At 42.3% G+C, this 102588-nt stretch overlaps 1 protein-coding gene across 1 annotated transcript; it reads right to left on the bottom strand.

The window, feature by feature from the left end:
* Positions 1 to 23233: 23233 nt before the first annotated feature.
* cacna1ea (calcium channel, voltage-dependent, R type, alpha 1E subunit a) lies at positions 23234 to 90311 on the bottom strand (the record flags this gene model as incomplete). The annotated part of the gene is made up of 47 exons (XM_079267134.1): positions 23234 to 23788; positions 23965 to 24146; positions 24649 to 24796; positions 25031 to 25159; positions 25469 to 25637; positions 25811 to 25917; positions 26214 to 26314; positions 26455 to 26562; positions 26662 to 26767; positions 27907 to 28003; positions 29585 to 29712; positions 29909 to 30074; positions 30900 to 30991; positions 31196 to 31381; positions 31570 to 31650; positions 31743 to 31853; positions 32575 to 32739; positions 33057 to 33258; positions 33863 to 34000; positions 34157 to 34317; positions 34493 to 34589; positions 35006 to 35124; positions 35754 to 35813; positions 36344 to 36473; positions 36996 to 37101; positions 37772 to 38013; positions 38223 to 39140; positions 41832 to 41923; positions 42141 to 42208; positions 42437 to 42554; positions 42745 to 42814; positions 43399 to 43530; positions 43743 to 43855; positions 44042 to 44154; positions 44302 to 44511; positions 44717 to 44812; positions 46084 to 46125; positions 47222 to 47275; positions 47534 to 47649; positions 48286 to 48389; positions 49775 to 49965; positions 51613 to 51771; positions 52350 to 52453; positions 64366 to 64505; positions 64709 to 64814; positions 72293 to 72580; positions 89782 to 90311. The coding sequence occupies 47 exons, from the start codon at positions 90309 to 90311 to the stop codon at positions 23234 to 23236; spliced, it is 7650 nt and encodes a 2549-aa protein (XP_079123260.1).
* Positions 90312 to 102588: the final 12277 nt, after the last annotated feature.

Raw genomic sequence — 102588 nt, 5'->3', positions numbered from 1 at the left:
GAAGGCTTCAGTTCTCTGTAAGAAAGGGCCGTCTGACAGCAAGGTAAAGTGGTGAAAATATTCTAAATACAGCGTACACTGAAACCATTATTCATTTTTTTTACATGGTCCATGGCTAAAACACCGTTTGCCGCTGCCCCCATCCACAGCAGTACATGGCATTGACTCCGTATGGTAACTCCTGTCTACTTCTCCATCTATGGCTGTGGATGCAAACCTCATTCAACCCCACTTCAAAACCATCCCTTGAATCGTCCCACTGATGAGTCATTTCTGAGAAATATAGACCTTTATTCAAAAAAAGAGAACACCACATTTAAACTTACAGGATGTATATTGCACCTAATTTTGGGATACTAATCAATAGCCTTTTTTTTCAGTTTGTGCTGTATATCTCCATAATTGTTAGCTGGTCTTACCAGAGCTCCAGGAGGTCCATCCTGTCCCCTGTTACCTAAATGACCTGGAAATCCCTAAAATGAGACACAGATAATGTGAGATATTTTTGTCGTTTTTTTGGATGAAATATATGACTAATTCAATTCCAAAATTGCCTTTATCCGTACTGGAGTGAAACGTTACACGACATTCATTAACCAATACTTAAAATGACTCAAATAATATCATCCTCCAAGTATTAAAATGTTAAATCAGACTCATCATTTTAATAGCCAACAATATTTGACATTATTTATGTCATTCTGATCACCTTCAGGCCTTTAGGTCCAGTAACTCCAAGCACTCCAACCAATCCCTACACAAAAGGTTCACATATATAAAACACATGGCCTCGTTAACATCTATATCAGCAACAATTTGAGCGGTACCATCCTAAATGACGTAAACATTATTTTTGGACAGACTAAAATTATAGACTTATAAATAGACGTTTAAATGGGAAATGGCTGTTGTTTAGAGCATCATGAATGATTTGATCATGAAAGATTTTTTTTAGTCTACAATCTACAGATATAATTGTAAAGATACAATAAACAGCTTCAAAACTATGTTATGTGGTGATGCTGAGTTATGTGGCGATGCTGAGGTGATGCTGCCCCCTCCTGGATACAAATTGCACTTCATCCTCTGAAAGAAGAAACCTCCAGTGATTGTATTTGTAAATGGAACTCCAAAACCATATCCAAGAGGACAGACAATCCTATTTTGAACCATTTTATTAAAATATGGTATGAAGTTCACAAAACTCTTGGACTAAATATGAGACTATCACCAAAAACACCTCTCAGACAAAATTAACTTGTGCCCATGACTCTAAGTAACAAGATTCTGGAGACGTGGCATGACAGAGGAATCCAGTATCTGGAAGACTGCTTTGATAAAGGACTCCTCATGCCTTTTGAAGAACTGAAGAGAAAATATGATTTGCCCAGTAGAACTTTCTTTTGTTACCTCCAGTTAAGATCCTTTTTGAGAACCAACCTGGGCCCTGGAATGACTCTACCTGTGTTAACTCACATGGAAACATTGCTTCACCAGGGAAATGTGTACACATTTATTTCTAAAATGTACTCTATGTTGCTGAATGAGGGCCCAAAACCAGGATTACACAGATCAAGGATGAGATGGGAATCAGACTTGAATATAACAATTGATGAAGAACTCTGGTCAGATTTGTGCCAGAACAGTTTGTCAGCAACAGTTAATGCCCGGTACAGACTTGTTCATTATAACTTTCTTCATCAGCTGTACCTCACCCCACAGAAGCTACATAAATCCAAACCTGAATTGTCAGAAATGTGTTTCAGATGTGGTATAGAGGTCGGCTCCTTCCTACACTGTACCTGGCTTTGCACAAAGGTGAGGTCCTTCTGGTGTGACTTTTGGAATACAATAACTAAGATCACAGGGGTTACCTTTCCATTAGATCCTGAGCTATGTTTATTGGGAAACTTCACAACTCTCAACAGGTCTTTAACGAAGCCTCAAATTAAACTTGTAGAAATTGCTTCATGTGTAGCGAGGAAATGTATCGCGATGACGTGGAAGTCTGATTCCCCCACTCTCATCGACAAATGGTCTGTGGAAATGAACAGTTGTATTCCTCTTGAAAAAATTACATATAGTCTCAGAAAAAGATATAATTTGTTTTTGAAAATCTGGCAGCCTTATTTGGAGTACATGGGTATAACACTAACAGCACCATAGGACTGTAATTATTTAGAGCTCCGATTTACAATATAGTCATTGCATTCTCCTTTGTGTTGTGTTACTTTATGCATCAACCTTTTTTATTTTATTTTTTTTTTTGGGTGGGGGGAATTATTTATTTATTTACTTTATTTACTTAATTTTATTTCATTTATTTGTGTTTTTTTATTATTTTTTTAATTATTTTTTCTCTTAACCTGTTATGTAGTTGTTTGTAATGTTTAATGTTCTGTATTCTATATGCTCTCTTGCATTGTTAAAATAAAATATTCAAAAACAAAAAAAAAACTATGTTATGTTATGTAACTATGTTAAAACCGTTAATTAAAGCCATCTAATCACACGTATTATGAAAAACTATTAAACATTAACAGTGAATAGTGAGTGAATATATGTTGGGACTGGACGCTGTGGTCACATAAGGACAGAATAAAAAGTGTAGCCACATAGGAACCTTAATACCAGGTTCTCCTTCACGTCCTCTCTCTCCAGATTTTCCCATCTCTCCCTGGAAGCAGAAACCACATCAGTAGTGCGGATTTAGCACAATGACCAACATCTGGAATCAACTTCATCTCCACTCACTCATACTCACAATTGGACCTGGCATTCCAGAAAATCCTGCTCGAGCTTCTCGACCCTTTGACAGGAGAAATGAGCATAATTGATTCGGATGTATTGTGTACTCTAAGTACATACAAAAATCTCAAAATAAAGGTGGTCTTTAATCCTTTTTCCACTTATTCCACATGAATTAATATGTGCAGTATGCATCTTTGTCCTACCTTGTCGCCTCGAGGTCCAGGAACTCCATGAATGCCATGTGGCCCTCGATCCCCCTACAAAAATAAATCTTGTATGTTATGCTTGTATCCATTCACACACATGCACAACATTATTATTATTTTTCTTTCTACTTTCTTTCTTTCTACTTTCTTAAAACCCACCTTCAGTCCATCTTTCCCCTGCTTCCCTTGCTCCCCCATGATGCCATCAAAGCCCTACAAGCATGAAGGCGGGTATATAAAACATCCCTCGGTTATTACCGCCGCTATAGCATCGTTAGCGAGCATGTCCTCACTCATCACGTTTATTTCACTCACACTGGCTCCAGGGAGTCCTGGTGGCCCTGTTGGTCCTCCAAGTCCCTCAAGTCCTGAAGGGCCTCGACGCCCCTTCAATCCTTGTTTACCTGGAGGTCCTGGAGGTCCCTGTACGCAAACACAACAAGACGTTGAACGTTGAGCTACTGATCAGTCAATACAATTATCCACAATCAACAGGAGCTATCCATCTTACCAGGTCTCCCTTGAACCCTGGATCACCCTTATCACCTAGCTTGGCTTTCGCCCCCTGGTAGAGAAAAGTGCACATTTAGCTCAGCGCTTAGGAACCAAAATGGCTGTTGGAGTATAACTTGATATGATTACAGTCATTACATATTTCCATACATTATAATTGAGATAAAATTGCTTTAAGTAATCTTACGGGATCACCTGAGGGTCCAGACTTTCCTGGATTCCCATTGGCTCCCTGATGTTAGAAAGAAAAAACATATACTCAAGCTTGAATATGACATCACTACAGCACATCTGAGTTCATATGTTCTGTAGGAATTCATTTGGCTTCTGCAGAAGGTTGAGGCGTGTTGTCTCACATTAAGTCCAGATGGTCCAGGTTCCCCTATGTCCCCTTCATCTCCTGGATTACCCTGGTGACACAGACCGCAGATAACAGAGTGACCCTAAAATGATGCCGGCTGAATTGTTTCTGGTTGTGTACTCACAGGGTCTCCTTTAGGACCCGGAGGTCCACCTGGTCCTGGTTTTCCCTGTGAGAAAAAGAAAATTGTTTTCTTTATTCATAATATTTTGTCTTGCACATTATTGGTGACATTAAAGGAAAATTGGAGTAATAGTCCTCTCTTTGTAAAGAAGGAACTTCTTTTTTCATCTACAACTTTAACCAACTGACAATAAACTCACTGATTGTCTCTGTTTCTGGTTCTGACTCTGATTCTACTGTAGAATGAAACGCTTCAAAGGGTTTTGTTGTACCTGGGGGCCACGGACACCGGGAAACCAAACTGCTCCATCAGGACCACGCTCTCCCTAAAGCAACACACACACACACACACACACACACACACACACACACACACACACACACACACACACACACACACACACACACACACACACACACACACACACACACACACACACACACACACACACGATATTTACAGGTTCGACATTTTTTTAAGGTGCCATTAGCTTCTAATTATTTCATCTCTGTGAGAAAGAGCACATCTGTAAGTGTCACCTGTGGTCCAGCTGCTCCTCTGGGGCCCAGTTCACCTTGATGACCCTGATGGCATTAAGTATTGTTTCAATGTCAATGTTTATTCGTTAATTTGGATTATAACTTGATCAACTAGTTGGTTTCTTACCGGAGGTCCTTTAACTCCGACGACACCTTTATCTCCTCTGGGGCCCATTTTTCCCTGATCAGAGGACAGATAATGAATGCATTTCATATCTCATTATATAACCCAACATCACTATTTTATCACTTTTATTAAGACTTTGCAGTAGTATTTTACTTACAAGTGGGCCTGGTGGTCCACCAAAGCCTTGAGATCCAATCTCTCCCTGAAAATAATCATTACAAAAAAGAATATCAGTGGTATCACAATTTTAAAGAAAACAGGGCGTGGAGTCTGATGATCAATATAGTTGTTGTTATTTATACAGATATAGATAATTGTCACCCAGTGAGCTGTATGACACTGACCAGAGGTCCTGATAATCCTAGAAAACCAGGAGGACCCCTAGATCCAGGCAGTCCCTGTAAACAAAGGGCAGTTACAATGTCACAATGTAGAAAGTCACAACAAAAAGCAGTTGTTTTCAGCAAAGTCAAAAAAATCTTGTGTATTTTTTAAATTGACTATAATGACGGGGCAACGAAAGGGGCTGTCATTAAATAGTAAAGTAATCCGTACTTACTATGTAGCCAGGGACACCAGCGATGCCTCTGACTCCTTTATTTCCCTGGTAACAACAGACAGCAAAATCTGAATTACATACACCAGCACTGTGAGTGTGTGTGTGTGTGTGTGTGTGTGTGTGTGTGTGTGTGTGTGTGTGTGTGTGTGTGTGTGTTTCTTTGGTGGAATCTAACCTTGTCCCCTTTTTGTCCTCTGTGTCCCTGCGGTCCAGCCTCGCCATGATAACCCTGAAGACGGAGAAATAGGGGTTTGACAAATAACCATAAACAAAATGCTCCAGTCTAAAGCTAAAGCGACAACTTCACAAAAGAATACCGACACTTCTGTAATACTCAGTGCTTACAACTTGACAAGTGAATTTGAGCCACTAAAATAGTGAGGCTGAATGCAACAATACTCAGACATTTTGACAGATAGACAGACACACATGTATATTTGGGTCTCCATAACTTCAGTCCCCATAACATTAGAAGTCCAAGCCACTCTTACCCACTCACCCAGCTCCCCTTTGCTGCCCTTCTCCCCTCTGTAGCCTTGGGGACCCTATAGGGGCAAGTACGGAGAAAAGGAAATGATTTACATGTAAAGCTGGACATGACGTATAACATTGATATCCTTACAGAACCATGAAAACGCACACATATTTTACATGTCTCTTAGCAGATTTACCTGTTCTCCAGGTAAGCCTGGAGAGCCCGGATCGGCGTCCTGTACTGGGGTGCCATCTTCCCCAGGTTGGCCCTGAGGGCCCGGCATACCTTGTGGTCCACGATTGCCCTGAAGTACACAACGCAACATGTAATGCAGTTCGCCTGGTCGCATGAGAACTTCTGTTGCGGAAAAACAGATCATCTGATAATATGTTTTCTTATTCGTATTACACATCAGTGATGAAGTAGTCAATTGAATTGTACTGTACTATAATGTACTGTTTTTATAATGTACTTGCTGTTGAAATCATATTATGTAGTAGTAGTGTTTGTGTGTTGGGATATTGAAGCGGACGCCATACTGAAAATGGATGTCCATGTTGTTCTACATTTCTAAAGTCAAGTCAATGCATTATCAATCAAAGACACCCTGTAGTTATGAGTTCAATGTGGAGTTTCGGTCACAAGGACTGCAGAGACTAGTAATGTACAGTGTGTGAAGCTTAGCATTGTCTTTCTAAATGTCTGGCACTTGAACAGGTGTAAATATAATACTCTGTATGAAAGTATTGGGTGATGAATTGAGTCATGAGAGGCGCAAAGCCTCGACTCTAATAAGATGCAAATAAAGTAGAGATACCCACGATTTTCCCTTGAACTCCTTTTCGTCCTTGTTTCCCGGTAATTCCAGGTGGCCCCTGGAAAACAAAATTAGCCACAGGAGTCCTTTAACAATCTCTCGATGTTTGGTATTGTCATTAATGCTAATTGCCTTTTCAATTAGTCAATAACACTTTTGTCTACTTACAATTGGTCCGTCATCTCCAAGAGGTCCAGGAGGCCCCGGAGGCCCCTTACGTTTCTAAAGATAAAAAACAAACCCGGTCACAACATATCGTCACGGTATACCAGTACATATGTATTTCTTTAACACTAGATTTTTATAACAAAAATTATACTTGTATATAAATCTTGTATTGGAAAAATACAGATTTTAGGTGCATTTCTTTTGAACAAACACCCACCGGCCATGAAGAAATCAGCTTTTTATAGATCTTCTTTTTCTGCAATGATATGACAAAGACAGGACTCTTTTTATCTTGTAAACCTCTTTCTCTTACAAATGATCCTCGACCCATATTTGCATTGAATATATACTAAACTTCAAAACAATAACCCAAACACGACAAGTGTCATTATCAGCAAAAACAATCTAAAACTAAATCGGCAAACTACTTATTTCACCAGATCCAAATTTAAACAAGTGTGTACCTTGAAGGCCTCCCACTCTTCCTCAGAGGTTTTAAATACAACAATGGCAGATATCCCAGGAGGACCGAGGGGGCCTCTATAGCCTGTCTGCCCGGTCCTGCCCATAACGCCTTGATAACCCTGAGAGGACAGAAAACAATGTCTCTTTGATGGGGAAAACACATGATGAGTCTGGATTACATCGTCTACATTTCGATCAACGTGGACAGAGATACAAATCTGGCTTTTTTTTAAATTCACAAATGATAATTCAGGGCTCCATTTTTGACCACTTGGGTGCAGAAGAAATCCACAAAAATCTGACAAAAACAGCCCTGAGATTAATTTCCTATTGAGCCCTGCAAATGTTGTGTCATTTAGCTTCAGTAGCCCTCAGGTTGATATATATATATATATATATATATATATATATATATATATATATATATATATATATATATATATATATATATATATATGTAAATAAATCTTTAATTTGCTCTGTCTTGCAGAAATAATTTCATATGGCACCAAAATGTGCTGTATCTGAGGTTTAATCAGGGGTGGAGGTGTTATTGATGATCTGACAAAGTGAGTAGGCCAATTTACATCAAACACAAGTGATGAACTGTCAGAAGTCATGCATATGAAAACAGGACCCATGGTTTTGTTTGGTTTAAGTAAAGTTAATTCAACAGTCTTATAAGGGCTCACACAGTTTAAAGTTATATTTGGTATTATATGGGGGAAATACAATCGTATGTGTATTAAATATATATATATATAGACTATCAACATTCATTGATTTTGTGAGAATTACAAGTTGCCCAAAAATGAAAAAGGAGATCATAGAATGGATGAATTAAAATGGGACATGCTTCTCTCAGGCAGAAGACGAGATGATATTTGCAACATGAGCATCTTAGCTGAGTCGCATTTCTTTCAAAACACCTGTAAGCTTGATATTCACTTATTTTGTATCTCTGGTTTGTTTGACCAACTCTTGAGAAAAATGTATTTTAGTTTGCTCGATAGACACTAGCTCTCTTCACCTGCCACTTCTTTCTTTACATTCTTCATGTTATTTATGGCAAACATTTCAACTGTTTATCCTTCACTTTTAGCGATGTATCATTACTTAAAAAAAACGCCAACTATGTCAATCATGAATCACTTCTTGCTATTTCAACTGTTTTAACCATTTAGCTTTACATGACCTTCAGCTAACTGCTTCAACTGCCCTGCTTGCTTGCTAGTTTTTGTTGTTGTTAGTTTGTGTTCAGGTGTTGTAGCGGACTCTATATCAGGATATATTTTTTATATTTTTAATACATATATTTTTTTCAAATTCTTTGAGGTACCCCACATTTCCCCCCCATGTAACACTACCCCAAAGCGACTGCAGAAATACCCCTGGGGTACAAGTAACTTCACAGTTTCAAGCTGCACACAAGTAAATCATACTTTGTCTCCTTTAGGCCCTGGTGGTCCTGATAGCCCAGGTGGACCCTGCAACCCCTGATAAAAGAGCGAGGAAGAACGGTTAGATCTGGATCATCATCCCTACCAAAAATAATGTCCTGTGACATATTAGGACTCATTGATAACAGCAGGGTCGGATAAAAAAACTAAGTTCAACTTCATCTGTGCGACAGAGGACAGTTAAACCACAGCAGAAGGTATCCCATGTTATCATGTCTGAATTGTAACTGATCAAATGTTTTTCTGTGATGATGTTTGTGAACTTCTGGTACGACAACACTGTATACAGTCTTTAGTCTGAAATTCCAGAAGGGTCACAGTACCACATTTTCCTCCCCTCTACCACACACACACACACACATACACTTGCATGTCTTTATAGGTGCTAGAATTGACACAGATACATGGTGCCATCTCAGACATCGAATCAGCTCCTCGCAAACTCAATTTCATACAAGGTCATGACAGAAAATGAGATGAGAATATCACACAAATGTGATTAAAATGTCCTATGTGGTTTGTTTATGCATTTATAACCTTATTAACGCTGCACTCAGTGTCACTGTGAATACATCTGACGTTTAAAGTATACCAAGACCTATACCGACAAAAATAACTTCAAATGTGGAATCCAGCTTTGATTATTGATTGTGAACATTTACGCAGGTACTGCTAAATGTAAACAATGTCTTACCCTTTGACTTCTGATCCCAGGTCTTAATCCTGCCCCCTGGCGTCTGGCTGTGTTTGTAGGCGGCTGATTGGCTGCTTTAACTGTCTGCTGTGGGGATTCAGTCTCTGATTTGACGAAGGACTGGGAGATCCGATCAGGAGTGGACTGATTATAATCCTCAGAAATGGCAGAGTCATGATCAAAACTTTCTTTTCCCTTCGCTGCATGCCTTTGCACTTCCTCCTCCTCTAAATCTATTTCGTCTGTCTCTGTCCCGCTCGCCTGCTCTCCACCTGGACGTTGCTGTGGTGATGTTTCTGTTCTGGGTGAAACATCCATTTCCTCTTTTTCTTTCATCTCACCGGCTGAAACATTACCCGTCTCAACCTCCGTGTTCCTGGCGCTTAGTGCTTCTCCGCTTTGGAGTGGGGAAGTTAAAACAGCCAGGTTTGAGTCTGGATCTTTCTGAGGTGCAGCAAAGTCCTCAGTTACATTTTCTTCTGTATGTCTTAAGAGTTTAGCTGGTGGATCTTCTGAAACTGGAGGTATGGTGACTAGTGGCGATGCCTCCTGTCTCCCCTCCCTTACTCCTCCTTCAGATGAAGGGTGCACGCTGGAAGGGATAAACCCTGATTCTGTGATGGGGCCTGAGATAAGAGTAGATCTAGTAGCAAACTGTGGCCCATTAGAGAAAGCAATCTCTGTACTTGCAGTGTCTGCATCTTCTGATGAGACACTTGTTGCTGTGGGGTTCTCGGGTTGAACGTTAAGGCTTGAAATGGTTGTTTCAGCACTTTCCGCGTTACTTGATCTGGAATCTTTCTTTGCTTCAACGATCACTTGATGGACTTGTCTCGGGTGCTCAGCAGTTTGAAGCGTGTGGCCTGAAGGAGTCCTGGTTATGATACTTCTTGTGCTCCACGGTTCTGCCGTTGTCTCGAATATGTCAGGGTGAGCCTTAGAAAACTGCTCATTTCCAGTCAGAGAGGGAGGCTGCGGTTCAGTATCTCCACCTTGATTTACCTCCTTACTCACATCTTTTGGTTTATCCTTTTCTCTGTTGGTTGAGTTTACAGTCTGAGTGTCTGTGTCAGCCGCCTGGGTTTTCACTACAGCTTTGGTGTGCACTACCTCTGGACCAGGATGTGACTTCAGAGGGGAAGTGCTGCTCACTGGATCCAGTTTTGGTGTCACCTCAGTGGGACCAGCCTGTGGCGTCATGTCTTGGGGGGCTTTGGGTGATACTCTGATCTCAGGCTGAATGGTCACCCCATCTAGAGCAGCAACCTCCTGGGGAAAAGTTTGCATAAGGGAACATATTACCCAACATGCACTGTGTGTGCTGAGCTCCTTTTAAAACAACAGAGATATGAGAGCAGACATTTTTTTTTCAATTCTGGACTGTTTTGTAATTGCCTCCTCAGGCATCCCCAGCCCTATCATTAAATAGCTCTCAAGCTATTTAGTGATTTGTCCAATCTAGGACTTTATTAAATTAATAAATACCAGCAATTAAGTAATAACAAGAATTAATCCCCAAGGTATGCAGTCAAACAAACACACAGGAAGACCATGCTTCTTAAAGCAGAAATTACAGTTCAGCATTGTTGCTCTCTTTGGCGACTGTTCAGAAATAACAAATTACAAATTACATTTTAATGATGTTAAACCTCTCTGAGACAAACACTACCGTAGTGGCCTCTACAGACAGACAGGACTAGTGGATGAATACTTTGAAGGACTATAGATAGATCGATAGATAGATCGACTTTATTTCAGACTCGGGGTCCATACAGACGGATACATAAAAAGACAGACACAAACAATAAAAGTACAAAGGCCTAGCAATGCCTTACAAAGAGACAGCTGTACCAATGTCCCCACAGCTGGGACTGGTAGCGTGTGGTGCTAAACCTTATGTTGGTTAAAACAAGTATGATCCCATTTTCAGAGTCATTCAGTCGACAGATGAATTTGTACATGAGATTTCTTAAAACTGTTTGGAAAGTGTTGACTCGTGCAGCCACAAACATTTCACTGGCACGACTCCATCTCGGTCTCTTTAAAAGTATTCTCATGGCGTCATTGTACGCTACTTGAAGTCTCTGTAAACTCTTTTTTTTGTAGTTTGACCACAAGTGTGCAGTGTAGAGTGGAGTACAATATGCTCTGAACAGAGACATCTTCACTCCATCTGTACACAGACCAAACTTGCATATTCTTCCTAATAAGACCTGTTCTAACGAGACTGTGTGGGCCTGTACACACTAAGCTTCATTGTTATTTCCCTGAACTGCCGATTAGTTTTGTTGCTTGAAGTTTAGCGAGCTCACATCTAACTTTAACCTGTTCAGGCGCCCGTTTCACAAAGAGAGACTTTGACTGTGGCTTAGATCAAACTTAAAGTCAGACTTCAGATAGACATCTAAATTCATTGGTTGCACACAACTGTCTAGTTCTTGGAGGACTAATTTGCCCTGCATTCTGGATAAATTAAGAATTTCTATCATACTATAAAACATGGCAGAAAATGTTTTAACAGCAAAGACTGTAACAACACAAAAAGCTAGCCTAAACTCTCAATACAGTGCTAACCGTGTTAGCCTTTCTAACATTTAAGGCTTAAAATAAGTAAGCCTTTATACTATTCTAAGAGTCAAAATAAGACCGGACTAACACGAAAGATTGTTCTAAAATATATCTGTGATCATCAGCCATTATAAATAAAATCAGCTGTGTTGGAGTGCCAGGCCTTTATAATGAGTCAGGTTTAGTGATAAAATACTGCACATAAAAAGCAACAAAAGCAATCTATTTCTAATACGATAATCTTTATTTGTTGTTTGATGGAGCACTGTGCCTGTCTGTTAAGTTTGTAATATCAGGAAAATAGAGCAACAAAGCAGATGTTATCAGGACGTAAACCTTGCGAGCAAAGTCCTGCAGTGTTTGGTAGCTGACAGTAGTGTGCTGCTTACCTGTGTGTCTGTCAGAGCTGAGCAGGTGCTGCTGTGGTCTCGACAGTGCTGCCCTGCTGCTGTTGGATCTCCCAAGACAAAGATCATCTGCTGGATGGTGCCCTGAACACACCACAGACACACAGGAATCAGTAGGTGACCATTGTGGCCCCTGTACTTCACAATGCCATGCCATAAAGTTATATGTTGGTATTATTTTCGTTTTTCACTGAATATCACCAACTTCCATCCTGATCATCAATATTCATTCACAGTCAGGGAGATGTCAATGATTACCAACAACATTAATTTTGATGAATTTAATTGTTTTCTGTCGTGTCAAATTTATTTTAAAAACTCCCACTTTTACCTTAGAGGATAAAAATGTCCTCGTCCTAAAACCGCTGTATAAATACTACATATTTGTATTATTTTCCATTTTCATTGAGTTCGTTTTTTTAAACAAAAGTCCTGATCATAACTACCAAATATCCATTCATTTTCAGAATTTGAACCCATCAAAGGAGAAAAAACACTGTCTGGGATATATAAATCATGAGCAGCAACATCAGAGAAAATGGCTCAAACTGGTGGAAAATAATAAAAGCTTCAATTTTAATACCAAGTGTCTGTATTTTGGCTCCATCATTTATTATAGATTTATTTTAGGAGCTGATGTTGAACAAAATGTTTTAAAAAACTCACACCCAACCAAAATATATGACATTAACACAGCAAAAATGATCTACAAATGTAAAATTTAAAACCCCCAAATATCCCTAATGAGGCAGAGTTTCATTCCAGACTCTGGCTTCAGTGAAACACATTTTATTTTATAGCACTCAGCACGTATTGCTGTCTCTACAGTGTCTTTTTCTATGTTACCACTAGCATGGCTTTGAAGGCTGCATATCATCTCAACACTGTTAAACGGCACGTTTAGAACTCTACAGCTGTAGTGTAGCACATACAAAATGTAGACATTAAGATTTGAAGTACCCTAAATTGGAGCTTGAAGAATGACTTAGGGATTTTTTTGGAGAGAAACAATAATATAATCACAGTTGGAATCCTCCATACATTTTCCCATGGCCTCCAATCCCAATGGTCCACTGAATGGTTTTAGCCCTTTTCATTCAGTGGAGAGAAAAATGAGCAATGGAGAGAAGAAATGTAGACAATTCTGGCTCGATTATAAATCCATTTTTTAAAATTCACTCATTGTTGCTGTATGAGAGGAATATTTACTGACGAATTAACGATTTAATTCATTAATTTAGCTCGTAACTATATTCTGAAAAAAATATTTAATGTTTAGGCTTGAATTGAAATAAGTACAAATGCATAATTTAAGTGAACTATTCAGTCAGTCAGAACAATAAGCACAGCAGTCAACATGTAGCACTGAGTATAGGTACTATTATACTGATTTGTAACTACATGCGTCACTCCTTTTGAGTTTTTGAGGTTAAATTCATCTTTCTACAATTTCCCACAGTGACAAAGACGTGGACATTTTCTGCACAGCATTTTACGAGATTTACCCGTTGATGTGAAAATCTTCTCCTGCCTTTCATCCTCTCTCATGCACACGTAAGAAGCCCCCAATCCTGACTCGGAAATATGTGAGCTAACGGTGAAACACCATGTAACTCACTCAGGAAACTGGTGCGTGGTCATTAGCAATGCCAACATTTACAGGAAAACACTTAAATCTCATTCAATGCAACAGAAAAGCCAGTTGAAGATAAGATGGTCAAGTGTGATTTCAAAGCCTATAAAATGGCAGAGAAAACCAAAACGAAAAGATAACAATTCCAATACATCTTGATCGAATCAAATGATCTGAAATAACGTTTTTTTAAGAAATGAAGCAAGTTTTTCAAAGCCCTTTGCTTTCATAATTCATGAAGAGATTAAACAATCAAAACAAACGGTTCATCTTTAGGTTTCTAAAGTTCACCCCAACATTTTGACAGAGATTAATGATACAGACAATCAGACTTACGCAGCTCAGTAGCAGTAGCATCACCGCGGCACTCTGCATGGCTTCTGATTAAGGTAACTTCTGGACTCCTCTGACAGCAGCTGCTTTACACACTTAAGTTCAGGGGCTTGAAAAAACACACACTCTCCCCGGAGGACTGGCCGCCCGCACGTTTAGAGCGCAGAGAAATGATGAACCCAACAGACCAAGCCCCACACTATGTCTCCTGCTGCCTGTGGCAACGCAGCGCCAGACAGGTTGGTGTCCACCACTTAACACTCAGCAAGTTAGAAGAGAGTGTGAACAACAACAGACACTTAGGTGTGTTGTCTACTGGGGCTGTTGCTGTACAGGTGTTTGTGGTCAGGGCAGATCGATGGTGAAGGTGAGACTTCATAGAAAACACAGCTGTCACTGATGTGGGCTTGGGGCTTGGGATGAGGGACAAGCTTCCTGTCCTTATCAGCCTCCTTTCACTCTAGTTTTATTCCCACTCCAACTTCAGCATGTAAGACCTACATTATAGATTTGTATTTGCATTTGCTGTAAGACAAGAACCATCTAAAAGGTTTGCTGTGTTTCCACTTGTCCATAAATGCACAGAGAACATCAATATATCGTTCATATAGAGATTTTAATTATTTTAATTGAATACACCCTATACTTGAAACAAATGAACCAACTGATGATTGTTTTGCTTAATTTGCCACTGCAAAAGTTTACTTTGAGCCATCCACCCTTTTTTATTGGGAGGGGAGGACTGTGGTCCAGGTGAGGAATGTGACATTGAGATCAGAAGAGCGAGGACGGCTGTGTCGGGTGAAGTCGGGTCTTACGGTAAAGGGTGTGTGGTGAGGACGCGAAGCTCCTCCCAGCAGCGTCAGGCCGAAAGTGTCGACCTGCGGTTCCAGGCCAAGGTGCCCGGGGACGCTCTCCTGGAGACAGCAGTCCAGATACAACTCTAGCCTGGACAGAGAGACGGACAGGGAGAGGCTGTGCCACAGTCCATCCCACAGAGGAGCAGCAGGAAACCTGTGAGACAGACCTGTGAGAATCTTACAGCAAACATGACCAGTGATTTAGTGTTTCAGCTACTGAAACAGAACAGAGTATCTACAGCGTAACACCAGGCGAAAAAGCAGCGTGCTACTGTCCTGACACCCAGCCTGCACAAATATGGGAATATTAAAACCCGACAACAACTAAAACTTCAGAATCATTTATGCTGATAATCACATTCACAAAGTAACTTTGAAGATAGATGAAGATCCATGGAATGAGTTGGAGTAAGTTAGGTTGAAATCAGTATGCATTATTCCATCTTTAAAAAAAATCCAAATATGCAGACTTGGTCTATAAACCAGTTTTAGTGCGAATGTTTTGTGTGATCTGCAAAGGTTATGAATGTTCACCCTGAATAGATTCAAAGATAAATGTTTTTCACACATTAAATGGCGGATATTTGTTTGTGGATCATTAGGTCTTCGTCTGTGGTCGTGTGAGTGTTTATGTGCGCGTGTGTTTTCTCACTCATAGTGTTGTTCCCAGGCACTGACGACAGTGAAGAGTCTTGGCCCCACCTTGAGCTGAAGAAGCTCCTCCCCTTCCTGCCCTAAAATAACCAACAGCAGCGTCTCCTCTGACCAGCGTTGACCCAGACGCAGACGCATCAGCACACTCAGCTCCTCTGGAAAACTGTCATGTAAATGTCAGCACATTCACAAATAAATGTACACATACAGAAGACTCGCCCACACACGCGCTCACATGCACATTTTTCCTTGCTCTTTCACTGGACATGGACAGTTGTGAGATATACAGGACAGTGTAGATTTTACATCCACAGATGTCTAAAGAGAGCTGTGAGAGATGCTCACAGAGAGCCGCTTCACATGTGAATGTAAACTGTATCACAAAGCTGACAGATTCAGGCGGCATCAGCACAGCGTCATGGAAAGAAAAGCCATCCTTTGACAAACAGGTCTGCCTTGTCAGCTCTGTGGAAATTAAAAATCCTTTGACGCAAACCATTTAGATTTACTGTACAACAAAGTAGATATATTCTTAAAATGTTGTTTGATTTTGAACACATTACATTGATTTGTATTTCATTTTTATTTGACCTTTATTTAACCAGATAAGTCAACTGAGAACCAGTTCTCATTCACAATGAAGCCGTTACAAACAAATAAAACAAAGAAACATCTCAATCAATCTCAAACGAAAAATGACAACATCATAATATGTACAACATGTAAAAAAACAAACAGTTGCAGGGATCAGAGATTATCGTTTGCAATGTTATTGAAGGAGGGTAACGGAATGAGGGGGTGGAGTTTTAGCTTTTTTTTCCATCTTATTCCAGTGAATTTGAATCTCGCCTATATTATGGGCAATGTGCAATAAATAACTATGTTGACATGTTCTTTATTAGAAAACAATAAAGGCGTATTGCTGCCAAGACTGGTGAGATAAGATTGGTAGTATGCAAGTAAGTAAGTATTAGTATAGTGTAGCAGATGAGTATAGTTTGGGTCAGTGTGAAGTGGAGTGGGTCTAAGATGACACAACTTCCCGTTGTCCTGTTGACTCAATGAAATCAAACCCTATTTACTCACTCAAAAGGTCACCTGAGAAGTAATGCAGTAGCTTTTTACATTAGCTCTTGTGTCGAGCCTAGTCAGTCATACGTACAGAGGGCCGAATACTGTAGCTGTCGGTAGGGACAGTGTGGAATATTGTCCGATCTGATATGCTGGACATCCGCGGTCATCTTCCGTTGTTGACACATTGTAGTGAGTGGCTGACTGCATGTCCAACAGCTGTAACAGATCCACTTCTGCAAACACAAGACGCAAGATAGATTATTAATGACACTAACTGGCATCATTTCTAACAAGATTCACACTGAAAGAATTCTGTAAATTGATGTATTTGACTAAAGTGGATCGGTAATGCTCTCAATATCAGGCAACAACTTGGTCTTTTGAGGCACAGTTTCTTGTCAGAGTTGCCCAAAATGTTCCTCTGTGTATCACTCCAGTAGAAATATCGAATTCACACACAAAAAACAATCGACAATCAACATTTGCCCCCTCACACACAGCCATCAGAAATTTACCTCATCCCAACTTTGCCTACCTTTCACACCTGCAAGTGTCACATTTCCTCCGTCCCTCCCATGAGCCTTTGCTGTGGCATGAAGATAACACTGCTGAGGTGCGCTGACTTCCCCAAACAGACCATCTGCATGTTTCACTACCAACAAATAAGCTTGAAACCAGAGCACGGAGAGCAAAGATGAGCCCGGCATCATGTCCTCAGCAGACTGCAGAGAAAGAAGTGGTGCTGGAAGAACACGGACCAGAGGGCCGGGCCTAACTGGCATCTCTGTCACTCGGCTCGTGTTCTGATCTGTCAACAGAAAACCAGATATCTCACCTACCTCACCTCTGCTCTGCTTCCAGGACACTCACACTTTTGCACCGGGTTATTTTGGGAATATGTGGGCATACACGCAGAAACACACAAAATAAAAAGTTCCCGGAGGAGTCAGTGGGAGTTCAGTGAAAACCATAAAATATCATAGTTTCATAAGATTCTGTCTGATTCCGTCTGTATTTAACTCAATACCATGCTTCGATGTGACGGAGGACTCCTGTGCTGGCTTTAGTCCGACCCAGATTGATCATCTTGTCGACAGTGCTACAAGCTCACTGAGAAGGACACTAGACTCTATTGCTCCTTTAAAAAAGAAGTTGGTAAAACAAAGGAGATTCGCTCCATGGTATAACCCTGAAACCCGCAAATTAAAGCAAACATCGCGAAAACTTGAAAGAACATGGCGTTCCACTAACTTGGAAGAATCTCGGTTACTCTGGCGAGACAGTCTTAAGACATATAAGAAGGCCCTCCGTAATGCCGGAGCAGCTTATTACTCATCGTTAATAGAGAAAAATAAGAACAACCCCAGGTTCCTCTTCAGCACTGTAGCCAGGCTGACAGAGAGTCACAGCTCTGTTGTGCCGAGTATCCCTATAGACCTCAGTAGCAATGACTTCATGAACTTCTTTAATGATAAGATTATAATTATTAGAGAGAACATTAATAATCTCCTGCCCTCGACCGATCTTTCCACAAATAGAGTAACCTCAGAAACAGCTGTAAACCCTGATATATGTTTAGATGGCTTTACTCCCATTGACCTTGACAAACTGACTTCAAGAATTTTTACGTCTAAACCGTCCACCTGTCTCTTAGACCCTATACCGACTAGGCTGCTTAAAGAAGTGCTACCATTAATTAGCACAACTTTATTAGATATCATCAACCTGTCTTTAGTAACAGGTCATGTACCACAGTCCTTTAAAGTAGCTGTGATTAAACCTCTTCTTAAGAAGCCCACTCTGGATCCAGAGGTGTTGGCCAACTATAGACCGATCTCGAACCTTCCCTTCCTCTCTAAGATCCTTGAGAAAGCAGTTGCAAATCAGTTGTGTGACTTTCTGTGTAACAATAGTTTATTTGAGGATTTTCAGTCAGGATTTAGAACGCATCATAGCACAGAGACAGCTCTGGTAAAAATAACTAATGACCTTCTAATCGCATCAGACAAAGGACTCGTCTCTGTTCTTGTCCTGTTGGACCTTAGTGCTGCGTTCGACACTATAGACCACTGCATCCTGTTGCAGAGGCTGGAACATTATATTGGCATCAAAGGAACCGCACTGAACTGGTTTGGATCCTATTTATCGGATCGATCTCAGTTTGTTTATGTAAATGATGAAGCCTCGATGAGGACCAACGTCAGTTATGGAGTTCCACAAGGTTCTGTGCTTGGACCAATCTTGTTCACCTTATATATGCTTCCTTTAGGCAATATTATCAGAAAACACTCTATAACCTTTCATTGTTATGCAGATGATACTCAATTATATATATCGATCAAACCAGACGAAACCAACCAGCTCGCTAAACTGCAAGCGTGTCTTAAGGACATAAAAACCTGGATGACCTGCAACTTCCTGATGTTAAACTCAGACAAAGCTGAAGTTATTCTACTCGGCCCAGAACACCTCCGAAATCAGTTATCTAATGATATAGTTTCTCTAGATGGCATTGCGCTGGCATCCAGCAGCACCGTCAAGAATCTTGAAGTTACCTTTGATCAGGATTTGTCTTTCAACTCTCAGATAAAACTTATTTCTAGGACTGCCTTTTTTCACCTACGTAATATTTCAAAAATCAGGCACATCCTATCTCAAAGCGATGCAGAGAAATTAGTTCATGCATTTGTTACCTCTAGATTAGATTATTGCAATTCCTTATTTTCAGGCTGCTCTAATAAATCTCTTAAATCTCCCCAGCTGATCCAGAATGCTGCAGCTCGTGTACTAACAAGAACTAAGAGGAGAGATCATATTACTCCTGTATTAGCTTCTCTGCACTGGCTCCCTGTGAAATCTAGAATAGAATTTAAAATCCTTTTACTTGCCTACAAAGCCCGAACTGGTCAGGCTCCATCATATCTTAAAGAGCTTATAGTACCATACTGCCCTACTAGAACGCTGCGATCCAGTGATTCAGGGTTACTTGTGGTTCCTAGAGTCTTAAAAAGTAGGATGGGAGCCAGAGCCTTCAGTTATCAGGCTCCTCTTCTGTGGAACCAGCTTCCCGTTTCAGTCCGGGGGGCAGACACACTCACCACATTTAAGAGTAGGCTTAAGACTTTCCTCTTTGACAGTGCTTATAGTTAGGGCTGGCTCTGGCTTGCCTTGGACCGGCCCATGGACAAACTGGTATAAGCAAAAACTACAGGGGGACTTCCTACACTGAGCACCTCTCTCCTCCTCTTCTTCACCTCCGTCTGTATGCATTGATGTCCCATTAATGCTCATTACTTCACTTCTTCCCCGGAGTATTTGTGCTTTCTCGCCTCACAGGATGACCGCAGTTTTATCTGGACACTGGTTCTTCCTCCTACCATGGCCCTGCTGACTCCAACTGCTAATATCACTTTTATTATTACTCACATTACTATTTCATATTACCGATAACATTAATGCACATTATTGACCTGCTTCTTCACCAGAGTCTCTGTGCTTTCTCGCCTCACAGGTTCCTGTGTATCCGGGTTTACCTGGACCAGGTGTTGCCTCCTGTCGTGGTTGTGTCATACATTGAATGTGCTGTAATTACATTGAATGTGTTGTAATTCACTATCCTGTTCTACACATGACATCATTGCACTTCTGTCCATCCTGGGAGAGGGATCCCTCCTCTATTGCTCTCCCACAGGTTTCTTCCTCTTTCCTCCCCGTTAAAGGGTTTTTTGGGGAGTTTTTCCTGTTCTGATGTGAGGGTTCCGGGACAAGAGGATGTCAAATGTGTAGATATTGTAAAGCCCTCTGAGGCAAATTTGTAATTTGTGATTTTGGGCTATACTAAAATAAATTGAATTGAACATCTTCTTCTTCTTATTGATCTCGTCTTCTTTGTATGTGTTCTAATGGAGGGATGTTTGCAGACAGTACAAATCTGTTGGTATCCAATTTCTAAAGCCCATTACGCCCTTGAGGACGTCACTTAGCCTTTGTATATGACAACAAATGTCACTTTAATGATAAAAAAACGCTGTTGCTAAATATAAAATAGTTATATTCTGTTGGCTTAGGAATTTATAGGGATCATCTTTGTTGTCAAATCTCCAATAAAGGCAAGAATTTCCCCAAAAATATATATATAAAAAAGGAGAATATATTGAAAGGTAGGACTATCAGTCAGTACAGGGTTTAGGGTTTTGTTTTAATGGTCCTTTGAACAGTTATGTAAATACTTCTTTTGTTAAAGTCGTTGACAGGCGTCATGATTCAAATAAAAATAAAACGGTGCAATAAATTAAACATGGATTTATTTTGTACAGTTTATACTACATATTTACCAGAAAGCTTCTCTTATCTATGAAATCCGGGCTTGATAGGGAAACTCTTTGTGCGAGCTTCCTCAGGCACAGATTAGATTGTTCTGTACAGAGACGGACATCAAGGTTAAGTCCTCGGCTGCATCGTACATGTTAAGCACGGCCCTATGAACTACAGGCTGAAGCCTTAACCTAACCTGTATACTGTGTGAATCGAGCTTCATAGTCGACACGCTTCACAGGTGTCGACTAAAGTACATATTTTTCAGTCCAGGACTTCCTGATTGGGACTCCAGCAGATGAGTGTGTCCTTGTCTGGCCTGTGGATCCTCAGTCCAGATAAGTTCTGTGTTCACATTCCAGAACCATGTCAAACTCAACATATCACATTAACACAACAGCACGTGATATAAATATACACCTTATTTAAGGGGAACAACAGATGGTTGAAAGTTGGAATGTTCAAAGCTATCGACAGTGCTGGGACCGAAAAGAACATGAACATTTCTCTGCCTGCTCTTTCATCGTTACTCTGTTGGTGAGGTGGTTTTAAATCACATTTAATATCGTGGATATATTAAAAATGAGGACAATCAGGCAGCCCTAAAACACATCTCTCGCCCACATCTCTCATTGTCACCATGATCATGCATGTGGAAATCACAACACCTCTAGAGCACAGAAAACAACCATAATGCTTGATTCTACTGATCGATACATGGGCCCCAGTGAGACGGAAACAAGGTGGCAGTTAACTTGCAGACAAACCATACTGTGCCTGTTATTCCTCTTTTGTAAAAGCATCCGTGTTGCATCACATGTAAAAAGGACATTAACCTTTTCGTCATCACATGAAAGAAGGCAACACATCCTGAAGAAGACACGTCGCTGGCTCTATGTACCGGAAGAAAATGGCTTTCGTCGCCTCTCTGACGCCACATCGACAGCGGTTATCCAGCACAGAAATGTGAAGAATGAACATCCTATTTTGCCTTCACGTAGGCTGTCTGTCCTGCAGATGGTTGTACCTCAGGCTAAAGTCGTTACAGTTCATAGAGTAGATGCAGAACACTGGTTCTGTGTGAAATCCCCACTGGTCCTTATGACGGTCTCGTCAGCTTGATATCACGCCGACTGACCTGCAAGAGACACTTTTAGTCCTCCTGATTTTCACACGTCTTCTCTTTTGGTCACGATGAACATTTTTTCACAAGGTTTCAGAAGGTGATATATTACAAATCCAGTGGTCCAGTATCCTGAGACAAAACATCTCTTATTCTGTCGATCTTCAGAATCATTTTCACACCACAGAGCCGACATAAACTTATACTGTGCCGCTCCAGTTGAAAGTACACCATCATTGTTTTCACAAGGACAGAAACACAACCTTTACTCGAAGTTTTGCTCACTTTAAGGTCTGGAACATGGTTCCTTGTATTGGCTATCTATTGATTAGTGACTGTATAATGCCCTTGAACCATGTGAATACTCTTGTTGTAAACAGGAACTATGTTGAAGTCTAAATTGGCAAAATCCGACTGAATCAACCCTTTTTTCATTGCTACTCTTACAACTAGGCACAGTCAAAACAGCAACCCTCTCAAATGACCTGAACATCAGAAGGAAAAGCTAAAATACATTCATCGTATCACATTTTCTTTTACATGCTACCAGAATGTGTTCATCGACACAAAACGCACTCAGATCAGTTTCTTGGATTCAAAGAGAGGTTTGAACATCTTGGATCGACGACTCACCGTATTTTGTTAAAAAAAAACAATCCAAACACCAACTGTTGAGGGAAGGCTCGGCAACGCTTGGGTTTGCTGCTGTGATCGACTTATAGTACAGTCAGTCTCTGCTGTTCTCTTGATTTGGCAACTTTTCTCTATTGAGAGCACACACTCTCGTGTCAACACACACAGCCTCCCTCCAGCTATAACAAACACACAAACAATCAAACACAAGAACACATTGCAGACAGACACCCAAGTGTCCGGATTAATAGCAGTGGAGTTCAGTCCTGCCTGTTATGCTACTGGTACTGAGAGTACAAGTTCTCAGAGCCACAGAGGAGCCTTGTGGTGCCATGTGGAGCTTCTCCTGCATCCTCTTTGTCTCATGTTTTTTTTTTAGCAGCGGTCGTCCTCATCTGTGTCACTGAGCAGCTCGCTGGCTCCAGCTGGACCCGCTTGGCCCAAGTTCTTCCGGTAATGCCCGTTAGGAACCTGCCAGGAGTGTCTGAGCTGAGGAGCGGAGCTTATGGCATTGGCCCGTCCCAGGCTGGTTGCCACGGCAGTCTCAAAAGTAAGGGTCTCCTGCCCCTCGCCTGCCACTCCACCGCTGACGTCCACGTGGATCGGTAGGTAGGGCTCAGAGATGTAGCGATGAGGAGATGGGTTGCTTGGTCCTGAAACCTGACCGCCGGATGACCCCTGAGCTGCAGTTAGGGGGCCGCCCTCCTTCTTATCCCTCCACGGGGTTCCCGGGGAGCCATCAGCGCCATCCTGAGGCTGGGTCTGGTCCTCAGAGGGGGCTGCTGGTGTGGGAGAGGTGTTGGCTTGGCAGACCAGAGGGGAGTAAGAGATGTACGGTCGCGGGCGAGACGGCGTCTGCGGCAGCTGCCGCCGATTGCGAGGAGTACCAGACTCTGAGGCTGCATGGGCCGGGCTGCCTGATGTGTTCACCTGCAAACAACAGAAGCACAATAATGCAGAGGAGTCCTTCTGCAGAGGAGTCCTGCTGGTTTTCACAGGTACAAAAAAGTCCCTCACTTCATTGTGCGACACAAACCAGCACAACTTTGGGTCACAAATTCTGAAATGAATGCTTTGGTGTGTCATTTAACCCGTCGCACTCCTACCTGTCTCTGTAAGGCGTTTGTGCGTCCTTCGCTAGGAGAACGTGACCGTCTCCTTTCACATGATGGGTCGCGGCTGCGCTCCTCAGAGTTGCAGCGGGACACGTCAGGAGACAGCAGGTGGCGCCGTTCCTTAGATCGCCCTCTCTCATGACTGCTTGTTTCTCTGTGGTTTATTCGAGGACCTAAGAGGTGGGTCGATTTCAGTTCGTCAAAAAAAATAACCTCAGTTTTAGGTCATAGCATGTAAAACATCCTTGTGGAGATCACAGTGTTAAACATATCCTAATACATTGATTTATCCAGTTTAAAAGGGAAATCCGTATTTATTGTTTCACGATATAAATTACAGGTTCAATGATATCATTTAAGGAAACATAAGGAATCTAAATAAATAAATAATAAGGATTAATACGGTTTCATTTTGATTGTTCATTCAATAAAGATAAAACGAAATACTCAGTTTGTAATGAGGACTATCCTTGTTGTCACTTTAGCTAAAATATGTTGATTCTGACAAGTCAACTGTTATTCAAAAGCAGCTGAATTCATGCACCGCACTTGAACGGGTTGCAGCAGATACTGGACATGGATTTTGCCCATTTTACTTCCATGACTTCTAAACGTTGCTATGAATATGTATCAGGCTGCATGAGGTGCGACGTAATGCAACGCGTGTTCAGTGACCTCTGTAGCTCCTCTGACGAGGCCTGTATGTGCCGTCAGGACTGACTCTCTCCAGAGAGTGTTGCTCCTGCCAGAGGCCGTTCACACACTGGTCTCCGATGGTGGAGAAGGAGCGCTTCATCAGCTTACTGTCTGCTGACATCCCGGGCTACACACACATCAAAGAAGCAGGAAGGAATCACATAAGCGACTGCGAATGACGCCTAATATAAACACACTCTCATAATAAAATAAAAAACATATACATAAAGGCATATATACTGAAAATATCATTTTTTTCATGAATTAATTGCAATAGTTAAATTATTTTAAAGCACTTTCCCATACGAATTGTGTTAGTCAGTGAATATCAGTTTTAATAAAAGTAATTACTCTTTATTACCGGTGGATCAACAGCCAGTCTGGGCATGGAGGACGCTCTGGTAGATCCTGTCCGCTGAGGTGATTTAATAGCTGGTGAGTCCTGCCTGGCCTGCTGCATCACTTGGTTATACTCCACAACTTCTGGTACCTACACAAACACCACAGAAATGAGGGCTGGCTGTTTCTTGTTTATTTCTCTTTCCAAGTCTCTATGATGATGCTCCATAATGGTTTAACAGCAAAGTGAATTCATAAACAATGCATCCCAGTACAGATGTTGCATATAGTTCATATGTTCGTTTAAATTACAACGTTCACATTTCCTTTGCAGTAGTAAAACTAGCAAATAATAAGAGGGTGGTTATGCCATGAATGGACTTTGGTCGATCAGATTCATTGGTTAATGAAAATCATTATGCAGCTTTCATACCACATACATACTACATGTTACGGTTACCAGTGTGTGTAAGTGATGCTGGTGGGGATGTGGGTGGTGGTATGGGTGGTAGGGTGAACGATAGTTGTCGTCATCCTCGTCTTCCTTCTCCTCCCTGGAGCGGGACAGCGGCTGCAGGAACATCTCTTGTGGAGAGATGGGGCTCAGTGCCACGAAACCTCCTCTGGTGCTGAAGGAGCACAAACGCACACTGCATTACATACCCGCATACACATGTGTCTATCATTGTTGATGATGATCAAGGGACAGAGGGCAACTGTAAAGTCAGTCAGTGACCAGATCCTACCAGCATGAATGACCACAAACGAATATATCGATAACAGTGTGGGTTTTTATATTTACAGAGCAGATCCGGCGCTGTGGCTGAGGAATGAAAGGGATTTGGCATTGCATAGGATTTCTTGAGGCAGAGAGGAGGCATCCATACGCTGGAACATAGGAGCATGTTTCTATGGGGGGAGATAAACACACACAGGGATGGATGGGAAATTAAAACAGGCCCTCCTATAATTACAGGCGGACATGGATCAAATTAGGGTTTTAGTGCACACAGTTCTCACGCAAAATTTTGAACCAAACAGGTAAACCGTACAAAATGAACCATTTTTAGATGATGGCCAAGAGGAAAAAGAACAGAATTATGCAATAAAATCACTGCAAATCAGCGACTCCTGGGTGCTTCCTAGGAATACATTTAAATTTAAAATGTGTCATAATACACCGAAACATAAAAAAAGAGAAGCACCTGCTCTTCCAGTTGCTGTCGGAGCTTCTTGGCCTTGCTCTGCTTGTAGTAGTCCATGATCATCATGGCGGCATAGATCTTCCCAATGGTCATGTCACTGGCTGAAAAAGGAGAAAGCATCAGACCACTGTTATGACCCTTCAAGAGTATTATCATATGAATTAACACTTACTACGACAGCTACTATGAGAGATAACATGTGTTTCCTTTCATTGAGGTGTGAATTAGTGTCTGATGTGACCTTTGTGGATGGGAACCAGCACATCTAATGTCTTGTGAGAGAGATGGGGCCAGATGATACCGATCTCCTTCTGCAGGTCCAGGTCCATCTGATTTCTATCCTCCCCTCCTGGAGATATATATATATAAAAAAATACATCAAATGTGATTGAATGAGTTGTACACCACAGCGAATGTGTTCCAGGAAGGTTTTGACATTTGGTCTAACCTCTGGCTATCTTGATCTCCAGGGCGGTGCGGATGAGGGCCATGAGAGTGGAGGTGAAGTGAACGGACATATCATCGTCCACGGGCATGTTCATGAGGACTAGTCTCTGATGGCAGCAGAGAAAGTGTCAGAGTCAGACACAAGCCAGCACCGTTTTACAACATACCACAGTGAAAACGTGCTCAGAGTGGCTGTGGCGGATCATAATGTCTTTATAATTGACTTAAATACTGTCATTATCTACAGATAACAAATTACAGTTTTTGTTTTTACAGTTTTTAAATCTCGTTTCCACTTAAATGATAATTTCAGACAGTACAGTTTGCTTTCTTTAAATCACGTTAACTTTGAAATAAGATAACAGAAATACAGCTGACACAGAAGGATGGAGAGGTTTCCAAGAAAAATGTTTTGACAACTTGTCACTGAATGTCAACATCGAGAAGTGACGGAAAAGGCTTGTTTTTGGGGATCTCGATACAACAACTTTGCAATCTCAACAAAACAGTCTGAGGGCACAAAGAGTACAGACACATTTTTTCAAAATAAATGTTTTTTCTTGCCCTCTCCTGTCCTTCTGTACATTCAGTTTTAAACACACACACATAGCGTTCATCTGCGATGGAGCATGCTGGCAGGCTCACAAAATCACACACATGCACACGCACACACACACACACACACACACACACACACACACACACACACACACACACACACACACACACACACACACACACACACACACACACACACACACAGAGTACATTTCACATTAGACACAGATGTAACATTAGGCTGTTGCAGGAGGCACATGCAGACAGGTAAATGTAAGAAACAGAGAAATAAGAAAGACATGAACACAGTTGACAGCAGACTTCTACAAATGACAAGATTTAGCATGTAGATAGATGATTGACAACTCTCTGATTGGTGTTAATGTAAGCAGTTTTATAAATAAACTTCACCAAGACACTTTCATCAGATAACAGCAAACAGATAATGATGTCTTATTTTCTTCTGCCAAGATGCAAAGCAAAACAAGCAAATCATCACTGTAGCACTTATCATCCTGCCAATGAAAGAACACTTGAACTTCAACAAGCAATACTGGATCATATGCCAACAGAAAAATAATGCTTCGTTTTTTCCAATGTGTGACACACAAAATGAGAGTTTACAGTGCCTGTCCTTGTTGATGAACATATGAAGGCAGTGCCTGTCAGGCTCTAGCGTTTAGTCTACCTTATATGCCACCTTGGAGGGGCATTTCTTGCCCAGGCCTAGAGGTGGCGACATGTTGGTCAACATCTCATACATGTCAGTGTAATGGATACGACCACTGGGGGCGCCAGGTAGCCATGAAGATGGGGGATGAGAAAGAAAAGAAAAGAGGGAGGGAGAAGAAAGAGGAAAGAAGGGAAAGAGATGATTTTGGAGAAGAAATTGAGGAGTTTGGCGAGTGTGTGTTCCCAAGGGATGGATGAGGAGAAGATCACAGGAGTGGGTGGAGGGTAAAAGAGAGGAACAAGAATGGAGGAGATACAAGCGAAAGGATTATTCCAACAAGGCATCACATAGAAGTAGGGAGTAAAGTAGGGGAAAATAAAACAGGTTGTATTCTTTCTATGCTGCCATCAGCGCATAGAAATCTGGGAAAAGGAGAAAACATGATGAGCAAAGGAATGACAGCCTCACTGGATCTGGTACAAATATCAAATACTTACACCGTGTAGCCTTGTATGTGTGTGAAAACATCTTTAAAACCAGATCCAACAGGTAGAAAGAGACAGGCCTCCCCCAAATTGCTCTACAACTGCATCAAAAGTACGAATTTTAAGTGCCTTGATAAAATTATAATCCTGAATGAGGGATGTCCTGTTCCTTAGTACCCTAAAAATCGAGTGTCGTCATTCTTTGACCCGAGTAACACACCCCTAAAGGTCAAGCAGGGGCGATGATAGCTGGTGAAGGGAAGGAAAGGAGGGATAGGAGGAGGTTAGGATGGATCCCACACGAAAGAGGCAGAGGGGTGGTGTTTGTTGGGGGAACCAAACCTTGCATGCCACCCTGTGCGGGCAGTTCTTTCCAAAGCCCAGGGGAGGTGAGATACTGCGTACAACTTTGTACATCTCCTTATAGTGGAGCCTACCACTGGAAAGAACATACATGTCTTTAGTTGTGCATCAATGAAGCCTTGTAGTGTAAGGGGAACAAGGCCTACGTGAAACATTTTAGGACACATAGCATGAAATCAAACATTTTCTTCACTCTGTAACAAACACAAACAGGAGAAAACGTGATGGGCAGACATCCCAAAACCTCCATTCATATGTGTGTATAAGTTGCTTTAGTCTGTTAATATTTTACAGCATGACTGTAGAACACATAATTTGACATCAATGAAATTTGTAGCATTAGTGTGTGCACAATCTCGGCGCCCATCGGCTATTGGTCTGCCGATGGATAAGCCTCTGCGGGGCTACAGCTAACATTTTGAAGGTTTCCCTTCCTCTTCAAGACTTCCTCTTCTGTGCACCGGCCAATTGTTTACAGTCTGATTAGCAACTTGAGACCCCCGAACGGAGTTTGAGTTGAGAGACGACGTCTACGGCTTATCTTTATGAAAATATATCTGAAAATGAATGCAAAATATTTTTTCAGACGATAGCCGATGGGTTTCAAAGATTGCATTTCTGCGGATGTCTTCCGCCTCTTTTGCTCTCCACATGGACTTACAACCAAAGCCGGCTCAGACGTGATTGGTAAATACTTCTCGGACTACAAACAAAAAACAGAACGCTCACGATCTTGGCCCCTTGCCGACAGATTCTGCATTCATATGCAGATATCCGTTTATAGAGATTAGTGTGTGAACAGCATTACTTTTAATGAAATGTTAGTGTAGCACAGGGACACTGACCAGGCGGCGCGGTCATACTCCCCCCAGATCCGGACAAACTCATCCAGGTGGTGAGGACCCAAGATGGACGAGTCTCTTGTCAGATACTCAAAGTTATCCATGATCACAGCCACAAACAGGTTCAGCATCTGGACAGGAGGAAGAGGAGACGCCTTGACATTGATTCACATGAGCATGGAAAGTGCTTAAAGGAGGAATTATGAGCATAGTGCTCAAAATAAAAAGAACAGCTGCTCTTCCTGAGGAAAATAATCGAAAAACAACCGTTTTTGTTATTGTCTGCAATCTAGAGGAATCATTTACTCTCCAGTTTCCCCGTCTTACCAGGAAGGAGCTGAAGAAGATGAACGAGACAAAGTAGAAATAAGCGAAGTCGGAGCCACAGCCCCCCTCCGGTCCGGACGTCGGTGCTGCTGAGGGGTCCGTCTCACACTTTTGTCCCCCCAGACAAGACAACATGATCTCCTGCCATGACTCCCCTGTGGCACTCCTGGACACGCACATATTACACAACAGCAGGAGGAGGAGGGTGGGTTAGGACTCCAGCAGTCTAGCTCACAGCTTATTCACAGTTACGTCTGCCATCTGGTGCCGTCAAAGTATCGAGACTCGCACCACTCGTGAGACAGCTTTTAGATGCTCCAAATGTGAGACCTTGTTGTGTAGTAGTTATTCATACATTTACAGTATATTCTCAATGCATTGGTGCTGAAATGTTAATGTCAATGTTTTATACAGTTTTTAATGTTAGTTTTCGTGCAAGTGTAATGCATCTTGCAAGTTGTTCTGCCATGTATCATTTTACAGATTTCAGAGCCATAAAGATCGATTCTCATCGTGTTTAGATTTGTTTTTCTTCAAGGCTTCTGAGAACAAACTTGAACCTCAACATGGAGACATGGTCGAGATAGCCATTTCATTATTTGACCCACTCTGCTTTCTAAAACTCTGAGTGTTTTGCAGAGCTATTTGCAAAGGAGGTAAGTGGTACACTGCAGCCTCTATCGCCGCTTGACACTGAGTAGCCCCTTGGGTACTTAGAAAGCAAAGCTACCATAACCTAGCAACGTTATTCACAATACATTAAGGAAATGTGTTATTTTGTGAACCAATGCGTGTAGTTTGGATCGCTGCTGTATCTCAATTTAACTGAGACTAACTATTCCGGAGTACTGGATGGAAGCGACGGGATTTAGCTGAGAGTTCAATGTCAGATTGGATCATGGAAACAATTGTGTCTATGTTGATCTGAAACAAACGACAAAAAGTCTAAAAATGCTTGAAAATCAGGACTGAAGATCTCAAGGCGTCCTACCTGAACAGCAGCATCAGAGCACCAGAGAAGGTCTTGAAGTTGTTGTGCTGCGTAATGTGAGTCTCCTCGTTCAGCTTAATGTTGCCAAACACCTGATTCACGCAGATACACACACAAAATCCATAGCAATGACAGAAATGATGTCATGCCCAGCCGGTATTGTGAGCATTTATATTTCACCATAAAACAAATATTCTTATGACGCTGAGGGACGCTGCGTAAAAATGGTAAATGTAGAACATTAAACACCATCTCCACAGAGATACAGAGGCCGATCTACCATGTGTCTTTCTAACCTGCATGCCAATGATGGCGTAGATGAAGAAGAGCATGGCGATGAGCAGGCACACGTAGGGCAAAGCCTTGAAGGACTGGACGAAGGTCCACAGAAGAATCCGGATGGTGTAGCCTTGTCTGAGCAGTTTGATCAGACGGGCTGCTCTGAACAGCTTCAAGAAACTCATGTTGAACGTATCAACAAACTGTAAGAACACAGGGGAGAGGAAGGAAACTGTTGTTTGCTAGTGGCGCTGAGAGATGTCAGCTTGTCATACACAGGAATACAGTATTACTGTTCACATAAATAGTTCAAATCGAGGGAAACTGTGAAGAAGAGAGTTGAAAAGAAACACCGTCTCTTTCAGTGTCAGTCTCGTGTTTTTCTTATTACCTGCAAGTCAACCACGATCTCTGTGATGCTGCCCAACACGGTGATGAAGTCAAAAATGTTCCAAGTGTCTCGAAAGTAGTTCTGTAGAAACAGGAAAGATGCTTTGAGTAATTTCGAAAGAGTGACCTGAAAATGTACATTCCGCCAGGCTGTGCGTTGCTCTTTTCTCTCACCAGAAAGCCGAAAGCCATGATCTTGAGGACGCACTCAACGGAGAAGAGAACAGTGAACGCTGTGTTCAGGTGCTTCAGTACGGCCTCGTATGCCGGCGGGGCAGAGTAATACTGGAAATAGAGAGGCGGGCAGGGGTTAAACTACGTGAAATCTGTGTTATGAGAAGGATTAAAAAGCGGAATATTGCCGAACCAGTTCACTGAACTTCAGCCCTGCACCCTGCTGATCTACAGGTTGATGGAAGATTCTTCCAGACCCATGAATAGTGCCTCAGTCTCTGCACCTTTCATCTGTCGCACTATAAAAGGAGTCATTCCTCTAGGGGCGGCAGCCACAGTTAATGAGGTCATGCTAAATAGCAGCCCCTGGACATTATAGATCAATATTTAATACAGGCTGAGTCACCCTGCGCCTGTCTGTCTGTCTGAACAACCAGCACAGCCGAAGAAAAGGCCAGTTCGGAAAATAAACAATGGTGAGGTAGGGGTGGAAAAGATTAAAACATCACAGCGTGTGGAGGTGGTACCTAAAAAGAACACACCAGTATCTACACATCCATATTTCACCGTTAGAAGTGACACATCTTGGCTTATTTTAAAACCAAAGTGTTAACAGTCGCAAGTTCCTGACAGAATATGTTGCTGAGAGGCAACACAAGGTGTGTGTTTTCCCCCATTATCAAACAGGGATATGTGGAAAATGGCACGTCATCTTTAGGAGTGAGCAGGCAGATGCAGATAATGGTAGAAACTGTCACACCGGTTGTTGTCCTCTCATTCTGGTCCTACTGGGAGCTTTTGTCTTTGATTTTTCTCTCTTCATTATCCTCACCTTCATCATCAGTACAATGGTGTTGAGAGCGATCATGGCCAGAACGGTGTACTCAAAAGAGGGCGACACCACAAAATGCCACAGACGGTACTGGAACGTGTGCCGGTTCTGGGGCATGTAACGGGTCAGGGGCTTGGCGCTGATGGCAAAGTCGATACACGCCCTCTGAAATAAAGAAAACAGGGGAAAAGGCAGTTTTTTTCTGTTTGCTTTAAACTCCAAAGGGAAAAAAATTGATGTTTCCCACAATAAGAAGAATATTTATGGATGACCAAAGACAGTCAGACTACATTTATGTATTTGGGCTTCATAGACTAGACTGTAAATATATACTTTACATAAAGTAAAAGAGACAGAGAAAGGGAGACAGATAGAAAAAACTGATTCGACGGACTAGAAAGGAGCTTAAGGGCCATTAAACACATAAGAAAAAAGAAAAGAGAAAATGTTGATTAGTTGTTCCTTCATCAATCGCCCTTCACCTCATTTTTTTCCAGGCTGCACTCCTCCATCATCTTATCACCCTGTTCCTGGAAGGTGATGATGATGAGAGCCACGAAGATGTTGACGAAGAAGAAAGGAAAGACGACGAAGTAGATGACGTAGAAGATGGACATCTCCATCCTGTTGCCGTGGCTCGGACCTCTGTCCTCCTCTGTCACATCCACCGAGTGCTGCAGAACCCTGGAAGAGCAACGACACAACGCTAACTAATGCTAACGCTAACGCTATTAACAGCTCGAGCAACAGCAAAGACGAACCTTCACTGTTTGGCAGGACAGACACAGCACAAGAACAGCAATCATTGTCCTGTAGCACCCACCGAAAATATATCAAACTCCTTAAAATCATTCACAAGATCAAGACTCTTGCATACTTACAGCTACTTACAGCAGCTATTAGTTTAGGAAGAAACTTTTGTTCACTGGGGCAGGGATCAAAAGCCCATTTGCTACTTAGAGGAGGATATCATTCATTTCCACAGCAGCAGTCAATTAATGAGGGCTGGAACAGTACAAACCCACAAGCACTGCCAGTGAAATATTAGTATAACCTTATTGTGAGATGACAAATGGCAAAGTCTTTGATAAGTTAATCACATATATTATATTTCCTTCATCAAAGGCCAGATTTGACCATTACCAAAGAATAAGCCAGTTGTTACGGTTCTAACCCTCATAAAAGCTAATGAGCCCTCTAAGACTGGAAAATGATATGCGGGAAAAAACTCCTAATTAACCAGAATAAGAATTAGCACTCATCCGCTGATTCCAGTCAAGACACTCACTGAGGCCATCCCTCTCCAGTGGAAACGGTGAAGAGAGTGAGTAGAGCCCAGACGACGTTGTCGTAGTGAAACTCGTGTCTCTTCCAGTCTCTTCTCTTCACCTCCTTCTTGTCCTTCGCATAGTCTATGTAGTAACCCCTGGAGGAGACCAAATGAAAAAACATTAAGAAATGTTAAGAATCACATGTCATTTGAAAGGATGTGGAAAGATCATAACATCTGACGCAAATAAAAGAATAATTGAGAAAGAAAGAATGAAGAATATAAATTGGAATGCCGAAAAGGGAACATTACTGGCAGTCCTTCTCGGTGTCCTTCGAACTGTCGGTGCAGTAAAAAAATTTCCCCTTGAAGAGCTGCACAGCAATGACGGCAAAGATGAACATAAAAAGCTTATAGACGATCAGGATGTTGAAGACGTTTTTCAGAGACGTCACCACACAGTCAAACACCGCCTGGAAGAGAGAGACAAGTGAAGGGCAGAACGTGGTGAGATCAGGGAATTGGGTCCGTGCAGATGTGCACATACTGCAGCAACAAGCAGGCAGCAAAGGAAGTGTGACATAAATATGCTCGTAATAACAGATACTGAAAAAAAGATACAAATTATAGTATGGAAACACAACCAACCTTGAGTTTAGGAAGCCTCTTGATGGTCTTCAGTGGTCTGAGGACACGCAGCACTCTCAGAGATTTGATGGTCTTAATGTCCCGCCCTTTGTTGTTTCTGTACAGAAAGACGGAGAATGTCAGCATCACACCATTGCAGCTGAGTATTCCTCACGCTTTTAGACACTCCTTGATTGGTTTTCCCACCTTATTCGTGCATCGTTACATTACGTTTAATCTGACATATTCTACTTATGTCACACTGATGCCACATTAAAAGTACTCATTCTAAGAGAGGAAGACTTTTTGTGTTTTTTACCCCATCACATTGCTGCTGGTCAATCCCACAGGGCCATCACCCAAAGAGGGAGGGAAACAGGAAAGAGGGACACGTATATCAACAGTTATAACGTTCGAAACAAAATGGAGAAGAAGACAACATTTACAGCAGAAAAGTGTCATTTACAGCTGATTTAAAGACACTATGATGTTTAGACATGTGATTCGTGTTTAGACACATTAATTCAAATAAATCGAGTGACTGACGAGAGGGCGAAGGCCACCAACGCTCCCACCACGACGATGAAGTCGAGGATGTTCCACAGGTCTCTGAAGTAGGCGCTATCATGGAGGATCAGACCCTGGTCGATCATCTGAGGACAAGACAAGAGTGTGCCATGAAGCATCTTTCGTCTCCAGGATAGTTTCCAGGGACGGAGCCAACTTTGAATTCATATCTTTGTAGGTCAGTGTAAAGCTCCTGAACAAGTTGAATCAAATGAACATTGAGCCTGACAAGGCTGTTTGTTTCTCCGAGTGTAACATGGCGCAGTGGTCCCCAACTTTGGGACTGGAACCCCTACAATCAGTGGCAAGGGGATTAACGGCACAGGAAGGAAAACAACACGGTCAACTATTTCTGCTGCACAACAATACGCTTATTTCTATTATTTTTGGTAATTTTTCAAGTATTTCAATTAACATGCTCGTGCTGCAAACATGTAAACATACATGCTTTAGCGATATCACATGTTCTGTTAATAATAATAATAAAATACAGTAAAATTCATATTCTAAGATGGTTATACCGTGAAAATCTGATACCGTTTCAACCTTTGTTGCAAATAAAATGCCCCCCCCTCCCTCATCCTTCACATTACCAGTGTGCCACCACACTCTTCATCTGTACAATAAAGACCAAAAAAGAAAAAAAACAATTTCTTGCAATCAATCATCACATAGTGACATATCATTATCATACCATCTTTACACAGTAACCTACCTTTATAATCATTTCAAATGTGAAGACTCCGGTGAACACATAATCAAAATACCGCAGAACCTGCAGGAGGACAGTCAAAAAGGCAGATCAGAAAAGTTGATACATCTAGAATATAACAAAGATAATAAACTTGCGTTCTTCACAAAGAGACATTATTCAACTTGTTGCATTCATTTCATGACATTTAAGACTATTTTACTTCAAAATCTCATCTTGTGGATGTATGAAAGTATGAAACAGTCCCCTCAAATGACGGCAGTACAACACAAGATAATAAGCCGAATTCCTCCCATAAACAACCAATGTGTCTTAGAATGCAATTTCCTCACTCATCGACAATTTAACCGCCCCCCCATCAAGTCACATAGGTTGCTCTTTGCAAAACAATTTCAAGATTTCTTTTTTAATTCTTATGGCGCTTTTGCCGCTTAGCGTAGATGAAGCCCAAGGCAAAAGATACACAATGATTGGGATCGTATCTCAGACATGGGGGAAACAGCAGAAATATTCTGGCTTCTACTTCAGTCATTTAATGTTACAGCTGTCCCCTGTGTCAGCTGTGATATATACATGAATGTGAATACACAAACCTTATTCCAGTTAGAGGAGGTGGCTACAGGGTCCTCAGCAGCCAGTGCGATACTACTAGCGGCTATGACCAGCAGGATGGACATTTCAAAGTACCGGAGGTTCACCACGTAGTGACACGCTCGACGCACCCTGAGGGAGAGCAGATGGCAGAGTGGAGATGTGAGGCAGAGGTCAGGTACCATATTTACTGAAGAGTGAGACTGTGGCCCAATCCCAATTTGCCCACTAAAGCCTTAAACCCGGAATCCTTAAGGGACTTAACTGACATCACCTGTCAAATGGTTGAGTGTGAGAGGCTGCAAGGACTTGAAATCGTATAAATATGAAGGGGAAAGCACCGTGTAAAGTGAATATGCCAGGCTGAACACCCATGCGCCGTCCTTTTTTGTTTACCTTTTTTTACGCCTCCAGCTTCCCCTGGTAAACCTGTGTTTAACGTCATAACGCTATGAACTGTGGGTAATTCCCTCAAGCAAAGTCTGCAGAAATGCAAACTGAAATATAATGGCAGCAGGTTTAAAGAACAGGGATGAAATCCAATCCAAAGAGATCAAATGTCCCAGTGGTGGCAATTTCATCCAAGAACAAGTGATGTTTGGAGTATCACCATTGCCCTGTGTTATGAAGTTGATTCTCGCGGTAGCAACTTACGGGTTGTCAGGTTTGAAGAGGAACATGCTGTCTGGATTCACAGTGTTGACAGGCTTTGTCTCATCTGCCTCCTCTGATTTACAGGTGTCAGGGTCCTTACTGATGACTGGAGAAGGCCAGGAGAAGAAGATGATGAGAAATCTATTTGCTGGAAATGCTTCATGAAGCTTTATCTCGCCATCACTAGCTATGGGGACTACACTGCCTTACCACAATACCATGACTCACCGCTTCTAAAAAATGCTGTGGATGCCACCATTTAGCTTAGGTGCATAGAAACAGGCGGCAACCTCCGGGATTGAAAAGTGAAGGCAATGCGGAATTGCCTCATGTTTGCATTCTCTCTAGCAGCCAGCAGGGGGCGACTCCTCTGGGACGATTGTATAGAAGTCTATGCAAAGATTATCCTACTTCTTCAACACAGCATAATGTTAATTTAATAAATTATGGTCCCATTTAGAGTAATAGAGACGATAAAACAGGGCATGCTTTAGGGCGTGGCTACCTTGTGATTGACAGGTCACTACCACAGCGTTGTCAAGTCTGGGAGTTGTCTGTGTTTTTGTCCTACAAATGTAACCCTTTCACTGTGTTTTTTTCAGTTACAGTTCAGCTTCATCCTCTCAGTGTTATTTCTAGTTGTAAAAAAAGACCGAAAAAAGGCCGTCCAGAAACCAATGGGTGACGTCACCGTTGCTACGACCACTTCTAATATACAGTCGATGAATAAATATGAAATCGAGCAAGACTCAAATAGATCAAAAGATCTCAAATACCCGTAATCGTGGAGAGCTCCAGAGATGAATGAACGTTGGGCACATCGATGATCACACTGGAGCTCAGCTGAGATTTGTCATGGTCATGGTCCTGGTCTGTCTCATTCTCTTCTTTGTTGCTCTCTTTGATGACAGGTTCTGATTGCTGAGGATGTTCTTCCTGCTTCTGAGGACACTGGTCCCCAGTGTGGCTCTGGCTGTCTGGTGGCTCAGTGTCTCCCCCCTCACTCGTGTCACTCCGTCTGAAAATACAGACACAAAGACTTGATTTTTAAAACATCTCCAGGTCATTGAAAGTCATTGGCATTAAACATATAAATGGGATGACTCTTGACTGGGGACCTTTGCTGCATCTTATTCCCCTCTCTTCCCCAAATCATTCTTGTCTCTCTTGACTTTGATTTCACCCGTTTACCAAATCCTAATCCTAAAAGCTGTTGGTCTGACTCACCTGCTCTCATCAGGTTTGGACAGTTCCTCCTGCTTTTTAGTCTCTGCCTCCTTCTCCTCTACTTTCCCTGGATTTCTCCTCCTCTCTCTGCTGACCGAGCGACTCGCCAAGTGGCTTCCATTCCCGGGTGATGACGCCTGACTTCTGGCCCCGCTCTGATGATCACAGTGATGCAGCGCCCTCCTTCCCCGGATCCCACCGTGACCGCCCATCTCAGGAGTCAGGGTGTCAAGGTTATCTGGTGGTCTGAACTTCTTTACTGGCCTGTGTTGACGCTCGCCATTCAATCTCTGCCTCGGGCGCTCGCTGTCGGTGTTGTGTTGCTGAACAACCAGTTTTCCGCTCTCAGGGATGGAGTCCGATTCGTGAGGCTCTGGTACAGACACACAAACATCAGCAAGGGGCACGTTCGTCGCGTTCAACGACTCTGTTGCCAGGACCACTGGGGGTTCAGATATGTCACCGGAGGGGGGGGCATCCAGAGGCGTATCCACCGACACGGAGGAGCCTGAAGCCTGGTTCTTGGATGGGGAGTCTAAGGGGTCCGCCAGTTGCTTCAAACTGCCAGTCTGTGTGTGCTCCATGGCTTTGCGGTGCACTGACAGGGGACGTTCATGTTGGGTCTGGGCTGAAACAGGGGGCCCGTCCTTCTCCTCGCTGGGGCCGCTGAACAGGATCTCCCGGCTGGACATCTGGCGGTGTCTCCGCAGCTGGCTGGTCCTCTGCTCCCACACTGACATGGTCATCCTTTTTCTTCTCTCTCTCCTGGACATGAAAGAGTTAGAGGAGTTGAGTGGTGGGGGTGGACGGCCCTCCCTGATGCTGCCCTGGGTGTCCTCCAGGGAGCAGGAGTAGGTCGGCCGGCTGCGGTGGATGGCTCTTTTCCTGTACAGGTAGGGCCGCCTCTTCCGGCTTCCACTAAGAAGAGAAAGAAAAGGCCAAATGTCAGCATATAGAAAACAATGTAGTAATTGCAGCAGCACATTTACCATACAGAAGGTTTAAGTTGAGGTTAATGTCTTAGTGATGTAGTTCATTTGGTTTGAGGCTAAGTATTTTAGCGAGTATTGATATTTATGGATCCAGGTCTGAAAACATTTTTGCATGCTATGTATTCACCAAAAGTCTAATTTGATTCAAAGTAGAGTTTCTGAATTTGCGTAAAGGTTCCGTTTTCATTTTATGAAACGTAAATTAGCAATCAATACATTTGAACCATGTGGTATATTAACAACAAAGAGCTAAATCATATCAACATGAAGCAATTTACTGGACTGATGAAGATGCTGGGCGATAAATGAACCAAGCCAGGAATTTTTGTGTGACTATAACAACAAAAAGCGTAAGATGCAGAATGAAACCAGTGGAATAGATATAAAGAAGGTGGAATAAAACGAGGCTGGAGAGTTTGGAGGTACAGGACAGAGCATGAACAGAAGACTACACAGGATGAGTCTGGGACATTTGAAAATCAGACAGGCGTCAGTGAGAGATTGAGAGAGCGGAACAGACAGTGTTACTTACTGGAACGTGGACTCTTGTGTGGTCCGTGTTATCAATGAGCGATTGGTTGAAAACAAGACATTAGTGCTTTTGTGAGCAGAGACATAACAGACCAGGAGACACACAGCGAACAGTCAGCGAACCGTTTATAGACTGTCCGGAAATCCTTATTCACATGTAAAACTGTTCCAAGACTTTATTCAGTAAATATTCAGTTGCAACATCGTGCATTCTGTCTGCAACAGAACATTTCCACTGTGCACATCCCTTCTTTAAATGTTTGCAATGAATACATTTGGTCAGAAACTGACTGGACTGTCGACGCTTCGCTGTGCGTCTCCGCTGGAGCCAAGTGGCACATTGACAAACAAGATGGTAGAAGTATTAGAAACAATCAAACGACATTCATATACATCAACAGTAAGCGCAACATTGATAGGAAGACATCTTAAGAGACGTTAGACAGTCTGAGCTACGGTATGGGTACAGGTAGAAAACACAGAGATGGGCTCCATCAACACACACAGGAAAAGAGTACACATTTAGAAACCTTTTGAACAAAACCAGCACATTGGGATGCACCACCCTCAACTCAGAGCACTCACACATTAGCATTCTTTTCGGACATGCTAGTAGAGCTAAATGAGGCAATTCATGTGCAGGGCTTCAAAATAATAGCATAACAATATTCAGAATATTCAAGAGCATTTTGGAGAGGGATTAAAGACTTCACAATGGAAGAAAAACTGTACACACACTGAACTAAACTATCCAAATATTCCAGTCAGTGAAAAGCATGGATGTGTGTGTAATTTCAGTTTTTCTTCCTTTGATCATGCTGACCAGATGCATGCGCTCCCAAAGTGAAATCATCATCAGCTTTCAACATGCTGCATCCCCCCCCCCCCCAACCCTTTCTTTTTTTTGGAGCAAATGCTGTCATGCAAGTTTCTTCCAGGTCAGCGGGGGCAGGTACCGCCGGGGTTTCATAGCTGACATCGCCGATGAGACCAGAGACCCCTTAAAGTTCAGAGTGTCCTCTATGAATACAGATGGCGGCCCAGACGACCCCGTGGTATTGCTGTCTTCTCTATGGGCTCTGACAGGACTCTGACCCTAACTGGCTAAACCAAAACTGATGCACATCTCTTGTTTTCTTTCTGCTCTGTTCGGCAAGTTTTAGGAAAATGGCAAGGCCTCCAGGAAGAAAGAAAATGAAAATAGACAGAAAAAAAGAAAGGCGGTACATATTGTAATGTTAATAAAATGTCTTCTTGTAAAATCTTCCACATGCCCATGCAACAAACTGCTTGTTTCTCAAGACACAGCGTGCATACAGAGCCAGAGGTCCCCCACTCTTGTGCATGCGCATGCACCTCCACCACCTACGACGAGGCACTGTGCAATCAATCCCTGAGAAAAAAAAGGCAATCTATTCTGCAAGCTGGAAACCTGAGCATTGAGAAAACATGGTCACGTTATCAAAATGTCCACAAGTGAGAACACTTCAACAGATCAAAGCCAGCACACACTTTATTTTACTTTCTTTACAATATCAACAATATTCACTTTGCTGAACCCAGAAGTACATTACTGTGATGGACACGCCATGTTAATTTGGACACTAAGTAACCCTGTCTCCATGACAACATCATAAGCACCTCCCACCCAGGAGTAGAACCAGTAACCATGGAGACATATACTTCAATTTGGAGCAAATGACGGTGCTGGGGGCAGGCAGAGGGGAGATAGTAGACTTTTCAGTCGAGACGTATCAGTCAATCAAAGTCTCTAGTGGGACAGCATCAAACACTGATTCTCTCAACAGGTCCCAAGTGACATTTAAGTGAACAACGTGAAGCTTTGTAATGATGACCCTTAGCCTCCATTTATAACTGCATGACGTGGTTCGTAAGGCAAATCTAGTGCAATCGAATGAGGGACTCGCCTTTTGCTGGATGCTACAGCAACTTGTGCTAAGTGTTGGCCCTGCAGGTCAGTCCTATATAGACAATCCCTTGAGGAAGGAAGGAAGGAGGGAGGGAGGGAGACAGAGGGAAGAGAGGAGGAGGTCAAGCAGGGAGAAAAGCTGCATACAGCACTTACTCTGAAGACATGAAGGAGGACAACGGTCCGACCTCCTTCGCCTTCTGGAGAGCGTGCTTCTGGTTGAACGCTGCCTCTGCTTCCTCTTCATCCTGATCAAAAGAGGAAAAGAGCAAAAGGCGATTGAACTGTCGTGTCCGTGAGTTTAAATAATTAAACAGAATCAAAGTGATGAGGGGAGATGATAGCAGGACTAGACACGGTGGAGTGGAACTATTATTAAGACTTTTTCGCGTTTAGTAACAGAATCTAACAAGAATAAAAGCAGGTGAGACCAGGTTTGTGCTTTCATTTTCACTTGTTTATTACCTTGGTAAGTTCTTGTGCATTGGCGAGGTTGTCCACAGCAATGGCCAAGAAGACATTCAGCAGTGTGTCTTGGTACAGTCGAGTTAAGGACATGGGCAAAGCGCAACAGGGCAAAGCAAAGAATACCGACTGACAAAATGATTGATTCTAAATAATATCAAATGATGGTACCTTTACTTTAGTAATAACGGTAGAAAGTTAAGGTTACCTACTTAAAGGAAGGCAGTAAATGCTGTTTTTGACTTTTGGGAAGGAACCCTTTCATACTTAATTGAAGGAGGAGGAATAAAGGATACAGTTTCCAAACAGTGTGAGCACTATAAAGTAGATCGAGGACCACATGCCAGACTTCACTCCTCCTTGAGAGCGAATACCGTTGTACATCACCTCGTTCCAGTCCTCTCCAGTCAGGATCTGAGAACACACACAGCACACAGAATATTACACTCAACTATCCTGAGCATTACTGTTGAGCTTAGCTATAAACAGCACACCTGCTAAAGTGTTGTCACACTCAAAATAGCGTTTCCTGGATATCGTCATTGGCTGTATTAAAAACATGTGTGAAGTCGAGAGCGTTAAATCGTCAGGTTTATTTCCAGACCTGAAAGACGGTCATGATGGCTGCAGGAAAGGTGTCAAAGTTTGTCGGGGTGTAGTCTTCAAAGATGAACCTGTGAGAAACACACACATATGAACGGCACGTGTTTGTCTTTTTTTTAGGCCAGTGATTCATTGCAAACATTTTGTCTGACTTTGGAGTGTTTCCCGACAAGCTAGCGTGACACGCTCGGTAAGAATAGATGCCTTTGGCCTTATACTTTCATTTGGTACCCTGACATCGTCTCTCTAGCTTTAAAACCCAGCCTGCTAATCCTGCTTAAAGACGGACCGGGATCCAGAACTGGTTCTAGTTTTATTTCCTCAGTCGGAGAGAAATTAATTCTCCTCTCTGACTGGCCAGCTGATGTGTTTTTTCCCCCTTGTGTTCTGTATTCTTGAGGCCAGACAATCTATTCTCCCCTAAACTGTGTGCAGTTAATAAAGACGAATCTACCGATCCATGAATGTTACTTTAGCTTTGTGGGAGACAAAGTGGGAGACAAAAACAGTCTCTAATGTCTGCCAGATGGATTAGATTTGTCTTTAGCATGTGTGGTTCCTCACTGGACTCAATTTCTTTATGTACTCATATGGAGTGATGCACAGAACCGTAAGCATTTTAGTCAGACGACTGCGGGCGAATATTCAGTGTTACCTGCCACCGAAGAGCTGCATGCCAAGGAGTGCGAAAACAAGGATGAAGAGGAAGAGGAGGAAGATGAGGGAGATGATGGACTTCATAGAGCTCATCAGAGAGACGACCAAGTTTCTCAGCGATGCCCAATACCTTGACAGTCACAAAATATCACATGAGTGCAAAAACTGTTTCTAAAATGTTTTAAAGAAAACTTTAAGGGGAACTGATTTTTCACATCAAAGTCTGTTGACAGGTCTTAAGTAGTACTACTACACATGTGAAAAACGTCTGACACGTCGCCTCAAGTGCTGCATGTAACATCTCAACAGATGGCAAAGAGTTAGGAAGGCTGCGGCACTAACTTGGTGATCTTGAAGATCCTCAGCAGACGGAGAGCACGCAGGACACTGATGCCAAAGGAAGTGCCAGGCCTGAAGAAACCCCACAGCACCTCAAAGATGCTGCCAACGATCACCTACAGACAAAAACACAAAATGAGTCTATACCGACAGCTGAAGTGACATACAAAAGTAAGAGAGAGACAGAGAAGACACGACAAAGACAGACACAGACGAAGCGAGAGCTGATGCTGCATAATTCAAGGACACAAGCAGGATTTTCGGAAAAACAAATATGTAGAAAGGGAGTTCTGAGTACGGACGCTGCAGTCAAAGCAGTTGAATGAGGAATGGAAGTAGAGACGCGGCCCCAAGCTGTACATCTTCAGAAACATCTCAGTCAGAAACAGAGCGAGGAACAGGAACTCTGCATAGTCTGGAACGAGAAGGAAAAAAAAGGCACTTCAATCTTGAAACTTGCATTCAACAATTATATGATAAAGCAACAACTTTCAGAGCCATTTGACTGACACAAAGGTGTATCAACTGCCTCAAGGTGTTACTGAAATGAAGTGCGTCTCACAGAGGAAGTTGGACAGCCAGAGAGGCTGGTTGTGGTGAACAATGGCCACACACAGCGTGTTGAGAGCCACAATGCCCAGCACTGTCCAGTAGAAAGTGTGTGTCTTCACCACACGGCGGATGGAGATGCGCAGGAGACGCTCCTTGCGGCGGAAAAAGGCTCTTGGACCTCGCTTGGCACTCCTGATACTTGCTCTGGCCATGGGGATGCCTAAGGGGATGAGAAGGAGACAGAGAGGGAAAGGTGCTTGAACAGCATGTTCCTGTTGCGGATCTTGAACTGTGATCCCGACACTGTTTACAACAACATCAAAGCATGCACTTCTACAGCTGCAGCAGAGCTCAATGTGCCCAACTGGAGTGTGCCTTACACTTCATGTGCTCATATTCATCAGCCTGTCGAGACTCCCACTCACCCACAGAAGAGATGTTGCCATATTGTTCCTCCCCTGGTTGCCCTCGATGCCCCACATCCATCCCTCTCCTCTTGATGGTGGTGGCTCTCTTCAACACTGAGGACAGAGCAGGTTGAACATAAAAAAGTCCCAGAACGAGATGTTTCAACTGTATAACCGACACATTTTGTGACATTAGAGGGAGCATACCGTGAGGACGGTGACACAAAGCCGACTTTTGGGCAACATGACCACAAAACTCTGTATTTTTTTGCACTTTTTGCTTTCGATCACATTGTGCTTGATCAGTGAATCGATTTTTGCCTTTTTAATGGGAGTATGTTAATGTAGCCCAAAAAAACTGCCTTGTGCATGACCCCGCTTACATCTTCAAGACACTAATAGGTCGACTCAGGCAGTATCCAAGTGTGGAAACTTAAAATGCAATATAAAGATAATGATGAAGCAAATGGTCAGAAGAAAATCACAACAAGGATTATCTGCATGACAAGCGAATGTCTGTGAAGTTAGCTGAGAGGGAATGTTAAACACATTAATGCTGCAGTTGAATTTGATAAAAATGATCATTTAATGTTCGTGTAATGATCCAAACAAGTGAAGGCAAACCTTCTGGTGCTTTTTCATGATCTCCGTCATGGCAAACCATGCTCCGAGGCGGCTTGACGGTCCATGCATTTCTCTTATTTGAGCTTCTGCCATACAGGATCAGGTTACATGCCGTGCAGTGCACACATGCCGAAGTGAGTGTGATGAGTATGTTTTGACCTTTTTTTTCCGCTGACTAATGTGTGTGTTCTACCTCCACTCATACCTTCCTGCTACCTTGTGATTTATGATTCTACTCGCAGTCAATATTTGCGTGAGGACTTTTTTTTTAATAAGCTGTTGATCAAAAAACGCAAACATATTGCTGCCATTTCACACACTGGCATGAACACTGAATCCTGTCAACACACTCTCACACAGACACACACACACACGCGCGCACACACACACACAGACCAATGGTTGCTTAGGCAACCGCAGTGTGCCACCTTTCTTTGTAATCAAAGCTCTCAGAGCTTCTTCATGTATTTCCATCACAATAGCTCGAGCCACTATCTGTTTTTACTACAGATTTGCATCCAATTTATTTTGATCTTTTCAGAGTATCTTTGTTCTTCCAGTGACAGAAACATACCGAACAAGAAACATACTTCAGTCAGGATTTGCCCTCTTTTCGTGTTCGTATGTGTGATTTTGAGTGGCTGTGTGTGTGTGTGTGTTGTGTGTTTGTGTGTGTGTGTGTGTGTGTGTGTGTGTGTGCGTGTGGCAAATGAGGGGGTGAAGTTGGTGAGGGAGAGAGCAGAACAGAGGACGGTTCTCACCATCGACACCACCTGTGCTCCACTCTGGGAGGCTCCTGAGAGCTGCCAATCAATCAACATTTAATAAAAAGCCCTGCTGGTTTCGGAGGAAAGGTCACAGTAGAGTTGAGAGGGTCAGGGCAGGCACAGTATCTGTCTGTGGGGCACTGTGGTTAGTGGCTGGTTTACCAGAATCTGCACTAAATCTCTCTCTTTTGGGCAACGTAATGGTGTAAAGTGATCTGTGCAAGTGCACCACACTCAATACAACATGTCCTGACTCGACGTACTGTACTTTTTCTGTTGCAATCTTCAATTCAGTGCTTTCGACCATACTAAGGGACTATCAACCACGCCGGTGGCTCTGTGAGGCTGGAGGCGCACCAATGCTTTGAGCTAGCCAGCATGCTAACATGTTCACAATGAGAGTGCTACGATTTATGACAGCAAAGCCTGCAACCCACTGCTGCCTAATGATTGGTCACAGCATTGTTTAACATTGATAGGGATGCTCACCTGACTTTTGTCACATTTCACTCTGCCTACATGCTGATGTTAAACAAGTAATAATGTTGATCATGTTCACGATCTTAGTTTTGCATCTGAGCATTTGCTAATGAACACATGTAAGTATCGGCTGAGGCTGATGGGAAGGATGGCTTTGTAGGTATTTGGTGATAAATCAAAAATATTGGATAAATTAACATTTTGACCTGATGATGGCGCTAGGTAAAAAGTAATAGGATCACTTTAGTCTGTAGGATTCATCCTCTAGGAACCAGGAATCCAACCCGTAGTTGTTGAGATATTTTAGTCTGGACCAAAGTGGTGAACTGTCTGATCAACTGATATTGTCATTGGTTGTTGCTAGCATGGCTACAACATATCAACCAGATTTAAATGTAATTCAACTTCTTTGAAAATACTTTTTATTACTATATCCTAAAAAGTAGCGTGTCAACCTAAAATCACAGACACATACATAATGCAGACTGTAATGGCTTGAATAGCCTTCATAAAGCACATTTTCATCACGCGTACATGCCAGCATTAAACTGATTCAGTCGAAGAGAGACAGAATGTAAAGCAATGTGAGGATAGCAGAACGGCAATGTGCACAATGAAACCAGAAAAAAAACAAAGATCGTTGCTGACTTACCATCGAGGGCAGAAGGTCCCGAATTCTTATTCTCCTCTGCAAGCATCACTTCCTCTGGAAAGCAGAAAGTCAGACCCCGATAAGAAATGAGCGGCCGATGACGGCTCAGATGGAAAGAGGTATACAGACATCTTTTCTAACAATGACTACAACTATATCTCAATTGTGGTGGAACAAACAGGTTGCATCATCGTCATACGTTCACCAAATGATAGGATTAGTCTTAAAGCTTAAAGTGAAGTATCGATTTTGCTTTTCTCATCAAGAGCCAAATCCTTGGTCCCGGTGAGCCGTGACTGGGACTAAAGCCACCTGCTCTGTCGATCCAGGCCCGGTAGCCGTTGAGCTCTCTCTCAATCTGCTGTTGGCGTCTCAGTTTCATGAAGGCTCTGCGGTTTTCCACCCTCTCCCTCTCCTTCGCAAATTCCCTGCAGAACAAAATCAAACCACAAAAATAACTTATTTACTCTTCAAGGGAACAGGGATTTATAGTCACACGGATAAATAAATCCTCTTGGAGACAATAACCGGGGTGAACAGCTGTTGTTGTTTTGAACTCTTTCAACCACAAGAGCAGAGGAGAGGGAGCAAGGCAAAGGAGGTCTCTCACTGTGGAGATCCCGATAATGTGGATCCCCTATTAACCTTTACGTAATACTAATTAAGTGCATTTGAGCGGCCCTTGGTCAGTTAAGTTACTCCTTTTGTCCTCTGTGGGAGGCCGAAATGACATCCCTGAGCAATTTCGGTCACAGAATTTCTGTTGGTATTGCTAGCTCTACGCCCACCCCCCTCACCTGGAGTGTCGGTGTGCTGTCTTTTGCTAGCCCCCTAACCTGAGACAAATCTGGTTTGGGGGATTAAACTCCCACCAGCATAGCTCTCAAGCCTCGGCACAATGTCCAAGCTATCTTCATCAAGTGATAAAGTCCAAGTGCATGACCAATACATTTCAAAGGACCACCTCAAGGCACCATTAAGTAACTGAAAAAAAATAAATCTGTCACACGAAGCGGAAACCTTGATAAGTTTAAAATGAACCTGGATTGAACTTGTGAACCTACCCGGACAGGACTCCCAGCACAAGATTCAGGACAAAGAAAGAGCCGATGATGATGAGAGGGATAAAGTAGAGCCAGTTCCAGTTGGTGCCCAAGGCATCGTCGGTCTGAAACATCAAAATAAATTCTAAATTCAGTAAAATCACATCAGGCTGGAGCACATTCATGCTGCCATTGACAGAAATACACAAGTGTAGGTGTTTGGGTGGCTGCTGAAGGTTCCTGAGTGCAGGCAGGGCATCGGACAGCTCCATCATGTGTATTGATCTACACTGGCCTCATAGGAAGAGTTTGGAGGAGAGCGGAGGTACTGAAGCTACTGTATGAAGCCGACATAGAAACAGAGTACAGCATCTCTACTTCAGTCAGTGAGCCTGTAGGGTCAGCAGTCCTTTTTCAGCATGTCATCCTCCCACTTTCCTCCCTCCTTCATTGTTCATCAGCAAAGCTCATTCCGCATCACTTCAGACTACATAATACAATCAACCTGGCAAATCATCTGCCTTCATCCATCTCAATACAAACTGAAAGAGCAGGCAGCGGACTGCAAATTACAACCCTGGCACAGCCGTTTGTTTTCGTGACTGTATACTTATGAGTGTTGCTTTACTGAGATCTTTGGTAAAGGAAGAAAGGAGAAATGAAGTTGTTGATTAATTCTGTGATTTTTATTTTGGTTTCCACATATTTTGGCGACTGACAATTTTGATTTTTGGCTTTTAAAAGTACAAATATTATTGGTAACACTTTATAATAACTACACACTATGAAGCATTCGTTAAGTAAACTGTCAGAGGATTCGAAACATGTCCTCAGGCTTTTGCTATCGGACGAAGAGTCCTTGAGCATAAAAACCTTCAGTTTCCTACAGAGCAACAGCAGAGCTGACTCAGCCCGCTCTTATTCTCAATCGATCTGTGAACGGTCAACCACTGCTCTGAGACGTGAACCAGGAGGACTTGATGTCAGTCACACAGGATGACAAAACCACATGATACATACAAATACTCCAATACATCACGTAACCATGGAGTAATAAAAATACTTTTAGAGAGATGGGCCAGGGAGACAACTTTCTGCTAAAATTGGCATTAAGGTCCGGCTTAAAGAAATTATTCACATTAGTTCTGTCTATTTAAATATGTGTAAACAGAGGCCAAAATGTAAATGTTCTACCTGCTGTCTTTATGTTCATATTCACACGAAACACAGCAGATATTTACACAGACATTAATCCTAGATTACATTTCTAACGCATGTTCTGAAGCGTGCCATATTTCATAAGTAGTAGGTGGGCAGTCTCATCTCTGTTCAGCCCTTGCAGCATGTTGCAGCAGGTTTTACATTTCTCAGGATAGATAGAATAAAAATGGCAAGCTGAGAGCAAAACAAGAACAGAGCACACACTGCTGCACCTCAAGAATTTGCGGGAATCCAGGTAAATAACATGAGCGGCACACGTGAGTGTACATGTGCGTGTGAGCTGTCTTACATTGTAGAGGACAGTGGTCCACCCCTCCATGGTGATGCACTGGAAGACCGTGAGAACCGCAAACAGGATGTTGTCAAACTGAGTGATGCCGTCATTCGGGCCGATCCACGTATCGCCGCAGGTGTATTTGGCCGGACACTTACGCACGCCACACGGGACCTCGTACTCAGAGGAGTCCACCGTCTCGTTTTCTGAAAGGTGAATAGATAGAAAAAAATGTGTCGTACATGGGACCAAAGTGACCAACAACAGAAAACAGACCTGGCCTGTTCAATGAATGCCTGTATTCAATTTGAAAGCTATCGCGCACTTAACAATTTTCACACTGAATCTGAGAATTTGAATATTTTGTTCTCACGCTTACGGCACAGTTTAAACCCACCCACGTACCCAGTGAGCAACGGTGCCCTTCATTACTGCTCTACAATTGAGCTGTGTGACAGCGGCTTCTTAGCCTCGAAGATATCTTACTGGCCACATGTCACAATGTGCAGGAAGAATGAATGAGGAATAAAGGAAACCTACAGGGGAGCAGTGGAGCAGCAGCGCGCCTGTCACAACAGTGACGTGACCATTCAGTGACAGAATATACGCACTTCGGTCCGCCTTGTTATCCAACTGTCCATTCAGCTTCAGCGCGACGTGAACAGCACGGAGGTTAATGACAGCTGTGAATGCACAGAGCTGTTGTAGAGCACCGCATTCTCTTTAATTATACAAGACAACACTGACAGTTTGGTTTGATCAAGCCTGCAGGTGCAGCCTGGCGTGCCATTGTGCGTACGTGTGTGTCCATTTGTGATTATGACAATGGCGCTACCACCTAAAGAGCTATGCACACAACACGTAGACACACACATACAGTAGCTACACACTCAATAACAACCCCGTGAGCTCAGTCTCGACTCTTTGCTTTTCCTTGTCTGATGCAGTTTGCTGACAAAAATAGTTCTTAAATTGATCTTTTATCTGTTCGTAATTATTATTATTCCCAACCATTTCAGGCCCTTTCTACAAATTGCTCTTTTTTTTTAAATCCATGCCATGAGTTATTGAGACAATTTCCTGATTTGCAATGCAACTTAAATTAGATCTTGGTTTAAGATGAATACATATCTGAATAACAGTAATCAACATGAATTATTCCATATGTTTATGTGTATCTGAACTGGAACACTGAATTAGCACAAAAAACGTTATAACAAATGAACTTGCCAGTTTCTTATGTTGACTGAACTCCTAAAACACACTTGTAGATTTCCATCTCTTTGATTTCCTGTCTGTGTGAAATACTAGATAGAAGGGAGCTGGAATCAATCAATACGATGTTCCCGTCCTTTTAAAAAAACAACTCATAACTTTTTTTTATTTGTGAACAAGTATAGCGAATGAAACTTTTCTTTAAAGTTTTCTGAATCTGTTCTTTTGATTCATAGAATATGATTTGTCAGAGCAAACATTGCCAGACAAATGAAATGTTCAGACAAAGGCTATGATATGTGTCAATAAATAAAATAATCATTTAACGAACAATAATGTCCCAAAATGATGTGAACCCGCAAGTCAAAAACAACTTCTAGGGGGATATCTCCCAGTATCTTTTAGTCACTGTAAAATTCTGAATGTAATAATGATCAGTATTACTGGTCGATGCACACGCCAACATGTGAATAAGGGGAGTAACGGCACTTTTTTATTTTCCACTTTAATGTACATATTGTGCACATTCCTGTGCATATATCTGCTTATAAAAAGCATCACTATGCATATACTGCATGTAATGGTGCAGCATGTACCTGTGTGCTACAGTGACATATATGCAATGAGTGTGTCTGTACCCAGTATTCCAGGCTGCGGCGTGCAGGTGTAGTGCAGTTTGCCGCTGTAAAACTCCAGGCCGATGATGGCGAACATGAGGATTGCAAAAAAGAGCAGCATGCCGATCTGCAGCAGAGGAACCATGGCCTTCATTATAGACTTCAAGACTATCTGCAGACCTAGAAGTAGAGCAACACAGTGAGTTCAAGTGAGAACTGATGAGTGAAACATGCCAGTCATGAAATGGAATGACTTCACTTTACAGTGATTGAAAGAATACATATTTTCAAGTAGAGCTGAAGCGCTTTGTCAATTAATTTATTTGAACAGAAAATGAACCATCAACTATTTTGATAATCTATAAATCATTCAAGTAAGTCAAGCAAACAATCATTGAGTCCAGCTTATCAAATGAATGTTTGCTTGTTGTCTTACTTTCTATGATGGTAAATAATATTTTTGGATTTGTTTTACTGTTGGTTAGACAAAACAAACAACTTGAAGATGTTATCTTTGGTTCTAAGAAATTGTGAAGGACATTTTCACACATTGATATTTTACTAATCACACCATTACTTTATTAACAACAAAGCTATTCAGCAGATTAATCAATCAGTCTAAATTTTCTGAGGCGATATCTGAAAACCTGACCAAATACCGCCAAAAATGTCTTCATGGCTAGACACACCAAGGGCAGTGAGACAATATGTTTCATTTTCTTGGCAATAAAAGGATATTGATGTAATGCGGTGCTTACTCGGGATGCCTGAAACCAGTTTGAGGGGCCGCAGCACTCGCACCGCCCTCAGGGTCCTCAGGTCCACTGAGATGTTCATATGGGCCCCTGCTGCGGCCAGGATCCTGCACAGGAGAACACAAACCCACACAAACAGACACACAGTGTCACAGAGCAGAATTGTCCCCGTCTTGCAGATGCTGCATGAATACTACGATTTTACGCTTTATAATCTGTTGCGACGTGGTGTCAATAAGGGGACTCGCACACACAAAAACACAGTATGGCCATCACACATAGTATTGGAGGATGGCTGCAGAGCTTAGATATGGAGTGTGAGGTCTCCAGCATGCCGAGAAAAAACAGAGAAAACAAACAGGGATGTTTTTTGGGGCTTTTGGCTGCTTCACTGTGTGTGGGAGGACGCGATGGCTGTGACAACTGCTATTTAGGAGCAGAACAAAGAAAGCAGCTCTGTCAAGGGAGGGCAAGACACCCTCAGGCTGGAGAGACATGAGGCTCACGGACAAACACACACACACACACACACGTCGCAATCACACTGACCTCTTATCTGCTTCACAAAGCCAGTCCTCCGAAAGTTCCATTTTTACCTTGTCTTGTTTCACTCATCTATTCCCCCGCCCTCTAAATACACCTCTGTGCTGCAGAGGTGTACACACCACGTGCACCACACACACACACACACACACACACACACACACACACACACACACACACACACACACACACACACACACACACACACACACACACACACACACGCTTCCTCGTTAGTCTGCCCTCTTGATTCCCCTTTCTCTCTCCTTTCTATACCCTCATAGCCTGCTCTTCATCCCTAAACCTCACTCCTCTCACCTTCCTCTTCCTCCCCTTTATACAACCTCCTTCCCAGTTATACTGGCACCTTTGACTCCGTTTATCAATTTTCCACTGACCGGGACACACATTTATATCCCTTTTTACCTGGTGACCTACTGAGAGAAAAACAAATAGATGGATGGATGAAAAGTAAAAATAAAAAGGTTTTTGCCACGGAGAGGACGGAGCAGCATTTTCACTTTGCGTATCAACTCCAAAACTTAAACTGTACGCGAGTGCTCATTGCTCTTCTGGCCAGTTAAAAAAAAAACAATGATGGCTGAACAATTGTCGTAATTAAGTTCACTTCAATCATGACAAGACGACTAAAATGAAGGCAACAACATACAACACAAGAACGTCTACGGTCATTGATAGGCGGATTATGTAAAAGTGTAGCATTTTAAACATGTGATCTATGTGCAGTAAAATGTTAAAACAACATCGTGAGTTACTCGAAGATGATGGCATACTTGCAATCACACAGCGAGAAAAACAGCAACTCAGACCCAGTTACTTTCCTGTGACATCGTGGTGAAAATTAGACCGGTCTAGTGTTAGGAGACACAGAGCGTCATCTGATTTAATCAACAGAAGAAAGACATGTAGAGAGAGCGTGAGAGGAAGAGGGAGAATGAGGTGAGAGAAAGACTAAAAATAGCTCACCATCATCCACACAAATACAGAAATAGAATTAATCTCATGAGTTTCACACCTCTAACTATTCCCCATTGGATTTTCCTCCCTTTTCCATTTTCACCCCAGACACGCTATGTCTTTGTACTTTTCTCCTTTTCTCCATCCCTCCTTTTGCCCCAATCACTTACTCTGCTGAATCCTGCCACCTCTGTCATTTCATCCCCCAATTCCTCCATCTTTGAATCTTTCCTCAGACCATTTGTCAGTCCTGGCTGCTCTTTAGTTGTTATGGGGACGAAGGGATGGAGGGTCTAAAAATGGTGTGTGTTCATGCTCGCAAATAAGAAAGACGTCGCAGCTAGAAATAGAATGTTTGCTGCTGGTTCTCAGTCTTTGCCTCTTTTGTGTCTGTGTCTTGAGCTGCTGTCTGGAAGTCAGTATCATGCCAATAGAACGGTATCAGCTGCTATTAAAGCCTGCAAAAACACACTCGGTATAAATTGTTTTGATTGGCTGTATGTAAAGAAACTCTCTGTACGTGTAGATGTATGCTGAAATATGCGCAGACAGAAAAAATACTTCATCTGTGTCCTGACACTGTTGTGTATGATGTTCCAGTTGGACAAAATGTTTATGTGTATCGTGTAAATTATGCATAAACTCTATGTACACAGTACACTACATGTACACAGCTCCTAAGAGCTGTCCATGGTGCTGAAGAGGATGAGGAATTCATATTACAGTAAACTGGATTTGGAACTGTCTGTAAGCCACCTTGTATTGTACACAAAGGGTACATCAAATGAAAAGCTAAAATGAAACAACATTTTTCAGGTGGAACTGGTCCGGCCTGATGCCAGTCGTACCAACGCTTATCTATTACAGGCTGCTTTGAGCAGGAACTGGAAATAATAATAAGAACTTTACATACACAGTCCAGGCAGAAATAAGAATAATTTCATGAATTGATATGAAAATATTGCCAAAATGTCCAGTAATTTACACTTCCCTCCACTACAGTGCTTTCCAATCATCATTATGACAGCTATGCTTCACACTATACTGCCGTCTGGACATCGGCACACATTGGCACCCTCTTTATGACCGAGATGAGGAAGGTGAAGGTTGGCCGCAAAAACTGGCAGATGTAAATCAGCCACGGGAAGCACAACACATGGCTGATTTGGCGCAAAAGAAAGATTTATTTCCTCCCTGCAGTTTCCCTTCTCCCTAATGCAGGACAATTCATCCGTTGTTGTGTTGTGTTAAATCTATTTCATGATTGCAATGGAGATAAAAACTTTTTTATTAAAATCACATTACCGGTACTTATATTAAACACATATCTTATTCATAGAGAATATCAGTCATCATGATGACTGATATAAAAGACCTTCCGTCTGTGTCTGGTTACAATGTTTTACTTGTAGCTTTCTATTGGTGCACCAGCGGCGTAAATATAAGAATTTCCAAGTGTGTGTTCATTTAAATACATTTCAGAAGTAACCCTTTTATAATTCCCTACAGTTCCCACATCTCTCCGAGTTCGTCTCTCTTTTTTTTCTCTGCCAACTAAACTCGATGGTTAAAATTTCAGCTCCAGTTTGGGCCTCATGGGGATGAGAGCGTCTTGAAATGGATTGAACCCCGGGAGTCACTTCATGAACACCTTCACTGATCCCAGAGACAACACACATCTGGCAGGTGCCTGGCGCATCTTCAAGTAATTTCTAGTCACTGGGAGATGTCGCTCAGAAAAACATCTTTGTTCACCATGCACGTATATCTGCAGGCGTTGTGCGAGATACACAGTGTAGTGAACTGAGCCGATGCCCTGGTCAGAGTTGTCAGCCATGATAAGTGAGTAACAATGACATGCCGCGCAGAAGCGACAGCTCGCTGCTGCGTGACAAATCTGTTGTGACAACCGTCATGCTGTGATACTGATAACGTTGTGACTTGTACTCCTCGTCACTGTCAAGCTGCTAACTAATATGATATGAGAACACCTGACTGTTGTTGTGATATCAGCTCCACAACATGTGCTATTAACACCACTGGTTCTCAGCTCAGGGGTTACAGGTGCATCACAAGATGCTGTTTAATACAAAAGCATTTTTCATTGTTCTTTATTGCTATTATCAATTACACCTGCAATTTGTAAAAATATCTGCTGTAAAAAAAAAGAGGTTTTCTGGTGATCTCCATGTCTAACGGTCAGGTGGAAAAAATGTTTTGATACCAAATAGTGGTGATAAAAGATATTGTTCTTCGTTCTTGGAAAGTTGAATTCTGGGAGGTTTTCCACTCAAAAAAAGCAATATACCATATACAGTATATAGTCATTAATGTGTCAATGCCAATGTGTACAATCCAGCAGCATGACTTAGATTGCATCTGGAGGAGAGCATGTAGGAGTACTAAGCACAATGGAGAAACACACAATGAGTTGGTAAAGCTGAGCTAAAAACATCAACTAATACTGTGTAACACTGTGCAACTCAACCATGGTAAATGCGTAGCCCAAACACTAACTAAAGACAAACGTGTCGTTGAGTCAACAAAATGTAAGTTTTCAGCATTGATAACACACAATCTGAACTCTCATAGTCCTATATGAAGACCTGTGATTCTGCAGGACCATGAATTCACATAACTCCTCTGGTGGCCGATCCTACAGTGGGTGGTGTGTGTACAGCGGATCGTCTTGACAGAATAAGGAATTGTGTGGAGGAACTCCTACAGTGCTGCTCCGGTTGGTTTAGTTAATATAAGCCTCTCCGCCTCCCACAGTGTGCTCTCTCATTTCTAATTCCCACCTCATCCTTTTTACTCTCTCTCTCTCTCTCTCTCTGAAACACACACACACACACACACACACACAAACACACACTCACACTGACCCCTTCTACATTCACACAAGATATTCAAGTTGTTATGCAAGATCAATTGTTACTGCTCCTTATATCGACAGCCTGAGATACTGGCGTAGCTTTACGTGAATCAGCTGAGTATCAGCCTGCATATTGGTTTATGTGTCAGTTCGGTAAATGTTTGCTCTTTGGCCAGAATGAATAGTTGACCTGGGTAAATTATTTATTAGCCATCTGTTAGAAGGAGAGAGAGAGAGAGAGAGAGAGAGAGAGAGAGAGAGCGGTAAAGACAGAGAGCGAGGGAGTGAGGAATCTTAATTCAGTACAGCGCAGAGACAAGTCGTTGGCAGTGGCACACCAACTCTTTCTAGGTCTTAAAAGTTCACATACAGCATGCAAAACCAATGAGAAAATTGGAAATATTGCATAATATCACACAGCTTACATACAGTATGTTTCTATTATAAAACCCTATCACAGGCAGGGCAAGAACATTGATGAATTACAAAGTGAGATATTTAGAAATACACATTACAAAACACTTTTTTTAATGGCTTTGAGTGGAGGAATATGAATTTCAGCATGCAGTGGCAGAATAAGTTTCTTGATCCTGACATTTGAAGCCAAAGTCCTGCATTCAAAATGTTTCTTCCGTACTATATTATAAAGAAAACATATTCAAGTATCAAAAGTACAAGTTGTCATTTTGTTGAAGAATTGCTCCAGTCCTTGCTATGTTATTGTTTATTATTTTTTTGAATTATTGTTCATAATTATTGCTAACGATTGATATTATTGTAACACGTGAGCAGCATTTAATGTCATTTATATTACTTTTCTTTTCTTACTGTTGAGTTGTTCAATCCATATCAATGTAACATATCTTATACCCAGTAAAGCAACGTTTATGATTGTGTTTTGTCTGTAAAGTCTCTCTAAAAAGAGAGCAACTACAGACAGCATTTCTCTCTGAAACGCCGAGGACTTCTAGTTGATCCTCAGATTTTCTTTGTGAGATACTAGTCTCACCACATCTAGAGAAAATACACATCAATATCACATTCAAGAACAACATATTCTTTAAATAAAGGTGATTGCATTTTGGCTTGAGGTCTGGTTTGTCTCTTGTGGACAATGAAAGCCAAATGCAACACAGTGCTTGTTGATAACGATACGACAAAAACAAAACTCAAGAAGCTGCTTCAGTGCTGGCTGTAGTGAGAAAACATGGTGTCCTCAGAAAAGCCTGCGCCTTATTTAATGCTCCTCACATACTATATTATTATCTTAATACAAATTCCAAGTGTACATGATGGATGCTGAAGGATGATCACTGATTGCATATGTAATTTTGTTGGCGTGGAGATCCTTTGATGATGTAATTTCCACCCCAGTCAATTAAATTAATTCTGTACAGCCCAAAACCACAAATTTCCCTCAGAGGGCTTTACAATCTGTATACATGCGACATCCTATGTCCCGTGACGCTCACATGGTAAGACTGAGGCTCAGTGAGAGTCTTTGTTTCCCTACATTGTGATCCACTGATAATTCAGAACACTGGATCACGGTGCGCTGACCACTGGAGATATTTCAAACTACCTGCAGTCTCTTGAATTATCTCCGATTCATTCATTCATTGGACACTCATCCATTCAATCTCGCTGCTTGTCAGAAGCACTCGCTCCAATACATCCATGGCCTGTAACCAAGTAAAGAGAGGAGATACGGGCTTTAGCTGGTATCATAAAAATGTCTAAAAACAATTTCTCCAAATTAGCTCTGCTTGGGATTCCCATATGGACTGTGTAAAAAAAAAAGAAGAAGCATTTTGCAGAGAAACAGAGCACCCGCTTTTCTCCTGCCAACAACACTGATGGTTGATTGTGACGCCTCTCAGAAGACATCTGATTCTGGTTAAAACAAAAATGGACTGCCAGATAAATACTGCATCCCCAAGAGTTTTTTTCAGTTCACCCCAAGAAACGAGTTGTTATTTTCAATGAAAAAGAAGACAGGTTCTTTGTAGCAACAATTGTAGCAATAATTGGTTCAACCCAAGCAGTTCGGTTCAACCATGGGCACTTTTTTTCACCTTGTTCACTGGCACCAAGGGCGTAGGTTATGGACGGTATGGACACATCCTTAACAATGTTTTGGGAGGACAGAATCGTCCCTAACAATATTTGAGCATACTTCTCACATAACGTTTGCATTATCTTCTATCACACCCGCACAGAGTTGACCGGCTCGGAGAAATGCGCTTCTGGTGAGCTCATCGGTTGTAGCACGAGGTCCGGACATTGATAGTTATTTACTAAAAAGCCCACCGTCTCCGCTTGAAACTGACAGCTATCAATAAGAGAGAAGGCAGAGATTGTGACAGAAATAAAGGCTTTTCCACCATAAATTGATCCAGAAAAATGCACCTGCTCAAAATGACCAATGCTGAAACCAAACCTACCACAGTTGACTTGTAAGTTATAAATAAGGGTTACTTTATTATAGTCGCAAACAGGGGGAAACAGACGAAACAACTATGTCCAAAGATAACAGAAATCTGCCAACCAGGACCTCTAAAGCTCAATAATCGAGATGTTGTATCAATTGTTTTTACAAAATATAAAAATGGCAATTCACTGTTTTAAAGGGGGGTTACGTGCCGAACTATTTCTTGGAATCGGGACAGTAACTTCCTGGAGTCTCCCCTTGTTGCTTGGCAAGTGTTGACATATTTCCCCAAATGTGACACTGCTGCCTCAAAGGTTAGATGGAGGGAGACTTCAACTTCAGTTTGAGTGGCTAGATTTGGCCCACAGGCCACGATTTGCATACCACAGTTTCTTGGCACAACTCAATCTCCAGAAATCCCACTATAATGTCATTCTAAACTCCATCTTCTAAGCTGTGGGAAGACTCTGTTCCCCGTGTATTTTGTTCAGCAAGTCTTTTAACCAGAGCCTGAAACAAATCAGAGTCAACTCACCAAAGGGTGTTCTGCCTGAAATTCGATGTGTAAGGAGAAATTGCCTGTTTATAATTGACAAATGTTCCTGTGAATTTCTGTTCAAACCTTTTTTGTAACTTACACGAGTAATTTAACAAAATTTAATGTGACAAGAATTCCCGTTAACTTCGAGACCGCTTTCATCTCAGTGTAGCAGCTCATTTACTGATCAGATCCCAGACCAGACTGTGTAAAGGCCCTTGACTTGTTTTTGTTTCCCGGCCCACTCAGCCTCTTTATAACGGCTAGGAACATGAAGAGAGTGAGACAGAGAGGGCATACAGTGACACAGCGGGAGCTTGTTAGACCGTCAATTCCCATCATCATTATTCACTCACTTAATACAGGATCACAGCTAAAACACCAATTTCTACTCAGAGGATGTCATTTGAAAGTCACCGGTCACACTCTGTCTTCATCTTACTCACGTACACATTCATGTTTTGTTTGATTTGAGAAACAAAGGTTTGTTGAAAAGTGAAAGAAAAGTGATGCCAACGCTCTGCCTGTTCCTTTTCCCGTACACACACACACACACACACACACACACACACACACACACACACACACACACACACACACACACACACACACACACACACGTAAATAAGCATCATCAGACTATAGGAAAAGACAAATCTATCCTGGTCTGGTCTAATTGTAGAGACATTGACCAGAGAAGCCTCCGGACTGGAGCCAGTGACAGCCTAACCTGGGGCGGGGTCCTTCCTCACCACGGTAACAGCTCAGGGGGACATATCCACATCACGCTGTGTCTGAACTCATCAATCGATCAGACAACAGATGGGGAATAACATCGGAGAGGACATGTCTGTCTCTGTGTCTGTATGTGTGGTAAAGACATAAATGGAAATTTAAATACCTAAATGCTACTGAACTCATAATAGTCTTTCATTTGTCTCGCTGGCGGATATTTAGGGTGGTGTGATCGATGTGAGGCTCTCATGTTAGCTCTCCCTCCTGGCTAGCAGTGGAAATAGAAATAGCCCAGTCTTGACACCCAGTGAGGAATAAAGACTGATGGCTGCAGCGTCTCTATGTTCACAGCAAAGAGGACGCTGCTTCTCTCTGTTATTTAACACTGGAGGTTTAAAGGCTCCGACACAACTCCAATTTTAGTCACACGAAGAGGTATTCACCAAAACTGCTGATAGAACACTTCCAAAAATCCCAACAGATTAAAGAGGACGTATTATTTGATAAGCAGTAACATAAGGATACTGTGATCAATAGAAAAGCAACAGACAATGAAAATCCTTTCAGAGTTTCCTTAAAGGGATTTTCTGATTTGCTCTTTAAAAAGAAAAGAAATCAGGAATTTGGGGTTTCCTCTTGGTCTATGTATTTGTACTGTCTCAGGTCTCAGGATCAGCCTGCAAAATCAAACTAATTGCTCAAATTTCTCAAAGTCCTGAGAATAAAGTATATATTGTGTCATCTGACACTGAATGAGTCCTTATTAAAGACTCGGTTTTTCCTCCCCTCTCTTCTTTCTCATTTTCTTTCTTGATCTGGATCGTGGATTGTTGGGTATTCAGTTGATATGAACAGCAGAATAAGGAAAAAAGAAAAAGAACCATCCTGACTCAGCAGGAATGCCAGTGATCCTAAAAAGACCCTGTGGATACCAGAAATGGAAAAAAGAAAATGCTCTGAAATGCTCTTTTTTTTCCAATCTCGTCATCTTTACTCTCATCATCTCCCTCTGAGCAAACTCCATCTCTCCTCCACTCGCTCCCATCCCCCTCTAAGCGTCTGGCACATAGTGGTGATACGATCCTTTGGTGGGCGTCGCCCCCCTGCCAACTCTTGCCAGTCTAATGGAGGGCTTGCCAGCGAATGAGACTGCCAAGGTGCCAATTAGTACGTGCGATTACACACAGAGGCATCCTTCTCATCTTCTCCAGCTCTATCTCTTCTCTTTACTTCTCTCCTGTTGTGTGTTACTGGTTCCAACCTCCTCTTTTCTCTGACTTCCCTTCACAACTTGCCATGTAGCAGGAGTAACAGACTGGTGAGGCATCCGTGATTTCCTGAGAAAACCCACAGCCCCTCTATTTGAATTTCAGTCACAACAGTCCTCAGCTACACGATAACAGCCTTAAAGGAAACAGCGAGGGCAATCTGGTTTTTCATACGTCCCTCCCACTCACTCTCTCCGTGTGTGATACAGGCCATGGTGAAACACAGAGGAAGCTTGCTGAGGTAATCGTGGCCTCAAGCGTCGACACGTTAGCAAATGGTTCCATAATTACACGTGTCCAAACACAATGTTGAGTGAGTCAGGGGTATCCACTGTGGAAAGGTTCACACGTTTTGCAGTCTGAGTGAACAGTCGTGTATTATTTCTCCAAAAGGAAAACAATTCTCCCACAGTTACCAGTCAACAGTTAAATTAGAGTTTCTGCCTGTAGGACTCAAGCATGTAAACTTTCACTCAAAGTCAGCTCAGTGCAGTCATGTGAGTTGAATCAACATCTCTATGACAATGTCAACAAGACTGATCATTATATGCTTCACGGATGACGGGTTTTACTGCAGGGAAACAGTACTGAAGGTATGAATAGCAAACAGTCAGTGTAGTTGGCAATTCTAAGCCATTTTTGACTACATGCTGCACACTAAGCCTTGAAGGGACAAGTTAGACCTGTGGATGTAACCAGAATCCCTCTGTGTCTGGGGTCACACCAGGTCAATGACATTATTTTAATCACATCCAGAACGCTTCACGTTTTCCTGGTTTTCTGCGCACTTAAACTCACCTTCTGCTCTTTATAACAATATGTATTGAATATCTGTCCGTTCTGGGAGAGGGAAACCACTGTTACTCTTCCTAAGGTTTCTTTTTTTTCACTCATTAAAGATTTTTGGAGCTTTTTGTTGTCTGAATAAAGGATGACACCGTGAAGGCTAGACGCTGTGATGCTGTGTAGATTGTGAAAGCCTTTGAGAAAATGTTGTGATTCTGCATTATATGAATACAATTGACCTATCTCACTCACCTCATTTCATATCTCTACTGGCATCCATAAGAGAAGCATGAAAATGCATATTGGTTCATACTGTGCATCATGCTTAGGATGTTTGCATGCATACTGCATGTGTGAGTAGGAGTTTGGGGAGTCTGTATCTGTATTTGTAACGCAGTCTGTGACCCCCTCCTGTCTGCAGAGACCTCCTACTAACTGATAGACAGAACTGTGACTCATCAAATATTATCATCAGTTCTCATAATCTTCATTAACTGTCTCATAAGATTGCAAACCTCGAGTGATGGCCTGCAGGTGAGTGAATGTGTCCGTGTGTGTGTGTGTGTGTGTGTTATAGAGAAAGAGGGAGGAAGAGACAGAGCGAGAACATTTTCATTAATTTGTCTTTGCTGTGGTCAGAATGCTAATTTTCCAGGGGGATCTATCTGCAGCTCACTTCATCATGCTGAATATTAATAAAAAAGAGAGCTGGAAGGCTATTCCATCCAGATCAAGCACGACTCCTCCCCCAAGTCACAATCGGCAGCTTAGATTGAACCCACAGACATTGTACTGCCATGCGAACGTTTTGAGCTCGCTTTTGAAAAAGGAGTATCTTCCTTTTGAAAACAGTTTTGGAAAAATATTCAGATGCATGAGATTGCATTATTTGGGACGATTCAAATGACTTCAGCCTCGTCACACACGAAGCTCAGTACCAGGAGAAGCAAACACATCAATACTTCCTGATCTATACACAACACTAATGGAAAGGTGAAGGGTGATTGTCTTGATGTCTTCTTCTCTGTCCCCATTCAGGCAGGTGAGATTAGAACATCAATTAGCATGTGTCTGCCTCACTGTGTCTATAATTCTCCTCCTCCTCCTCCTCCTCCTCCTCCTCCTCCTCCTCCTCCTCCTCCTCCTCCTCCTCCTACGTCGCACCCTTTCTCTCTCCAACAGCGGGTGGAGTATCGTTAAGAAGCCAGAGCTCGGCTCATCAATTATTGAACACCCAGAATCATGTAGAATTCTCTAAGAACCCTGTCTGCCAAGCCATTGTACGTCTGTGCTGTGAATTGATTAATATTTCATTTGTGTGTGTGTGAGAGAGGTTAATCTGCAGAAATCGAAAGAAATTTCCTCTCTTTGCTCTGACGGTGAGGCACCTTTCTGGTAACTGCTGTAAAATGCCCTTTAATGTAACACCTTTCCCCCACAGAACAGACTAATGCAGACATAAGCCCCCTGGGAAATTAGGGGCATTAAACGACCATGTTATTGATGTACTCTAAGATGTACTCTAAGATGTACTCTAAGTTTACAAGTTTGCACCACCTCACAGTACACAGCTTCTTGGAGAATGACTTCAGCTGGTTGTTAATCCAACAAGGTGATCAGCGAGTAACAGGTTGTGGTAAAAGAGGACTTTTCCCAAAATCAAGTACCTTTGATTTATAAATTGACATACATTGTGTTTCTGAGGTTTAAAGAAGACCGGTTGTTGTGAACACAGTAGATCTCACAGAATCACCAGCCCTTTCAATACAAAACGCTGATCTTCAAACCTGCATTCAAATACACACACACACACACACACACACACACACACACACACACACACACACACACACTGTTCGACTCACCCACTGAGGACCACAATGAAGTCCATGATGTTCCATCCATTCCTGAGGTAGGAGTCTTTATGAAATACAAAGCCCAGGGCGATGATCTTGATCCCAGCCTCCAAACAGAACATCCCGATGAAGTAGGGCTCCGTCTTCTCCTGTAAGCAGATGATCGGAGTGATAATTAGCTGACACACTGAACTGAAATGGAAGCACTGTGGATAAAAAGGTCATGTTTGTGTTTCTTGAGGATCTACAGGCTCCATCAGAGGCAGTTTAGACTAATCTGATTTCAGCAACTTGACAGAAAAGCGTGACGTGTGGTTGTGTGTGCAGATGTTTCCATGTGTGAATAACTCACCAGTCTCTTCGACATGGGGGTTTTGTCCTCTCCAGGAAGGTGCTGCTCCAGAGCCAAGACGATACAGTTGGCGATGATGGTGGTGAGGATCATGTACTCAAACGGAGTGGAAGGAAGAAGTTAAGGAACTTTTGACTGACTTGGTAAAGTATGTTCGTTTGAAAGGATAAGCCTGGTGATATTCTATGTTTGTGTCAAATCCCTTTTAAAGATCAAAACCAAACATGTTTTGATCTTTCCGTCTCTCAGCATGACCTACTGTGACTGTGGCTCTCAGACCATAAAGTCCAAGTGAATCTTGAGAAACAGGTCATGAATATATAGTTTCCATTTCTAAAAGGATGGTTCATTTCCTAAAACAACCGCAAACATTGCTCCAAAAGGAGTAAATAGTGCATTTGTTAGGGACTATTTTAAGCTGCAGATCTGGTGCAATCGTAAATCTTTCCGGCAACATGATGGGATCAACTCAAGGTGAAATACAATGCCCATGTTCTTGGTAATGAAAGAACATGCCGCTCAGTGCAACAATGGGGCTCATTTTAATAGGTTTTGAGCAACAATGGAAGTTTAAACACAGAGGAATAAGCCATATCAGGCATTGGATACACAAACAACACTGGTTAGTGTCAACAGTTCATTGTTGGTTTTGGTCTTTTTGTAGAATTTGTTGACATTTATAGCACATTGCCGGCCTCATCCTTGAAGTAATAGATTTACAGAAAGGCAAATAGGGTCAAACACAAATGCGACGTGGTCTATTCACCAGAGCACAACAGTAGTTCAGGAAATGTACACAGTGTAATAAATGACACCAGAAATCTTTCTTTGATATCTCTACACAGCACGGAAAGTAAGTGCTCTTAGAATAGAGAGGACAGATTTAATTTAGTGAATCACAGTAAACCAAACCAAGCAGCACTGCAATTACAATGTCATGTAAGCATTGATAGTGAGGCGAACACCGATTCCTCTGAAACAAAACAGAATTAACCTGCATGTCAGGCGCCTCGGGCCGTGGACACAACCAGACGCAGGCTAAACATTATGTGAGGTCAGCTGCAACAGACAGCGACACACAGACATCCACACGCACACACAGAGGCAACAGAGGGCTTATCGGCGAGGGATGATCGGGTGGGCCTTAAACGCGACCCCATGAACACGGTCACTTACTACGAGCTTCACTGCCTGCTCTATGGGACCTGTGTTGGTTGTCGGTTCAACACCAGCCGCTCTGGGGTTGCGCTAAGCCAGCAATGTGTTCTTTATCTAATGCTCTGCGTGGGCAGTCCCCATTCTGCTGGCTATGTGCAGAAGAGGTAGGAAGGAAGGGAGCTTAAATCCGCAAAGTGGAGACAGGGAGGGGAGAGCGGAAGTAAGAAGGAGGCAGCGATAACAGAAGGATGAAACAGGACAAAGTGATAAGGGGGATGACGGGAGATCTGTGGTAGAGAAGACGATGGTTATTTAGAGTGTCAGAAGCTTGCTAAACCGGTGGGTGAGGAGGAGGCAATGGGACCAAAGACTGACATATTGATGCTGCATCGGCAGCTGTAGCCAGCAGGGTTACTCAGGGATATGCAAGCTATGAGACGCTAAATAAACAAAGCAAATATAATCTTACTCCCACCAGCCCGCAGGGATTCTAACTTAAACCTAGACCGAGCCACCGATTTGACTCAGTGATTGAAAGGTTATCGCTGAGAGATTTTTTGGGGGACGCGAGACGGAGGACAGAGAGAAGGATAAGAAAGGGGAGGAAAGAGAGAAAATTAAGAAAGAAAGACAGAGGTATCCAAGGCAACAGCGTTCGCTTCCAGCCAAAAGTCAAGACGGCTACTGGGCACCTGAACTATCTCTGTGGCCGCGCGCGCGCACACGCGGCCACGCGCGCACGCACACACACACACACACACACACACACACACACACACACACACACACACACACACACACACACACACACACACACACACACACACACACACACACTATTTCAAAGTCTGGTTCTTTCTTATACAGTATTAAAAGTTATACATTCAAATATATTTCTATTTTTCAGATATTTTCAAGATAAAATATTTCTGATGATTTGTGATAGTTGGATGATTTGTAAATTTTTTTAGTCATTTCATTTGGTGATGGAACAACGTTGAACATTGTCTTCATAGAGAAGAATGTTCAATTAATCTGATTTTAAAAAATCAGTCGATGTTTTTAACTATCATGCACAACTAAAGACAGTTTAAATCACTTTTCTCCTCGTTCTGCCAATGAGCACCTGAGCTAAAAAGCACATTAGACCTAAAATAACTTATGTTTTGACCACTTTGGGGGTAGCAGGAAACATTTTCCTGTTACACATCCAGCAGATAAGAAGCAACACTCATTTGGAGTTTGGTTTCTGGCAACCTCCCAAATTAAAGTTAAATATTCACTCTCATTTAAGCTCTGTATTCGGTCTCTGCCAACTCATCCACCAAATTAGCTCTTTAGTTAAGAGGAGATTTTAATCTTTAGCTGCTGAATGCTCCACTACATTCACCAGCTACTAGCTTTGACTGCCCGCTGTTTGGTTGTGAAGTGGACTGCACAGGGCATTCAGCCATGTAAAGTTAGATTACAGACCATAGGGAGCAAAAAATGCTTCGTTGAAAGGGAACTGTGAACTGCATAGGCAAGAACTGAACGTTTCGTCACTTTGCAGCAAGTTGACAAGCAAGATTATACAACATTGTGCCTCGCTGGAGCACAGGCATAGGGCCATGACAGCCAAACCAATATTGAAGTTACGGCTGTAAGGTTAATATTCCAACAAACATTAACGTTGGTTGTCAGTGCTAAAATGAGCTGCTGTACAGCACTCGTGCGACAGCCAACGATGCAATGAAAGTGTTGAAAGTGAATCAAAACAGCAAAGTTGTGGACTAGAAAGCCAAATCAATGAACTGAAAGATGCCAAAGAGCTCTGTAGAGCTGAATTGCAGAGTTTGTGATATTCATCACCATGAGCAACACAAATTGTATTCGTCGTTGTTACTGATTTGGCCTCAGAAGCCTTTTTGGGTGATGCACTCATTTGCTGATGTTCCCTGACTCCAGACATTTCAATGAACCCCAGGTAATGCGATTACATTCAATGTTGACTTTGGCACTAAATTACACACTCAACAAGTGTCTTAAACCCCCCCCCCCCCCCCCCCCTTCCTCTGCGCCGCTCTGGAGTGTGGCTGATCATGGATCGTCTAACAGCTTTAGCAGTGAGGCGTTTCGTGAGCAATCATGTGAGTCGCAGTGACGCTGGCACTCTGCCTCGACTCCTCAAACATGCGTGTAAAAATAGACATGGAGACAGAGTGTGATGCCCTGTGCATCTGTGAATACGCTCAGGCCCAGAGTGTAATCACCAGTCGGAGTAAAATTAACTCCGTTTCCACCAGAGGAATGAAAAAACTGATAAACTACACCTTGCATTTCTATCGCTGTGCTGTTATTCAAATATGCATAAGGTAAAATATGTTGTCAACTGAATGGATTTAACAGACTGCGGCAATCAAACATCGTCCAATCTATCTTGGATTCCACATCACCTCCACCCCTCAGTGGTCTGCTTGAGCCAGACGATCAATCCTGACGATAAATGAGACCATAGTTCAGTCAGTCCTATTTATACGCAGCAGCCCTGCGAGTAAACCGTGTCAACTCTGAGCCACAGCTGGCTCTTACATACACCTCTCTGTCAGGAAATAGGTGGATATGTACGGTCATGATACCAAAGAGCGAGAGTTGAACATGCCTCCTGTGATGTTTTGTGGACTGGTTTTATTACATTTCTGTAAGCAGATTTCAGACCAGTGCATATTTAACAGAGTCCAAGGCCACATTTACTACTCTCATTTCTTCACTTTGATTAAAGAAGTCAAAAAAACGCAAGCAGTAAGCGGAAAAACTGTTTTTGTAATTGGAGATGAATGAGAGTAGGACCATATCAACACGAGGGTCATTTCCTTGCTAATTTTCCATTTCTCATGCAAGGATGCAATTTAGAGGGAACTGAATGGTCTTTCTCAGGTTAAAGATGGCTCTAGAGAAATTTGCAAAGGATTTACAACTTTTAATGCAATCAAATTAACATTCGTGCACTTCAAATCCTGGTGAGGCCAAACCAGGATTCGAAATGCACATACAGGCCTAAAAAAGAACAGTGACCCATCCTGTTTAATACTTAAAATGTCTACCATTCATATTTAAAAACTCAAAGTCTGACAACCAGCAAGCATGTGGTTATTACTGTGTGCCATGATGAAACAAACTATTAAATCTATCTGTCAATTATTTAGAGGTGTACCTTCTCAATGGGAAACTTCCCGCTGCGGGGGATCTCAGTAGGGATCAGACAGGAGGAGCAGCTGTCAGTCCTCACCAGGCCTGCCACACAAAACTCAGGCCGTGGACTTAATTAGCCCTTCCTCTTCCCTGCCAGGCCTTGATCAACCTTCCATCGACTACAACCTCAGGCAGGTCCAGTGGGCTGATAGTCAGACATACGCAAACGCATATTAAACCACCTCTTCCAAAACATACAGCACTCTGGTTCTGTATAATTCCTGAATTGATCTGCTGTTAATTGAGCACTCAGAGAAAAAAAACAGCCTCTTAAAGCGGCAAGTCGTTTTTCAACTCAAGGCTGACCTTTTGGAGATGTCCTGCTGAGATAGTGAGTGTGTGCGCGAGTCTGCTGTTGTATTTCTATTTCTGTGAGAACCTATTTGAGTTTCAGACAGATGAGAACAAGGCGGAAGTGAGAATGTTTTTCGGGTGGTTTCCCTTCTGTAAAGGCTACAGTACGCCGGTAAGGGTTTTAAATACAAATACGTTCATGTTAAGTTTAAGGTAAGGGTTTAGGTTAAACTGCTAGCTTGTGAACATAGAGGAGCATTTAGAAGCCTAACAGTCAGATTTACCTCAGGAGTTGGTAAAAACTAAAAAGTGAACAGCGAAAATTGCTCCATAACCGTGTAAATAGTTATTTATGTGTAAGTAGGCAACTGTTTGCTATAACAAGTTTGCCACATCAGCTTAAAAGTGCAACGTATGTCAATGCTGCGTTCACAACTTGTTTCTTTTGTCCCCAAGTGGTCAGTTTTTGCCGGTCTAAGTATAATTTTGCATGCAGGGTACTTTACTTTTAATTTAGTAATATATCTGAATACTTGTTCTACCACTGGGCATTAAGGAAAGGAAAGGGGCTCAATAATGCATTCTGTCAATGAGGGTCCTCACAAGTATAGACATGTGTGTGTCATTGCTTACATGTTTATTTGTCTCCATATGAACAATGTGTGTTCTCATTTGTGCTTACTCGTGTATTTACTGTAAATGAATCCTCCCACTCCGGACATGATTGACATGTATTTAAGAGAGCAACTCATCACAGTGAATCTCAAACACAGAAAGACTCAGCTCAGCATCACTCCCCTCAACACCATGCTAAACAGTATGATATAGTACGACTATAGTCGTGAGTAATGACTTGTTATAATAGTATATGACCGTGCGATCAGACATCATGACATATAATTCCGGTTAATGTCGGTTAATCAGATACAGTAGAGCTCATTGGATGTAATGAGACACTCCCTCCACAACAGCACTTTAACCTGGAGGTTATTTAGTCTGGCTGCTTTCCTTGAGGTCACTGCAGCACACACAATATTTGGATTAAAATTGTATTCTTGACACAGAAGATGTGCCTTTGCAATTATACCATCACTATTGGTTATGACCCAACCACTAGGGGGTGAAATATGATATGATAACTAACACACACACACACACACACTTACACCTCAACCCTTTTTTCCTCAACTGTTGATTGAAATTCATTCCGTCTCTATTTATAATCACCTCAATAGATGGGCAAGCCCAGAGAAAACAACAATAGACAGCGATCAACAATGGAGGCCCACTCATTCGATTTGCTGGCTTTTTATAATCAGTAGGCCAGTCAGTCAGCCAGGAAGCTGTTGAATGGAGCAGAACAATAGCAGAGAGGAGGCCACACCTGGCCCGGACACCTGGTGAGCTGCACAGCAGCAGCACAAACACGCCACCGATGGACATTTGCGTGTTGTCGTCCTCCTCAGCGACAGGCAGAGGAAATAAAATAGCCTGTCCCCTCTTCAGTAAATAATGGCAGAGCGAGTCATTAGGTTTAAGATAGCCATTAATGTAACATCATTATTGAAAATCAATAAAAGTGTTTTGTGATACAGATTTGGATAAAGCCACACCTTGAATTAATTGCAGTGTGAGCGCAGTGCAGAGCGGCAGCCGTGAGCCATTGGGACATGCTAACATGCATGAATGCACTAAAAACAAGTGCAACCGGCCCGGCTATGTCAACATAGCACGGCGAAGCTCGTGTTACAACTCACAAAGAGGGAGAGTGACTTCATTCTCTGCTCAGGTAGACATGATTCCACTACTGTATATCTTTACATAACAAATAGCTGTTTGCTGCTAAAGTAATCCTGCACATAGCACCTTAAGTGGTTGAGTTTAAGGCTGCAACTCCCCACAACAAAGCGTTAATTACTACAGAAATGCTAATCGGAGTTTCCCAAAGTCCAAGGAGATATCATCAATTGTGTCGCTTTGTCTGATCAACAGTCCAAAACTTAAAGATATTCAGTTTATGTGATATAAAACAAAAAAGAAGTTGAAACCAGTGAATGTTTGTAATTTTTGCTTAAAAAAAGACCAGATCAATTGCTGAATAATCATAATAGTTGTCAATTCATTTTCTGTCCATCGACTACTCGATTAATCGACCAATCGTTGCAGCTCTAGTTGAGCTTGATATATTTACTGTACATAACTTGTCAGGAGGGACGGTGAGTGTTGTGGCAACAGCAGGTCTTCATTGCCTTTTGTTTCCAGAAAAGATTTACAACCATCAACCGTGAAACTCTTTTGTGTTCCTCTAATCCTCTTTCCATTGACATCTCCTCCCCTTCTGCACTTTTGTCTAGCTATTGTCATAACCTGAGTCATAACCGAATAGATAATTCCATACACTTTTGGATTATTGACCTATAAAATGGTAAAATAATGTCACTGGTACACGAGTTTGATTTAGTGCTTGTTGTTTCATGCCCTACTTTACTTTCTCAATTCCTAATTCCCTGTTGCACAGTATTGGATTCAATTCAAATGAATCAATCAATTACCCCCCAAAAAGTTATTTATCACTCAAGCGACTCCTAGACTGAACTCAGATGAGTATCTCACACTGTCTGAATATGTGTGTTGGTTGAATTTCTCATGTCTTGCCCTGTGTGTGCTGTCCATGGTGCTGAAGGAGACATTGGGGCCAGACACTAAAGATAATTTGGCTGTTTAAGGACTTTGGTCTGTGAAATGGTGTGCACTTGTTGAAATATGACAGATTGTTCTTGTTTATTTGTTACACTGGGAAACAGTTTACCCACCTTAGTAATCCACTCCTACACGACTCCTTTCACATCTCCGATGATGAATGCGTTTGTATATTTCACACATTACCCGCTTCATTTACACCATGAAGCAGAAAAAGGATATGGCCACTCAATGACTTTCTTGGCGTACTTCCTGACCACGTTGTCCTCGCCAAAGATGAAGAGGGACCTGTTGACGGTGAAGCAGTTCTCCCTGACCGGGATGGGGTTGTACAAGGCCATGGTGCGGGCACGCTGCGCTTTGGTCTGCTTGAAGGCAGGGGAGATGCCACCTGTGGACACAGCCGCCCCATCGCGGTTCCGGTTGCGCTCGGACCCTCCATCACCGGAGCTCAACAAGCCCGGGACGTCGTCTCCAAACCGGGCCATTCTGTTAGGAGGGGACACGGGAGAGGAAAAGGAGGTTATAGTCTCCTAGAAAGCAGGGTGCGGTGCTGCGCTAGGCGTGACAGCGGCGGAAGGGCGAGATCCTGACCAGTTTTAGTCCATCGTCAGTTTTATTCGCAAAAAAACACCGAACTCAGTGTTCCACAACTTCAAAATCTGTTCAAAAACAATCACGGATTCATCTCCAGTCGGTCCAATTAGAGGCGCTCATCGATTTCAAGTGCGCTCTGCGTAAAACAAAGAACACGAATCCAAAAAGTAATTCAATTCCGCCTTATTTAACAATCTGTCGTCTTGAATTAAGCTGTAAAAACGGACCAATTTCACAGCGTTTGATTCACATCCAAACACTAATATCTCAAAGAAGGCTGCAACAGGTCACGTCTTCAGCCATCCTCAGTCCGCCGAGCGAGAAGCACGAGAGCAGGTTGATCCATGGGGTTTTTAAATAAACTAGCGGCGGTCCTCTGAGTAATTCAGAGCACATCACTCCTGTCTCCCGTCTCCTCTTCTCTGTTGACCACCTACCACAAGAGCACTATCCTATTGCGTGCGTAGGACGACCGGAAGAAAAAAAAAAACTTTGGCATTTTCCACGACATCTCGCCCCCCTTCCCGAAACAACGCGAGCAAAACAAACTGTCAACTACGTGTCACGCGTAGGAAAAGAAAATCATCGATCCGTCTTTTCTGCATTGGGATAGTGAAAGAAGTGTCTGTACCTTCCCCACCGCACTGTTAGAGCAGAAGGAGAGAAGACAGCAGTGTCTCCTCATGCGCCATGCACTTCTCATATAGCCTCCGTTCAGCATGCACTTCAACATGCTGCAGATTGAGTCAACAAAGCACGTGTTAACGTACAAATCAGGACAAACAATTAACAACGTCACGATGTGATGAAGACACATATTAGGTGCCTCCATCTTGACGAGTTGAGATGATGTAAACCAATTCAATTGAACATTTGGCAGCTTGTAAACCTGTTATATGTAAGATATCAAGACCAGCGCTGGCTTTACGCTTTCACTGAAAACGTGGGTACAATTCTGTGTAAAATTGTAAAAGTTTACTTTGGGATCACTTCAGCTTTTTCGTGTGACTGGCCAGTATCGGCTTTGAAGAGGGGCCATGCTGTGATATTTGATTCGGATGTTGTTCACCCCGCATGGTCGTCCGGAAGAGCAAGCTGGGAAGCTGGTCACACATCGAGTGTGCAGGATTAAACACCAGTTGTGAAAAAAAAGACAGTCAGGAGGACAGCAGCAAGCATCTTTGACTAATTACAGTGTTCAGAACCTACTATAAAGAGGCTTGATATAGTGAGGGGGAGTTGTGCTGCTGCGTGCTGGCTGGAAGTGATCACATCTACTCTCATGAGGATGAAAGCTTTTTACAATGAAGAGGGGGGGGGGGGGGGCAGGGACCCACGTTGGGTTGGAAGGGTGGAGTTGAAATGTTACATCTGTCAGATCTGAGATAATGTATCAAGCAATCATTCATAGAATTGGCTTTAAGAGGATACATCTGTTGAGGTGCTATGTGTCTTTTAGCATCAATAAATGCCTTGAAATGAGCAAAACAGACAATGAATTGATGTTAGTTTTAAAAAAATTGTATCTGTGAAGCCAACGTCTCAAGTAGCTCCTTCCTCTGTGCACATAGCATGCTGATTTTAGCACAAAGCTAACAATCTCATAATAATGCTGACATTTTACTTAGTAATTTAGGAAACAAACTTCTAAGTACTAAACACAAAATAAAACTGAGGGCGTGAATGCCATTAGTTTGCAGGTATTTGTATTTACAGGTAAGTCTTCAGACAAATACACATTTTGCCCTAATGTCATCACAATGGGGCACATCTGTACCAAATGTTATGGCAATCTATCCAATTGTTGTCGAGAGGTTTCATTCAAAACCACAAGCGTGAACCTCATGGTGGCGCGAGAGAAAAAGCCAAGGGATTTTGCCATCTATTAAATAGTTAGAGATATTTTAGTGTGAACCAAAGTGTTGGATCAACTGACAGACTGACTTTGCTATCTGCTAAAAAACATCAGTGAACAACAGCTTTGCCGTGGATACGATGTTTCTTCATTGTTATGAACATGGGCACTGTACTGTGTGATTGTGTGTAACTTGTTATAATTGAGTCAATCACAAATACTGCCAACTGTCCTGCTGCTGTAAATATTAAGTGTCTATTAATCCACGGCTGAAAACAGCCAATAACTGCACTATTTCCCTTCATTTTAATGCCATTTGCTAAAACAGTACCCAGCTGTTTTAAGAAACTACCGAGCCTGCTTATTGTGAAAAAGAGCAACTGTCCAAAAAGATCTAACGCATGAAGTGAAATGAATGAATGCCTTTATTCTCAAACAGCATCAAGCTGAGAGAATTAGTGTGAATAGCAATTTACCAGGAAACTGATGTTGATGGAAACAGAAGTCAAAGAGAAGATGAACCACAGGAGAGCGTTAACCACAGCGCTGACACTGATGGGTATTTACTGATAGTGGTATGACGAAGGCAGTGATCAATGGTGTGTGGCCTCCAACTCGTTAGAGCTCAAACACATTATTGGCTTTAAAAATAGAACAGATAAAAGTCAGATTACTGCATCTCCTCATTACAAGCGATGAGAAGAGACGTACAAATTGTCCTATCACGGTCTCCTCCAGTTATGAGGCAAAACACTGTTGAAAGATCATCGTTTCACTTGCTTTTTGTCATTTCAATCTCGGCTAAGTGTGATAGAAATGTGACTTCTGCCACTTCCTCTGTGCAGCAGTGATATCATCACAGTGTTTTCCGCCAGGAGAAGAGAGCGGAGCAGCCACGGCTCTCTTAGCCGAGAGGTGAGGGGTGAATTATGGTAATTAGACGTCAGCAATAGGGATGATTAGGGTGGAAGGACAATTGTTCTTTCCTGGAAAAAGGCAGAAGGCAAGTGGGTGGAGTCTCTTTGTTGCAGATGATGCTTTGAGTTTCTATCATTAAAAAAGGTATTTTTTGGAGGACTAGTGAACCCAAGTGAAATATGACTTCAATGTTTTTGCTGGAAGGCTCAGATCAATTAATCACACGTTCAAATTTACATCACTGGCCCTAAAGCTAGATGGTAGAAATTTCTAATAAAGCACACTTTATAAAGAGCTTGTAACTAATGGCTTTATTGATGGTTAATAAACAATCAACTAATGCTTTATAGATCAGTTATAAGTCATTGACAGCAATAATATTTGGGTTGCAAAGTTCTGAAAAATCCCTTTGTCTGGTGTTTATCCTTTCTATTTGGTAATAAAGGTTAATAATCCATTCATAAAATCATGGGGTCCTTACTTTCTAATAAACCATCCAGTCTGCGGTTATACATAACAATAAGTGGTCATCGAGGCGTCTTCCTCATGCGCTGTCTGAAAGATAACGCAAGCATGAGACAACCTGGCAACCTACAGCTACAAATGCCGAAAAATAACATCTTTCTCACAGAGGCAACAGGAAGTCTTACAGGAATTTTGAAAATGTATAGGAACCTTAAAATATATTCAGCTGCATTGTGCTCTCTGTACTTCAATAGTGTAGAATCTATACGATTGAAGGTATGTATTGGTGGAGACATTTTGACATTGCAGATGCGTTGTTTGTGTTGGAACGTCTTCTACTCGCTGTAAGAGATGTCTGGCTTGCAAAAATAAAATAAAAAATAGCCGGTTACCAAGGTTACTTGCTGTCGTGACAGCAGGTTGACAATCCGTGCTTCGTTAACGGGACTCAGTGACACAGGACCGAGGTGAGAACAAAGATCTCAACTCAAAAATAGAACGAGTGAACAGAGATACCTGGCACGCTCGTATCCGAAACATGGTCATTATCAGGCTCTTCGCTGAATAGTCCTGGAACTAAATTAGCTTCTTAACCCTGAGGAAGAGAACAGCCACGTGAAAGCCCACAGGAGAATTCACTTTACACACTTTTGGTTTGTCATATGTGAACATTTGCTGACAACATCTTTGCGTCGAGCTTCCGCGCTTTGAATTCGCATGCCTTTTCATGTGGCTCATCCCTCTTTGCTACAGTACAGCGTTTACTGTCCTTACTGTAGTTCTAAACCATGAATGGATGAGAACTACAACAGACACAACCGGGATGGCCAATTTACTGTTTGTGCACGTTTACTCAACCAGGCTTGACAAAGTTAGCCTGTTGGTTTAAGGTTAGTTTGTATGATTAGTCTGGATTTTTGCAACCTAGTCCAACATGGATTCGACACATCTATGAGGTATTGTTCAGCTCAGTAATGCAAAAGATATCAGCTTCAGAAACATTCAGACAACTTTAGTTTCCTGATTGCCACCCAGAAAGAACAGCTGCGCACATATACTGTGTAGTGCAGGAAATACTGTACATTTGCAGCTAAAAGAGACATCCAGTCTAATAAAGGAAAACGAAAAGGTAAACACTATTATCTTTACTTCTTGGGTGACAGAATGAAGCTCACAGTGTGGATCGTATAAATGCATTTTGAATGGAACAAAGTCTAAATGACAGACTCTTATTCACACACACCTCCGGCCGTTTATGTACGTTAGGCTTTTCTCATTTTTGTTGCTTTGTGGGGCACTTTAGTTGAAAACCAAGTCAGGTAGTTGAATAGTAATAAGGCAAAATAAAAGGAAAGATTACCGTAATCATTGATTAAATGACAAGTATAGTGTAATTGGAGGAGTGTAAGTGCTTCCAGCAACTGTAGTGAGTAACACAGAGCAGAAGACACATTATTTACACAGTGCTTTGAGACAGACAGACAGACAGACAGACAGACAGACAGACAGACAGACAGACAGACAGACAGACAGACAGACAGACAGACAGACAGATAGACAGACAGTCAGTCAACACATTTCCATCATTGTGGAGAACGCACTTGTTTACCACCATGGGAGGGGCTTTTCAGGTACAATTTTAGATCACAGTGTACTTACAAGGCAGTGTGTGTGTGTGTGTTTGTGCCCGACTACGAAATGCACCATAAACGGCACATTTTGGCAAATACCGAGCCGTTGTTTGTTTTGCTATTACATGCAAAGGCATTATTCCAATTGACACCGCCCGCACAAAAACGGCACACTAACAAATAAAGAAATGTATGAACCACAAAATAATAAAAACATGTCAAACAAATAAATGGGAGCAATCGGTAAAGTCAGTAGTGTAGGGAGTGGATGAGTGAAAAGGCGCTGCTCAGGTATTGTACTGTAAAAAGCAAGAGAAAGGAAACTGAAAAGCCACAAGCGATCTCCCCACAGACTCAGAGGCCTGACACAAGATGCATGCGGCACCACCAGCACAGGTGTGTCCCCTGTTACTGATTACTTCAAACAGGTCTGCAGCCCTGGAGCCAGAAAGCGCCAGCAAATGCACCGAGCCAACGGGCCGTCACACAATTGATTCAATTTCCAGAAATGCATCAGCACAAAAACAATCTGTTCACACAGCTGATGTATGCTGCTGCTGCTGAATGACTGACTAACGAATCAATAAGAGTAAAAATACAACCACTGAATATTTCCAGTAGAAATGAGCTTGAAGCACAGTTGGAGATGTGGATGACCACATGTTGAGCCACTGCTAAAACAACTGTGTTGAATGAAAATTTGGTGAATTTAATTTAAACTCACTTTCACGATGAAAAAAGTATTATTTTGGATATAATTCACCTCCAACAACACCTACCTAACTGTAGCGTCAGTATGTGTCAAGTGCTGTGTTTATATTGATTAAAAAAAAAGAAGTAAACCTAAGTTGCCCAAAATAACCGCTGTGCTGGGTCAGTGTGCCATCAGCCAGAACCCAGAATGCAACATGACACAGAAAAGCTCAGGGCAAACAGAAGGACAGACAGACGACAAAGCCAGACCTATTGATGTGGCGAGATGAAGGGGCTGGGGGATTGGACTATATTTAGCTTCATTGAGATGCTAATGGTTGGAACATGAGAAGACTGTTGTGTATGCGTGCACGAGTGCATGTGGGCCTTTGCATGCGTCTGGGTGTGTGTCAACGATGAGTTGTACAAGAATCGCAATTTACATTTCTGGGCTTTACATTGGGAACGTGTTTTTGATAGAGACAGGAATAATTACAATTGGGCTTGGCAGAATCAATAGTCGTCTCTCTGATATTGCATGGAAATAGCAGCACCGCTGCTTTCTTTCCTGGCCTTGATCAGCGCCCAAAGGAAATGTGATGAAACATATTTACCCTGTGGCACGATTTCTCTGCCTGTCTCTCTCACTCACCCTCTATCTCGCCAGCTGTCTTACGCTCTCCCCCCTTCTCTCTCTCTCGACCCAACCCAGATTTCTGCCTTCGACTGTTGTCTTCCTCCTACTTGTTCCCTAGCAACTGAACTGTCATGCCCCCTATTCTCAGCCCTGTGAATTTGTTGCCGTAACTCTAGATTTTATGGAATAAGCTCTATAAATCATCGTTCCCCAAGGAGGGCTGAGTTATGATCATTGTCTCCAGGCAAACGACTCTGGTACAAGCATGTTGTTAACCTGGTTTCTGCCATATTTTAAGTTTAGAGCGGTCAATGCAACAGTTGGGCAGTGAATGGTGTGCTGCGATCATCAACCAGGCAACAAAACAAACAGACGCTGACATTTATACGGCTGTCTGAGATGCTACATCAATTTAAGTGACTTCATTTAGAAAGATAAAGGATTTTGCAACCGGGTCTTTGGCCTGCCCATGGACCGAATCTGCTGTGATGAACTTGTTGACTTAGAGGACTATTCGTACACTGACAAAAGGCTTTACACAGCTTTGAGGCCCAGGGAAGCTGAGCAGCAGATGAAAACACTGCAGTGCAGCCTTTGACAGCACACTGTTGACTTAATGTGACGATGAATGCCCTAATCAAAATAATTGTGAGGTGGCGATACCTCTGAAATAGCACTAACCCAATCTATCATTTTTGATAAATGTTGTCTAATGTTTGTTCTTCAAATACAAAATTAAAAAAACAAAACTAAAACAATGTAATGATTTTGGGACAGAATTTGAATATAATTGTGAGAACACTTGTTTCCATTTAGATCTAAGATTGTACCTTTTAGTACCTGTTTCTTAAGGCGATGTGATACAGAAAACTCTGGGAAACACAACGTCTTTAAATGAAGAATGAAGTTATGAAAGACATAATGAAACAGTTAATGAAGGAATCAATTGTGCAAAGAAAATGGAATGCCATGGCAGGTTTAGCAGCTTCCTCCGTCATAGTCCAGGAGGGTGAGATGTTCAGCTCATATTTAACATGTAATATAAGGCTAGTGACGGTTTTGTTTGTTAGTGTGACACCAATTTATATGTGTGCTAACACAACTGTCACATTATGCATCCTAAATGATGTCTAATGCTGCATATTTCCTTGAATAAAGTCAAGGGTGGAGGGAACTACGATTGCTGAGCAGTTATCTCCATCTAGTGACAAACAGAGGTACTACATTATTTAATGGGACAGAAAACGTTCCATTTCTATTTGGATATGTGGAGTTCAAAGATGTACCGGTCGTACCAATTAAAAGGACCAGGCATGTCCAACAATTGATCATATTGTCTGACAACTTTGTTGTTACTCTTCTTTCTATATTTTCATACAAACTATTAACAATAAGAGGATATTTATGTGCATGTAACAGCTGCCTCGGTTCTTTATTATTTTGCTCAGTCGGCCCATGATGCATTTCTTAGGAACTTTTCAGACCTGCGTTTCTCCATCCACCCACCGGAAGCCCTCAGAACTTCCCGATGACCCTCCATAGTATTTATACTCGCCCTTTTTCACCCACTTTTGCCAACGCAAGTATTTTCTCTGAGGGTACAATTTATTGTACATATAACAGATCTGAAAGTAGCTTAAGAGGAGGAAAACATGAGTTTGTAGAATAAACCCCTTAACATGTAGTTTTATTGTTCAATGAAAATAACACATTTAGGTGATTTGGGGTATATTTCTGCACAGCATATGGTCAGTGGTTTGGAGACCTTTCTTACTCAACATTTCAGAAAGACAGTGCAAAACAAACAAAAAAATGACGTTAAATCCTGATATACAGTAAAGAAGCAGACGGGTTAATAAAGAAAAATCCATGAATAAGGATTTGTCAGAGACTGATTGGTGTTGCAGCTATTTAAAGTTTTATATTAAACAATCCATTGGTCCATATATCTATCTGGCTCAAAATGTGAGTGTTAATAATCAAACTGGCAGCCAGATGGATCAATACTGGCACAGGCGGCTGTATATGTATCACAGAGGTGTGCAAGGGCCTGCCGGTGATAACCAGAAGGCTGGTGCTGCATACTTTACTCAGATTACTCCGACAGATTGGGCATGCTTGGCTTTTCACTCTACAGGACAGACTTTCCCCACATCATTACCTAATGGCTTCTTAAGTGGCAGCTGCTCTGATCTGGAAAACACACTGTGCAGACAAGCTCGACTGAAGCTGCAGTGAATCACTAAGCCTGTGGATTATGAATGGCCTCTGGTGGGCAAAACAACGCTCATCTAACACACACACACAGGATCAAATCAAACTTTGGCTTGAGATGAATGAAATGGAGAAATGATTCATCAGTTCTTTGTGAGTTTGCAGTCTGTCGCTTTATCAATGTTTCAGCATGTAGGGGGAGTTAAAGTGTGCCAAATTAAACCCCAAAAGAGCTTTACATGTGCGAGTTGTCATTTTTGTTCTCATTGTGCATCTGCATGAATAATTATCCAGAAAATCAATTTCAACTGTTCCTCTTCTCTTGTAGATCCCTCCAGTTGGATTTTGATGGCGCGTTTACCCGTTTATTTTAAACAACATTGTGAACAGATGATTACTTCACAGGCGAAAACACAATCCACAGTCTTGTGAGTGCATGAATGAGCCGGTCTGTGCACTAGAGCGTTCTCAGCAGCTCCACTAGAGGTCACAGACGCAACGCCGCAGTTCGCTGCTGTGTTGGATATTGATGACGACTCAGTTTGCTTACCCAGCATCCTTCATCCCATTTGTCAGAACTACTACCCTCCTGGAGCAACATAAGTCACACAGCTGCAACATTTGGGCTCCCTCTGGTTTTGGGGAGATGGGGGGGGGGGGAAATGGATGTGATGAATATCTTGCACACACATTTCATTGTCTCCAACAACGGATAATGTGTGTAACTTGATGCTGGCCACATACTCCCCAACCCACGACTGAATTGTAATCTCAAAATAGGTGCCAAAAAAGGCTATTCGATATGTAAAGCCCTGCTCATAAGCACATTTGGCTTGAAAGCTTCAGTGACTGAAAGAAATCCTGTCGCACTACAAAGGTATTATTTTGCTCCAATAAGCTAACAGCATTGAACTCTCAGAGCACAGCACAATCATCTTTGATATTTAAATCTGAAGCTTTGAATAAACGGATGGGAGTGAATTCAAGGTCTGTGACGGGGCACACATTCATCCTCTTCAGCGTGTCAGGAGCTCATGACAGCTTAGCTATAGTTTGAGCATACGCACACACACACACATAAACACGCCGTCTTTGCATACACACACACACACACACACACACACAGCAATGGAAGTAAAGTAAGTATTAAAGTTTCGTTCTTCAGTTTTCAGGATAAATAATATTTTCTGGAATATGTGATTTCATTGTATTTCTGATTAAACTTGACATTTCGCTACCTGACAATCAAAGACTGAAATCACTTCCTTCCTCATGTTAGCTATTAGGCAGTCCCTATTTTGAAAGGGGGGTTAAAGGTGTCACTTCTGTAGCCAAACATCATTACGTGAGGGTGTTTTATTTGTCTGTGTGCATGCGCACAGGTTGGCAGGTCCCATTGCTTCCTGTACTAAATGGTTTAATATCAAAGGACAGACTGGGAGGTCAACACAAAGTGTTGCTTTTCCCAGCAGAAGCTGTGCAGCAAACCAGCTGCTCAGAAAGAAAAAAGTATCTTTTCAGCGTATAAACCTTTCTGTGAGGAAGTTAAATAATTATCGAACATGAATTCCTTCGTATTCTGACAGAAGTAAGTAAATCAATAATGGATTCTTCATCAAGGCGGTAGCTTCATGTTCCTCACGCAGCTTTCTGTGTCATTTTCGAGAATTACAGTTAAGACCGCTACACTTCTGAGAGCTTTCTCACTTACACAGAAATACAAGTAAAATGACACATACCTCCATCCAGCACAGAGCCTGAAACATTATTTCAAGATTTTGCTCGAAGCAAGCACATTTATAGTCTTATCAATTATTAAACAGATAATAAATGCAATGAGTGCCTGCAAACCATATGCATTTAGACTCCTGCTTTTGCTGTGTGTGCCCATCTGAATGTGATTGTGTAATAGTAAATGAGAGAGCAGGCTTGTGGTGTTAAATGGGAGGACCTGAGGCCATATTTCATGGAGAAGTCCCTCAGGATATGTAACTGTCATACAGCAGGGCATGAGCCCGGAGATGCATGGTCGTAACATTTAGGGCTGCGATACTGACAGAACTGGGAACAGGTAATGGGGGCATTACCTGTGACAAAGGTCCCCAGCCAGAATCGAATTGGGGACATTGTGGTGATAATACAATACGAGAATAAAAATATATGGTCAGAAAAGCTATTTTGAAACACGAACTAATTTCATCAATCTTTGCATAATGAGTTCATCATCAAAAGCAAAGACAACAATGCCTATGCCATAATTAGAGCAATACAAAATAAATGCTGTCAATCGATGATAAGGCATTATGAAGTCACTTTCACACACACAAAACAAATCCTGTCAAAAATGAAAGCGTTTCATACCATTCCCCTCTGTATCGGTCTGTCTTTGCTGCACTCCTAAACTCTTTCCCATCCCTTCAATGTCTTCATTCTACACCCCAGAGCAAAATGTCGTCAAAATCAGACACCATCATCTACCGACATAGCACACAGCTCGGTAACTCATGAACTCTCTGCATCGCTGTGACGGACAGAGGGAGAGAGCAAATGAAGAAACAAGTGCGGGTGGAGGGAGAGTGTGAGACTGAATGCAAGCAGCAGTGGATCATTTTGTCACTTAATGAGAAGCGCTCCACCCTAAACCCAGTACAAAACCAATACATCCTTGTCGCAGAACACATATGCCAGCCTGAATGAAATAAAAACATTATTACAGTGTGCAAGTAAACACACATTTACACCCCCCCCCGACACATTCTCCCTCAATTGCCTTCTCCATTCTGCATATTGGTTGACAGACTCATAGTTTTGTGGCACTGAAAACGGCTTTTTCAGCGTGTCATCATTAATAATTCACTTATGACAAACAGCTCTGACATTTACACTGCGCTGGGTGTCTGTCTGACACCGAGAGGGAGACAATAATGAAGGAGAAGGAGACAGATACAAGGAGAGACAGATGAAATTAGAAAGGGTCAGGTATGCAGGCCTAATAAAGTGTCAAACCCTGAGTAGTAAAACATTGACTGAAGAAGCAACGCTGCCTAAGATTACCTTTTTAGAAATCTTCCATTGACCTCAAACTGATCTGAAGTGAGTAACTGTAGCTCGAAGCTGAGAGTGCAGTCGTGCCCCTTCAGCAAATCTTGTGAAATTGTTATGAATGAGCGAACAGGTTTTCATGACATTTAGATTACATGCCCATTCATGCCTCTGTTTGAAACATCAATCACACCCTCCCGCAGTCTTTGAGAGAATGTATGAATGAGGCGATGGCAGACTTGCCGGCTGCATATATTACCAACTAATGTAAATCCTTCTCTCCTGAATATCCGTCTGACACCCAGCTCAACAAGTTGACAAGAAACCAAAGTGCGAGGGCAGCGGAGTTCGTGCTTTGTTGCCAGACAAACACTGAGAGAAGCAGGCAGATTCAGACCAGAGTGGGTGTCACTGGCCTATATTGGCTAAAAGGGATTCTTCAAGACAAAGAAAAAAACGTGTACCGGTATTCTGAGGATTATCGACTTGAATACACCTTTGATCATTTACAAACTTGCATCCAAATCAATTTTCAAGCTCAACATCAGAAAGTATCTTCCCAGATTGATGACAAAATAACCCTGACTCCAGTGTTTTTATGAAATGATGAATCAACAAGACTAACAAGAGTCTGCAGCTAGCGGCTCTGTGAGGCCGTACTTAAACAGTGGTGCTGTGAGCTAAATAACAAATCTTAGCTTAGCATGTTAGCATGCTGACATCTTCCAATTTGCATTACACACAAAGCATAACTAAGGCTGCTGGAAATATCATCAGTATTTGGTCAAAACCAAAGTATTGGACAAATTAAAATACCTGATGATGCCATATGAAAAATGAAGGGATCCCCAAAGTGATTCTTTTTCATTCTGAGGAGGACAAGAATTTCTGTGCAAAACTTTATGGCAATCCATTAATTAGTTGGCATAACAATTTCACTCAAACTGCAACTGTAAACCTCATGGTGGCACTAAAGCAACAGTCAGAGGATCACAAAGGTCAGCAGGCTTCATCCTGTGAGGACCATGAACGCCTGTATAAAATGTCACGTCAATCGGTCTGTCGCCAATAGTTTAGGTATTTCAGTCGGTATTTGGTCACCGAACCTTGCTATTCATGGAGGCATGCCGGTCGCAAAAAGCAAAGGAATTTGTTACAGCCCTGCTACACTCAGTATGCCTCATGCAGTCTTCAACTCAAACAAGAACCCCGCGGACCATGTTCTCTGTACCGGTGGAAAAATAATGAGGCTTGTGCTTGGTGCCTAAAGCATGAAAACACGGACACTGCAATTTTCCAACTGTAGCTGTGAGCAATGAAGTCGACGAATGAAGACGCTTTGTGGATGGCCAGAGGCACAGCCAGTGTTCTCCAATCAGGTTGTGATCAGTAGAAATAAGGGTCACACACAGTCTGTAAACACACCCCTGCCGAGAATAGAGCCAACGCGGACGGGAGGGATGCACAGATCACCACCGATAACGCAACGCACAGACAAACAGCACACGCACAGTGGCTACAGCATCGATGATGTGCGGATGACTTCATCTTTCATCTGTAAGGTCGGCAGCATTTGCAGAATACATGACCTGTGAAGTGTTACATGAGTTGTTGATATGACATCCCTCAATATGTCTTCACTGTGCAGAGTTTTATGTGTGTGTGTGTGTGTGTGCATGTGTGTGTGTGTTGCTGGTCATCATGGCAGCCAAGGAACTAAAACAACACACATTGCATATTTATTCTTGTTATTATCTACCGAAGATGTTCCTCGTTGCCAGTGTTTTGCTACATTTCGTAAAAAGAAAATCTGAAATTCCTGTGTCAGCGCAGAGCAATCGATTTGGGGACAATTGTGAATGTGGTGTCATATTTTCTGTAAAAAACAAAATGCAGCTCTGATGTGAAGCAGACTAATCTGACCAAAGATATGAAGGAGTGTTTCACTGATCGGAATCAATCGCTTTTGACATGCAAGTCAAGTCAATTTTATTCATACATCCCAATATCACAAATCACAAATTTGCCTCAAGGGGCTTTAAATGGATACAATGGATCAATCAAATAGAATGATAATACTAGTGTCCTAAGAAAAGGTCGATCTGTTTGGATGTTGGTCCTCTAGCTGGTTCCATCTCACAAAGTTAAACAAACTTCCAATGAAACAAGAAATGTTCTTTGATAAAAAATTTTACATTGTCAAAGAACATTTGAGTATAAAATCTGAATGTACTTGCCTTTCTCAATGCTTTTATTCAAACAAGAATTTGAACAGATGATTTCAGGTGTTTACTCTACACACGATTACATTTGTGTTTGCGAAAAGGACAAAAAGAAAGTGCCATTTACTCTTTCCTAAAATCCCTTTTTCAGATGCTTCGGTAATTTCTGTACAATTGAATCGTCCAGAGACTGCGGAGAGCCGCAATTGTATCATCACTACACTCAGCCACTTCAGTCTCATTCATCCTGCATCCGTTTACTGTGAATGTATGCCGACAGTGCTGAGGAGAGCGCAAGTGCCCTCGGACAGAGGAGTTATTCAGTGTGAACGATGACGAGCACACAATGCAGGTGTGACATTGGACCCAGAAGAATTGAAATCAATGCCAATCAAGAAACTAATTTAAGACTCCACAGTACGTCACACACACACACACACACACACACACACACACACACACGCACACACACACACGCCACAACCTTCAACTAGTTGTTCCTGGAATACATAAAATATTCATCTCAGGGTACGTGTCTTCACAGTGCTGTCACTAGGACACTGGCCTTGTGCTCAGGTAGTCTTGCTGCTCTTTCAGAAGCTTTTCTGTTGGGTTTGAATTTTTATGAAATTTGTATAAAATAGTGTGCAAAACGTTTTGGCAAAGAATTAACTCTTCCTCTCTACCTTTTCCCTCAGAAATGCACACATAAATCAAACACAAAAACACACACAGCACCAATGTCAGACAGAGACCAAAACATTGTTCGTGCCCTCCTGTGTTTGTGACCAACGACTGCTCCATGATGTCGTTGAAATGCCAGATTGATTCAGTTTGATTACAGTCATTAGGGCCACACTTAGGCCAAATCTAAGTACTGTTATTACATCAAGTACTTCCGAAAGGATGTTTTTATCCAGACCGCCACGTGTCAAATGCACATATGCACAGACTCACACACCCAAATACAGACACAAACATACAAAACACTTTCAACCCCCGCCAAGAGGAGAACAAGATACCAGAATGTGAGGCTTAATTGCTTCATTTACAAAGCAGCGTTTGCTGTTTCAACATGTCTGTCAAGCGGAGCTATGTGACAAGCAAACGTTTCAGAATATCCTAATTGGAGGCACATTAAAAAACAAGACTAGAGACAAAGTCGGTGGCTCATAGACGCTGTACTGCTCATTAACATTCATGACACAAAGGGTTTAGAAAGAAACAACACACTGACTGTTTCGTTCGTCTTATCTTTCGTTATTCGTTGTTTCATTATACCAAACAGGAGGTCTAAAAATGTGCAGTCTGACAGAGTGACACTACAGACCAGGTCATGGAAAAGCCAGACTCAAATGGGTTCTTCCTCTGGGGAGTAGGAGTACACACTGCAAAGTTTACACCGAGTATATTTCTATGTCTGCAGTATGAAATTACTTAGAAATGTTATTGTGAAACAGGTGCAAGAAGAAACGTCACAGGGTCACAAAAGTTCATCCTCTGGGCAACATTAATAATTTAATGGAACGGTAGCCAGACATTGTCTTCATTGCATTCTGGGAAATTTGGCCCGATGATGACACTTGGGAAAACGTCCGGGAATCAATAAGACATTAAGGATTATCTTCAGGGAGTCATGAATGTTCACAGCAAATTATAACGCGGTGGTGGCGCTATATGACAGGTCATGGGGTAACAATGACTTAGAAGTAGTTCATTGGGGACGACAAACATCCATCCATGTAGATATCTTGCGAAAGGCTAAAGTGAAACAAGGGACAGACTGAGTTATGAACTGAATAATATCACCATGAGCTCTGCTGATTGCTAGGAACAAAACTCACACGGGCTTTCTTTTGCAGCACGTAATGCTCAAGCTTGGTTTGAAAACAGCTTAATTTCCTTTGAATAACAAAAGCAGGTGCACACTTTGGCTCAGGTGCAACATCTCATTTTCCATCCTCCTGTCAGGTGGCTGTGGGTTTGTTGCCCAGTGGCCCTGAGAGGTGGATGTTCATGGTTGTTACATATCCTGACTCACTCCGGTCTTTGTCCTCTACGCGGATGAAGTGTAGATCTGTCATGTGGTATTGTAATAATTATATCAGGCAGGGGAGAGAATAGTTATCTGTTCCATGACTGAGCATCTCAACAGGCCTGGTGATCCAGTAATCAACCACATCAATACCACTGTCACATGGGCTTAAATATCAAATGCAATCCCTCCTCATCTCTTCCCCTGCATTCATTGTATGTCATCATCCATCTCTTCTCCACCTCCCATCTATCCTCCCACTTTCTCTCCACCGTCACGCTCCCCAAGCCTCTGTCTCTTTGGCCATAGACATAACTCAGTATGGGATGTGGCATCCTGTACCTGTGGTGGGGCAGGAGCAGGGGGGGGGGGGGGGGGGGCACAGAGGGTGCCAACACCACTAGAGGTGAAGCCCCAGCTTCAGCAGGGAAACAGAGGGGGGCGTCACTGCTATAATCAGCTAGAAGATCCACAGCGCCGCAGGGCAGGAAACCAGTAAATACACACACAGCCAGCAGCCAGTTAGCTTAGCTTGGAAAAAAGATTGGAAGCAGGAGAACCAGCTGACCAAATGCACCTATCAGCACCTCTAAAGCTCACCAATTAAAACATAAAACGAAAAATGACATTAATAATGTGCCCCGCTATTGCTTGGCTGGGAGCAGCAATGAAAAAAAAGCAGATGAAAAAAATTGACATTAAATGAACTAGATGTGTTAATTGGTGGTGTTTAAATGCTGGTAGGTAGATTTTGTTACGGTTTGATGGCGCCAGGCTAGCTGTTTCCAGTCTTTATGCTAGGCTAGGCTAACTAACTGTATGCAAACATGAGAACGGTCTCTCTCACCTGCTAAATGTCAAACTCTTCTTTTAAACCTGCACTCATACCCACTAAACAGTGCTGTGAACATACACAAACCCATGCATTGAATATCTTTCACCATCTTTACAACTGTAACTCCTGTCAACACCACAACACATTTCTTTGTGTGTTTGACATGACTGGGGAGAAAACGTGTGAAAAGACGATTTTGTCTGAATCGTATCATTTGATGACACAAATAAAGTGTTATCTGAAATGTGGCCGCAACAGAGCTGACCAATATATCCATTTTAGTTGCACCACCATAGGTTATGATTCTGACAACATTCGGGGAAATTGAATTTTGTCACAATGATGTTAAATATAAATTAATTGTACTTTAAGATTCCAAAGCATCGCTATAGCAGATGTTATCATGTGGTCAAAACATTATTGTATACAGCTTTGTTGCTGTGGTTTGTGTCTACATTACTATATTTAGGATTAAGCTCGGGATAATTTAGCAGATAAGCGAAAGAGAGAGCCAGGGTTCTGCATGTAAATCAGCATCATACTCACTCCCACTCCTTGCGTCGTGCCTGTGGTGTGCTGTGAATCTTATGAGCCTGGTGTGCTTTGACAATGTCCTTCTGCTCGATCAGGCCGCCCCGACGTCTCTTCATCACATTGGGACTGACCGCCAAATCTCCATCCACCCCTAACATTCCTGCTCCAACTTCAAAAGTCGAGGCCACATCAAGAGAGAGGCCGAGACGGTTCGGATTTACAGGGGGAGCCTGGCCGGACATTTGTGGGAGGTAGAGGGTGTTGTAGCTGGTCGAGAGACTTTGGGGCTCCAGGAAGGAGTGGGCGACAGGCAACAGGCTCGACCCCGCGGCCAGTCCTGCACGATGCTTCTGCCAGTTCTCACTGTCCGTTGGGGACGAGTGAAGGATGTGGTGCCTCGGGGTGCTGCTACCACACATCGCCCCCATGCCCGGACCACCTCCTGAACACTCCGGCCCTGATGGGGCTCTCGGTAGCCCCAAAGCATTGTGGTTCCCTGTCAGAGCCTGAGAGCTGACCGAACAGGAGCCCAGTTCCAGCATGGTGGGAAGGTTTCCCGGGATCTCAGCATAGTGCTGCAGGAGGAAAGGGAGTAGAGAGGAAATGGAATACAGGAATATTAATATATTAACAGACAAACTTTAATTGACATCAAAGATTCACAAAACTGTTTGTTTGGATCTTTTATTAGACAGTAGACAAGAAACTGACAAGCTGGAGTCAGGGGCCGTCTCAAAAGTGAGTGCAAAACGGCCAAAAGTGTTATTTTCAGCTTTCTAGTTTCTTGACCAACTTCACTTTCATCTGGGCCTCTTCCCATTATATGCACAACCACATGCAATTCTGACTTGTGGTTTCCTACCGTTAAAACCTCCTGTTCTGTGTCCATCCGAAACACAAAAAAGGCACTGCTTTTATTTACATTTGCTACGTCTGCTACATTTTTGAAAATGTAGTTCAAATATAAATTTATTATTGCAAGTAGGGGATTTCAAACAAAGTCTAGGTCAGCCCTACTCACTTCTGGCATGCTGTAAATCAGTAAGGCAAGGCAAGGCAAGTTTATTTGTATAGCACATTTCAACAACAAGGTAATTCAAAGTGCTTCACATAAAACCATTAAAAGCATCAAAACATAAGGCAAAAGAAAAGGAGATTTAAAAACAATTAAGAACATTCATTAAAACATTAAAAAACAGTACAAGAAATAAAATGCAGTAGTAAAATGCAGAAATGCAGGAAATTGATTAATATATGAATTGAATGTGGTTCAATTAAAGGCAGCAGCAAACAGAAAAGTCTTCAATCTTGATTTAAATGAGCTGAGGGTCTCAGCAGACCTGCAGCTTTCTGGGACTTTGTTCCAGATATGTGGAGCAGAAAAACTGAAGGCTGCTTCTCCATGTTTAGTTCTGACTCTGGGAACAGAAAGTAGACCGGTCCCAGACGACCTGAGGGGTCGGGATGGTTCATAAGGTAGCAGCAGATCAGAGATGTATTTTGGCCCTAAACCATTCAGTGCTTTGTAAACCAACAGCAGGATTTTAAAGTCAATTCTTTGTTGGACAGGAAGCCAGTGCAAAGACCTCAGAACTGGGGTGATATGATCCACCCTCCTGGTCTTAGTGAGGACTCGAGCTGCAGCGTTCTGAATCAGCTGCAGCTTTCAGACGGACGTTTTACAGAGACCTGTAAACACACCGTTACAGTAGTCCAGTCTGCTGAAGATAAATGCGTGGACAAGTTTTTCCAAATCCTGTTGAGACATAAGTCCTCTAATCCTTGATATATTCTTCAGGTGATAGTAGGCTGATTTTGTAATTGTCTTGATATGGCTGTTCAGGTTGAGGTCTGAATCCATAACTACACCTAGATTTCTGGCTTGGTTTGTGGGTTTTAACATCAGTGACTGAAGCTGAGCGGTGATTTTCAATTGTTCGTCCTTGGTACCGAAAACAATTACTTCTGTTTTATCTTTGTTTAATTGAAGAAAATTCTGGCACATCCAGTTGTTGATTTGTTCAATGCAGTTACCCATCCCTTGTATGGGATTATAGTCCCCTGGTGACATAGTTATGTAGATTTGTGTATCGTCTGCATAATTATGATAACACACTTTGTTGTTTTTCATAATCTGAGCTAGTGGAAGCATGTAGATGTTGAACAGAAGAGGCCCCAGTATTGAACCTTGGGGAACACCACATGTCATTTTAGTCAGCTCCGATGTGTAATGAGCTACAGACACAAAGTATTCTCGGCCCTTCAAGTAGGATTCAAACCAGTTAAGTGCTGTGCCAGAGAGTCCCACCCAGATTTTTAGTCTTTCTAGGAGTATGGCATGGTCGACCGTGTCGAATGCAGCACTGAGATCTAGTAAGACTAAGACTGAACTTCTGCCATTGTCTATGTTTAAGTGGATGTCGTTGAAAACCTTAACAAGAGCAGTTTCAGTGCTGTGGTGCTGTCGAAAGCCTGACTGGAAAACATCAAAGCAGTTATTTACGGTCAAGAAGTCGGTCAGCTGTTGGAAAACCGCTTTTTCAATTATTTTACTCAAAAATGGGAGGTTTGATATTGGCCTATAATTTTTCATCGTTGCGGAGTCTAAACTAACCTTCTTTAGGAGCGGTTTAATAACTGCAGTTTTTAGGGCTTGTGGGAAGACACCTGAGAGAAGGGATGTGTTTACAATTTGTAAAAGATCAGTGGTCATGCAGTTTGAAATATTTTTGAAAAAGTGTGTTGGTAGAATATCCAAGCAGCAGGAGGATGACTTCAGATGTTGTATGTCTTCTAGGCTTCTACGGTCGATTGAATGAAATTGTGTCATGATATTTGAATGGATGTTATTCAGAGATCGGGACAACACATATCCTGTGGTTGATGTGGAGGCACTGACTGCTTGTCTAATTTTCTGAATTTTGTCAGTAAAAAAGGAGGCAAATTGATTGCATGCCCAGGTGGATTGGAGTTCAGCAGCTACCGACACTGGAGGGTTTGTTAGCCTGTCGACGGTAGCAAATAAGGCGCGTGTGTTGTTCTTGTTTTTGGTTATGATGTCAGAGAAGAATGACTGCCTTGCATTTCTAAGTTCCGAATTATATTTGCGAAGTCTCTCTTTATAGATGTCACAGTGAACCTGGAGATTAGTTTTTCGCCACCTGCGCTCAGCTTTCCGACACTCTCGTTTCTCCATTTTGACCAGCGTAGCATTTCTCCAAGGAGATCTTTGCTTACCCGAGACAACCTTCACTTTAATGGGTGCAATGGCATCAATAATATTTTTAACTTTAAAATTGAAGCCATCTACAAGCTCATTGACTGAGAGGCAAGAGAGGGCTGGTGTGGAGGAGAACTTCTGAATAAATAGTTCACTGGTGTTTTCAGAGATGTAACGCTTTGTCACAACCTTGGTTTGGACATTTGTGTGCAAGGAGATTGCACTCTCAAAGAAAACACAGAAATGATCAGAGAGTGCAACATCAGTCACAGCAACCTTGGAAATGTTTACACCTTTGGTGATGATTAGGTCCAGAGTGTGCCCCTTGTTGTGGGTGGGTCCTGTCACATGCTGAGTCAGATCATAGTTATCAAGGACACCACATAGTTCTATCGACTCTCTGTCCTGGGGATTATCAACATGGATATTAAAATCACCAACAATAACAACACAGTCAAAATCAATACAGATTACAGACAGCAGTTCAGTAAACTCATCAAAGAAGGTTGCACAGTATTTAGGCGGTCTGTAAATGTTTAGGAATAAAGCTTGAGTGGAATTCAGAGCCACATATTCAAAAGAACTAAAATGACCAAAGGACATCTGCTTACATTGAAGAGAATCATTAAATAAAATAGCAACTCCACCTCCTTTCTTATGCGCTCTTGTTTCGCTAATGAAACTGAAGTTGGGAGGTGTTGATTCAATAAGAACAGCTGCACTGTTATCTTGATTTAACCAAGTTTCAGTTAAAAACAAAATGTCCAGTTTGTGCCGAACAATAAAATCATTGATTAAAAATGTTTTTCCTGACAGAGACCTGACATTTAATAAAGCTAAGTTTAATGTGGTTAAAGCTTTATTTGCCCAATTTATTTGGACAGGCTGACGAGGAATGTATGCTAAGTTTGATAAGTTTGCAGGTTTACTATTGTTTCTTCGCAGCCTCACCTTTCTTTTTCTATAAACTTGCAAGACAGTAATTGGAACGGCTAGCTGCATACAGGGCCCCGACTTTTCCTGGAGAGAGTCATTGGTATCATTAGCCTTGTAGCCTGGACCCAGAAGATATCAATTATTTCCGTTATCATGTAGGGGAGACAGAGGATGGTTGTGGAACCGTCGAGGAGTGTGGCGAGGAGTGTGTTTGGTCCCAGCAATGACCAGCTCTTTCATGTGGTCAGTGAACTCCAGGTGGGGGGAGGATGGGGAGAGTGTGAGAGAGGAAAGGGACCTGGATGGAATTTGGGGGGTGGGAGGTAAAGACTCCTCGTCTAGGAAGGGTGGGGAAAGTGGGAGATCGGAGGCGAAGGCGGTCCCTGATGATGAGGTTGGAGACTCCTCCTTTTGGCTGTCGTTAGGCGGGGGCATCCTTCCCGTAAGGTCTCCATGGCGATGCTGTGTGGTTATCTCTTGTTTAGACTCCTCTTGTGTCTTGTCCTTGGCAGTAGGGACAGACGGGTGACGCAGGGAGAAAAACAGGTTCGAGGTAAACAGTTTAACCCCTGACGTGTTCAGGCAAACTCCATGCGCTGTAAAAAGATGTCTGCGCTCCCAGAAAAGGTAGAAATTGTTGATAAAATGTACTGAATGGTCAGCACATGCAGTTGACAGCCATCTGTTCAGTGCAAACAGCCTGCTGAATCCTTCATCTCCTCCTCTGACTGGTGGGAGAGGGCCACTGATGAACACCTCAGCCTTGACAGAGCTGACTGTGTTTAACAGATCAATAAAGTCTCGCTTCAGAACTTCAGACTGTTTCACAATATCACAGCTTCCTGTATGCACGATGATGTTTTTCGCTGTGGGATAGTCAGCCACGATGTCCAGGAATTTGTCTCTCATGTCAGAGACCATATCTTTCGGAAAGCAGAGTATTTTGGTGTTCTTGCTGCACAGTTTTCTGACATCTTTTACAGCATAGTCACCAACAATCAGAGTCTCAGGCCCAGTCACTAGCTTTGCCTGCGGCCTTTTCTCACATTTACTCTCAGTTCTTACCCTGCTTTGAGGAGATAGCTGCTTATCCAGGTCATCAGATGGAGATTTAGGATCCTGCGACAATGGAGCAAATCTGTTTTGAAGTTGTAGGCTTGGTTGTTGTGGAGGTATTTTGCTGGTTTTACTTTCCTTAGCTGTCCTTGGCTTTGTCCGTCTGGGTGCAGGGGTTGAGGAGGAGTTCTGCCCGTGTGCTAGTGCAGGCCAGTCAGTCGCATAAGATTCATTATCTGCTCTCTCCTCCTGTTTCTTGGTAGGCCTGGTTATGCTAGTTAGCTGTGTCTTAGCTTGCATTTGTCCAGTGTTTTGAGTCCATGGTAGAGTGGTATCATTCCCACACAGTCCATTTACTTCCGCGTTTACTTCTAGTCGGTAGATTTTTGTTTCCAAGACTGCAATCTTCTGTAGGAGTTTGTCGTAGTCATCCGTGGAGAAGGGAGGCATCTTGCTGCTACTTAGCTTTAGCTTAGCTGCTAGTTAGCATTAGCTAACAATCCAAATAGCTCGACGACTTTCTGGATTTGTCTTCACTCAAATGTTGAAGAGTGATATATGTGATATATCTTGCAAGATATATGTGATATATCTGGAAAATTTAAGCAAGAAAATGCAAGAAAATGCAAGCAGAGGCAAGCAGAGGCAAGAGCAAGCAGCAAAGCGACTGCACTCTCTCATCAAAGAGACAAATACAGATATCTTTATGAAATGATCAGATTTGCATTATACCCCTTGTAGCATATTTGATGTAACAACATCATTCCCACTTAAAGGTGCAGACACTCAGCTTTTTTTTGGGTGGTAGATCACAGCTACATCAGTCACAAGCCTAAAGAGACTCAGCTTCTGGGTAAATATGAATTTGTTCAGCAAGGCAATGTGCCAACGGCCCAACAGCTCTCACTTTCTTCAGTCAGTTAAAAAAATGACTAGTCCTCTGAGCATAAAAACTAATCAGATAACTGTAACGCAACCCTCAAAACAAATGCTCATATAATATTTCTGGTGCAATGCTTAATAGCGCAATTACAGGGCATGAAGAAAAAGAGGGAGAGTTATTTTTTTCAACCCATCTTCTCCATTATTCTGGTTTTGGCTACGTGCTCAGCAAGTCACGCATTCAATACATTGCTTCGCTGCTGCTCCTACTCTAGCTTTATGGAGCCCTCACCAATTTAGTTACCCGAATGATGGATTTCTGTTTTTTTACGGGCCCTCAGAGAGAAATGGTTCAAAATAACTTGTGCAGTGAAAATATCAAGCCGTTAAAAAGAGTACGTTGTGTCGTTGTAAAGAGCAAGTAGGACGAAATGATGAAAGCTATTCAACTGTCATGAGCATCTGCTTAAAATCCATCAGACTGCTTCAGCACGTTGAGAGCAATTAAATAGCCGCTGTCAATAAGTGGATACCATGCTGTGAATGGGGCACTGATGATCAGAGGCCCTCTTGAGTTGATGATGACTTCAATGGTGCAAGAAAGCGTCACCTCCTTGATTTCAGGAGGTCTCCACTTACACCTCCAGATATGAACATTTTAGCACAAACTCAAAAAAAAACCCCACTTGATTTGCTAATATCTGTGACAGAAGAGGACAACGCTGTGGAACAACTGAGCTTTACGATGACAAGCAGCAGAACAAAGGTCGATATGAGAGATTTCTTTGAACTGTTTATGAGAACACTAATGAACCAGCAAAAATGTGATTTATTATTCATAAGGCAAGAAAGTGACATCAATTGTAGGGGGGGGGGGGAATAATGAAATAAATTTGAACTGTGGCAAATAATCAGCAAATGAATCATCAAACATTCATCTTTTCCTGAGGCATGGGAGGTCAGCTCTGAATTAACTAATGCAATACAAATGGGCCTACGGAATAGATGTTGTTCAGCCTAGCTGTGATTTACCAAACCCCACATTGGCATGATGTAGTCTCTCCTTTATCATACAGTATTTTAACTCACTGTTTTGGTTTTACAGTCCACAACGTTAACCCCACTGTAAGCTAGCAGCTCAGCACCAAACAGCACACAAAGTTAGCGTTAGCAGTTAGCTGGTGAACATAGTGGAGCATTTAGCAACTAAAGAGCCACATATTGCCCTCAGAAGTTAGTGGAGTCAAAAAAACAGCTAAAAGGAGAGTGACTATTGAAAGTACAATTGTCAATTTGTCTGCTGTTCGAGTACCTAAGCAACTGTTAACTAACAATCGCACATTCAGCACAACATCTTTACAAGACAATAATATGTAGATGTTACGTAGCTGGTTGTGCTGCCCCCAAGTGGCCAACAAAATAATTTTCTGAGCTAATTTCATTTGTAATAGGCATAATAATTTCAGAGAAACAAGGAGACACTCAGACAGTGGCGGTTACGACTACAACAGGCAACAGTTTCAATGCCTAGATGAAGCGAGTTGTTTTTAAAACTACATTGCTGCAGGAGGACCACTAGCTCGAGTCCACGTTTCTTGTCATTTACATTAAAAAGTACAGTTGGACATTGAAATGCAATGAAATGCAGCTTCAGTGACAGTGGAACCACTAGTCTGCCTTTCTCCCAACTCTTATTAAAATAAATTGTGTTTACACTGAGTAATTGGCAAACAAATTAATTGGAATAGTCCAACTGGACGTATATCCTCGACATGAAAAATACCTGAATTCTAATTAGGGTCCTTACTGAGTGACCTAACCTGCCATCAATTCATTTTAAAATATAAATCATTTCTTGAAGCACACTTTTACATATTTTCTTTTTTTAAGGAAAACAATCTGATGGTCCCGATTGACCATGTTGTCCATTACCTCCACGATTACCTCCGACACCTTGAATTTACCGCTCTGCTGCTGCTCTGGAGAACAGAGTAAATGGGACCATAGGTAAAATGGCTTTAATTGTATCTGCTTAATGATTATGAGCTGACAGAAAACACTTTTTGTTCTAAAGTCCAGCACTCTTTCTTCTCTCCAAAGCTTTACTTAGTGCTGCAAAATGATGTCCATAAATCTCAGAGTAAGCCAGGAAAATATATGAACATATAGATATGCCCATTCAGATGGTTCCCGTTAGGGGGAGCTCTGTGTGAGAAATGGCAGAGGAACTTTCATTGATCCAGGGCTTACCGAATCCATTTAGCAAATTATGTTTTTAAACAAGCTGCCAGTGAACAGGAATGCCAAGACAATTTAGCTGACATATAGGGGTGTTTAAATAAAAAACACCGGATCTGGCTTTTACAATCCCAGAAAAGCACCAGTCACAGGAAAATACAACAAAGGCAAAATAAAGTGACTCAGACAGGCGCTAATGCTCATGATCAATCGTAACGAAATAGGCTGGTAAAAACATCAAAACCTTTTTTTAGACAAATATGGTTAGTAAAGGGTTGAATGACAAATAGGCCACTTTTAGAAGATGAAAGCTGCTAAAATAGACACAGACATTGATGTTGGCATGAAAGTATATACGACAATAAACGTGAATTGTGAATTGCCACAAGGCTGCTCTTTAAGTCAGTACAGATCTTATCAGCAAACAACGAGTGCAATTGGCTCCTCTGTGGTGCATTTAAGTAAAGGTCATTTAGACTGTGTTTATGTATACATACCATACAGTACATTCAATACTGACACACTTAAGTAACTGGTTTATGGTCATCCACCATCTGCTTGTGAGATCGCCAGTGAGATTTAAAAAAAAAGAGAGATAGAAAAACAAACCCTTATGTGATGCATTTTGTCTTCACCGTCTACATTCTGTCTTCACATTTATTAACTGTCTGCAAGAAAGCCAAAAAACGTATTTTCCAATCGTCTAACTATTCCTTTAATATTGGCCTGACAAAAACACACAAGTGCAAACAGCAAGGTTTTGTGACCAGGAATACGGAGGAAGAAGAACACTCAGTATTTTGTACAAGAAAATAAAGATAAATGCTGAAATTCATAAAACATATTTGTTTTATTCTTCTCCCTTTAGCAACAATTGTCAGAACCATTAGTTCAGCCAGACACATACCAGCCCCGGTCCAAAGACAGACCTTCACAGTGCTCTAAAAAACATCCACACTGCAGTGCAATGACTAAAACATCAACACTCAGCTGCTTCCTCTGCACTCCACTGTGGTTGCCCCACACAATTATCAAAACAAAACTGCCAAGAAAGTTGACTGTGGTTTGATATAATTATCCTAATTAGCTTTTAAGAGGTTTGTTGTTGAGAAGCCTTAGTCACTGAGCTTTCATGCCGCCATTATCTGTAATTGTTCACAAACTATCTAATGTGTTACTCACAGCTACACGTGGTGACTTTCCAGTTACTTCGGCCAGATTCAAGCAGACAAAAATAATGTGAGTCTTCACGAAAATCGAACCACAACATTAGAGGGGCTGAATTGTTTTTTACGCTCTTTGTTTGACAGCCAGGTGTCTACAAGGTTACTAATGAGGAGTGAAGGAGAGGCTCTGGCAGGCGAGGAACCTTCTCACACCTGCTGCCCCCAACGGCACACACAGACGCCTGATTACACATAATTTTTCCACCACATCCACCGCTCAACCTGGACGTCAACCTGGTGAGTGGCCAAACATGTGTCAGGGAGGCTTATGTCACCAGGGACCTACTCTAATGGGCGTTTGAAGGGAATCTGGCATAAATTTGAGCCAGACGAAAATAACCATCATGTTTCTAATGAGGTGCAGGAGATTCAACCGCAATGTTAAGAAATCCTGAGGACAGCTTATATGGCCCAAAAGAGGAATTGAGAAATCTGATCATTTGAGTTATATACATTTTTCCTGGTGATGGCTTTTTTTTCTAGTAACCAATATAATTTCCAAAATGTGCTTCTTTCATCATACAGGCAAAATGGAAGAATAAATTAGAGCTTGTGGCTCTCTCATAATAAAGCCACTTTGGATTACTGGTCTGTATTATACAGAATGCATTAGGCAGTGCCAACATCTACACATTCAATTTACAACTTTCTATTCTGCACTGTGGTTCATTTCAGTGTGCAAACATGCTAATGTCAAAGTCAAAGTATTGGATACGTTTTTGACCTGATGGGTTGCCTTAGAGGGAACTTTAGAGGGGAACGTCACGGCCGTGGCTCACTGGGTAGAGAGGGTCGTCCGGCAACCGCAAGGTCGGCGGTTCGATCCTTGGCTGCTACGTGTCCTATGCCGAATCGTCCCTGAGCAAGACACTGAACCCCTAACTGCTCCCCGGGCGCTTCTCAGCTGCCCACTGCTCCCAATAAGCTAGGGATGGGTTAAATGCAGAGGACAAATTTCGTATATGTGTAAATGTATATGACAATAAACTTAAACTTAAACTTAATTTTACACATCAAAGTCTTGGGGGTTACTAGTAAATGTGTGAAAAAGTATTGTATAAAGCCTTTTGTTGCTCCAGAGGGAGAGTCTGGAGTCCAATAAATGATCTCAGCTGATGTCACTTGAGTCAGTATTAGCTGGAGCTGACGACTACAATTTGGAGATCGAAGGAAGTGAGCCTGAATCTCCGACCAAACTGTCAGTGGTCGAGTCGCATTGTGGGTAATAGAGGCCTCAGGTTTTGGCAAGGAGGAAGAATGTGTGGAATAAAAAATTATCTCTGGTCCTGCTGCATCAATTTTGATCCTTTATTTATGTAGTTTTTTAACAGTGAGTCCGACAATGTGGCTGGAGCACAATGTGGCTGGAGCACAAAGTCGGCGGTAGCGGAGCACATATTCAACTTGAGCTTGAGGCTGGGGAAAGTACCACAGCTATGGAAGACATCCTGCGTGGTACCGGTACCAAAGAACCCGCGGCCCAAGGACCTCAACAGCTACAGGCCGGTGGCGTTGACACCCCACCTGATGAAGACCCTGGAGAGGCTGGTCCTTGCCCATCTCCGCCCTCTGGTGAGTTCATCCCTGGACCCACTTCAGTTGGCCTACCAGTCCGGCATCGGGGTGGATGACGCCGTCATCTTCCTGCTGCAGAGATGCCTCTCTCACCTGGAAAAGGCTGGAAGCACTGTGAGAGTCATGTTCTACGACTTCTCCAGTGCCTTCAACACCATCCAGCCTTTGCTTCTGACCTGAAGACCTTCTTCGACTCCGTGGTGGCATCAGCCATCTTCTATGGGGTGGTCTTCTGGAGCAGCAGCATCGCGGCAGCTGACAGGAGGAGACTGGACAAACTGGTGAGGAAGGCCAGCAGCCTGCTGGGATGTCCACTGGATACTGTGGAGGTGGTGGGAGACAGGAGGATGATGGCGAAGCTCTCATCCCTGATGAGCCACGCCTCCCACCCCATGCAGGACACTCTGGCAGCTCTGCACAGCTCCTTCAGTCACCGGCTGATTCACCCCCGGTGTCTGAGGGAGAGGTACCGCAAGTCCTTTCTCCCCGCTGCTGTCAGGCTGCACAACAAACTGCTCTCGGTAGACCACTAACACTTGAACACAAACACTTTGAACACTTTAACACTTTAATTCATTCACCTGGTGCAATATCTAATCCGTGCAATATCCAACACGTTTAAGTATTTACCTGATCCGTCTGTATATTCTGTATATTCTGTATATTCTGTATATACTGTATATACTGGTATATTTAATACTCTTCTTTACTGTCTTATTTTATTACTGTTTTACTGTTTACTGTTGAGTTTATTATATTACTTGATTTTATCTTTATTTTATTACTTTTGAGCAATGCTGCTGTAATCCTGTAATTTCCCCACTGAGGGACTAATAAAGGATTATCTTATCTTATCTTATCTTATTTTATTTAGTCGGCAATTAGTAGCCCAACTTTTGGATCAGTGTTCGGTGTGTTGTCTCTTACATTTTGTCCTTCTATTGGACATGTACACCCTTAAAAACATACGTAATTAAAACAAAAACGTATAATTTTGAATTCATGTTATTTGGAGTTAGATAGATAAGAGTTTGATATGTTTGTCAGCCACTGAGAGAGTCACACACACACACGCGCACACACACACACACACACACACACACACACACACACTCATGTCGGGACATTTTCCCTAATTTTCCTCAATAGTTTATAAGGCACGCAGGCTTTTTGTCTTTAACTGCAGCCCGGTACACCATGACAGATGCCTCTCAAAGGGATCCTACCGCTGTGATGACCTTCCATGAAAGACTGAGATGAGTAATGATCAACACAACTAATAGGACCACCACTCTGTTATGGTCCAATCATTGGAAGGTAAAGTGGCCTCATGGGGAGGGAACTGCGGACCATGATGCATTTCTTCAGTCTTATGATATCAAGTTATCATGAAGTTTCAGTGATGCTCAGATGTTTGGTGAACAGGGAGGCCGAGAAAGGTTTTCAACATGGTGTCCAACTTGACAGTTGATATATATATATCTATATATATCTATATATAGATATATATAGATAAAAACATGCTTAACTGCACATTTTATTGATTTTGTTGTATTTGTGTTGTTCAGTTCAACAGACAGTCTCATGTCTGTGCAAGGTAAATTGAATAATATATTGATATAAATATCAAACACTTAAAATCGAATGGGATACCACCACAAAAGTGATTAAATTCTGTGGAAAGGA

The sequence above is a fragment of the Melanostigma gelatinosum genome (assembly GCF_949748355.1).
Source record: "Melanostigma gelatinosum genome assembly, chromosome: 4".
NCBI classification, from domain to species: Eukaryota; Metazoa; Chordata; class Actinopteri; order Perciformes; family Zoarcidae; genus Melanostigma; species Melanostigma gelatinosum.
This window is presented reverse-complemented; position numbering and strand designations above follow the sequence as displayed.